The sequence below is a fragment of the Podarcis bocagei genome (genome assembly GCF_964188305.1).
Source record: "Podarcis bocagei genome assembly, chromosome: 12".
Lineage (NCBI taxonomy): Eukaryota > Metazoa > Chordata > Lepidosauria > Squamata > Lacertidae > Podarcis > Podarcis bocagei.
The window spans coordinates 24,515,196-24,658,162 of NC_138137.1; the positions used below are offsets into that span (position 1 = coordinate 24,515,196).

At 44.3% G+C, this 142,967-nt stretch overlaps 7 protein-coding genes and 3 long non-coding RNA genes across 19 annotated transcripts; 7 read left to right on the plus strand and 3 right to left on the minus strand.

Moving 5' to 3' along the window:
• Positions 1-857: 857 nt before the first annotated feature.
• On the plus strand, positions 858-4,775 carry HOXA7 (homeobox A7). The gene is made up of 2 exons (XM_081164950.1): positions 858-1,468; positions 2,807-4,775. The coding sequence occupies exons 1-2, from the start codon at positions 1,090-1,092 to the stop codon at positions 3,121-3,123; spliced, it is 696 nt and encodes a 231-aa protein (XP_081021076.1). The 5' UTR covers positions 858-1,089; the 3' UTR covers positions 3,124-4,775.
• Positions 4,776-4,925: 150 nt separating this feature from the next.
• On the plus strand, positions 4,926-13,560 carry HOXA6 (homeobox A6). Its single transcript, XM_081164945.1, is given in 4 exon segments — positions 4,926-6,202; positions 6,205-6,207; positions 10,746-11,016; positions 12,712-13,560. Coding segments are annotated over 4 exon segments (720 nt in total). The 5' UTR covers positions 4,926-6,013; the 3' UTR covers positions 12,969-13,560.
• On the plus strand, positions 6,066-58,371 carry HOXA3 (homeobox A3). Of its 10 annotated transcripts, none has more exons than XM_081164784.1 (6): positions 19,819-19,952; positions 28,938-29,045; positions 34,581-34,759; positions 39,626-39,707; positions 53,040-53,652; positions 56,672-58,371. In XM_081164784.1, exons 5-6 carry the CDS (start codon positions 53,157-53,159, stop codon positions 57,433-57,435), a joined length of 1,260 nt encoding a protein of 419 aa, XP_081020910.1. In that variant the 5' UTR covers positions 19,819-19,952; positions 28,938-29,045; positions 34,581-34,759; positions 39,626-39,707; positions 53,040-53,156; the 3' UTR covers positions 57,436-58,371. The 10 variants fall into 10 exon arrangements, with proteins under 10 accessions (XP_081020912.1, XP_081020909.1, XP_081020908.1 ...); XM_081164785.1 differs by lacking the exon at positions 19,819-19,952 and adding an exon at positions 26,949-27,724; XM_081164787.1 differs by lacking the exon at positions 19,819-19,952 and adding an exon at positions 26,949-27,693.
• LOC308570260 lies at positions 6,076-17,975 on the minus strand. The gene is made up of 3 exons (XR_014001052.1): positions 17,851-17,975; positions 8,485-8,552; positions 6,076-6,199 (listed from the first exon to the last, which is right to left on the minus strand). It is a non-coding gene; the product is annotated as an uncharacterized lncRNA (long non-coding RNA).
• Positions 15,293-18,855, plus strand: HOXA5 (homeobox A5). The gene is made up of 2 exons (XM_081164897.1): positions 15,293-16,245; positions 17,480-18,855. The coding sequence occupies exons 1-2, from the start codon at positions 15,555-15,557 to the stop codon at positions 17,728-17,730; spliced, it is 942 nt and encodes a 313-aa protein (XP_081021023.1). The 5' UTR covers positions 15,293-15,554; the 3' UTR covers positions 17,731-18,855.
• Positions 30,389-32,846, plus strand: HOXA4 (homeobox A4). The gene is made up of 2 exons (XM_081164871.1): positions 30,389-31,187; positions 31,689-32,846. Exons 1-2 carry the CDS (start codon positions 30,488-30,490, stop codon positions 32,021-32,023), a joined length of 1,035 nt encoding a protein of 344 aa, XP_081020997.1. The 5' UTR covers positions 30,389-30,487; the 3' UTR covers positions 32,024-32,846.
• A 178-nt stretch (positions 58,372-58,549) lies between the features above and the next one.
• LOC308570295 lies at positions 58,550-61,121 on the minus strand. The gene is made up of 2 exons (XR_014001091.1): positions 60,784-61,121; positions 58,550-60,192 (listed from the first exon to the last, which is right to left on the minus strand). It is a non-coding gene; the product is annotated as an uncharacterized lncRNA (long non-coding RNA).
• A 620-nt stretch (positions 61,122-61,741) lies between these two features.
• HOXA2 (homeobox A2) lies at positions 61,742-65,624 on the plus strand. Its single transcript, XM_081164803.1, has 3 exons — positions 61,742-62,268; positions 63,292-63,720; positions 64,484-65,624. Exons 1-3 carry the CDS (start codon positions 62,259-62,261, stop codon positions 65,248-65,250), a joined length of 1,206 nt encoding a protein of 401 aa, XP_081020929.1. The 5' UTR covers positions 61,742-62,258; the 3' UTR covers positions 65,251-65,624.
• A 121-nt stretch (positions 65,625-65,745) lies between these two features.
• LOC308570219 lies at positions 65,746-70,296 on the minus strand. The gene is made up of 2 exons (XR_014000987.1): positions 70,175-70,296; positions 65,746-66,820 (listed from the first exon to the last, which is right to left on the minus strand). It is a non-coding gene; the product is annotated as an uncharacterized lncRNA (long non-coding RNA).
• Positions 70,297-70,640: 344 nt separating this feature from the next.
• On the plus strand, positions 70,641-73,624 carry HOXA1 (homeobox A1; the record flags this gene model as incomplete). The annotated part of the gene is made up of 2 exons (XM_081164883.1): positions 70,641-71,295; positions 71,907-73,624. 2 exons carry the CDS (start codon positions 70,641-70,643, stop codon positions 72,260-72,262), a joined length of 1,011 nt encoding a protein of 336 aa, XP_081021009.1. The 3' UTR covers positions 72,263-73,624.
• Between the last annotated feature and the right edge of the window lie 69,343 nt (positions 73,625-142,967).

Here is a 142,967-nt window from a genome sequence, read left to right on the forward strand (position 1 = left end):
CTTTTTAGGAAAGATACCCACCCGTCCTCCCTCAGATATGCTGTGCTTTTTCTCTATTTGTGTTTTGTTGCTGAGGAAGAGAATTTGGCAAAAGAGGGAGAGAGAGATGATAGAACACGTATTTAGCAACCCTTCACTCATCTCGCCAGCAGCGATTAGCCGAATATGTCTGTCAATATCTTAATAAATCTGCGAGCAAATTGGGAAGCCTCTCATATAAATATTTCATTCTTTCCTTTCCTGAGGAAAAATAAATGTGAGCAGGATACAGAAGGATTTGCCAAATGAGTTCATTCATACACACACACACACACACACACACACACAAACTTGAGATAGACAGACGCAGATAACACATCCCGCATAATGGTGGTGGTGGTTTTTACTATGGGGGTATTTTTATGGGCACCTTGCCTTTGTATTTTTTTTTAATGTGCTTTCCCTCCCGCAGTTCTACCCCTCCCATTTCGGAATATGGAAGAGCTGAAAGGCGGAGAGAGATAAGAAACAAGGGAAACAAACAGGAAACAAACATGGAAACTCAGAGTTGTGTTTGTGGTTTATTTCCAGCTCTGCAGGAAATATGACTGAGGAGTGGGGTATATGCAGGAGCAGAACAGAAATGCCTTTTCCTCCCCTTAAAAAAAGAAAAGACGAGGAGAAAAGGGGCAGAGAGAGGAAAATGTGTATTTCAAAACACTGGGTTGACGTTTCTTATTCTAGCTCCCTCTGCCTCGGGACTGATCTCGGCGCTCCCTCGGCTTTATCCGGAGCCTCTCCGGGAACTCGGGCCCCGTTGGAGCTGCCCGAGCGGCCAAGTCTCCCCCTCGCCTTCGAATCGGCCAGGCGTCGGCTCGATCCTCTTCCCCTTCCATCATAGGACCTTGTGAGCCACCCTGATCTATACCACCTGTGATTCAGGAGGAGATTGGAGGATGGGGTCATATGACTGGTCACGTGGTGGAGGCAGCTCAGTCCAAAAGAAAATGGGGTTTGGTGTAAATCTGGGGGTGTAATGTTATCATATATCACGCTACCTCGTAAAACCGACACGGAAGCCTACCGGACCACAAATCACCGGTCAAAATTATGAGTTCTTCGTATTATGTGAACGCTCTTTTTAGCAAATATACGACGGGGGCTGCTGCTCTCTTCCAAAATGCGGAGCCCACGTCTTGCTCCTTTGCTACCAACTCGCAGAGAAGCGGCTATGGACCAGGCGCTAGCGCGTTCACCTCCTCCATGCCTGCCTTGTACAACGTGAACAGCACCATATATCAAAGCCCGTTCTCTTCCGGATACAGCCTAGGCTCCGATGCCTACAACCTGCATTGCTCCTCTTTTGATCAGAACATTCCCGTCCTTTGCAATGACTTAACCAAACCCAGCTGTGACAAAGCGGAGGACAGCAACCTGCACAGCCAGGCGGAGAGTAATTTCCGGATATATCCCTGGATGAGATCTTCAGGTATGGGGGAGGAAGGAAGGAAGGAAGGAAGGGGGGTGGGGGACAAAACCGAGATGCGGGCGGGGAAGGCCGGGCTGAGAGGGGGGGGCGTTGGATTGAAAGCGCTGCCAAGCAGGCGAATGGCAACTTCCACGCGGGTGCGGGGGCAACTTCCACGCAAGGAGCGGGCGCGCGCCTGCCCTGCCTGCCTGCTTTTAATTAGAGCAAGCGGCGCCATTGCGCAGAAAGCCCGTGGCATTGTATGTAAATGAGTCTCATAAAACTTTTTATTGCCCAATTAATGGGTTCTAGCCTCGTAAATTTATTTAACTCTCTCTCCCTCTTTCTCTTTCCCTCCCCTGATATGGAATGGGAGCGTTGGGTTGAATTTTTGGTCGGGGCCCTAGGGAAATATGGGAAGGGTGATGGCGAAGGTGCCGGCCCGAGACTGGCAGGGGGAGAGACTCGCTTCTCCTCGCCCGCACTGGCGAAGGAGGGGGGGGGGAGTAATGCTGAGTGAGAGAAGAGCCGGGGGTGCGGACTGGGGTGGGGGACGTATCAGAGAGAGAGAAAAAAAATATATGGGGAAAAAATGGAGCTTTCTCTTGGAGTGAGCGAGAACGTTTGATACCCTATTATTAATCTGACCCACCCTCCGCAAGAAATATAGACGGTCAGTGGTAGGCATGTCAATAAAGAAATGGGTTATTGGAGCGATGCAAACCCGAACCTGCAGTTAATTTTGCGGGAGGACAGGAAGACCTGCTCTTTTAACTGGGAGCAAAAGCGAGCCCTGAGTTCCAGACACCGCTTTGACTTCCGCCAGAGTCTGGAATGTGGCGGGCAAACCGGAGAGACTCTGCTTTCAGTCAATCGCCCTCTTTCCCCCGCCTGGGTTTATTTATTTAAACTACCTGGTTAAAACCCGAATTCCTCCACCCACCCGGTTTGTCGCCTTTGCCCCGGGCACTTGAGGGAAAGCTAAGCCTTCAGTTTTTAATATACTGTGCAGGAATTTGCTTCCGAGTAGACGTGTCTCAGAATTGGACGGTCAGCTTCTACCCACTGGCCAGGAAGTTACGCCTTGCTGGACTCAATGGAGCTTACTTCTGAGTAGGCATGAGCAAGATTGAAGTGCTGCTGTCCTGTTCCGAAATATACATACATACATACATACATTTATGGGGGGGGGGTTCGTGTGTGTGTGTGTGTGTGTGTGTGTGAGAGAGAGAGAGAGAGAGAGAGAGAATAGGAAATAGAAGGGATTTGTTTTTCATTTGTTTGCCAGTGTTGTAAAACTATTTCCTGGTTCTCTAACTTCGGTGGTTCTTCCCCGGCCTCCCCAAACCCTCTCTTCAGGTCCGGATAGGAAGAGAGGGCGTCAGACCTATACCCGTTACCAAACTCTGGAGCTGGAGAAAGAATTCCATTTCAACCGCTACCTGACCCGGCGGCGGCGGATAGAGATCGCCCACGCCCTGTGCCTGACCGAGAGGCAGATCAAGATTTGGTTTCAAAACCGGCGCATGAAATGGAAGAAGGAACATAAAGAAGAAGCTGGAGGCGGCGGCGGCGGCGGCAGCGGCGCCCCGGCGGCCAACGACAGCACATCAGCTACTGCCTCTGTGGAGAAAGTAGAGGAGGAGGAGGAGGAAGAGGAAGAGGAAGCGGAATGAACGGACAACTCCCCCCCCTCTCCCGGGCTCTCGCTCGCCGGAGCCCAGCGCTCGTCTTCTGTATGCACGTGACATTGTAAATGCTCTCTTCAAATAATAATTAAAATCTATTTAAAAAGGAGACCCTTGCAATCGCCAATTCCAATTATAAGGGATGGGGGGAGAGGTGAGTTCACCTCGACTGGCCCTTCCGCATTCCCAGAGCATCCGAGACACAGCTCTGTGTAAACTAAGAGTAAAATTATCACTTGAACACCCGGACCAGTTTGGCTGTGAATGTCCAGACCTGTTGTATTATTATTTTTTGTTACATGATAGACGGATAGATTTTTCTCCCCGCCCTGATATCTGTGAGGGGAGGGGGTGTCGTAACTTGCACATAATAAGAAAAAGAAAAGGGGGCAAAAACGCTGGGGAGCCGCATATAGTTTAACTTCCAAATAAACTACCTGACTGTACTGGTCCCAATCAATCGCTAAGGGATAAGTTCACACTCAAACTACCTAATTTACGCTGAGGATCGATGTACTTCCAGTTACTGAATTTTTTTGTTGTTGTTTCTTTGTTTAAAATAACCTGAAGAAGGATTTGGGGGTGGGTGGGGAATTTCGAATTCCATGCGGGAGAAAACAATGACCTAAACCACTACACTCAGCTGCAGTGATTTGTACTACCTATTTTCCAAACTACCTATTATCTAGCTCCGCCTACCTATCTTCAAAATTATGCTGTATTTTATTAATGCAAAAAGGAAAGATGACAATACTTAAAAGCGGACCTTCCTTGCAGGACCTGAAGCGTAGCGCATAAGGTATAAAAGGGAAAACAATTGAAACGGGAGGCCTTCCCAAGTCCGCCACAGGATTTGATGCCTGGTATTGTTGAGTATAATTTAAAGTTTTTAAATAATAATAATAATAATATATTTATTCTAAGGCTGTTATTAAGTGGAAACAATATGCTGCAATGTAAGCTTTCGTCACACAAGTCTTCGCTAGGCCGAATTTGATGGAGGTTAAACCATCGCAATGGATTTGTACAAAGCGGTTTCATCGCGTCCTTTTTGTGCGGCTCTGCTCAAGGCCGATTTAGTGTTCCCTTTTGAGTTTTCTACCATTCTGCTTGATGCAACTGAAAAACACACAAAGCAACAAATTGAAAAAAAAAAGATGTGAATTTAAGCACCGGCCACATATACCTATTCTCAGCCACCTTATTCCCTTCTCCCTATTGCCAGAATGTGTTAAGTGGGAAGCAGCGTTGATTTTCATAACAAAGAACGAATATTGTATATTGGGTCGAGGGAGGCTTGAGCCATTTCTGATTTTCTTGGACCTCATTGATAAATATACCATGTCATCTGCTGGGAAGCCTGTACTTGGTTAGGCAAACTTTGTAGCATGAAGCAACGTTGACAACTCTGTATAAATAAATTCTGCCTTGAAAGTTTTGGCTAAACTTTATTCATAAAATGTACGTTACAATGTGTTTTTCCACTGTGAACATTGAGGTATCTCGTGTTAAAATTGAAGGGGGCGGGAAGTGCGTGTGTGTGTGCGTCTGCGTGAATACTCTTCGGAGGTGCTGTCGTGTATCGCCCACGTTCGATGTGTTTTATGTTACACAGAAATAAAAAATGCTTGTTGACAAAATATCCTCTCTTTTTTATTATTAAAAGTTACATATCTATATAAACATTTATATACACGTCTAGGCACACATGCAGACCCGCATCCAAATGCGAAAGTCCCGAGTATATACAAAACAACCCAAAGCAACCAGCGATAACTCTCTCAACCTGGTACTTGGAAATGAATGTTAATATAATCACTAAGATCTGCTCTCACAGTGATCTACTTTATATATGAGAATGAGCGAGCAGGCTGCTAGCCACCCAGCAAGCAACCCAAATATTACTTGGGCGGAAATCTCGTGGATTCCAATCAGAGTTCCTTCCCCATAGTATAATGGGGATATAAAAGAGAGATTTTGCTTAAGATGAGTCTACTGGTTCGTTGGAAAACATACATCTGATTTCAAAGTAGGTCCTAATTAACTAATTCAGGATTTGTTTTTCAAACGCATCTCGCGCGGTATATATAAGCTGGTATAGTCCGCACTTTGGAGAGGAAGTCACTGAAATTTCTGGAATGGAATGACTATAAGGCGCTTTAAGGCGCCGTCTGGAGGGTGCACGGTAGCCCCCGGAACACGGAATTAAGGACAATGCCATTAGCAAAGATATAACACGTATAGAACCTATTTCCATAGCATATTCCCAAAATATTTCTCCTACGAGCAATTTTTCTCCCCGCCCCCTTTTTATTCATTTAAAGCAAAACTGAGTGCTATCTCTCATATATATATATATATATGGAAAGATAAATAAGAGTGGTGAGTGAATAAGGGCAGATTTCCTGCTGCTCTGTTAAAAGCGTGTGGCACAGTTTTAATATTCCCCCTATTATAAAATACAATTCAAAAATTGTCCAGACTGTGGGTCCTTTAAAAAATCTAGAGCTTGCCTCTCTGGTAAAATGGCGCCTCTCTAAGTCCTGCCTCTTTCTTAGTGAGGAGGAAAGAGCCATAAATCCGTTGTTGTTTATGAAAATTTACAACTTTGCAATACAACTTTATGAGTGGTTCCGTTCCTCCATTGGTTGCCGATGGTCATGTGGATGGCAACCGTGAACATGAACTTTTTTATAATTTCCCTGGCGAGAATAGAGCTGCATTCTTTTGCTCAGCTCTGTCCTGCTTCGGATCTCTCTGGCTTTTCAGTCCCCCCCCACCTCCACCACCCCCGATTTTCATTTGTCCTTTGTAAGTCAATAGGGAGCCGGGTGGATGGAGGTTCAGAGCAGGCAGTCGCCTAGAACGCAGGTCTTGGATGGCAATTTCCAGTTCCTCCGCCGGAAGGTGTGGCATATTGGATTCAAAGCGCTGGAGTGGCAGATTTTCAACTCGCAACCTGGCTAATTTCCTGCTTCTTCTGGCACCAAAAGGAGGGCGATTCGTCTCCGGTGCAGCCAAAGCGACAGCTGTCAAAGTAGCAGGGGCTCCTGCAAGCCAGAACCTAAAAAGGTGAGAAATTCAGAGAACTACCAGCATGAGCGAGCAACCTCTGTTATAACATTAGACTAGACAAACCTGGAAAATCAGCATCCTTCTCTGAAACAGATTAGACATAGAATGTTGATCCGCCAAAGGTGCGATGGTGCCAATTGACTCTCTAAGCTTTCTGGATTGTGCCGGGTGCAATCAAAACAGACCAGAACTGCTAGTGAGCCTGTAGATATGCTATTTTAGCACCGGCTGCAGCTACATTTGCTTAAGAATAACCTGTATTTTTTTGAAGCCACGGGAGATTTTAGAAACCGTCTCATTAAATGTTGCGTTGATAGTAAGGCAGAGCTGGAATGCTTCTAAAATGTGTATTTTAGCAAAGCGGGTGCGTTTTGACTTTTTGTGTGTTTAATGCGTGGTTGTTGTTGCTATGAGATCTGTCAATGTAAATAGAGAGTTTAGGAACTTATCGCTTCATTTTAGATGTTAGGTGGAAATTAATGCCGGTAACGTCAGAGGATAGATTATGCATGCACTCGATTGCTCCATCTTCAGATGAAGATGTACGTACAAATAGCATGGTAGTCACGTATATCGTATGGCGCCTGGATAACATTAGGAGCTTTTTAAAGTCCCGAAATGCAGCTTGTTCCTTAATGATAACTAAGGATTAAATGCAATAAAGAAGCTTGCTTCAGAATCACAAAATGCGGCTTTTTGTTTGGTGGAGACGGAGGAGTGTTTGTGTGGATGTGAGAGAAAAACAGGTTAATGAAATAATAGAAAATTATCCTCAAAATCGGTATAGGTGGAGGGATGTGGTGAAGCAATATTTTCGTAAGGGTACGTAATTTTGTGTGATGCGCCCATTTTGTGTCGTCTCCTTAAAATGGTTTTCTGGGAGGAAAATATTTCGGATTGCATATCTTTAAATATTCATTTCAGTTGTTAAAGATGAGAAGCAGTTATCTTATGTGTTCAGAACGATGGGTGTCCCCCCCCCCACTTCTCCGAGCTGATAAAGAATTACGTGTGCATTGCATTGCAGTATCTGGCTGACTGCAACCGCAGTGAATGTCGGATTATTTATCGCCAAGTGGAGTGTACTCAGTGCTGCCACTGTGTGGTTGAAGGTGGTACTGGACGCAGAGTGAGCTGGTGCAACCGCCAGTATCACACACACACACACATACAAACACACACACAAACCCGCAGAACGTAGCGGGTGGTTCTCCACTGGAAAACTCTATTTGTAAAAATCGGCCTTCAGTTGCCCACCTCAAGCCGTATCGCTTTAAGGATTCTTTTTCCGCGAGAGCTTAAAAAAATTTACGTGGCAGACGGGATTTGAAGGGGACACCCCGGAAAGATATTGTTGTTGAACCGAATGTTTTGGCGTGGTGAATTGGAAGGACCAGGAAGCTAACACGTCCAGTCTAAACAATAGCTGAGATTGCGAGAACTGTTTGGATTAGCGGCTGTTAGCTAAATGTTGCTTTCTGTTACACCTCTGAACCTAAGAAGGATTTGCAAGTGGATTTATACCTTAGGGAAACGGAGCTTTTAAGCTTAAGAGGGTAACTGCCCCCCGCACCTGTATTCTAACTTTGTTTGACTTATGGCTTCGATTGAATGAAAGCCCGAGAGCAAAGGGGGTGGATGGGGGGAAACCTCGCACTGTTAAACGGGTAGTCACACATTTTAAATCGATGGGTACTGCTATATATATATTTTTTTTAAAAAAAAGTTTTGGAGTTTTGCATGTTTTCTTTTAAACGGGGCCACTCCAGCTGTTTACCTTGCTTCGGTCAGGAATGTGTCTCCGGGAGCTTGTCTGGGTTCATTTGAGAAGCTGCAGTCTATGGCAAGGCTTCTGCTTAGCAGATGTGGGTCTCGGAACCTCTAGCTGGGGAGGGGCGACTTTTTCTACTGGCAGACCTTGATATATATATATATATATTTGTACATTGGAATGCAACCATGACATTATTATTATTATTATTACATTGCATCTTGCTAAATAACCTCGTTAAGAGACCTGGTGAGCGTTGCATGCACTTTCGTACTTTTAATTCTGCTTTATTTGGTTCTTGGTGAGTAAAAGAAAAATGAGGGAGATGCCTTCGTTATATTGCGCTGAATTTACAGACACTTCCCTACAGTTTGTATTTTTCCTGGCTGCTGGTCTTTGCAGGATAATTTGAGAGTGGCATTTTGGTTCATTAAAACTGATGGGGTGGGGAACCCCAGCACAACTTCCTGAAAATATTAATAGAGAATGAAGAAATGTTTTACCTGTCCTTCAACGGTATGAAGTTTCCCACTTTCAAGTGTCTTGTGCATCCTGACGTTATATAGCTGCACTGTAAAAATGTTTGAAACGTGATTTACTCATTTTTTGTTGTTCTCGGCGAATGGTTAGCTTCCTGTTCCTCTGCTTCTGAGCTCTCCCACCTATACTATCGATTGCATTTATAGGTAACCTTTTAGCGGAAAGATTGGGGAAGTCCTTTGAAAGCACTCGCCATTATTGGAGGTAATCGAGAGTTGCCTGTGAAACCCCGATGAGGGGCGCAAACAATGCACACGGTGGGGAGACGTTTTAACTTACTGCTGTTTTATAGATCCCGTAATGGGGCTCCGGAAATGAAACAAACCAGATTGCAACTGGGACAAAGCTCACGGCTTTCAAGCCAATTGAGGGATAGTTTTTAAAGCGCCCATTCAAAAACTCGAGTCTTGTGGAGGGAAGTGTAAATCGCTACCCAGGCAATTGGCACAGAAAACATTTTGTGGGCCTCTGCCCTAAAGACACTTTACTTGGGACCAAAGTCCTAATGGGCTCAGGGGGGGGGGACTTACTTCTGAGTAAACCTGCTTAGAAATGAATCAAATGTATTAAAAGCGTGGATCTATCAGATGTTAGCATTAGTACCTCTGCTACCTTAGGCCTAGGCGTACCGCCTTCTTTTCATCACCCTAAAATTTCCACCACGTTTGTGGGGGAGGGATTACAGTGTGGTGCTTGCTAGGTGATGTCTGGGGGAGTCCACAACAGCCAGGTTAAATATAAAGATGAAAAGGGGCAGCCCCCCCCACCCAAAGTACTGGCTATAAAGGGTATTTGTGCAAAGTTCGCCATGACGGGTTTCCCCTCTGCCTGCCAGACTGAGACAAAAACAAGGACTAAAGCTGCAGATATATTCCTTGACGAGTTAAAAAATGTCAACAAGAAAAACAAGCCTGTCCTTGCCGGAATGATTCAGCCTTTTCAAAGCTTCTGATGTCTTGTCCTCAGCTACTTTCGAGAGGATTCCTTTGCCAAAAACAATAACAAAAAAAACACCACCCACTGCCAACACACAATAACAACCACGTCGAGACATCCTCACTTCTTTCCTGCTTTCCGAATTACTATTAAAATTGTCTGGGTCAAGCTTAACAGACGAGATTATTTTCCTCAGCCACCAAGAGGCTCAAAGAAGAAGAATTATTGCAGAGAAACGTATCTGCGTGCGCGTGTTTTCTTACTAACCAAATAAAACTAGGCTAAGCGGTATTCGATATTATTATTAATTATTATTATTATTACCTGAATCGAAACATTTTGGGAAGCCTTGTATGACTAAGCTTATTCTCCCCGCCCCACCCCGGACTAGGAATATGTGAAAATAATTGAAGCTTTTAATTGAGGTGGTCTCTTTTTAATCCGATCAGTGAGCAGAAGTTCCCGTTTTCGAACTTGTTTGACATTTTCTTATTATATTTTTAAAATTCTTAGATACCACATAAATCAACCAACCGGCTGCCTTGCTTTCATCTTCCGGGAAGGGGGGAGGCTGAGGGGTCCTGGCGGGAGAATCAATGGGGAGGGGACAATGGGGAGTTTCCTGGGTGCTGCTTCATAACGCCTTCAGTCTAGACACCCTAACTTTGCAGAGGTGCCTCTTTTGCTTACAGATGCCAGCGGGGCTGTGCTCTGGGTGTCTACAATCACCTTGATTTATTTATCTATACAACAACACACACACACACACAATTCCTCTCTAGCCTTCCCCCGCCTCCAGCTTTTTGGCACAGCGGACGATAACCGCTGTTTCCAAGTTGCCATCCATCTGCCGGGCTCCGGCGGCGGCTGAGATACGGCGGCTGGGGGGTGTTGTTTGTAACTTTGCTGGTTCGGTGGCGGCGGGTCCCAGGGGAGAAGGGCCCTCCGCCGCTCTCTCATTGGTCGCCGAGCCATCAGCTGGTGCTATTTGCTGCTGTCGCTTTTGGCGCTCGGCCATCCAGAAACAAACCACTTCGATGACTACTAATAGTTATAGCCAGATGTACTAATACACAACAAATCACGGTCCGGGATCTGGGGAGCGTCAATGAGTTCCTATTTTGTGAATCCCACTTTCCCGGGGAGCCTGCCTAATGGGCAGGAGTCGTTCCTCGGGCAGATCCCCATCTACCCAGCTGGGTACGAGGCTCTGAGGCACTTCCCAGCCTCTTATGGGGCCGGCAGCCTGCAGGACAAGACCTACTCCTCACCTTGCTTCTATCAACAGTCCACCAACACGGTCATCGCCTGCAACCGGGCATCCTATGACTATGGAGCCTCCTGCTTCTATCCAGACAAGGACTTGGGCGGCGCCTCCTCGCCCTCCGGCAGTGGCAAGCAAAGGGCCAGCCACCCTGGGGACTATCTGCCCTGCTTTGCTTCTGACCAGCAGTACAAGCCCGAGAGCGGGCCGGCCAAAATCCTAAACGAGGAAGGAAGCGACCGGAAGTACAGCAGCCCTGTTTATCCTTGGATGCAAAGGATGAATTCGTGCGCTGGTAAGTCACAGGGATGCAAGCAAGACTCAAGGGGTGGGCGGGCGAGTGAGGGTGAAAGTGAAGTTGAGGGGGGAGAGAGATAAAGGGCTTTGGGGGAGGATGGAGGAATATGAGAGGGGTTTTTTTGCAGGGGGGTGAGCTGGATCTATGAAGACCAGTGTCACCTGCAAGCAAATGGGTAGACTGAGATTCCTCTCCAGGTTCTCCTCTATCCTGACACTTTGCTGGGCGGGGTGAGGTCGGGTGGGGGGGGGGTTACTTTGAAAAAGTATGCATTTATTTATTTATTTATTTATTTATTTATTTTAAAGGAAAGGTCGCCTAAAGTCTGAGTCAGCAGATAAAGGTTTGAATGCCCAACAGTCATACCTGAGAGCCAGTTCGGTATAAAGTACTAAGATCTGGTGCTCGTTGTAGGCTTGGTTGGTGGTTACTGCTGCTACCAGTACGAAATAATCATGATTAAAAGAAGCCCGCTTCCCTGAGAGCCAAAGACTGATGCAGAGGAATATGCCCTCTGTATTGACTGCTCAATATATTTGCAAGACAGATCCTCTCTTCCCCCTCCCTTCACCCACTCATTAGTGTGTAAGTATTAGCTACTGAATGCACGTTTTCCAGTAATATGTGCACGCACACAAATCATCTACTGGGGGCGGAGGAGGTGGGAAGAGAGGAAACTTGATCAATGGCCAAATTCCCATTGATTTCAATGGATCAGAATTTCATCCTTTGTCCATCTTAAAGGGGAAGTTTGGAAAAGACATGCAAAATTTAAACTCCACGAGGCATTTTTATTCAGGTTTTTCCTACATAAGTTTACCTTCTCCGTTGTGAGTTTGTTTCTTTTGGGGGTACCACACTGCAGTAAATATAGCACTGCAGGGGCGGGGGCTTCTTGCTTTAAGAATGCATACTAGGATTTATTTCTTTGTAATTATGTTCGTTTCTAGGCTGTTATCCTAAGAGCACTTCCTTGAAAGTAGGCTTTACTGAAATCGATGGCCTTGCAAATAAATGAGCTCAGATACTGGTATCTGTTGCTTTAATTATTATGAAAGGTCGTGGTCCAGACAAAGTTAAGCACTTTCAGGTCGCACTTATTTTAAATCGAGCAGAGTTAAGGACGTGCGCCTGCTCGAGTTTGCCTCTGAAAACCAATGGAGCTGCTTAACTTTGTCCGGATCCTGCCCAGGTACCCTATTGGCGTGATCTTAGGCATGTTCACTTATAAGTAGGTCCTGATGAGTTCCATGGGGTTTACTCCCAGGCAGATGGGTATAGGATTGCAGCCTGAGTTTTTGCCGACGCCACAGCGAGATAGAAATGTTACACACCCCACACAGAGTCAGTCACAGCGTGTGCATATGTGCCCGTTTGCGTGCCATATGAGAGTATTTTCTGCGTGTTGAGCGCGGAATTTTAGCCCCGACGTCAATACGAACATTGGCTTCCCAAAGTTCTGCTACCAACTTAGATATCCCTGGGAAAATTTAACCCGGGAAACGTTGAGGAAGGGACTGAACTTTCCCCACGCATCTCCTTATATCTTCCTATGCGAGGATATGGGCTGGGGGTGGGGGAGAGAGGGGGGAAAACGCACACACCAGCGCAGCTCGAAGCAGTTTTCCTCCATTGTTAACAGAAAGCACGAAGGCCTCTTCAACTGAGACCATCTTGTCTTTCCTTCCATAGGTGCAGTATACGGAACGCACGGCAGACGGGGCAGGCAGACCTACACCAGATACCAGACCTTAGAGTTAGAGAAGGAATTTCACTATAACAGATATTTAACCAGGAGGCGACGGATTGAGATAGCGAACGCTCTCTGCCTCACTGAGCGGCAGATTAAAATCTGGTTTCAAAACAGGAGGATGAAATGGAAAAAAGAAAGCAAACTCATCAATTCCACCCAGCCGGGAGAAGAAACAGAGGAAAAGTCTGGGGAGTAAAACAATGCTTACAACGAGGCGGGTGTGTGTGTGTGTGTGGAGTTGCCACCATACCCTCTCTTTAGTTGCTCTTTACATCTCCCTTTACCCCTCCCCTCTTATGTTCCTCCAGGAATATATATATATATATAGATATAATTCGTATTGTAATGGTTCTGACGACTTTCAAAGGCTTGATTAAAATATATACCTATTTATATATATCTATATATATTTGCAATTAACTGTGAATTTCTGGATCGGTAGGATAAATGGACATGGAAGGGAGTGATGTACATAGTCAGGTCTCCAAAGCGTAGGTTAGGATATGCTTCAGATGGTATCAAGATTCTTTAAAAAAACAAAACCACACCAAACAAACTTTGAAGTGGAGCATCGGTGATAATATGAAAGACTGGAAATTGGTGGAATGGCTTCCAGGGACAAAAAAAGAGGGGGGCGGCGGTCGCTTGCTCAGAGGGAAACCTCCATATTCTAGGACGGCCAGAGATGTACATGCGTCTTATTTATGTCTTTGCTGCTAACTCGGGATAGATTGGTGCCATTGTTCGTCTCCTTTTCACCTCAGACCTGAGCCCATTCATTCGGATTTTTTTTAAAAAAATACAAAACATAAAATAAAAAGACTCCATGATTAAAGTTGCCACCATGGCGATTTTATGGCACCGAAATATTACAGTACAGATTAGGAAAAGCCTGTTTCCTTGTACATATGATTGAAATATTTAGTTAGGATCCCACCCCACCAAAAAGAAAAAGAGGGAAAGGGGAAATTTCAATAATGAGATTAAGCGTTTTTCTGTTGTGGTTGTTTTTTTTAAGTACAGCCTTGAAGTGTTGATGAACCGCTATGGATGTTTCAAAATGGCCACATATTTGCGTACTGTTTTGTTTTAATTAGCAAAAGCCTGCATTAAACCCCCCCCCCACAAAGCTCAAAATACTGTAATTAAAAGCACAACAAGTGAAGGGAGAAGTATCTCCAGGCAGGCAGAGATGGGTAGAGTTCGAATTAGAGGAGTGTGTGTGTGTCTGTGTTTGTGTACACACACATGTATATGCACGCTCACAAACACAACTTGACTATCGAGGGTAACTTTGATTTCTGAGTACTGTTGAAGGAGTAGGCAGAATACTGAATCGTGGCTGTTTCCCCAACCCCCCACCTTCACATTTGGTTAAATTTCTAAACAACGACAGTAAATTATGATGGTGATGGAAGCAAAGTCGAAATGTAGCTACTATTCTATGCTTTCATTGAGAATGTGTGGAAGAAGGATCCGGCGCAAGCACGATTTGCTTTAAATAACAGTGACAGTGAAAATGTGTCTTTCTATATGCGATTAAGTGTGTTTGGCGTCCTCTGTGTATATGTGGAAATGCAAAGGTCTTTTTCGATACTATGAAAAGTGTACTTTTTGGGCAATGACTCTGAATACTAATAAAAGTGAAATAGTGAAAACCTACCCCTCAAAAGATCACCAACGTTATATATATATATGTTGTTGTGAAATTGGGTGGGGGAGGAAGAGAATATGCCATGGTGTCATAAAATGATACTGGGGTTTGCTTGCTTTTAGTTCCAGGCTGTTTAAAAGAGGCTTAGAGAACAGCTCAGCGGAAGGAAATTTTGAAATCGGCACTGATCTTTAAAAATGCACAGCGATCGATCCCCCGCCACCCCTTTTATCCTGGTTTTTCAAGCGCCTGAGAAAAAAGGACACCATAGTAATTGTTGCTAGAATGTTGGGGTTTATTGCTTTCCTCTAATTGGCTTCAATAATAATTAGTCTTTTCCCTTCCTCCCGCAAAAGAAACCCATATATATATATATATATATATATATATATATATATATATGGCTCTCCCTATTTATACAGCTTTTCTTTGTAAATAATCTCTAGCAGAATGGGGGATGTTAGGAAATAATAAAGGAATGTGCAAGATTAAAAGGAATCTTATTGAAAAGGAAAGGTTGAATATATTATTTCTCCCCTATGCTTCTGAATTCTTGCTGGTTTTCTGATCTGGAGCCGATAGCCCTTAAAAATTGGTCCATACTAATGGAACTGTGTGAGAGATGCCATAATTTTGCTATAATGGGCTGTAACCTCGATTCGACCCCAGACTTGCGAGTAAGCCCCTCGCTGGGGCGGGGGGGGGGGTGTTGCGGAGGTGAAGATCCCGCTTTCCTCCAGAGGGTGGCGCACGAGGCCGACTGACAGTCGCGAGCTGGCGGCCGGGTGCGCGCGCCGGCGCGCGCGCCCCAGCCCTTCCAGCATCCACCCAAACTCCCCCATTTAGTGCACGAGTTTACCTCTAGAGGTCATCAGGCAGGATTTACGACTGGACAACAAAAGCACGTGATGTGAAGCCGTACCCCATATTTGGGTGCCTACGTAGGAGGGAACCAAGTACATGTCCCAGTCATTTCCATAATTCATCATAAATTGTGCTAGGGTGCTATAGACGCACCAAAAAACGAAGCAAAGAGCCACAAATCAAGCCCCCCGATCAAAAAAAAAAGCAACAAAAAATCCCAACCAACAACAACAACAAAAAAATCATCATCAACAAAAAAAACAAATGAGCTCTTATTTTGTAAACTCATTTTGCGGTCGCTATCCAAATGGCCCGGACTACCCGTTACATAATTATGGAGATCCCAGTGCCGTGAGCGAGCAATTCAGGGACTCCGCCAGCATGCATTCCGGCAGGTACGGCGGCGGCGGCGGTGGCGGCGGAGGCTACGGCTACAATGGCATGGACCTCAGCGTCGGCCGCTCGGCTTCCAGCCACTTTGGGGCAGGGGGCCCCTCGGAGAGGGCTCGCAGCAGCTACCCCGCCAGCGCTGCCCCCGAGGCCAGGTACGCCAGCCGGGCGGCGGCGGGGGCCACGGGGTCCACTCACTCGCCTCCGCCTGACCCTCTGCCCTGCGCCGCTGCCGTGGCGGCGGCCACCTCGCCTGTCAGCGGCGACGCTCATCACGGCGGCAGCGTGAAAAACTCCACGGCCAACTCGAGCAGCACTTCGTCCACTTCCAGCACCGGCGCCAGCAGCAGCAGCAGCAGCACCAGCGCCAGCAGCAGCGCCAGCAGCACCGGCAACAACCCCCACCACCTAGGCAGAGAAGGGCTCAGCACGTCGCCAGGCACCGAGGAGGACGCCCCGGCCAGCAGCGAGCAGGCGAATCCCCAGCAGAACGACCAAAGCACAGCTCCACAGCCGCCACAGCCCCAGATCTACCCCTGGATGAGAAAACTGCACATAAGCCATGGTAAAAAGCATGCCCGGATTACAATATCTATGTATGAGAGAGGGGTGGGGAGGGGGGGAGTGTGTGTCGAGGGAGAGAGAAGGTAGATTGTTTGCAAAAGAGGAAACGTGGTGGGCAAGAAATGTGGTGGGCAAGAAATGTGCTTTCTCTTGCTCTCTGTCTTCCTCTGCCTGCTTGTCTGATCTTCTGGTCTATGCGGAGGAACACCCCCCCCCCGCCCCAAACCCCGTCCCTCTTGGAAAAGGCAAGTGGGACTTTGGAAATCGGGGTAGGGTGAGCCAAGCTCTCTTTAATAACTCTTCTAAGTCTCCCGGACTGTGAGGTGTAATTGAAATTTGGGGGGAGGGGAGAGAGGGAAAGCGTGTGTGTGTGTGTGTGTGGGAGAGAGAGAGAGAGAGAGAGAGAGGGATCTTGAATAGTGCGTGTCAGTCCTTGTAATTTATGACGAGGACCGTCCAGTGAAAAACACCGTTACTAATTATATCAAAAAAGAAGTTGAGTAAATAATGTGTGTGTGTGTGTGTGTGAGAGAGAGAGAGAGAGAGAGAGAGAGAGAGAGAGAGAGAGAGAGAGAAAGGGGTGTGGGGTGAAATATTTTTTTCTGGGAGGGAAGGAAGTCGAGGGAAAACTTAAGAGAGGAGGTTGGAGGGGGGCAATTGGGGGGGGGCTTAGTCCTGCAGTCCATAGTGCACTTGGAAATTCTTCCCACTGACTCCCAGATAAAGTGTGTTCAGATCAGGAGTGGGACCAGAACTTCAGAGGGTGCTTGGTTTGGGTGTTTATGTTTGTGTAAAACTCACTCTAGTAACAACTTCCCCACGACCCTAAGCATACTGTCAGGAGGAAGTAAGTTCTCATGAAGCCAAATGGTTTTGTTTTCTTTTACTTGCGAGTAGTAATATATTAAGGATCGGGGTGCAGAAGGGAGCTGCCATCCTGTCTTCCCCAGATTAAATAAAGGAGGCTACTCAAATAAAGTTGGGAGGCTACTCAAATTCAGAGCCCGGGATATTATTTGAGGGAAGGGGAGAAGAGATAGATGCGGGTGGGGAGAGCGAGAGAGGAGAAGGAGCTACTTGTTGATCATTTTCTCCCAACTTAACGCCCATACCAAACAGAGAAGAAAATCAGGGAGAGGAAGATTGGAGAGGAAGGATCCGGGGTGGCGGCGGTGGGACGTCTCCTCTTGCCAAAGGTCTAAACCGTGTCGTCCCCTTTCTATTTTTTGTTGCAGACAACATAGGGGGTCCCGAAGGGAAAAGGGCTCGGACTGCTTACACCCGCTACCAGACCCTGGAGCTGGAGAAAGAGTTTCACTTCAATAGATACCTGACCCGCAGGCGGAGGATTGAAATAGCGCACGCTCTTTGCCTCTCAGAGAGACAGATCAAGATCTGGTTCCAAAACAGGCGGATGAAATGGAAAAAGGATAACAAGCTGAAGAGTATGAGCATGGCAGCGGCGGGAGGAGCCTTCCGCCCTTAAGAGGAAAAGCCCCCGGCCCTGAAGCTGCTGCTGCTGCTGCTCCTTCTCCTTCTTCCTTCCCCGGAAGAAAACAAAACAAAAAAAACCCGAGTAACCGAGCAGTATTATAATTGAGCTGACCCTGCGTGGAATGTCAGTAGCCTCTTCCCGCTCCTGCTCTCCTTCTGCCCATCGTTCTGTAGACCACATTGACTTGCTCCAACTTCTCTGGGAGGCTGAAGATTCCCTCGCCCATCGTTTCATCCTGAGCCTGTTTTAATTAAGCCCCCCCACCCCGCCCCCGCCCGCGTCTCTCTCTTCCTCTCTCTCTCTCTAGCGCGTGTTACGTACGAGTAGATCTGCTTCCCGTGCATTTTATGTCTTGAATGGCTTTTGTCTTGAAGGGGGGGGGATGTAGATGTTTTAACTTATTTATATGAAGCGAGTGGTGTTACTTGAAGTAACTGTAAAGTGGGAGGGGGGAACCGAGGGGGGGGGAAAGACACCCTAGACAAACACAAAAGTAAAGGAGGACGATCTGTTCCCTCGTTCGCTTCCCCCTCAACTTCTTCCCTTCTGGCTCCCCTACAAGTCCTGTTTGACTCCCAATGTTCTCTCTCTCTGTGTGTTGCACTCGCTGTGCTTTGCTGTGCATGTGTGTTCAAAACGTGTCAGTGTCTGTATAGCTCCAAGCTGTGGCCGAGATTTCCGATCAGAAACGACCTATCTTATTTCCCTGTGTCCATTAATGGCTGTTGTAGAGGTGAATATGACGAAATACAAAAACGGAACGTGTCCTAACGTGTAGTGAATAGTGAATCTGTGACGAAAACTGTGATTCCAGACAGTATGTCCTTTGCTTGTGCCTTTGTATATGACTCTCTTTGCACGAAGTCTTAGAAGTGGCTTTTCTATTAAGCGCAGCTTCAGTAACGTATTTCCCACCCCCTCTTCTCTCTTATAGCTTCCTTCCTTTCTTTTGGTGAACAAAGTTACACATAGAGTCAAAGTCTGGCTGTTTGAGCAAACAATAATAATAATAATAATAGCAGCAACAACAACAATAATAATGTGATCGGCTTTTGAAAAGAAACTGTTTTTTTTTAATAACTGACTGGAAAAAAATAAACTTTCTATTGTAAGGGTTTCCCCCTTTTCTTTCTTCCCCATCGAACCCCCCGGTTTTGGTTTTGGTTTTTACTTCTGCGGGTAGTTTGGTTTCTACCCTAACGGAGGTGCCCTAGAGCAAAGTTGGAGAAGGACCCAGCCCAAATTCAAAGTAGATGCAGACACGATTGCCCCAGATCCCTTGGAATTGTAAAGTTATTCTTTGGATGGAGGGCTCACAATAACAGACCCTCAGCCAACTCCTTGTCTTGGAAGTGGGGTGGGAGGGAGAAGGAATGCCCCAAACTTCTGCTCTTTCTTGGCTGGGGAGGAAAAAAGAAGAAGAAGAAGACTGTCCTTTCTTCAACAACATTATCATCTCCAGAACTTGCTTTATACTATCTCCATCGGTTCATCCTCATAAGTTAAAGAAAGCTAGACCTGCCAGAAAGGTCTTGCATCTGTGAGCACCAGTCCAACATGGGGAAAAAAGTATTTAAATAAACCAGATACACCCACCTTCTTATTCTGCACTCTTACAAAAAGGTATTGGGGAAGGGTTTTGTGGCTGTTGTTGAGCGGGTGGGGATAAATTCCACCCTTCGACATAACATTTATTTATTTATTTTCGCTACAGCTACTCTTTTTTTTTTTTTGCTAGGAAATGTAACGTTACTTACCCTCACCAGGGCTTGAATGGTTAACTCTCCCGAGCTTCTAAGCGCAACTAAAGCTTTGCACATTTACAGACGGCTTTACATTGATGCCTTCCCTTAAAAGTTATAAAACAGTAAACTTTATAAGCCCCAGTTCCGGCTATATGACATTTGGGTGCCAAATGAATAGGGTTTTGTCTATGAATTAGATCGTAAAATCATCCATAGCACAGACAGATAGGCTCACTGGCTATAAAAAGTCACGTGGTGCCATTAAAGTAAGTTTTATGGTTTTGGGGAGTTGTCATCCAACATTATATACCACATAACATATAATCGCACTGACGATGGACTTCATTTGACTCTTTTGCAGGCTACGTGCGCCTCCTGGCCATTCAAATTGTCAGGTTTAGGTACAGAAGTATCCATTAACCCAAGTTCTCAAATACTCTCTGAAAAAATGGCTCATTGCAAGTTAAGGTAAGTTTCGTGCACAAGTTGCTTAAGTTTATTTGTACAGTGAAGAGCTCGCCTGTCGTTGCCTGGCTCCTTCTTAACGCTGCCCCGTTTATTCGGAAGGGAAGAAATAATATTTGGAAAGGCGCAGGTTACAGTGGGTAGGGGCCCGTTGTCCCGCCTCCCCATTTTTATCTAACCTCTCCTTTTTAAAATTTTATCCTTCAAATCCAGGCAAACCACAATAAGCGACTTTGGCAGAGATGGATTTTGAGGCCTAACTTTAATTACTTTGACTACGGCAAATGATAATGACTTCCTTTGCTTTTCCGTGCCCAGTGATTTTGTTTATTGAGGGGGCAGAGAGTCCGCAGGCGATTTTTTTAAAAAAATATTTTAATGAAAGGAACATAGATCTGGCTATGTCTGTAGACTGGTCATCCCTGTCTTTGCGGGGCGGGATGTGTGTGGAATTGACGCAGTAGTAGGTTTTCCAAGATAAGTTTTCCAGCTTATCGTCTCTAAAAGACAAGGAAGGTGCGCTCCAAGTCTGACTTTTTACGTGGTTAAGGTTCTTTGAGACTTATCTCTCCTCCATAATTACCCCTACGTACCTCCATCTCTCTCGTGTGTCCCTCTCTGTGTCTACATAGATTGTATATATACGCAATTTACACCCTTACCGTAGATTCCCCACAACCCCAGTGCCTTCATTTCCCGCTGGTTCCTTTATCCCTTCCCATGAAGGAACCAACTGACTGTAACTTTTACAGGAGAGTCTACGTGCCATTGGAGTGCTTGGAATTATGAAGGACAATACGTATAGGTTTATAGGCGATAGTAAATAACCCCATTTATATAGATATCCGTGTATATATCTACATACACCCATCACTGGCTGGGAATTGCAGGGTAGGCCCCAGCTGCCTGTTTATTTCAACATTCTTTTTTTCTATTTAAGTAGACTCTTCTCACTAGAGTGTGATTACTCAGCAATAAACTTTATGACCGGATTCAACTTTAAGTCTTTGAATTTCCAGGGTTGAAAGAGAGCGTGAAAGAGCATCCCTTTTTCCACTGCCCTTCTTCTTTTTGTTTTGTTTTGTTATTTCCTTTTCTTTCTTCTCAGCTTCTTTGTACTGCCAGAGCCAAATCCTGGAAATCCTTGCTCACACGAGCAGCTTTTAAGTCTTATCAGTTGTATCTTTGGAGCGCCTTGTAGCTAAAAGCCATGCAGGTGACCAAGAATTGGCAAGATAGGACCCTACTCTTTTTGAAGAAGAAAGTAAGAGGGGCCCGTACAAATGGGCTCATACATTGAGGTAACCCCACGTGAGGTTTGAAACGATCTCACCCCTATTCCTGCCTTTTAAAAAAAACAACAACAGATTGTTATCAGCGTGTGGGGTTCTAGAATATGCTTTCCCACTCTTATATCGCTTTGGACATCAGAGGAAAAGACAGTGTTGTCAGAAAATATAATAGCGTTATATAAAATAAGCGTGCCCTGTCCTAGTGGCTGTTTGGAAAGAGATACTCTGATGAAGGATCTTTTTTCTTGTGTATAGGTGGGTAATCTTAGAAGACTGAGAAACTTGCAGCAATAAGTGAATATATATTTTAAGACTTCAAATATTTTTTTATACATTTCCCTGAATACAGATGGATAGGCTAGCAATGCAATAAACTGGGTGGGGAGGAGCAGTTTTTAATTATACATTTAGTCCAAGCCTATGTGGCAGAATTAATCACACAGAACCGAATGCTAATAGTAGCTGGCATTTTCATGGTATTTACTTCCCTACACCTTAAATAGTTAGCAATGCGTATACACGTGTCTGGAACTATGACTAGATTTTTTTCAGTAGAAAAAATAAGGATTTAAATATAATGCATATCTGCTAAATAGAAACAGATGGCTGAATTACAAATCCATAATCCAGTTAAGGGAAGGACCTGATTTTACACTTAAAAAAAAAAAAAAGCCAACGGGACTATTGTTGGACTCCTAAAAGTATTTACTGGGAAATTCGAGTCCAGGCTTTCAAGGGGATATTTCCCTAAGTGAAATATCACTGAAATCCAGGTGCTAATCTACTTCAGTTTACATGAACTGAACTTTAGCTTCTGTTTCTTAGTGAAAAACAAGGTACAGTTTAAGCTCATTCGGGGCTGGTTGTGATCTCACCGTCTTGGATGAGGCCATCTGAAGGTTGTGGTCAATCTGCTCCATACCTAGGCAGAAGAAAATCGTACTGAAGTCTGTTGGATTTAATTCAAAAGAATTCAGGAATGGAGTAGGGAAATCCTGATGCCGTCTGATTTTGTAACTGGGGGAAAACAATTCATTGAGCTGAATGCTTATTTAACTCTTACCGTGGCTATCTAGCGATCCAGCCTTCTGATTGCTAGTTGACTGAATGGATACTAGCCAGTGAAACACATACAGCTTTGTGAACAATGTCATTTAGGCTGCAATTCTATACTCACTTCCCTGGGAGTGAATCCCATTGAACTCAAGGAGACTTTCTTCTGAGTAGGCAAAATTCCTCACGCACAAAAAACAAAACAAAAAAAGCCAACCCCTAAACACAAGATGAATTCATTGAGCATGCGAATAACTATGGGAATTGTCACTATTTAAAAATATTTCTAGTTTTCTGTCATGCCACCTTGAAACACTCTACCGAATAACCTAGGCAAAACACATCCACACGAAACTCCGGAATGTAAAGCCCATTTTAAAATAATATTGTATGTGTATTTAGTGCAAGTATATCTGATGGTGATGACTGTCGTATCACTGTTACTTTCTTTCTCTGACAACTGTGTGGTTTATTTTACTTAAATTACCGCCAGCAATTCTGAACCTTAGAAGTACTTCGCTGGCCCAGATGTAAGCACCAGCGCCATTAAAGGTTAGACAAGGGTGTGTGTGTGTATATAGCAAGGGCGTCGGAAGACTTCACTTTCTTTAAAGCGTAAGATGGCTTTTCTAAGTCACATGATTCGATGGTTTGCGCGTGCCCCTCACTACAAAGCATCATGGGAAAATTATTAGTGGCGTTATCTTAACGAATTAATTTCCTTGTCTTCAAAAGAGTGAAATTGCAAGCGTTTTCTACCTTATCTGTCCAGCTTTCAACATTACATTCTAATATCGAGGACATAAGCACTTAGACTGCATCTTTCCTGTAATCCCTCTCTTTCTTCTCCTTTTTCATCTGATTTTCTGATCTGTATAATTCGGCCTTTGGGAGTTTTTTGTTCTTTCTATCCACTCTGATCACATAACCTCTATTTTTCGCAGGCTTTGTTTTCACGATTCTCCAAAATCCTAGTAGTTTCCCTGGCGGCTAGCGCTTCTCGAAAACAGCTCCTCCACAATCACAGGGCCGTATGGTTTGCATATTGGACGCAAACAATGCACTGTGGTCTCAGAGAGAAAGACACCATGTTTTCCAAAGGGCGTCTCTTCCCAGGCAGCCTGTCCCCTTCTTTTCCTTCTCCACATAACCCTCTGAAATGGGCTTTTCAATAATAATATTTGTTATGAAGGTTATTGGGTAATTATTGCAGTTTTTGTGAAACAGTCCTTGCTCGAGGTGAAGCCTGTCTCTGGATAATAAATGGCAGCCCTCGCAGTTCATTGCCAGGTTAAGTAAATGCAGAAACTAAGATAAATCTGCACACTCCAGAACTCGCCAGCAGAGCTCGCTTTAGACCAAGTTCACAGTCAACTTGCTTTCTCCGTGGGCAAGGCTTCTCGACTCCGTTGGATCAGGGTCTTTATTGAATAAATAGGATGGCACAATGGCCAGCCTGGATAAATTGCCCGGTCACTGCGCCCCACTTCGCATCCAGAATTTACACATCTACCATTGGAAAGCACATCGCTCCTTTCAGTATAATCTAGTTAATCTCCCACGCTGGTGTCTGGGCATTGCGTTTGATTTTGGAATTCGGTTTCAGTGTTGAAAGCCGTTGAGGCGGCTCTCTTTTTTTAAAAAAAAACCCCAAACAAACAGCCATGCAGAAACTGCATTCCCTTAAAATCTTAGCGAAAAGGGAAGCAGTCAAGGCTTGATGGCAACAAACAAGAGAGCTGGAGATTCTTTTACGGAGATAGGAGCTGCTCCGCTTTTGTATATCTCTGTGGTTAGGGCGTAACAACTCTAGGTCAAAAAGTTGAGGGTCAAAAGTTTACGTTGTGCGCCACTCTTAGTCATGCGCCCAGACAGAGTTTGATGTCAATGTTATAGCCAAGATCTTGACTATCAACACAAAAGATAAAATAGCTTTGAGTTAGGCGTGTATCATAGTATGGACTCCAGGTGAACTCTAGTGGTTGAATGACCTCAATTACCGAGGAAAGGATAGAAAATCCCTCTTTTCAAAGAGTAATGCACGTTGTATTTCATCTTGAATTATCAACCACATTTCCCCCATTGAATATCGTTGGCTGGCAGATGCATCAGGTGAATGCGGGCGCACATTCCTCCCCCCCCCCAGGCAACTGCGCATACACCCACCACCACCAATGCATTTTAAAGTGCGAGTCCTATCAGAGTCCATCGGAAATTCCCATTGGATTTTAATAGTTCTGAATCGCAGAGAAGTGGACTCTTGTTCACACAAGCGTAAGCCATAGTACAATTGTCTGGCTTTTAAGTGCCACAATACTCTGTTTTGTGTGTGTGTGTTGTTCGGCTTTGCTACAACAGACTAACACAGCTAGCCCTCTCAAAAAGGCTCAGTGAGGTGCCAGCTGAGTTCTTAACTTTCCAGTGGGTACCAGAAGACTGATAGCAATATCTGAGGAAACGAGTAGACTGAGATGACGATCTCACTGCCGGATACCGCAGGAGTATAAAATACAAGCATGACAATACTGGAGAAGTTCAGATATGCTGTCTTTCTGAGTGACCCTAAGCAAATTGCATGCCCCCCCCCCCCCAATCCTTTAGGGTTATACGTTTAATAAGAAATATATAGCTTCACCCTTTTGGCCGCCTTATTTAGCCACAATGAAGCTTTATTTTTTCCTTCTTTTTTTCAAGGCGTGTTTGTATCTGAATAACTATTTATTTCAAATAGGGAAGTAGGGATTATTTATTTAGCCATGAGTAGGATTGCTTTCTGAGATGGATTTTCCGTTTTCACTGTGTCTCCAGGTGTTTTGTTTCTTTTGTGTATTTTTTTTTAAATCCGAGAAGGTGCGTTTTTCAGTCCTAAGAAATTCAGAATATTTCACAGAGATCCAGTGAGTGGTTTATTACTAAGCAAATACATAGGAGAGATTGCTCCTTTCAGAGGTGTCGAAACAGAGATAACGTGCAGGAGAAAGTAAGCAAGTTATTATTAGAAGGCTTTATCAATGCTTTGAAAATACACAAAGAACTACGGGACGCCTCCCCGTTCGACAAGAAATAGTTTTAATTATAAGGCGAGGACATTGGGCTTCCAGGAAACATATTTGCAATGTATTTTGGTTTTTCATCAGCGACCTTCTCTTGAAAATTATCTTGCAACGTCCCCCGCCCCCCCGTGTCTCCTATATGTGCTTTTGCACTGAAATTACCACTGTAAGGTGGAGGGGGATGCTATTCACAACACACTGTTAAAAACACGCCTCTGCTATTTCGGTTTTGCCCTTGAAATACTGCATTGCCTATTTGGAAATTTAATTATAGGAAGCATGAACATTGCAAGGCGGAATGTTTGCTTAAACGTCCCTTTTATATACAGAGGACCAAGGAGACTATTTCGAAGACAACACTTCTTTGACTCCGCCTGTCCTGAAAAACTTGACTAAAAAAAACAGAGGGCGAAAAAAAAAGAGAGAATAAGATCTCTGTGGAAAGCAGCAAAGCGAAACCTGGCTTTCTTTTCCAAGGACTCCTAGTGCCAATTTATTTTGCTTCCATTTAAGGTGGAATTTTGGGCGGGGGATGGGAGTAGGGACAAGTTTTTTCAAATACAGAATATTTCCAGAAGGGCCTCAAAGAGCATCTGGAAGAAGTATCGCCTTCTCAAGTCGTTTTCTATTCATTCATTTTTTTAAACGGTAAAAATAAAAACGACACAGTGGGCTTTTGTTGCTTTGATCGGAGTCATACCCATATAGTCGGAGCGTCCTACCTCTAGCGAAGCATAGACACTGGTACTTGGTGCGTAACGTGACCTTTGAAAAGATTAGCCTTCTCAGCCTCAAATGTAGATGCCAATCGCCCCATCTTCCCCTTCTTTAGAATTGTGCTTATTTACGGTCCTGGACGACCAGGACCTCAAAGTCCAGTTACCAAACACACACATACGTACACACACGAGTTAGATCCTTATAAATAACAGGGGGGAAGGAGAACGTCCCAACCTCTTGTCCCAAGAATGAACTCCATAGGAACTCCATCACACCATCCAGTTCCCTGGTAGGACCTTTTGCTGATTCAGAGGAAGTTTAGGATAAACGCAGCCGCTGCGTTATCACAACGTTTACATGTTTTCTCGCACGGCCGCCTTAAGATTCCTTCCCCGTTTGCGAATAAGTGACCCTGCCCAGAGCCTCCTTCTGCCCCTTGCTATTTTTTTAAAAGACGCTCTTAAAGACCTCGGAAGGGGAAGAAAAAAAACCCCCTAAGTCCAAGGCCGAGGTGAACTTCAGGTCAGCGCGTCTAACAAATATGAAAATGTCGCTTTGTGAAGGGCACGCCTTGTTATTTAACAAAGACTGTCAATGTGTAAGATTAATAAGAAACAAAATGCGCCCGGTGTCACTTTTCGGTCACTTTGAAACTTGGGGCAGGCTTGCATTCAAGAGTGAAAGCTGGGTTAAATATATTCAAAATGCCTCGAATCAAATTCAAGCCAGGCTGCCGGGTGTCGCTCTCCACCGCCAACCCGCCAACCCGCCTCCCCCCCTCCGCCCGCGTCTCTATTGCTCGCTCGCTCCCTCTCTCCCTCCCAGGCGCGTGGGCAAGTTGGAAAGTTTAATTGCATAGATTATCTATAAAAGCGCAACCTAAGATTGCGGTGCGCGCGCACACACATCTATATTTACACTCTGAACTTGCTAGTCGGGGTTGGCACACTCTCCGCTTATCCATTTACTTGGTTTGCTCCAGTTCTGAGACCCGCTCCTGTTTCTTGGGAACCTCGGAGTTATCTTGCCATCAACTTTCATTTCGGTCCATCTTCCACGTTCTTCACTGGTTAGCTGCTAAACTTCAGCCTCCCCTGATCTGCGATGATGATGAGGTCTTGGTGCTGAAATCCCCCTCACTGAAATGTGTGTGGTTTTAAAAAAAATTATAGGCGATGCTCTGAAGCAGTTTCAGGAGGCCAGGGTTCAGGGTTCGGTGTAGGTTCGTTCCGGGATTTGCTCCGCGGAGCCATAAATCTCTGGAGGGAGCGGGAGGGGAGGCTGAACGTGGAAACCGCCGCATATGAGATAACAACTTGGTGGTCTTGGCTGGGCTCTTGTTTATGATATGTAAACCGCAAAGACGAGGAACAGGCCCATCTCTGCAGCCTGATAGAATCCCATGGAGGTGGGGGTGGGGGGGAGAGAAACCCTGGCTGCTCCCGCAGCTGAGCAGCTTAGGTCACCTTGGAGATTTACAGCCCCAGCTCTAGAATCGTATTCATTGCTTGTTGCAACTGAGCAAAGGAGACACCCAGTGGAAAGCTGACCAGGGGGAAACAGAGCAGGCTCTGAGATACAATCAGGAGAGCTAATATTAAACAGCCCCTGGGACGTTCTCCGAAGGTAATAATCAGCAGACAAAAAGAGAGAGAAGGTACCTGCTTTCCTTGTATTGTTGTGGTTTCTTTTCTTTTTTTGTTTTGTTTTGGGGAAAAACCTGCGGTTTTGACGCCTGGTGGTTTTCTGGTATTTACTATCGCCCTCAGATGCAAGGGCACCGCTTTATCTCAAGGGAAATTGATAGTGTTTATGTCAGAGGTGCATCTTGCAGTGTTTCTGTGCCAGAATCGCACCGTCCATTTCAGCGTGTGCGAGAAAAGGGGAGGGAAAAGCGAAACAAAACCCTGCGCCTTTGCTTTAGCCGTTTAACACCAACCATGGGCTTAATTGTTGCTGTTTGTTAGTGGCAAAGGGGCAGTTTGCATCCCGGTCTACTATTCCGTGAAACCATAAAACGGGACTGGAGCCGGTTGTCATTCCTACAAATGTCACAGGCGCGCAATCAGCGTTAAAAAGCCAAGTGTTGGATCCTGCTATTTGACTTCCGCATTGTCTGCGAGTGTTTTACGGCCTGGCACTCGCCAGTGGCATCTATTTGCTTCCACAGTGTATGGTGCATTCGAGAAAGCTTTGCATACATAGAATATCCACTGGAGATGTACAAGGTGGGGGGGTGGGGAGGGCTCTTGCCATTTCCAGGACGGAGGTATTTCCGATAGTATCTGGAAACCAGCACATTATTATTATTATTATTATTATTATTATTATTATTATTATTATTATTATTATTACTACTACTATTACTATTACTATTATTGTTGTTATCGTGGAACGAGGTTTCAGCAGTTTAAGGGAGACGCACAGAGAAGAGGAAGGGAAATTCAACGAGAGCATAAAAACGGGACCTATTGAGCGCACTGACACACATTTATACACAAAGAATTGTAGCTGGTTAATCTAGATGCAATCGTCATCCACACGAGCGCTATGAGCGGTTGATACAACCGAAAAAGTCTTCAGTCCACACTTCGAGTGAAATAATCACGATGAGAATGAACACCCCTATTATATGGATCCTTTTCTTAAAACTAAACTGGTTCTTTGGGAAGAGGGCAGAGCAGCATTTTATCAAGTTCCAAATTCTTATTTTTTAAAACTAATATTAATATTATATTATATTAAATGGGTGTGTCCCTAAAGACTCAAATATTAAAAAGGAAGGTGGGTCACTAGACCCACCAAGCGGTTGAATTAATATATACTATAATAAAGGCTAGTTTAACGTCCAGATTTCAATTACCCCATAGGTCAGGCCATCGCCTCCTTTTCCTCCCTGTCTCGCAAACGGATCAATTTCCAGCAATCGTAACGCAGGTCGAAGAGACTATTCACGACGCACAACTGCAATGTTTACGGTACTTGTGAAAGATAACGGTGCATTCTGTTTTAAATAACCAATTCCTCTCCCTTTCTCAAAGGGAAATACTGTTTCCTGGGCACTAGATATCTTTATTTATTTATTTAGGCACGTGAATGGGCTTAATTCTTGATCTTAACTGCCTCTCTAGTCTGCTGGAGGTTTTGATTAAAATCTATTCACCTTTAAAAAAAAAAGTATTTTTATATTGGCCTCTCTATTTAATGATATGCCCCCGCAGCTCCAAATTTGCCACGGGGTGGAAGATTTTAAAAATAATTAAATTATCGTAAAAGAGCAACATTTAAAAGCCCCCGGGAGGTATCAGAGAGAAACAAATAGCTAGTTGCAATTAGGTGGTCTCTGTTTTCATAGGATCGACTGGTCTCATTGATTGCACTGCTACCGTCCAATCACTCATTGATGCCCCCGAAATCACGCGATCTCGGGTGCCCTTTTATGTCTCGGGAGGACACTGCGTTTCCTTTGCTTTCAATGACTTGGTAAGGGCTGGAGATACAGAGAGCGAAACCGTACGCTGCGTTTGATGTTCGGTTTCAGATACATATACAATGCTTTGCTCACACTGTTGCTACTCACGGCCTGATGCTTGTGGTCAGAAATAGCACACATGCGCAAACTCCCAGCTTGCGTTCAGGAGGATATATTATTCCGGAATAAGGACTACCCTTGGTTCCCTCATCATGATAGCGCACAAGGACGTCTTCTGCGACACACACTTTTGGGCTGCCCCAGATCACTCCCTAAACCACCCTGACCCTAAGTAGCACATAGCTGTTTTAAGGGGTAACGACCGTGCGTGGTTAGTCTTAGGTGACCTAGCATGTCAAGCAAGGATCCCTCGCTGCTTTCACTGGGGAAACTCGCTCAAAGCAGCAGCCCCCTCGCCGACAGCTGCATGGCCCGGAGGCTTTCCTCTCGGCCTAATTCTCTAGTTAGGCCGCTTGCGCCGACTTCGGTTCTGACCGCCGCTGTCTGGAGCGCGCAGAAAGGAATCTCCAGCTTCTCCTTGCCTCTGCCGCGAGAAAGGCGAGACAGGCAGGCAGGGACCGTCCTGGGCTTGTCCACCAGCGTTTCATTTCCTGATCCGGGCTCTGCCAACCGCGTAGCAATTGGCCCTGCCGGTCAGGTGGTGGGGGTGGCACTGGTTTGTGTGTGTGTGTTTGCGCGCGCGTGTGTTCCAGGCTCTTGGGGTGGGAACTGGAAAGGAAGGGGGGAGCGGAGGCCCAAACTTTGGCAGCAGGCGCTTGACAACAGCAGCAAGGGGGGTTGGAGGAGGAGGAGGAGGGAGGGAGGGAGGGAAGGAAGGAAAGAGGGAGGGAGGGAAGGAAGGAAGAAGGGGGAGGAGGGGAGGGGCCTCCTCGAGCCCAGAAAAACGACAACGCGAGAAAAATTAGTATTTTTGCACTTCACAAATTAATGACCATGAGTTCGTTTTTGATAAACTCCAACTACATCGAGCCCAAATTCCCTCCTTGCGAGGAATATTCGCAGCTCGGCGGCGGCGGCGGCGGCGGCGGGAGCAGCTACCACCACCACCACCAGAACCAGCCCCACCACCAGCAACCCCATCACCACCATCCTCAGCCGCAGCAGCACCTGCGCCAGCAGCACCACCAGGCTCACGCCGGCCAGCCTCTCCCCGATTACTACCAGCGGCCGAGCAGGGAGCCCGGATACCAGCCGCCAGCGCCGCCGCCGCCTCCTCCGCCTCCTCCTCCCGAGGCGCTGTACCCCGCGCAGCCACCCCACCACTACCCGGAGTCGCCTTATAGCTACAGCAGCCTCAGCGCCACTCCGGGCCAGGAGCAGCCGCCTCCCGGAGCCTCGCCGCCACCGCCTCCTCCGCCGCCCCTGCCTCCTCCTCCGCCACCCCCGCCACCGCCTGCTCCACAGACTCCCGCGCGGAAGGGCCACCATGCCCCGAGCCAGCCCTTGCTCCAAGGCCACGTCCCGCCACCGCCTCAGCCCCACCAGCGCCATTGCGAAGCAGCAGCGGCGGCGACAGCGCCCGGGGGAATCCCTGCCTGCCCGCTCTTGCCGGACAAGAGCCTGCCCGGCCTGAAAGGCAAGGAGCCGGTGGTGTACCCTTGGATGAAGAAGGTCCACGTTAACACGGGTGAGTTGACCACCTTCTTCCAAGGGGAGCCGGGATGCCTTGTATGCGTGTGCGTGGCGAGGTGGAGGAGGCTGGGCTAGGCTGGACTCCGAGGTTGTGTGCATATACGTGTCTGTGTGTGCTGGCGCATTTCCTAAATTTAAAAAAGCGCGCACGCACACGTGAGAAGCCTTTTGTACTCGGGGCCCTTTATCAAGAGATTTACGAGACGCCAAACTGTTAGGGCAGTAATTATAGTCCCCATAAATTTAATCGCCCTGCCTGTGGCTCTGGGCCACGTCTCTTTGAAGCTTTTCTTGAACCCAAATGCCCGTCACCATTTTTTATGGCTCCCCAATTGTCTCCTATTGTCACGAGCCTGTGAACCATTTTCTTCCCCGCTTCTGTGGCTAATCTAAACCCAGTGTCGAGTTATTATATAATAATGATAATGTTCCGTTGCCTTCTTCTCCTTTGTGTCCGTGCGTGTGCGTGTGTGTGTGCGCGCCTGTGTACGCTCAGTCAACCCCAATTACACTGGAGGCGAGCCCAAAAGGTCTCGAACTGCCTACACCAGACAGCAAGTCCTGGAGCTGGAGAAGGAGTTCCATTTTAACCGCTACCTGACCAGGAGGCGACGCATCGAGATCGCGCACACGCTCTGCCTCTCCGAGCGCCAGGTCAAGATTTGGTTTCAGAACAGGAGGATGAAGTGGAAGAAGGACCACAAGCTGCCCAACACCAAGATGCGCTCCTCCAACCCCTCCAGTCTTAGCCAGCAAGCCAAAGCGTCAGCACAGCACCATCAGACCCCACCGCCCAGGGGTAGGGCGACCCCAAACTCAGCAGCGCTCTGATGGCCCGACAGACGCAGGGACACCCTAACCCACCACACGTCCCGCTCCTGCCTGATTTAATTTGCCATAGGGACTATATTAAGGGGCATAAATGCAGAACAAGAAGCAGTCACAGGGCACGTGTGTTTAAACCAAAAACCAAAAACAAACACCTTGGACAAAGTGTTCACCTTCTGTAAATATGACCTTTCCATTCCCACCATGTTTCGTTTTTTAATTTATTTATGGAAATACGGTCCACCTGCAGCATCATTAAAGAGTTGAGGATGGATCCTGTACCTAAGAAGGACCCTTTGCAGATATGTTTTAAGGTGTCAACATATGTTAATAAGTGACTTTGTGACATGTGTGTGTAAATCATAGACTTTGTTTTGTTTCGTGGAACATTCGTGGACTCTCAATTACAGACAGAAGCAAAGCCATCTTATGACGTGGAAGTATTTTGGAAGTTGGAGTGGGGACGTTGCCCAGAGACCCCACCACCCTCCAGCCCTTACCGACCAAGAAAGTATGTTTTCTGTGTAATAAGAACAAAAAAGTGTAGTCTCTGCTGTAGTCGTGATACATTATCCTCCCCCGACGGTGCATTTGTTACTTTTTATAAAAAAAGAACGAAAAAGAAAAGTACACCAATATTGCTATAAAGGCTATTTCTGTCTCCGTGTCTTGCCATAGTCAAACGTCCGTGTACAGTTTGTGAAATCTATGTGTACACATTTGTGAATGTGTGATGTATATATAATGTCCAGTGCTGGTAATAAAATAAAATAAAACCAAACCAAACCACACCTCTCTGTACAAAAATAAAACTTAAGGCACTAGACACACCGTGAGAAGCGTGCATTTGCCTAGAATGTGACTTTGTTGACATAAACATGAAAACTCTCGAGGATGTCATGTGTACATGCTGTTCAACCCATTCCTTAGGAGAGGCCGAGTACCTGCATTATAGTCGAATTAGTTTTATTAAGGAGTAACGTTTCTCCTTCCCAAACACCCGAACCACTTTATGTGTAAGGAAGTCACATCGTTTTCGATGACACTGGCTTCCACATAGGACCATAGACCAAAGCCCCTATGGAAAGCAGAGAGTTGAGAGTAATTCCCATTGAAACAGGTTGCCGGGGGGTGTCGTTGTAGATGGGCTGAATAGGCTGCCATCCAAGTACCCAGTTTTAAGTGAGTTGTGGATCGGCCTGCGCAGCCTGTCCATTTCCCTAAGGAGGCGCTTCGGCTTAGCCACTCCTTCTACACCTTCTACAGGATACAGTCCACTGTGTGTAGAACAAGAAAGGCGTCCATCCCCCCAAATTCTCATTCATGACATGTGTCCTCTGCCTACACCATTGGGGAAATATAGTTCTTTCCCGCCTTGTGTGAAGAGAAACGGGGCTATTCCAGTAGAATGAAGGGAATAATAACAGTAATAGTAACACTGCACTATCAATGCTTAAACATATTGCAGCATCAGTAGTGACCCCTTAGTTTATTCCAGCCGCAGCAACTTTCCACAGGGGGGAAGAGGGCCGAGTTGCAATGGCCCACCGCTCTTCGGCATGGGAACAAACCGGAAGCGTTAAAGCCGCACACCCAAAACATTATGGTAAAGCCAGATGATGCCCTTGACATGGAGGTTCATGGGGGGGGGGTGTCTTCTGAACAGCTTAACCAACCCATGCAATAAGTACAAGTGAAAGTTGCTAGTTTAACTCTACACCCCCATTGACGTTTACTCCGAGGCAAGTCCCACTGTTGCACAGTGAGGCTTATTTCCAGGTAAGTGTGTCTAGGGTTGCACTCTTAAAAGTAGCAATTCTTCAGTCTCCTCCTGGAGAGTGGAATACAGTTCTGGGCCCTTTCTGATATCCAGAACTATAATCCGATGCCGGTTTATATTGGAGACTTAAATGGCGCATTGAGTGCAAAAGCTTGTAGACAGCTCAGACAGAACTGCCGTGGAAGCATAAGCAGATGGTTTAAATGTATCCTTCGTCCATTGGGCTGGGAAGGGTGACACCGCCATTTGAAAAGTTATGGTCTCACTTGCCGTGCAGAAGAGAAGTAAACATTGCTGTGAATAATCTGGAAGTGTGCGTCGAACTGCACCACCCCAAAGGACTTCCTTTCTTATTTACTATATCCTTAAAGTGCCCTGTCCCGTATGTTTGTTTGTTTGTTTGTTGTTAAGAAATAAAAGAGAATAGGCTGGAAAACAATATCGCCCCCTCTCCTCCCTGTTAACATGGACCTCTTTTTGTCTAAAGTCTTTGTTTGGTCTGCCCTAGAGAATTCTCTTCTGGTAAATCCACTGACGCTCGAAAATCAAGAGGAGTGTCCCAAAACTGTTAAATCAGTGATTAGTATTGAAGTATGATTGCGGATCTTCCCTGACTTCCGTAGTCTTACGCTTGGATCACCCCCCTTTCCCTCCCCCTCTTTCTCCATTGTGTGTGTGTGGGGGGGCGAAGAGCCCGAAATGAAATCACGCTGAAAATAGCAATTTTACTAGGAATCATTAATCACCTCCTACAATAAATACTTCTTTGTAATTCAACAGCGATTCTGAAAGGCATTCTCCTGGAAAAAGGTCTGAGAAGACACGAAGGATTTTCCTGGGGAAAATGGGTTCATGTAGAAAGACACAGTCGCTTGGCTGTGCCATGAAAATGTATACTTTCTGGGTGGAGAACCGAACGAAGACTGGAAAATGCACGTGGCAGATCAACATCATTCAAGGTAATGTTTTTATTTGGTTTTTGGGGTTGTTGTTTTCTGTTTATGCCTTTCCCCTTGAAAACGCAGGGCGCTTCACGGTGATGTGTAGGTGTCGAATTTTTTTTAAGCTTGGCTGCCATAATCGATGTAACAATAAGTCCGAAAACTACACCCGACCATTGTCCTGGTTTGTGCGAGGGCAATGGGGAGAGTTCACCGAAAGGACAAATTTTCTATCCCATTAATTGTTTTTTTAAGAGAAGCAGACTGACCCATCAAACCCTTGACCTTTAAAGGCAGGATTCTTTCTAGCTGCTGGACCTAAATCTGCTCCTCTTGCCCTGTTTCACACACACACACACACACACACACACACACACACACACACACACACACACACAGTTACTGCATATTACCAAAGAAAGCTGCTTTGGATCCTAAAGGTGGAAGCGCCTTCATGTTTCAGATAGAGTATATGCAAATACCGGTACTTGAAACAGTCGGGCGTAAAGGTCTAAGCTCTAAGGGGTCCAACCACAAACAAGTAAGGGAGGAGGGCTAGAACTGTGCTGCTTGCCTTTTCCTCCCACTCAGAGATGTGGCATGCGGGGCGCAGGTTTGTTTGTTTGGGTTTTTATTTTATTGCTGCCTTTGGGATTCACTCGTGGCCAGCATCCAGTGCTGAAGAGGGATTGCCACATGGATTCCTGGAGAAGGGACTGGCCATTTTGGGTTGCAGCAGCTACAGGACGAGATGGGTTTGCGTATGTAAGGGAACGAGAAGGGAGGAAGGCCCAGACTGGTGGGATTTGGCAGGTTTCCATCTCATGCTGTCTAGATTTTCCCCAATTTTGTAAGCAGAAAGGTGTGTGTGTATACGTGGCGCTGTGTAGGGTTAGAGGATTGCGAAGGACCGTTTCGTCTCTCTCTCTCCCACCCCCCTGCCCCCAATACACACAACCCATCTTCAAACTTTAGGCTCATATTTGCTAACTTTGAGCGTGTGAAATGATCGCCGCAGGCCTCCAGACGATTCTACAGGCTCCAACACTCCTGGTCCAAGTCCTTCATGCCCAACAGAGGCTACAGAACTAGCTTGAAACTCTGCTCCCCTCCCTACTTTCCTTTTAAGAGAAGTGCCCCTCGGTTTGCTTAGCTTGTTCACTACAGAAATATACAGATCAATATCTTGGTGACACCATTTCACCGGGCAACCTCAGCGTGAACCGACCGGGAAGACCAATAAACAAGAACTGCGAGGTTTTGGATGTGATTTATAGTATGCGGAGAAGGGACATTAAAAAAAAAAGACAGACAGAAAGAGAAAGTTTCAGAAAGAGAAAGTAGTGTCTTTTTCCTACACTTCCATTACAAGAGAGACAGATGGACACCTAAGACAGAAGTGCTACTCTCCGGGCAGAGACAATCTCTGACGCGCAGGATTGGCTAGGTTGAGAAGGAGGAGTAGGTGTGAAGATATTGTTCTTGCCCAGCTTTGAGGGAAATGTTAGCTTTGCAGTTCTGCTAATTGCCAGCTACCTCCAGAGCAGTTTAATTTACTCACTCCTTTGGCCATGCTGCGGCCCAGGAGGATTAGGCCGCCAAGTTCTCTTAACTTCATACTTTGACCCCATTTGAGCTCATTGGTGCTTTTGCCTGTTTCATGAATAATAAGCAGTAGTCCCGTCCCCCCCGTTTTAAAGCACATATTACCCCTCCTGCAAGAATCCTGAAAGCTGTCGTTTACCCCTCCAGAAAACTACAGTTCCCAGCACCTTTAACAAATTATGGTTCCAAGGATTCTTGGGGGAAGCGGGGATGTGCTTTAATTATATGATGCTCAGGCAACTGCAAGTTAGGCGCGTTGAAATCTGGGTTGAATCCAACCTAAGGTACCTGCACTTGGATGCCATTGAAATCGATGCGACAAGTCAGACATTAAGCCTGCAAGCCTAACCCCACTTACCTGGAAGCCACCCTCCTTGCATGCAATGGGGCTTGCTTCTGAGTAGACGTGGCCAGGATTGCTCTGCTAATGCCTGAAACCGGTGGGCCCTAAGTGCAACTAGCTCGTTCTAGATTAAACCCACCGCGCCTAAAGTGCTCGCCAGTCCTCACTGCATCTCATCCAGTCGAGTTTCCGCCTGCCTCGCTTCCTTTCTGGAACTGGCCAAGGTGTGAAACACCTTTGTCTCCCAGGACTGGGTGGCAACACTCCTGCTGACCTCAGAAGAATCAAGTTGTCACCCCATCCGACCAGTTCAAAGGGAATACTGACTAAATAGGGTTATGGCCCACGCCGTGGCCGTTCTCTTACCGACTCGCCTGCCTGACATCCCTACAGCCAGGACTTTTTATCAGGCGGTCCCTGTTGTGATGAAAGGCGTGGGTTCCAAATCATGTCTGCTGCCCCAACCTGCTGCCACTGACAATAAAAAGTCGAATTCAAATGACTGATTCGGGGGCTCGGCCGCTTCATTCTGCCTGGGCCTGACAAGCCCCGCGTTATTAATGCCCAAATGATCTCCCCAGAAACTGAAAAGCTGTCAAAAACCGGCGAGATGATGAGGCCTAAATAAGCAATAGAGAAGCACTGCGAGGGTAGATAAAGGTGTTGCGTCTGTTCTTCTCGGGTATTGAAATTTTAATCTGGCCGGGTTGGGGAGGGGAGGGTTGGGGGTGAAATAGAGAGAGAAAGGATGGGATGTCACGTGACATTAAATAATTAATGCAGATCTTCACGAATGGATCTGTGACGGTCAGTTCTCGCTAGTAGGAGTGATTCTTTCCGAAGTGAAAGGGAACTTCCTCTTTGACTTTTTTTTTAATATATAAAAACCAAAAACCCCAAAAAGCATGCCTACCTGGTTTATCTTTTGCAAGGCTCCTTAAACTCCTTAAGCGAGCAATAAGGGGGATGAGGTCGGTAAGTATGCGCAGGCCGGTCGTGTGCCTGGACTGCCTTTCATTGTTTGCACTTGCCTTCCTTTTTGATTGGGGAGCCTTGACTTAAGCGACGGGGAGATTTACGAAATGTTCCATCTTTGTTGCGAAGCTGCCTTGTGGTCGCATTATGCCTTTTTGGTGATTAAACCTAAAGCGAGGCGAGGCGATTTGATAACGTTGGAGTACTAATTCACAAACTGTGGAAAGTTGCCACAGTGCGGGAGTCCTGGCTTTTTTGTGTGTGTTTCCCCCCCAATTTGCCATGCGTTCATAAATCACCGGCTCGCAGAGCAGGGCCAAGAAGAGAAACCGGAGAGGCGGCGGCGGCGGCAGCAGCAGCAGCAGCAGCAAGCATTGTGAGGAAGGGAATAGAGGCAGGCGAGGGGGGCGGGAGACGACAACAGAAGTCATGGACACATTTCTCTATGACTCATCATTAAGCAGCGCGATTTAGTACCCAGTTTAAAGCACCGCAATTAATAGCAGAGTTTTGTGATAAGGTCCCCCCCCCCTTTAACTCATGGCGTTTTGTTAAGTGCTCCATTGCTACTTTCTAACTTTAAAGCTGCAAAGGAGCAGCCCTCCCCCCCCACCCCAAGAGGTCTCTAAAATATCATAGCATGTAGTTTAATCGTCCCCAAATATACCACCAAAAGCTATTGAATAGCACGATGCTGATTTAATAGTAAGCACATTAAGTGGTTCTGTATGCTACTGCTTTCGATTGTATTACAGTTTGCCACGCGATGGGCTGTCTAGGAAGTAGTTTGAACGTTAAACACCAAAGGAGTTTCCCAGAATAGAGAACTGGTAGGATAGAGAGCGAGCAAGAAATATTATTATACCCTTAAATACTCCTTGGTATAGAAGCAGCTGTCTGGCAAAATCCACGGGCAGTTCCAGAAATCGAAGCATCTTACTAATGTGGGAGTGCAATAAAACCCCCAGTAAGCGATTTAGAGCTTCTCCTTTCTTTTGTCCTGCTAGATGCCTGCTTAGCACCAAATCTAAAATTATAATAGTCATTACCAAACGATCCAATTACCAAAAGCAAATTCTATCATGCCAAGTTCTCCCAAGATGAGATTTAAAACTTTTTTTTTCAAGCCTTCGATGACATTATTCCAAGAAACAGCACTAAGCAATTATTAGCAGTCACTTTTGCTAGCCAGGCGAAGGAGAATCCAGCGGGACATTTAAAGAGGTGGGGAGGCCTGTCAGTGGATTGCGGAAAGCGGGGCGAACATCTCATTGTTACTTTAAATGATTAATAAATATATTTAAATAAAATTATTATTGCTTTGAGAAAGTCAATATCCTTATCTTCAGGCTACTTTTCTGCCAGCGGACCAAAGAACAGCCATTTAAACCCACAACACACGTCTGTTCCCCCCGTTTCAACACTATTTTTGTTGCTATTGTCCCTAGTCTGATTTTTAAGTCAATTGCAGCCAATGGGAGACAGTTCAGGGACGGCAGATCAGGCCCACAGATTCAAGTGTGAGCCTAGTTTCGACCAACGTGTGCCTTGCATTTAAAGGAGAGAGTCACATTCTTCTGCCATTAAACAGAGATGAACGTGGCCAGTTGTATTTAATGTCCTTACTTGATTAAATGATGCTAAACAAAGGCTTCCCAGAGGAATATGAAGCTTACATTTCATAAAAGAGGAATTATAAGATATTCACAGGGAGAATAGTTGTCTTCATAAGAAAGAAGCTTATCTTTCAATTTCATACACGATTGCAAAAGGCAATATTTTTACGTGTGTTTTTTCTAAAAGAAAAAAAAAATACGCAACTCAACAGCGTCCTTTTAATGATTATATACCCACCGAGGATCTGCTAAAACAACTCAGCAGCTGACCCACGTCTTGTCTCGAAAATAATGCTCATCCCCTATAGTTCTCTCATTTAGCTATTGCTTGTTCTTTATTTACAGCACTCCGGTGCACCGGAAAATACGGTTTAAAGACACCTACAATCTGGAAAAAATTCTGCCCGGTGGTTGGAAACGCGAAGAGGTAAGAGCCCTGTGGGTGGAAAGAGGGGGGGGGGGAGAGAAAAGAAACGAATCTGTTGTCCAATTGTTTAAAATAGTTTCATATTGCAGAGAAGAGGATTCGGTTTGCTAGCGCTTGTTACAAAGGTTACTGTGAGCTTCGGGTTTGATAAATAGCTAAATCGGTTGGAATTTTCTGCACTGCGCCAATTCATCTTTCGTCGTCGGTGAATGCACGTCTTGTCAAACAAAGAAATACATAGAGCCTAAGTAAGAGCAATTCTTTGAGAGCCATTCAGAACAGGGAGGGTTGCACACGGGCTGGAAAGAGCTAGAGAAGCCAATGAAGTCTTTAATGAAAATGCATTTTGCTTATAAAATCAGCTCTCTCAGGATAGGCTCGCGATTAAGAGCAGCTCTGCATTTATGATAACCTGCTTGTTGTTTGCTGTTCCGGATGGCTTTAGATTGTTTAGAACATGAGAACAAAAGTCACCTTTACAACTTAGAATACCTGAGTATTCTCTATGGCTGCTAGCAACTACTACGAGGAATCAGTAATATCGCATCTGCTTTCCCTGCTGTTGTAGTGAAATTTAAAATTTTCTCTAGGTGGCCTCGTTTACACCCAGCTGAAGGCAAACGAAATATATTCATTGGTGGCATCTATTCATTGAAAACTGCTCTTAATCCTAATAGAGGTGCCTTGCACTCTTCTCGCGTTTCAGTTCTTAAAATCGATGAAAACGCTTAAAAAGCCACCATATGATTTCCCCCTCTTTTATTAACCAGCATTAGAAGACCAAGGGATATGTAGAGCCGCTTGAGTTTCCTGCTAGAATTACCTGCTTTTATGAGGCTGAAGTACAATTAGTTTAGTTTACTACCTTTTAAACGGCAGGCATAAATTACAAGCCTACAAAGGCTTGTTGTGTTGATTTAGCAGCTTGTTGAAATTCTCCCTGCTAAAAGGCGCTGGGAATGCCCCTTCCTGAGCCATTTCAAGACAAAATGTTGATTTAAAACTATCAACATTCCAAGAAAGGGAGGGGGGGGCAAATTACTTTAAAATACAAAACACTTCCAAGTGTCTGAAATATAGCCTGACCGTATCCTCCCAGAAATAGCCTAGACTTTTCTAAGAATAGTATTCAATGCTTAAATATATATATATTGCACTCGTCCCCATTTCTCTGATAAGGATGCATGAAATTTGGACAAACTTTAAAGGATAATAGATGTGATGTAGCGCAGCTGTCCTAATACTTAAACGAAAAAGATAAAATTATTTAAGGGGGACCCAAAAAACCCCAACCCCCCCCAAAACCTAGTGACATAAAAAACTCACACCAGGCTCTGATAATAACAGAGTCTCTATGAGAACGTCATTTCCTAGTTCTGATGATCTTGCTTTGCATTTTCAGACATAAACGTGACATAAAATATTCAGAGAAGTTCACTCGGTTTCTTCACCGTGTACACAACATTTTAAGGTTAACGTTAATAATCAGCATTCGTTTTGAATGAGGCATATTGCGGAACGGAACTTTAAACTAAGCCCAAAACTCAATTCACCTAAAGCAAAAAGCACAAATCGTTTTATTTAATCTAAGCCTGGATAGCGGAAGGGAAGTCCCACTTTCTTCGGAGGATTCTCTGCTCAGTATATTTACTTGGCAGAAAGTCCCACTGAAATCAATAGGACTTACCTCTGAGTAAATATGCTTAAGCCTTGCAGCTTTCAAATTCGTGGAGACTTTACAGCTTAGTTGCACTTGGATGCTAACCAATCATTTGAAAAACGATGTCCATTGATTTCAGCGCGCGCTCTCTCTCCCTCCAAGTAATTGTGTCTTGGATCTCGACCTCAGCTCTGCTCCGCGCCTTCTTTCTTCCGCATGCATTCCACTGCTATGTGTGCAGAAAGAGGCGGGGCAGCCTAGCCCTGTTCCCTAAAATGAAATGTAGCGTTTTTAGCTCTCCCAAAAGCGTTCAGATTTCCCAGTCCTCGAAGTAACAGATGAAGGCAACGGAGAACCTCCGCGAGGAAGGCGAAATGGGTGGCGAGGCTGCTGCCTTCCTGTCCATTCGCATTTGTATTTCTCAAAATTCAAGATCTCTGAAGTTCGACCCAAGCAAATGAATTCCAGGTCAGCTTTTTGGTGGGTTTTTGTTTTGAAAAAGGAGAAATAATAAGCAGAGTTACCAGGACTCCAGTGAAGCAAGCTTGTCTCCTATAAAGCACAGCCTGAAGAATTAGCTCCTCATAAATCACCAAGAAGTTACTTTTCTTTAGGAGAAAAAACCCCCCACATATTCACTATCCATGCAATACGCACCGGAGTTAATAGTTCAACGGCAGATTTCACATTAACTTGATCGTTAAAACTAATACAGACCTACACAGCAAAGGGCCCTTTCCTTTTTTAAAAATAAGGAAAGGAAAGGGGGAAAGGATGTACTCATAGATGGCGTTAAGGCGTGTAAGTTGAATCTGCACCCCAGAGTTATGATTTATGGCTTTGTAGTTTCTATTTGGTAAAGTCATCTTTCTGCTTCTGACTCAAAGCAGTCGATAACGTTTTACTCGAGATTCAGGAAGATTCGCTGTGGCTCCCTCCCCCATCTGCTCCATTATCCATTAATTTTGGCTGCATTGTTGCTGAAGAACTTCTGAAGGCCTCTTTTGACTGCGCTGAAGGCACTTTAGTTTAAATGCCTAGGAATCCATCTCTTGGATAAGGGTGCTCCCTGTTTAAAGTTTAGCATTTGTCAGTGGAACTATTAGTGATGGACGTGTCTATGACTATTCTACAAGTTTCCCTCGAATACTCCCCTCACTTTCTTTTTTAAGGTTGCTTGTGGCCTAAGCTCTTCAGGTTCTAGTCCTATCAAGCGGTGTGTTTTGGTTCCATTAAAGGCTATGTTCCGGGAGGGGAAATGTATACAGGTAGCTTCGAAGTAATATATCTTTGGGTATTCTGCCACTGAGTTCAGTGGGAAGAAAGAAAGTTGCTTTCAGAAGAACTCTGAGCTTATGAAAACTCTGAGCCTAGAGAGCTTCTGGGTGACAAGGGGAGCTTTTTGTGTGAGCGCAGAAATCCCCGCATTTCCACTTAACACGGTTGTGGAAGGAGATGAAGGTTACTAGTGCGGTTAAATCCACCAACCTCTTAAAAGTTAAGTTGCAGTCAAAGGAAGAGGACGGCTCATAATTTGATCAGAAGGCTGGCAGACGATACATTTCATCTGCTCACACATAGTAAATGGGGTTCTCTCCCTGCCCCAAGCCCTAATGCAAGTGATGAAAGAAATAGAATACAGTGAAACTTGCTTTGGAGTTGGTTGGAGGAACAGCTGAGAGGGATGTTACATAGGAAACCGGGCAAGAAATTCAGAACCACCATCGGTAAAGTGGGCCCGTAGTGCATTTAAGGTAGAAACGACGTTTGCCTTGTAAGACATGGTCACTTTGTTAGAGCACTATGTAGCTTGTGGAAACTGAACAGAAAGAAAAAGAGAGCTTTTAGATCTGCATGCAAATGAAAGATTAATTCATTTCTGAGGCTCACTCCAGGGACCTGTGTGAGATCTCCCCCCCCCCATTTCTTGCTTGCTTTTTCTCTTTCTTTTTAAAACCCTCCCTCTCCGGACAGTTAGATCATTATTCCGCGCTAAATATTTCATCGTTCCAGAACCCTATAATTTTGTACATCACTCAAGTACTTGCATAGGAAATGCGTAAGCGCAGGTTGAAAGAGAAGGTCCCAACAGAGTTTGCAAAATGTAGATCCACCACAAAGCCAGCAGACGCCTTCCTCCTCCTCGTCGTCGTCCTCCTAGGGTGTTAACAAGTATAGAAGCCCACCATCTCTATACCAGAGGATCCTTGGGCCTTTTGTCAGGTAATTACGGGTCTTTGGGGTTCCTACAAGGGCTCTGCTGTAACGTGGGTGTTCAGCAAGCTCCATTCAATAGAAGTACAGAGGAGCCCGTGGGATGGCGGATACCCCCCCCCCCCTTTAATACTGAAGGGCTTTTCCTTATGGAAATAGTGGCAGAAGTTCATCTCGGATGGAGCCAGCTGCCCTTTTTCCTCTAAGGGTCAGCGGAGAGTTTCTCCTTCAGAACGAGGCCAGTTGGTTAGCCTCAAAAAGTTATGGGTAATCACATGAGAGAGGGGGGGGGAATTGTTGATTCTTCCTATCTTCCGTCTGAAACGTATATAGAAAAATATTCGTGGGAGGAGTGGGATAAAAAATAAAAGATAATCTGTGCCCCCCCCTTCTTGGCTAAAGTGTAAGGAGGGGTGAGAGAAGAAACAGAAAAGAAAGGAGGAGAAACACACACACACACACACACACACACACACACACACACACACGGCTTGCGCTTCCAACCCTTGTTCCTTCAGTGATTCCCTATTTCAAATAAAAGGATTTAAGTTGACGTATGACCACGTGAGCACATAATACAGCGCATTATTGTGGCATTTGGAGTGGAGACCCGGACTGGCTTCGCCCGTGATTACGTTTTTTCCGTTTCTGTTCAGAGCAAGAACTGCTTTCTATTATCCACCATCAGCGCCGCCGCCGCCGCCACCGCCGCCTCCCCCCCCCCCCAAACTACCAACCCACCCGCTCACCCTCGGAGAGAGAGCTTCCACTTGGGCTACGGCGCTCGGTCCTTATGGAAAGGTTATCGCCGGACTCTTAGGACGCGATGCTTCGTTTAAAAAAAAAGAGAGGATGGATTTTATTTTAAGGTATTTCCGCCGATTGTTCCTTTACCGTGGGTGACTTATGGCTGGGCGAGGCAAAGGTCAGGAGAAAAAGCTTAAGGGTGTATATGGACACCAGGCAAGCTTCGTTTCCCCCTTTGTTTCCCTGGGCTTGTGGAAGGGGGGCGAGAGAGAGAGCTTTGCAACAAACAGATTAGATAATATTTGCCCCCCACCCGTAGGTTTTGGATTTCTGCGTGTTCTTGTGGCTGGGCTTTGTTGTGGCTTTTTGTTGTGGTCTGGATGCTTTAGTGGCCGTTGTTATTTAAATCGCCCAACAGAAGCAGGAGAGGACAGAGTCAAGGCTTTAGCTTGTCCTGTTTATTATATACCTCTGATGCTGATTTAAGTGTGTTTTGGGAAGCGTCACGCGACCGTGATCCGAGCCATCTTTCTTTCTTTCTTTCTTTCTTTCTTTCTTTCTTTCTTTCTTTCTTTCTTTCTTTCTTTCTTTCTTTCTTTCTTTCTTTCTTTCTTTCTTTCTTTCTTTCTTTCTCTCTCTTTCTCTCTCTCTCTCTCTCTCTCTCTCTCTCTCTCTCTCTCTCTCATTCTGGACCTTCAAATCGATGAGTATGCAATTCTGCTACCATTTTATTTATGCCGCTTACTGGTATTTTGTTGACTGGTGGCCCACTGAACGCGCGACTGGTGGGATCTTCACCATTCCAGGCGAAAGAAACCAGGCGGTTTTCCCGCTCTCCCTGCTCAATTTTCAAGCTGTTTCCCTGTCTTCTCTCTCTGTGAGAATGGAATAAAAGCATCCATCCATACCCCATAATAATCAATGGGAATATTGGAGCGGGGAGGGGGGGAGCTGTGGTTGAGAGCAAGGATCTGGAAAGGAAAAGAAGGCGCTTGAACCTATTTTTCTCTCCAAAAGCTTTACATTCGCAGTTAGATTTCCTTTACCTCTCACCAAGTCTTAACCAGCTATTCATTCAGTTTTATGGAGGGAGATGCACCGCAAATAAGGGGGAGGGGGAATGAAAGCACTGCTTGTGTTATACAAGGGGACAAATGTTATATAAAATTACATCCACCACTGAGTCCCAGCATTGCTAAAGGTCAGAGTGCTGACTTTTGATTTATGTTGCCAGTGGGCTAGGGGCAGAGCGCTCGCCTACACGCTGCTGCTGCGCCTCCTCCCTCTCCCTTCTTAATGCCCAGTTGCAATTATTCAATTCAGGGTTAGATTTTAGAATTGGGGGTTAAGGAGCAAAAACTTCTTCTTCTTCTTCTATTATAAATAAAACTCCCTTCTCTAAAACATGATGGTTGTTTAATTCTAGAATGTGTCCTGCGGATATTGTGTATTTCCCCCTCCCCCTTCCCTGATCTGTTCACCGACCAGATCCTAAATTAATAAACGAAAAGCAACCGGATCCAAATTGCCCAGGCATCTCTTTACACGTATGCACTTCTATACACTCTTTCAGATAGATATGAAAGAGGTGGGGAAACTTTATTTTTTCTTTGTGGGGAGGGGGGAGGGGAATTAGATTTCAAATAGGCCGAAACCTCTTTGGGAAAATATATAAATAAAATGTAAGTTTTAATTGTGGCTCAATTACTTTGTCACGGTTTCTTATGATTTATGACCTAGTTCTGGTGCATTTTGACCCAGTTAAAAGAGTCATAAATAATAGGAGTGCTGAACCTGATATGAAAAAGGGCTTTCGTGCACAAGTGTTGGAAAGTGAGTAAATAATAATAATAATAACAATAATAAAGATTCCGGTAAAAATCCTCAGTATATATATATGCTGAGTAAATACAAAACGAAGTGTCAATAGCGGTTATATGGGGTTTGATAAGATAAACAGTGATAAGAGACCAAAGAGGCTTCTTCTGTCTAAGGTTGGAAGCGATACACTTCTGGGATTGAGATCCTAAACACCCTTACCGGGAAGCAAATGCCATAAAAAGCCAATGGTACTTACTTCCAAGTAACCAAGCTGAGGTTCGGCGTATTAAGCGTCTCAGATTTGCATTTTATCAAGATTCTGTACCAAACAAGCCTCTCTCCCTGCAATTAAATCAGTTGAGTAGTTCTTCTCGGCTCCTTCTTGCAGTATAGTTATTCCGGAGTTCTGAATAATTTTCTCTTCCCAGGAAATATATATATATTTATATTTTCTTTCACAATACATTCCGAAATCTTTGGGCTATTTGCCGAAATGATCGACGAAACTACCCGGATTTTCTACCCAGAGAAGAGAAAATGTTCGTTTACAAACTTCAGCTCCTGGTTCAAAATGTAGTGTAGTATCTGTTTGTTGGTTTGTTTGTTTTTCCGGTGAGCAGCCCACCCCCAGGTTGCGGAAAGGATTTTCAGGGGAGGGAGGGGCACCCTGAGATATTCATTTATTCCCCAGTATAATCCAGTTAACTGGAAACATATTTATGCCGCTTGACTCCCAATGGCATAAATCCAAACATCGTGGCTGCTTAGAAGGGGGAGTATTAGGCAACTGCAGCTATATAAAGTAAAATTAAGATTTATTTATTTTTAAATGATCAGGTTGGATAGAGAAAAGATACAAAGCCTACAACAGAATTCGGGGTGGGGGGTAATTTCACTTATTAAATTAAATAACCTATTTAATTTAAATATTCAGGGCTTAGAAATCCACCCCCGCTTCCAACCACAGATCCTTTATCTGATTTACCTCTAAGGTGAAATATGTTATCTCTGCATCAGAACATTGCTCGCCACAAAATTATCCTAAAGTAATTCCGAAGTGTGACAGAGCGCTCCCACCTCGCCATCGTTGCTGGGAATCCCAAGACTGCCTTTGTGGCAAGTGGGGTGCGCGCGCGGTGGATACCCGGACCGTCTTCTGTAATTTGTTCCGGAGAGGGGTTCTCTCTCTGCCACCCGCCTTGCTCCCCACGCAAATTCTCCCCCAGTTTCTTAGCCGGCATCTTGCTCTCCTTTTTTTGGTGGCTTAAAAAAAAAGGAAAAGTGTAGCATCAGCAGTTTTCAGAAGAAAAGTACGGGGTTGATTATTGACCAAAAGAGGCGTTTTCTCTTCCAGCGCAACTTTCAAGGGGTTGTTTGTAGCAAAAAACTGCCTACCAGTGAATTTTTTGGGGGGCCCTCCTACGCCGCTCAGCTTTCCCCTTTCAAGTTGGGAGCCGCCGCGATCTGCTACGAGGAGCAAGTGTTTTCTGTTGTGAAGCTCTGTTTACAGCTTGGGCGCACGGAGTCATAAATCTTGCCTAGCCATAAATGACAAAAACCATTGGTATGCGTAAGAGGCCACCCTGGCCTTAGAGTCCTTGTGTGTGCATGTGTTTAAATATCCTCTTTCTTCCCCTCCTTTTGCTTTGTTTCTGCTTTAAGGTGACATTGCGGTTTAAAGGGAGCCCTTTGTATTTCTCGCACCTTGGGTTTTATCGAAGGCATGTCAGATTCACACCTAGGCTTTATCCGAGTGCACCGCGGAAGGTCTGAAGCGCCGAGCGGCTCCTTTGTGTTGCCTTGATGCTCTCCGTAGGTCCAGCTTGGTTTTGTTTTTTTGTTTTGTTTTTGGAACCCAGAAGCATTCTGCCGGCTAAACCTCGCGACATTTGGTTTGGTGGTTGGAATGGAATAAAGAAATGGTTAGGAGAAGGGAGACTAGGACAAAGACTAAGAGGGGGGCGGCGGAAGAGAACTGAAGTTCACAGAACCAAACATCCACGCCCATCAGCATGCAACCACAACATTACATATGTCTGTGTGCGTATTTTTATAAATACACACGGAGAGGTGTGTCTTTATGGATGAAAAGACTTTCGTGCTAGCCTCTCTGAACGCATTTACAGAGGTCCTCCAGGCACACCTAGGCTTCAGAAAGTCTAGGAGCCCCTCCGAATTATTTAGAACCCGAGTCCCATTTGTTTCTGCCGCGGAAGGATGCGCAGCTTCCCCATTCGATCCTAACGATGTTTGCTCGCCAGCAAACCCCGTCGATTTCAATTCGATCGGCTTTCACCTAAGCACCCTTTAGGAGTAGGTTTGCCTGTCTCAGTTCCATTGATCTGAACAGAGACAAACATGCCAGCAATTCGGTTCTACAGTAACTGGGAACGGAGTCTTTATGGGAGTGACAGCCAATTTGCGCGGAATTCAGTGGCAAAAAAGAAATCGTCCCTCGGCTTGTTTGTGTACCACGGTCGCGTGGGTATCCCGCATCCAGTTGCGCGCGTTAATGTAAGCCTAGGGGAAGGGCATGTGTGTGTGTAGATGCGTCCTTACATGGGCATCTGGCTGCGGTTGCCTATCTCGGGTGAGCGCGCCCGTTCATCATCCCGAAATGTCATTACTTTAATCGTTCCTTTGAAACGCTGTCTAGATTGGCCTGGGTGGTAGACAGACCAGAGGGCTCCTGGTTTATTACAATGGGGAGCACCCGAGCCTTGCAGGAGTTCCAGGTTTCGACCCCTTCTGCACGTCCAAAAGAGTCCATATCTACCATAAGCACCTTCATATAACGTGGAAATACGCGCGCGCACACATATATATATCAACAATCCGGTCTAGGGAGGGTGACCCCTTTGTGAGCATCCTTTGTCTTCATTTGCATAATTTCCCTGGCCTTCAGTGCCGCCCCGGCGCTTCCCTCCCTCATTTTTCGCCCTCCCTCCCCACCCCCCACTCTGCTCGCCTGCTCGCCTGCCTGCCCTGGACTTCCCGAGGCAGCTGCCTTACCCCCCCCCCCTTCAAACAAACGCCCCCTTGGGCGCACAAAGATTTCAGAAGAAACATCTCTGCTGCTTTTTTTTTTCCTGTAGAAAATCTGGTCAAGGTGGGAGAAGCCGGGCTCCCGTAGCCTGGGGAGGCTCTCGATCGCGGCCAGGCCCCGAGGAGCGTGGGGAGGTGGAGGTAGGGGCTGGAGCGAAGTAAAGGCTCGCGCGGGGCGAGGAGGGGCGGGTGGCTCTCCGTCAGAGGCGAGCTGGAGAAAGATCCCCTTGCGCGCGTGCCCTCTTCCTGATCAAGGCAGGGCTGCTCCCATCTGTACTCGTGGGCTCGTCCTGGTGGAGATGAGTTGAGCTGGGACCCATCCCGGAGAAGCTGAGGGGACTTGCTTGGGGAGGGGGACTCGCGAGGTGGAGTGGGGGGGGCAGTGGATTGAGGAGAAGAGTCGTGCTCCCAGGGCTGGCGGGGAGCGACTGTCGCCGAGCCTCCAAAGAGCAAAATGCGGGCTTCCCCCTCAGTCGTCAGAAGTTAAGGTAAGCAGGCCACAAATACGCTGCTATCAGTGGTGAATGGCGGAGTTTATGTCCTGGTGATTTATGACCAGAGACTTAAATCTCGGTTCAAGAAGAGTTCACAGGCTGGAGCTTCCTTCCAGGCAGTGACGGATAGACCCTGGTGCTTCGAGTTCAGGCCACTTGCCCACCCCCTCCCCTCCACTTTCCCTTTATCTGGCAGGAAATCTTGGGGCGAAGGGAAGGTGCCCGCCTGGATTGAGCAGGGTGAAGGGAAAAGACGGGAGCGCGAGAAAGAAACAGCTCCAGATTGGTCGTCGCAGCTCGCTCCACGAGCCAGTTGAGGAGGACTGAAACTTTTAGGCCAGTTCAGTCTCCCTGTTTTCCAACCAGGACTGTATCGGCTCATGTCCAGGCAACCCGCCTTTTTCTGAGCTGCGGATCGAGGCGTGGAAGGGAGGAGGGTTTGTTGTTGTTGTTTTTTTAAAAAAAAACCTGAGTGTGGGGTGGGAGAAGCAATAGGGAGACTTCCCTAACCAAGCAAAAGTTTCCACCAAAGCTTCCTAGTGTTTCTAAGGAGCTAGGAAAGTCCTAATTGATGAGGATATTTTATTTGCAAGGGCCGGTCTAGTCTTCTTGCTCACCCCTTGGGACACTTTTGGATCCTGAGATAGTACAATCCTGCGCACATTTCTTCCTGGGAAGGAAGTCCAACCGAATAGAGTGGGACTTACTTCCCGGTTAAATAGACATTGGGTCGCCCTATAGGGCAGCGAGAGTAAACTCCATGCAACTCCATGGAACTTACTTTGGAGTAAGCTTATGTAAGACTGGGCTGCGTATGATCCCATGATAAGCAAACAAGTTTTTATGAAGTCTGCTGGCCAAGTCACTGGGTTGCGTGACAAACTTCTGCGCGGCCTAATTTTGCTTGTAACCTGTTCCTCCCCGCCTGTTTCCTTTTGTCTATCATCTGTGCATCAGCAGCAGCAATAGGCAAATGATATGAAGGGTGCATTTTACTTTGAATTGATAATACAGTATAAGATGTGATCCAGAGTCATGCCCTTTCGTGGAAATTTTGCCCATGATTTCAACCGGAGTTGTTTATTAGCACCGCTCCTTTCATTGTTTGAGAATACTTAGGTTTACCTTTGCTCGGAGTGGGCTGCTGACATTAAGGATGAGAATTGCCTTATTCCTCTCACTTCACACACTCTTTGGCACCATCCTCCACCTGAGCTGGTTCTCGCCTCTCTGCCAAAGCTTACAAGAACAAAACTTAAATGCCTGGGACATCGTGGAAATATTATGAATTTGATCAAACGGGAATCACGATCATATCAGACCCCACCACCTAATTTGTGGTTCACAGAAGATAACAGGCCTCTGCAAAGGAAGCCCGGAAATTAGCAGAATGATTAGAAGACAGATAGCAACAGTAGGATCTACAATCAAGGCTTTTTGTTTTTGTTTGTTAGGTATTTTAGGTTTAAGTCGATTCACTCTCAAACTGGAGGGAATCAGTTTATGGCTGGATTGTGTTCCGGGGCTACAGTTTCTAAACTGCAGCCGAAGAAAGTTAATTGCCTACATTTTAAGCTCTTAACCGCCGGGTTAGGAAAGGACTTGATTACTGTTTAAATAATAATAAGAATCAAAAGGCAGCTGCCATCTGTAAGGGGGTTATTAAATTAGTTTGTCTCTACAATGTGCCTTGTTTTCTAAGGAAACGAGTGTGGACTGAAATGCTAACACATGTAATGAATTTGAGTGGGTGCCTAGGGTGCTGTGTAATGTTTTCTTCAAGAATATAAGCCTTGGCACAAGACCATCTTGGCGGAGAAGAGGGAACCGAGGGTGTTTTGTAAGAAGATGGGGAGAGGGAAACTATTAAGGTGCGGATAGATGGGTTTTGATATCGGGGTTTGGCCGGCCTGTTAAAAAAAAAAAGTTCTTAGATGGCAGATAAAATTCCTGGGAATGGAAGCCCAACTCCAACCTCGGTTGTACTCATGCAGGTAAACATTGTGGAGTGAATAGAAAAAGATTCGCCTGGGTTGTAGGAGCCTTCTGCGGTTTTGTGTGTCCATTCTCCTTTTCCCAGCCAAATGACCCTCATACATCAAATTACATAGCAGTTCCAAAGACAGAGCCTATTATCGTTAAGTTGGTAGGAAAGTTCAATCCGTGGTCATGGAGATGAACGCTGGTTTTTCAGGTTCCTGGTGTGTGTCTTTCCCCCAATCCATCATGTTTGAGCAGGTAGAATTTGGGTATATTACATGAAGGGGTTTGGGGGAGGGGGAAGTGAAGATACTGAATGATAATATTTTAAAAGTTCATATGTGCCTAATATACCCCCGAAATAGTTATTAGCTGTTCCCGCGGAACGCAATGGACAGAAATAATATACAGTATAGGCCCGAGGGTGCGAAGGAAACTTCCCACAAAAGCAGGTCTAGCTGAAAGGCCGCCTCGGATTATTATGTTTGGTTACATGTTGAGGCTGTTTGATCCTGGAGGCCAGATTTGTGTCTCTGTCTAAAGGCGCAGCAGTTAAAGCTAATTTATGCGCAGGAAGTTGGCTGGTTATTAAACTGCGAAGGAGAAGGGTTTCCCTCGTCGCTGTGCTGTTTCATCACACGAGGGCCATTATGGGTTGCATTTGTCAAACGTTTCCTAGCAAACAGTTCATGTGTTCGAATCCCTCGAGTGCCAGAACGTTGAGTAGCCCTTCACGGGGAATGCGATGCAGTTATTTATGGGTCTTCTAGCTTTCCCTTTTCTTTTTTCCTTAAAAAAAAATGCAATTCAAAATGATGTTTGCTTAATAATAAAAAAGGAGGGGGGAGCAAAAAAAAATAGTATAAAGAGGAAAGAGCTACGGATTTGCTCATTATTTTGGGGGTGGGGCGGGGAGAAAATATCACTTTCCCACGGTGACCACAAGTTTACTCTGGTCGTACTTATCTAGAGACTCTCCCTTTAAATAACCTACGAAGTCCCTTTCCTGAGAATTGATAAATTGGTTCTTAGAGTAAGTGTGTGTGTGTGTGTGTGTGTGTGTGTGTGTGTGTGTAGATTTTCATGTCTCTCTCTCTGTGTGTGTGTGTGTGTGTATGCGCACACACACACACACAAATATAGATATGAAAATCCTAGAAAACTACACTCTCCCGGAGCAGTAAGGCACACAGTACCGGCTGCCTAGTAAATCCCAGCCACTATCGAAATTCTCTTCGCCCTCCAGGCCAAGTCATGCTGCTAAATATTGCTGACCACTTTTTCTGTTATGGCTTTCATGTCACTTAGCTATTGAAAGTAAGATGGATTTGTACTATTTCTCCACTCTCGTGTGCTTTCCCTACACCCTAGGTCTACCAGGACGGGCCATTGGAGGAAAAACGTCACGTGACAGAGGGGTGCCAATGTTATTCTTTAAGGGTGTCAAGACCCTGTCAGTTTGTGAAATAAATATTGGGAAACAACGAAATGCAAAAAGCGACCTACTACGACAGCTCTGCGATCTATGGCGGCTATCCTTACCAAGGAGCAAATGGTTTCGCTTACAATGCTAGTCAGCAGCAATATCCTCCTCCGCCTCCTTCTTCCTCGCTGGTGGAAACGGAGTACCATCGACCGGCCTGCTCTTTACAGTCCCCCGGAGGCGGCGGCGGCGGCAGCACCACCGTGTCCCACCACAAGGCCAATGAAATCAATGAGAGTTGTATGAGGACCATCACCAGCCAGTCTCTCCAGCCCCCGGTCCTTTCAGAGCAGCCTCAGCAGCAGCCTCCAGCCCCCCAGCAAGCACCACCACCTCCACCCCCCTCTGTGTCACCACCTCAGAATGCCACCACTAATTCCGCCCCGCCTAGCGCCACCAAGAGCTCCATCTTGAACTCGCCCACCATGTCCAAGCAAATATTCCCCTGGATGAAAGAGTCTCGACAAAACACCAAGCAGAAAAACAGCGGCTCCAGTTCAGGTATGGCAAAAGGAGGAGGGCTAGTAGAGATTAACCGAGCGGATGTACTTACAGGCAGCCCCATCCACCAAGCCGTTAAGCAGAAGTTATTCAGATCCTTGACTTCTAGGTGTTTCATTAGTCTTGCAGGAATGGTTTAGCTTCCCCACTCCCCAGCTATTTCACTTGGAAATTGGAAACACACACAATGGCTTGAGATCAGAAAAATAGCCTTATCTATAGCTACACACAGAGATATCTATATCATCTATATCTATATCATCTATATCATCTATATCATCTATATCTATATCTATATCTATATCTATATCTATATCTATATCTATATCTATATCTATATCTATATCTATATCTATATCTATATCTATATCTATATCTATATCTATATCTATATCTATATCTATATCTATTACACATACACACAGCAAAAGATAGATATGCAAATGCATACATACATACAGCTACATGTGCACATATTTAGGTAGGGGTGTGTGTGTGTGTGTGTGTGTGCGCGTGCGTGCGTGTGCGTGCACACACACACACATCCAAAGAGGCTGATCTCCAGAAAGAGGAGGACGCCTGAAGTTTGGTTGCTTTGCATGACCTCTGCTAAACTCTTGCAAAAGAATGTGAAGTTGCTTAGCTTCCAAGCTCTTCTCTTTACAGACTTTGAGATGACTGTAACAGGCACCTCTGAGTCCTCAACATTCCATAGACAACCCACCCCCTCCTTCTTTCTGCTTCTATTAAATCATGTCCAGATACAAAGGTCCAGGCCTATCTTCAACCAGTGGCAAGACCTGTGTGCTTCTCTCTCTCTCTCTCTCTCTCTCTCTCTCTCTCTCTCTCTCTCTCTCTCTCTCTCTCCCCCTCTCTCTCTCTCCCTCTCTCTGTTTCTTTTCTTTTTTGGCACAGTGCTACAGTCACAAGACAGTGACCTATCCCTGCTGAAGTGTAATGAGAATAAAATAGCTCATCATTATCTGCAGTCAAGATCAATGCTTTGTTTGATATTCATAACCTCTTTTGATTTTAGCGCACAGACTGGCAACCTTACAAGCGCGGTAAACAAAGCTTAGGTTTCTTTAGCACTTTGCAGGCAGGTCCATAAATACATTATGGGTGGATTATAGTGTTTATCAACAGTGCTATTACATAAGTAAACCCAAATCGATGAGAAAAGTATTAGCGTCAGTCTCCCCAGGCATTTGGCTCCTGTTTACCACTTACTTCCTCAATTTATCTTGTGCTGTGAAAATAGATTCTAAAATTTTTGCAAATGTTTTCTTCGATGCATTTCTAATACTGTTACAGTGGTGTATCAACACTGACAAGCCTGCTTATTTGATATGTACTGTGGTTTAAACTGTATATTTATCTACATGCATATTATATCATCTAGGACCCTGGCTCTGATCCATAAACCCCGGGCAGTCAAAGTACTAAGGGTGGCAGCCTAATTCTAAACATGTCAACCTGGAAGTAAACTCTGCTCAGTTTAATAGGCCTTGCTTATTAGTGAATATGCAGACATATCTCACTAGGTGCAACTGTTGGAAGGACAGTCCCACAGAACTGAATGTAATGTCGGCTTGATACTAAACTTGGAAGCAAGTTCCTGGAATTCTGTAAGGCTTCTAAATAGGCTTAGGAACTCTGCTTAACAGTGTATTCCTACACCTATCTACCCAGAAGGAATCCCACTGAGTTCAATGGGGACTTTTCCCCGGTTAGAAGGTATAGGATTAAAGCCAAAATCTCATGGAGTTTGATGCGACTTCAGAAATGTTTCACTTATTTGGATTGTGCACTCAGCGAAAGCTGAAGACGTTTTGGAAAATGTCCAAGTGTCCCCACTCCCACCCCACCATGGTGGCAAAAAAAGCCAGCACAATGAATTGAACAATTAACCATTTTGCTGCCCTTTAATGGTACCCTAAAATCACTGGCTACAGCAGGCCTCTTTGTCCTTCCCAGTCACAGAGCTGGCCCTGTGTTCCTATCCATTCCATTCACTTGAGTGTGTCCAAGCTGGCTTTAAGCCAAGTAATTCTTCACTGGTGTGTGGAGCTGGCAGCCAAGCTGGTTTTATATTTGGGGAAGGAAGTGGATGGAGTATGGATGTTTGTCTTTGGCTTTTTGTATTCTGATTCTCGGCATATTGACATAGATACCTATCTTGTTATACTTAATGGAATATACCTTTTGAAGTTCTCTGGACCTCTCTGAATGTCAGCCGCATTATCCTGACCCCACCAAAGTCAATGGGACTTTTGCGGTTGATTCTAAAAGAGTCAAGTTTTCTCTTCTCTAAAGTTCCATATGAAAGAAATAATTCAACCTACCACTTCAATTGGACTTTCATTCAATTACTTGGGAGTAATCCAATTCATATAGCAAACAACTTTTGTTTTAGCGGTTTGGGAGCTGACAACATGTAACCCCCAAATCCATACCTTTATTTGCCGTGGTGTTTATCTTTCCCATGAAAGCATGGTTTCTGGTCAGACGCATTTCTAGTGGTTTTCATAGACCACATCTCTGATCCTACAGAGATACAAGCAATTTGCATATATTGGTGCAGTAAATGACTGTCACTTGAGCATATCTTTGGTCACAACAGACAACCTCATGTGTGAAAGAGCCAATGCTACCACTAGGCTAGGGGTAGGCAACCTAAGGCCCGTGGGCTGGATGCGGCCCAATTGCCTTCTCAATCTGGCCTGCGGACGGTTGGGGAATCAGTGTGTTTTTACATGAGTAGAAGGTGTCCTTTTATTTAAAATGCATCTCTGGGTTATTTGTGGGGCATAGGAATTTGTTCATTTCCCCCCCAAAACATAGTCTGGCCCACCACATGGTCTGAGAGATGGTGGACCGGCCCACGACTGAAAAAGGTTGCTGACCCCTGCACTAGGCCCTGCAATGTACTAGCACAGGCAAGGCTGATTGATGATTACTGGTTGTTGTGTGTTCAGGTGCCCCAATGCTCACTTTGTTCTTTGTATGATTTGCATAGGTGAGAGTTGTGCTGGTGATAAAAGCCCCCCAGGGCAAGCTTCCTCTAAAAGAGCCCGCACGGCTTACACAAGTGCCCAGCTGGTAGAACTGGAAAAGGAGTTTCACTTCAATAGATACCTTTGCAGGCCAAGAAGGGTAGAAATGGCTAACTTGCTCAACCTCACAGAAAGACAGATCAAAATATGGTTCCAAAACCGCAGGATGAAATACAAAAAGGATCAGAAGGGCAAAGGCATGATGACCTCTTCAGGAGGACAGTCCCCAAGCAGAAGTCCTGTCCCTCCGGCTGCTGGAGGATACCTGAACTCTATGCATTCCCTAGTAAACAGTGTTCCATATGAACCCCAGTCACCGCCATCCTTCAGCAAGCCTCATCAGAACGCCTATGGCATCCCTACGTCATATCCAGCTCCTCTCAATAACTGCCCGCCTCCACAAAAGAGATATACCGGAACTGCAGCAGTGACTCCTGAATATGACCCTCATCCTCTTCAAGGGAATGGCTATGGCAATCCACATATACAGGGAAGCCCCGTCTATGTTGGGGGCAATTATGTGGACACCATGGCAAATTCTGGGCCTTCCATCTTTGGTCTGACTCACCTCCCTCATCCTTCCTCTGCCAACATGGACTACAGTGGGCCAATGGGCAACAATCATCACCATGGACCGTGTGACCCACACCCAACATATACAGACCTTACTTCTCACCATCCTTCTCAGGGAAGAATTCAGGAAGCGCCCAAACTGACCCATCTGTAATATACCATCAGTTACTTAGTGGATCATAAAAGTCCCCCAGCCTTTTTAAAAAAAAAGAAAAAGGGAAAAAGAAAGAAAAGAAAAATACTTTAAATTCCTCCCCCTGCCCTTTCTGTTTTGCTTCTGTTTTCTTTTCTTTTGGTAAAAAAAAAAGCATTTTCTAGTTTATGTGACGTAGCAATATCTGTTGCTTGAATTGCTCCCTAGTTTCAATAGTGGATATTTATCTCCTTGAACTCTTTGCCTTGTGTTCTCCCTTTGAGAGTATACATAGGCTTTCTACTCTTAACTTCAACACTTTTATCAAAACAGGGTATATGAACAAATTTTCTATACAGATGGTTCTTAAATGTGAATTTGTTCGTACAGAATCGATCCCAACCGGGGAAGCATTTTTATTTTAATTGCACTTCTTTTAAATAGCGAGAAAGAAATAAAAAGGCGCTTGAACAGGGGCTCCCTGAGCGAACTTATTAATACGTGTACGTCTTTCAACGTGTGTATGCTGGTGAACTTTCAGATTTATTTATATTTTTTTGCAAACTTTGAATAATCTAAGTGTTTAAATTTTTTTATTTATCCCCATCTGTTCATATTTATATATATAAATATATTAAAAAAATAAAACTTCTGTACCCTGAATATTCAGGAGATATTTACCTGGCTGTATGTTAAATGACATACATAGGAAATATCATTTGGAAGGGGGGAACTTAAACTCCTTTATTTAAAAAGAAGAAGGGGAAAAAATGCAATAAAATCTGGGAAATAAACAGCAGGCCACCACAGGAACAGAAGCGGGTGCCTGTTAACATCGAACTAAAGGGAAATGTGTAAACCTGAACGAGAACAACACAAAGCTAGATTTTGTTTTGAAAGTTATACATTCCTTGCTGCTCACATTCTGAAAAAAAATAAAGTTTTTATTCTGAGTAATACAGACTTAAGATATGATCATTTGATTTTAGAAAGGAAAAAAATGCGAGAGAGAAAGAGAACAAGGACTGACGCCCTTGGAGCTTTTAAATACATAAATGTCCAATATCCAACCTTCAGGTCTCCTCTGTTTCTCTGAGCTTTCAAAGCTTAGAAGGTTTACACATTTTTGTCTTCACTCCCCACTCCTCAAAAAAAAACAACAGTGGGGAGAACTGGAGCATTGAAAATATCCAAGATGGAAAAAGATCCGCCCTTTCCGACTATAGCTCGAGGACTGCCGTTCTCCAGACGTTTTTCATAAACGCAGCCCATAGGTAGCTGTGGCAGCTTGCTCGTTTTTTGTTGCATTCATTGTGGTCGAAGGGAAGCGGAGGAAGGGGTGGAGGTGGGGAAGAGAAACTGTGTCCCTCATGTCTGGAGCGATATGCTGTAAATCAAGCTCAGGTGGCTGCGTCGCCTCTGCAGAAGGGAATCTTCTCCTGAGGCCGCAGGATGAGCTGGGTCCCGCTTGCAGGCTGTTCTCCCTCTCGCCATATTGGGTCCACTCTCTGCTGGAGGAAGCCAGCCGTTCCTAATGGGAGAAAAGGCTCTCCTCGCCTCCGCACTGGGGACCTTTGAGCCGATCGGCAGCTCGCTACTCCCACACTTATAAGCTCCTCTCGGGAACCAAAACGGACAATTCAGCGACTGTTTATGCTGAGTGATGGGGGAAATATTTTTAAAAAAAGAAAAAGGAAGGGTAGGGATTTGGAGGGAAGAAAGAGAGGCGAAATTAAATAAACTTAAGGCTAAAAAAACGAAGACTCATGTAGTTAGACTCATGTTTGATATGGCACGAATTCAAAAGCACATTTGTTTACAGGCAAAATACAATTCATCACCCTAATAATGAAGGGACAGATTCAGCAATAATAAATCAGGCCTGTTTGCCAAGCGATCTGGCCCATCCCCGGGGTTGAAAGAGAGAGTTTGTTCCTTATGGTCTTCTCCACGAACTGATCTGCTCATCTGCGGTCTTAGAAATTGAAGGGCTTTAATAATCTTTGCACGACTTGTTAATCGAGCGTCCTTTCCCATCCTGCACCCCCACCCACGTCTTTTCTAGATTGGGTGGGCGAGGTGAGGCAATCGAATGTAAATCTTCTATTGGGGAGGGGGAGGGGAAATAAAATAAATGAAATCCTTTCTTTCCGAAATACCTTTTGATATATCCATAGCAAATTGGTCTCGAAGACCCTCATGCATGGATCTGCGCTAATAAACGAGTTATAATAAATCCAAACAGTAAACAGATAATTTAAAGCTGTGGGGCTTATTTGTTGTAGCAATTGGGTTTAGGATTCTAAGAACACCGGTATACACAATAGTGCATTTAGAGGGGAACGATTGCACATTCAGCATCTGTTATTTCAATCTGAAAGAGATTGTCGCCATGTTGGTCACCTTGGTAGAAATATTATTCATCTCTTCTCTTTTTCACAGTCTTAAGAAGCTTCCAGATTTCTTGTCCCAATAACATTGCTACCCCCAATATATAAAAAAATAAACACAAGGCGTAGCTAATTACAATGCAAAGAAACGTAACTCTGTATTATTATTTTGCCATCCATACAAACCTTATTATAGCTTGAGTTAGGCAAGTCCCATATATACTTACAGCGACGCGCTCGCTCCAGACTGCAGAAAGGCTGCACCCAGCTTTTTAAAACTCATTAATCTGATTTTAAAGAGTCTTATAATGGGAAAAAAATCCCCAAATTGGAGCTCCGGAATGCAGCATTTGGAGGAAGATGAAAATGGATCGTGGTGGATATTCTCCTGTTCAAAATTAATTTGAGAGATGATGCCTTATATCAGTGGCGAATAGCTGACTGTTTGGGTATTGAAAACCAACCTTTTAAGACAATTTTCTGGGAAGGGGAAGTCAAAAAGCATATATTTTCTCTTCGTGAATTTATTTATTTTTTTTACAGGAAAGGGGTCGCCTAAATTTTCTTCCTGCGCTCCCTCGACTGTATCACATACTGTTCGGATTTCATTTAGAGAAACATAAATTTTGGTTTTTGTTTTGGTTTTGCAGAGGGTTTTGAATGGAGGGCGTGGGGTTTTTTTGTTGTTGGCCAGCCTCTTTGTTCCAGGTGTTTTTTCTATTAGGCTGCCCACCCCAAAATGCTGGCCCTAACCCTCCCACGCCGATTTGACTCACAAAGCCTTCCTGGACCCAACTGCCCCAGCCTTCTCCCACGTTCGCCTTTCCTCCTAGGGGGTCCTCGAACAAACCCTCCCACCCATTTCACTTCTAGCACCTATATTCTATAGGGGGGGAGTAAAGATTAAAAAAACAAACAAACAAAACCCCAGCATCGGAGCTGTCTTTCAGGGTAATGCGAAAAAGAGCAAGATCCCCACCCTTAGTACAGGAAAATAAAATCCATTTAGGGAGCAGAAACAGCCTCGCCGTCCTCTTTTTCCTTGTTTACTCGCGTTTCTTGCTCTCTCTCTTTCCCCCCTTCTTTTCTCAGCCACATTTGATCTGGGAAAGAGCAAGAAGCTTCAAATGTGTTCTTAAAGGCCAGAAGCTGTCAAAGCGTTTGGCCCGGGAAGATTGATCGCGCGCAGGCTTCAGCGGATCTTTGTTTGGAGTAAAAGCAAGAAAATTAAAAAGAGAGAGAGAGAGGAAAGAAACCCAGCCTACATCTTCCAACAGCATGTATATTTGTAAGGCACCCTTTTCCATCCTCCCTCCCTCCCCTCCCTCCTTCCTTCCTTTCCTGTCAAAGATGCATTAAATAGCAACCCCAATCTACATTTTTTTAAAAAAAATGTGAACAAATTATTGCAATATCTCGGCCCCTCCCCCACCCCTTCCTCAGCCCCTGATCATCCATATTGTGGGAGTTTATTTGCTTGAAATCAAAAAGGGGTTTTGCTTTTTTTTTTTTGCTTAAAAAAAATCACCTTTAAAAACATTCTATCTCTCTCTCTCTCTCTCTCTCTTTTTTGCTGAGCTTCACCTGAAGATGTAATGGTCAGTTTATTGTTTTAAGCGCTTCCAAGCTCTGCTCAGGATTCTGCTCTGAAATGTAACAAGGACTCGAGGTAGCGGATGGAGCACTTTCGGGCTTCACTGGAATGTATAAATATAGAAAGAGAAGCTCTTCCATCCCACCCCTCTCGCCTTGCAGAAAGCCCTCTTCCAAAAAAAACCGGAGGATGCGCGGCCTTTTTCCTGGTTTGCTTTGAAGAAGAGGAAACCTTCGCCTCGTTCCCACCGTGTCCTTCTGGGTCTTCTTCTCTCCTCCAGCGCTGTCCACCCCTCCCCTCATTTACCTTTTGTAAAAAAATAATAATAATAGTAATTGAGGCGATTGAAGAGCTATCCTGTCCAAACCATCGGCATCGCGGAATGAATGAGCAAATCGAATAAACCGTGCGCTCCAAAACGAGATGGTAAGGGCAGAAACGGATAGTCAGTTCCACAGTCCTTAGAGCTCTTTGGTTTAATCTGCAGCCTTATTGCGGTTTTGTTTCGTTTTTTTAATCCCCGACATTGACTTTTGACATATTTCACTGGAATCGAGAGGGGGGGGGAAATACTCGCCGGACCCCATTTTATTGGGGCTACGGAAAGAAAATGCGTCAGCTGATTCCAGTGTCGTTTGTGTGAATGCTCTGGATGTTGTTTTGTGACACCCTCCCCGCTTTTATTTCCTCTTTTGATCGGAACCTGTGTTTGCAGTCCCAGGGTCTAATGGAAATCTGTATCTCCTCTGAACCGTCCGCTTCTGTCAAGACAACTGCGGGGAGAAAGTAGCGACCCACCAGCCTGCGTGCTCTTACTCTTCCCCTAGGAGCGAAGCTGCTGGAGAAATTCCTTCGACACAATGGATGGAGGCAGGGACCGGCGGCCAATTGTTCTCCATACTGTACCCTCAGCTGAAACAGGGAGAGAATTGCGGGGGGAAAAGATGCCAGGTCGTGATCGAGGGGGAGGAACCCCCAACCTTGCCGTCCTTTAATTTTTTCTTAAGGAAGTGGTTAGTCCTTAGCACGGAGTTGGGTCCGGGTTTTGTTGGAGATGGGGGGGGCGGGGGAGGGGGGGGAAACAAATCCAAATCAAATATAAGCAAAGACTCCCTTCCTTGGCATCCCCTGGCCGGGTGGAACTTTTTGTGCTGCGGTGGAGATGTTGGGGGCCCGCAGTGTCACAACTTTGGAGATTAATGGATGACTTCGTTAATGACTCAGGGCGTCCGATGGAGGTGCGCCCGTGATTTGTGAGGTGCAAGGCGCTTGCTTGACAGTCCCAAACAATGAGAAGGGGGAGTGTGCGGAGGGGAGGCAAGCGGGGCAAGGGAGCCTCCCCGGCCAAGCTAAGCATCAGAGGCAGCAGCAACAGCAGCAGCAGCTCAGGCAACCCATCCAGGCAAACACACACACACCCTCCCTCTCTCTCTCCCCCACCCTCAGATATCATTTCAGATTAGGAGGCAAAAGGGGGAGAGCGAGCGAGAGAGCGCGCGGCGGAGATACCCTTTCCCCCCTTTTAAAAAGTATAAATAATGCCTTGCTGGCCCCCAATGAGGCGTTCCTTCCCGACTTTTTTGGATCAATCAAACAGACAGTGGCTTCTTTTGATTAAAGCCCAAATTGTCATTGGGCAGAGGCAATCATGTGACAGCCAATTCGGTCCAATTTCAACCTTGTCTCCATGAATTCAATAGTTTAATAGTAGCACGGTCCCCATACGGCTGTAATCAGTGAATTAGAAAAAAAACACCCCACCAGCGATCTTCTATGATATTTTTTCCCCTTTTCTCTCTCTCTCCCTCTTCCTTTCTCTCTCTCCCTCTCTCTCGGTTTTTTTTCCTCCCTCCCCCCCTTTTCCTGGGCCTTGCTCCCCCCTCCCCCTCCCAGAAGCGCTAAATAAGAGGGAACTTTTTCTCCAAGGGGGCTGCGAGTTGAAGGCCATGAATTTCGAATTTGAGCGAGAGATTGGTTTTATCAATAGTCAGCCATCGCTCGCTGAGTGCCTGACATCTTTTCCCCCTGTCGGTGATACATTTCAAAGTTCATCAATCAAGAACTCGACGCTTTCACACTCGACACTGATTCCTCCTCCTTTTGAGCAGACCATCCCCAGCCTGAACCCAAGCAGCCACCCTCGCCACAGCAGCAGCAGCCGCCCCAAGCACAGCCCCAATGCCAGCAGCGGCAGCCCAGTGCCAGCCGGCGCCCTCCAGCCTCCGGAATACCCCTGGATGAAGGAGAAAAAAGCCTCCAAGAAAACTGTCCTGCCGCCTCCTTCGGCCTCCGCCACTGGACCAGCCTGCCTGAGCCACAAAGGTCAGTTCAAAGACTTTGCTGCACCTTCAGCCTTCCTGGGACTCAGAGATCTCTCTCTCCCTATCTCCATATAATCTCCCTTTCTCCTCTCCCACTCCCTCTCGCTTGGATGGGTGCCTCCCTAACTTACGGCACTCCAATCCGGGTTCGCTGGAGGTCTGGTGGGGGATCCACAGGCAGATTCCTCAGAAACCAACCCCGCCGACACCCCCAAATCCCCCCACCCCAAACAAAGTTTCTTTTTTTCTCCCCTAACTTGTTTAGCGTGGGATGATTTATTTGAGTTGGAGGTGACCCTCCTCTTGTCTCGCTGTCCTAGAGTTGGGATATTTGACAGTAATGAAGAGTGATAGATTGCTCTTGCTCAGCTAAGCAGCTGATGCATTAATTATAAATTGTTGTATGGCTAATATCAAAGTTTGCTCGGGTATGGGCAGGTTGGGGAGATGGAGGCAAATCAAGTTCCTGGAGCTAAGCGAGGAGGGTGGGGGGAGAAGGAAAAGTGGGTCCAAGAGACCGGGCTCACAGGAGTGCAAACACAATGGATTTACTGCATTCATGGGCGGCCATTTTGTTGCAGTTGAAATTTTAATGCTTTAAGAGAGAAAGAGAGAGCCCCCCCCCTCCAACTAGCTCATTTCCCCCCACCAGGCTTGGATGTTCAAAATCCTAAAATAAGACATTCTCCCTCCTCTTCTCTCTCTTTCCCCCTCTTTCATATCTCTCATTCTAATAGTGCTGGTTGTTGTCTCCTTTTAAGCAGAATCTCTGGAGATTTCCGAAAATGGGACCGGGGGCTCCAGGAGGCTGAGGACTGCTTACACCAACACGCAGCTCTTGGAGCTGGAGAAGGAATTCCATTTCAACAAGTACCTCTGCAGACCGAGGCGGGTGGAGATCGCCGCTCTCCTGGACCTGACCGAGAGGCAAGTCAAGGTGTGGTTTCAGAACAGGAGGATGAAGCACAAGAGGCAGACCCAGTGCAAGGAGAACCAGAACAGCGAAGGGAAATTCAAAGGCTTGGAGGATCACGAGAAAGCAGAAGACGACGAGGAGGAGGAGGAAGAGGAGGAGGAGGAGGAGAAATCCCTCTTCGAGCAAGCCCTCAACAATGTCTCAGGCGCGCTTTCGGAAAGGGAAGGCTACACTTTTCAGCAGAATGCACTAGCGCAACAGCAGGCTGTCACTGTCCACAATGGAGAGTCCCAAAGTTTCCCAGTTTCGCCTTTAACGAGCAATGAGAAAAATCTGAAACATTTTCAGCATCAGTCACCCACTGTTCCCAACTGCCTGTCAACAATGGCCCAGAACTGTGCAGCTGGCCTGAACAATGACAGTCCTGAGGCCCTGGAGGTGCCTTCTTTACAGGACTTCAGCGTTTTCTCCGCAGATTCCTGCCTACAGCTCTCCGACGCCGTCTCCCCCAGTCTGCCAGGGTCCCTCGACAGCCCTGTAGATATTTCAGCTGACAGCTTTGACTTTTTTACAGATACACTCACCACAATTGACTTGCAGCATCTGAATTACTGAGAAATGACAGACCAACTTTTCCGAAAAGGGTTATTTCCCCCCTCTCCTTTTCCTTTTTTTGGGGAAGCGGGAGGGGGAGGGGGATGACTTGATTTAATTTCTTTCCCTTTTCCTGGTCAGTATTTTCCTGATTATTTTTATTTTTCCTTCTCGGTGTGTTGGAGAGCTTATTTTGCCGTTTGCCTATGACATTTTTAGTTGTGTCCGGTTTTAAACCTAGTCCCATTCTAGGTCCTTCTATGAAAAGCAATATATAAGGCCTGTAAGAAAGTGATCATATCAAAATTGTATCTTCACTTTCTTTTTATTTTTGTATTACATTAGGATGCGTTGTCATAAGTATTTTTGGTAGAATAAATTCTTGTTTGCTACAAGCATTTTTCTTATCTCTTTATCTCTCTCTTTCTCTGCTTCATACAAGGAAGTTAATCTCCGCCCCTCCCCTAGTCCTGAAATACAATTAAAAGAAACAACACAATTTGGTCACAACCTTCGTCCTTTTTCGTTAGAAATATATTTATTAGGGGGGAAGCCAGCGGTAAATGATGGATTTCCAAAGTTCTCAATATTCAAATAGGGGGGAGGGAAAAAACCCCTAAAATAACTCCAAAACTTACATAAAAATATATCCCCCCTCCCTTGAATGCCCATAAGACATTAGAAGCACAAGTTAAAATGTTTATGTGCTATCGCCAACGTTTTATTTATAGTACAGGTTTAATATATCGTAACATTATATAAAAATTCTCTTCTACGTTTTAACTGATATTGTATTATAGGCAGAATATATCATATTATTGCAAGGGGAAACAAAAAGCACTACAGGAAGCCTTGCTGCATAAATGGCCAGAAATCGACAGAAGTGTATACTGGTTTCTACTATTGAACGCTATTTTTAACTATTTCTTTTGCGACCCGTGCCTTGGAAAGGGGGGAGGGATGGTGGTGTGGGGAACCAGAGCTGAGAAAGGAAGGCATTTGATGGATTTCCCAGCTGTCCGAAGGCCCCGAGAAAAGAAACCTAAAAGAGAGGAAATCAGAGGAGAGAATTAAAACACAAGCACACGCGGTTAGGATGTATGCAATGCATATGAAAAATCGCTTTCAAATCCTGTGGCTTTCTCTAGGTCTACGGAACAAAAGCTGTTGGAGGCCATCGAGTCCTACTGGAACTGGACTAACAAGTGTAGAGTCATGAGGTCCGTTTAAAAGTGCTACCAGGCGGGGATAGCTGTGTATACAGTATTCTCTAATCCGATTTCAATTCGGATTGTTAGCAAAATCCAGTGTGCCTCTTTTCTTCTTCTTTTTTGCCCCACTGCCTATCAGTAGGTGTTAGCATACATCTTCGTGTGTATGTAGATATGCCAATGTAGATATTTATAGCCCGCTCCTTAAGAACTTCCCCAGATCTTTGCAGGCGCGGGTTTCCTGGTTGCTCTCCTCTGCGCGCGTTTGTTGTGGTCGCCGTTGGCTTCCCTGTTTTGCAAACCCCCTCTAAGTGGGGTGGCGCTGAGCTGCGTGGAAAGACTGGATGCAGTTCTTCCTAAAGTCATAAATCAAACGCTTTCTGTGAATGAGAATGTCATCAAAGAGATCAATTGCAGGAACACATGCACAAATAAAAATCCTCTTACGTATTTGCTCGGGCTGGGCATCCCCGTCTGAAACCATTAAACTAGGAGGCGGTTAGTCATAATTCATTTTTATTGCTCTGTTAAAACAACAGCTTGGCTAAGCTTCAGGTGCGGCAGGGAATCCCGGGCGCTCCCGCGCTCTTTCTCTCTCCCCCCCCCCCCTTTTGCTAAGGGTTTGCTTGGTTTGTGACACAGAAAATTCCATTCGGGCGTGCATTTCGGAACATTTCCTTTTATACAGAGAAGGCAGCGCTCAGGTTTGTTGTTTGTGTGTGTGTGTGTGTGGGGGAGCCTCCGGTTCAAAGAACAAAAGAAGCCTTCCATACAAATCGACCCCCCCCACAGCAGATTCTCTTCCCCACCCCCGCATATCAGAAGTAGGCCAAGCCCTGCAGATATCCTCTTTCAAAACGAACAAGAGAGAAATTCGAAATATTCTTTTTCGAACGCAAAAACAGAATGCGCCCTGGCCGCAGGGACGAAGGCCAGAGATGGGTTTGGTGACGTTCAGAACCACCAGAGGAACCGATTCAACAAAGGCGGATGTAGGGGGACGGTGGGGTGGGGGGAAACCGGTGGGGGGGGGCAGGGCCTGCTTTGGAAAGGCCTTCGTCGAGCTTAGGGGGCTTTTCTGTGGGCCTGCTTGCGTTTTCCAGAAGGCAGACATGGAATGGGAAATATGGTTGCTTCGCCACACTGGGAAAGGCGTCCCCCTCCCCCGATCTCCCCGACCGCCGCCACCACCCCGCCCTCCATGTGTCTCCTTCTGCATTCTGGTAAAACAGAGGAATTGTGTTGGCTTCAGAATGCAAAAGCGTTGGGCCACAGAGACAATATAACAAAAGGGGAAAGAGTTCTTCTGAACAATGGCGGAGAAATGGGGGAGAAAGTGTGGAAGGGAGCAACGTAGCAGCAGGCACGGGAGGGAGGTTTCTGTTCAGAGAAAGGCGGCCAGGAGGGAGAAAGAGAGGATAGGGGCCCAAATAAAATTACCAACTTTTCATAGGGAACAAGGCTTCCTTTAGATCAGGATTTATACTCTGTTTTCAAAGCCGGCATGCACCAACATAGTTTTACATCTAAAGCTGTTAGGGAAATATTAAATCCCTACATGCACGTTCTTTTGTTTTACAAAACGCCTCCTCGTGAATCCACTCCTCGGGCCACGAGTTGGCCACTCATATCGATGCGATCTACTCCCAGACCGTCGTGCCTGGGCAATACGTGACTGTGCGTGCAATGAGTAGAATGGAAATCAATGGGGCTACGCGTAAAGGGAACCCTGTATCTGTCCTTCCTTCCTTCCAGTAAATTGAATAATATATAAATATTACTCTTAAACACACACACACACACACACACACACACACACACACAAACACACACACACACACACACAGAGAGAGAGAGAGAGAGAGAGAGAGAGAGAGAGAGAGAGAGAGAGAGAGAGAAATCCGAGGTGTGACTACAGGGCCAAAAGGAAATGTTTTTAAAGTCCCACTCAGAGCGAGTTTAGCTCTACCAAAGGAAAGCCAGGAAGTACGCATGAGACTTTCAAAGTCTCACAGCCAGATTTGGGGCATGTTTGTCTTAGTAAACAATGCACGCTTATTAATATTTTGAGTGGGCCTCGTTTTTGAGAGAGGGAGAAGGAAGAAAGGGGAAGCCGGAGAACAGCCTAATCCAGCAGCATTTTAGGAATGAAAATAGTGTTATAGTTTCAGAGGGACTAGGGTGGTACGGAATCATACATGGTGTGTGTGTGTGTGTGTGTGTGTGTGTGTGTGTGTGTGTGTAGATAATATAGAAGCAGCAGCCATTAACACACTAATACTAAATTATTGGGCTGATTTTGACATTTGCAAGATGAAAGCATAAGAAGTGCGCATAGTTATTTCCGGACTCCGGCAGGCAAAGTCTGCCATCTTTCTAGTCAGGCCTGTTTTCCTTCCTGCAGTGCAGGGGGTTGGACTAGATGACCCTTGGGGTCCCTTCCAACTCTACCATTCTACGATTTTATGCTGAATTCTGTGCTGTTGAGTCCTCCCTGCTCACCTCTCCTTTTTGTGAAGATGAAGCCCCCGTAGGACGCACCACCTCCCCACATCCAACCCAGGGGTTTTCCTTCAGGTTTAAGCTGACCCTGCCTTTCCTTTGGGCAGGTCTAGCCCCACTGAAAGCCAGGCGTCTGGCCCCACGGACTTGAGCGGAACCAGGGATTTACATCTCCGAGAAGAAAGCACTTGCGGTCCTCGCGAGGGAATCCAGAGAGGACTCTCCCAACGCCCGGCCATTTGTTTCCCTCGGCTCCCTCTCTCCCTCCTCGAAAGGAGGGCGGCAGCCTAGCGATCAAGCGCCTGGAGGAGCGCTGTCGACCCCCTCGCCCCTTCCTCTAGACAGTCTCCTCCCCCTAACCGCTGGCCATGCCATCCAGAGGACTGCTATTTTAAAGACTCGCGTCTTTCTAGACCTCATGGTTTCAACCCCTGGACACTCCTTGCGGGTGGGGGGAGGGAGGCAAAGGTTATACGTGAGAAGCGGGGTGGGGGAGCAAAAGTGGATGGGAGGTGAGAGAGAGGAGAGGCCTGACAGTTTGCACAGGCGCTCTGGCGGCTCAGCTGCCGGAGAGAACCTGAGAAAGCTTCCCTGGCAACCTTTGTAAGCGCTTCCTTCCTCTAACCGCGCCCAGCAGCGTCGGATCGTCCGAAAAAAAGAGCAACCCAGTACCCAGTCGCCAGGCAGGCACACTACCGCCTCCGTTTCAGCCCAGGCTGCCGGCTCCAACTGCCCCCCACTGACTCCCCGTCTCCAGGAGCCAACGGCGCCATTCCCGTGCGTTAAAGCCAACCACGCTGCCCGCAGCAGCAGCAACAATGGCGTTGCCTTGCAGAGAGCCTCATTTCCATGCAAATAACCGCGAGAGAGAGGCTGGACCAAGCGCATTTTAACTCTTGCCGGTTCGCGCGCGCACGCCGGGGTCTGTCTGAGGACGCATCGGCAACTGGCAGAGCTCAGCCGCCGGCCTCCTACCTCTCTCCATGCCCCCAAACCTCCCCCAGCCCCCTTGATCTCTCTCTCTCTCTTTTTCTCTCCCCACCTCTCTCACACACACAGCAACCCCAGACTGCTGGAGACTGCCCAAGGCAGACCATAATGATCCAAGCGATCTAACTGTAGCCGAAAAGGTTCAGCCTAGCTGTGCTCTCTAGACAACAGTACTGGAGAAAGCAGCAGCAGGAGGAGCAGCTACCCAACTGGGGACGCCCTGCGCGGGTCCCTTTGCTTACCTGCCAAGCCCAGGCTGTCCCTTCGTAAATCCATGCAAGAGCAGCCCCCTCCGGCGGCGGCTCTGTGCTTGCTGCTGCTGCTGCTGCTTCAGGCTGAGCGCCCGGGCGCGCACTGCCTCTCCGGCCCGGCTCTCAAACCCCAACGCGCTGACTGGGGACGGGGGAGGAGATGGGGGGTGTGGAAAGAGAGAAGGAAAGAGGGAGAGAGGGAGGGAGAGAGGGAGGTGGTGTGGCTGCGCGTCACCTTGATGGAGGAGCGCTCGGAATTTAAATGCCACAGCCAGGGTGATCCATCACCAGGAAGGAGCAGGGCAACTTTGGCAGGAGGAGCAGCCATTGGCTGCCGCCCTCACGTGGCCGCCGTCTCACTGTACATTCATATCATTTTTCTTCTGGCCCCCATGGAGGAAGTGAGAAAGTTGGCACGGTCACCCAGGACTCCGAAGAGCCGGTCAACCGGTGATAGATGGACACGGCGAGGATGAATTCCTTCCTCGATTATCCGCCCATCCTCAACGGCGAGTCCGCCACTTGCTCACCCCGGGCTTACCACCACCACCGCCACCACCACCACCACCACCCCGACCATGGGATTACCACAACCACGTTCCAGTCCTGCGCTGTCAGTGCCAACAACTGCAACGGGGACGACCGCTTCCTCGTGGGCAGGGGGGTCCAGATCAGCCCCCATCCCCACCACCAGACTGCTACCTACCAGCACCACCCCAACCTGGGGATGTCCTACGCCCACCCGAGCTGTGGGCCCACCTACGGCGTGCAGAACTTCGGCGCGGGGGGCTACAGCCACTACCCACTCGCTCAAGAGGCAGAGATTAATGGGGGCTTCCCCCAGTGCGCTCCTGCGCTCTACTCTGGAAACGTCTCGTCGTCCGTGGTTCAGCAGCCCCAGGTTTACGCTGGGGGCCCCGTGGGCTCTGCTCAGTACATCCACCCCTCTTACGGGGAAGAGCAACAGAGTCTAACCCTAACCAATTACAGCCACCCCCTGTCTCCACTTCATTCGAACCACCAGGAAGGCTGCGGTTCCCCTTCGTCGGAGACTTCTCCTCCCGCCCAGACTTTCGACTGGATGAAAGTGAAGAGGAACCCTCCCAAAACAGGTGAGTCACCTGCCTGAGCGATCACTCTGGACTTTGGAAAGTTCGGGCCCGAAGTTTTCTTCTTTTCATTATTATTTTTGTAAGGTGGACGCAGAAGATCTGCATTTAAGGTAGATGCAGATCAACTTGATGGTCCCAGGTACGATGGGAACAGGTATGGTTGGGATGCTGAAGCGTACCGGTTCTCCAGACATGGGGGAAAGGTCGTGTTGTGATTTGGGGTTCGTGTTATAACGCAGTTTGATGTGTTTGTGTCCCCGCTGTGGATCACAAAGCAGGCGGTCGTCAGATCTCCCCTGATCTAGGTGAGTTCAGTTGCTGTTTCACTGGACAAGCAGACACTAAGAAGTTTAGCCCATGTGCACTCGCTAGGTCTTTACTTAGAAATAAGCAGGTTTCCGATTGGCCCACAAAGTTCCTTTCACTTTAAGAGCTCATTCTCCATGGTTTGTACCTGCGCGCGCCTGCCTATTGATTCATGTCACCTATAAATCATTGCATCGAGTTAACGCTTCTGATGTGGGTTGTTGTTGCTGTTCTCTCTCTCTCTCTCTCTCTCTCTCTCTCTCTCTCTCTCTCTCTCTCTCTCTCTCCCTCCCTCCTCCCTCTAGGGAAAGCTGGTGAGTACGGTTATGTTGGCCAGCCCAACACGGTCCGGACCAACTTCACCACCAAACAGCTGACGGAGCTGGAGAAGGAATTCCACTTCAACAAATACTTAACCCGGGCCCGCAGGGTGGAGATCGCCGCCTCGCTGCAGCTGAACGAGACTCAGGTCAAGATCTGGTTCCAGAACCGCAGGATGAAGCAGAAGAAGCGAGAGAAAGAGGGCTTGCTCCCCATTTCTCCGGCCACCCCAACAGGAAGCGAAGAGAAAGCGGAGGAGTCCTCGGAAAAGTCCAGCCCATCCCCCTGTACCCCTTCGCCAACCTCCTCTACCTCAGACACTCTGACTACCTCGAATTGAAAGACGCGCTGCTCCTCATTCTCCCTCTAAGGCACAATCTAAGAGTAAATTTATTGTGTTTCGAACTTATCCCCTTGTTTATTTTCCGACTCTCACGCAATTGGCGGAGAGAGCAACCCAAACTCTCACCCTGAACCCTTTGATCTGGAGACAAGTCTCATTGATTTGAATGGAACTCTCTCACAAATTTAGCAACTTTGAGGCTGAGATCCTATAAGGCCTGCAAGCAAGCTCTCTGGAAGCCAACACGCCTGAGTAGGTAGGCCACAGGACTGCGCTGTTAAATCATCCCTAAATCCCATGAAAAGGAGCGGGATGGGACTTTGTGACTATTTTAAACTCAGTTGATTTCAATGGGAGCTGGCTCACGTTGGCTGGGTTGTGGCCCAGGAGTTTAGGACCTCACTCTGAGTAGCTTATTCAGTATCACTCACTAAGCCTGCCTCAGCTCCTCCGAGTTGATCTGTTTTCATCTCTCTAAAGACTGTATTGTGGGAACAATCAAGAGAATTTGTTAGATCAGAATCGAGTTGCCAAAGACATTGCTACAGTTTTCTCCTCCAACCAAAGACCTGTCAGACCCAAATTCACGAATAGATGCACTATTGAAAGCCTTTACACGACTTCGAGAACTTTCACCACTTTAATTTAATGTCTCTTGTCTTCTCGTGTGTATGAGTTTTGTTGGTTGTAAATACTTTGTCCCAGAGATTTATCTTTTTACGAATTTTCTAGAAATGTTTAGATAAGATGATGAGCTTAAACAGGGTGGTTACATTCTCAACACTGGATTCGATTTTATAGAGAAAAGTGAGGATGTCACGAACGAAAAGTTGTTCAACTCAATCAGATACCTCAAAAATCATAGGTTGCTACTATTTCTTTGAACGAGCTAGAAAAGAAAGTGGAAATTGCACTAGGTTTTTAAAAAATAAACCTTGCTTATTAGTGTCTACCCCCGCTTTAAATCCCCCCCTTCCCGAACTCTGTGCTGGATCATTCCCAACCCCCAATATTATCATTAAAAAGGGAGAGGGGAGATTCCCCCCACCCCCAGAAAACGTTCCTTAGACTTGAAGTCTTTTCAGCCCAATTCCTGAATGTGATGAATGGCCAAACGAATGTATATTTTATGTGATTCGTGGATGGAACTTGCATGATGCACAAACGCTTGGATGTACTCAGTGAAAATAACACTGAGTTCTATCAGTTGTCATTTGTGATGGAGTACTTTCTGATTTTTTTCTGTACAATCATCCAAGGTTCTGAGATTCTGTGTTTAAAAAGAAAAAAAGAGAAAGGAATCCAGAGCAGAATTTTACGGGTCCTACAAATCTCTGTAATAAATATATTCATATCTCAGGTTTTTACTTTCCTTCGGTATCTTTTGGAAAGCGGAGTCTGGGGTTGAGGTTAAGCTTTCTGCGCCCTTTCCAGTTCCCCTGGAGTGGCTTTTGATCGGCTGCTCAGATATCCTCCTCAGATATCCCTACATCGAATTATTCGCGCCCTTTGACTGCACATTATGTACAGTACCCCGAGATTATACAAAGTAGGTCTATTAATCAATAGAAAGAGAAAGATCCATGTTTATATTCTGCAATTAAGAGAAAGGCGAAGGAAGCGGAGCTATTTTTGAACCATACTTGCGGGAACTTCCTGGGTCAAGGGCTAACCTTTTCACCCCGAACTGAATATTGACCTGTGTGTAAACAGAGTCCTCTTCAAAAGCAGAAGCTGTCTTCGGCCGGTCTTTCCTCACATCACAAGCCACCAGTTAAGAGAGTCACATTTCATTATCCCTGGGTATAAAGCTGTCCAAGGAACCCCCAGCGTCACTCCCTGCCTTCTAAATCGTCAGTGACATCTTGAAGGCACAAAGCACGATAAAAGTTCACAGAGGGAGAAAGAGGGAGGGAGAGATCCTTGTTGATCCAACTCCGATTCCTGCGTGGTCTGCAGACAATTTCCTAACCCAAGTATGTTCAACCCAACGTGTCCTTGCAAACCCCACACCATTCCCGCCCCCCTCTATTTGGAAAACAAGTTCTGGCAGGTGAATTGAAGTTACTTCCTGAAAAGACTTGCAAACAAGTTTGTTTTTGTTTTTGTTTTTTTGTTTTTTGTTTAAGATCTGCAGAACCCTCTAACGCGCCCCCGCTTTTTCTTCCAAGCTCTCTAGCCAGAACATCGAGGCTTTCCATCCACTTCAGCCCGTCTGAGGAGCTGTGTTTCTTTCTTTGGGGATTTAAAAGAAACAAAACAAAACGCCCTCCTGGCTGCAAGATCTGCAGGAGACTTTTACAAGCTTTGAGCCCGGGCTGTGAAAACAACAGCGGAGGCTGCTGGATTTGAGAGAGCCGGAGCGCGCGAGTCGTCTGCGGCTTCTCGGCTGAAGTGTCAAAGGCAGAGCAGCCTGGAATTCCAGGCGCATCGGCCATATCAAGAGGGCGAGGAGGAGAGACCCCCCCCTCCCGCCCCTCTCCCCTGCTATTGCGCAGGGCTTGTCTCCAAAGGGCTCCCTTGACTGCCTTGTTGTAACTTCAAAAACAAGGAGACCCAGGTTTCCTTTTATCCTCCCTTCCTTTGCTGGCCCCCCGCCCGCCCGCTTTATACTTTTATATACATAAAAAAATAAAATCATTTTGTAGACTAGGGTGAGGTTGCAAACTCAGCAGATGGCCTTCTGCCAGAGGCTTTCGTGACCCAAAGGGCATCTATCTCTGCATGCCGAGAGGGCCTGATCGGGATCACCTTTCGGAGAGAGCTGGCCCTCCTCAAGCAAGCGGCAGCCGCCTGACCCTTCCGCATCCCTTGCGCTCTTCCTTCCTTCCTGACTCGTTCGGTGGAACCGGGAGAACAATAACAAAAGGCTGGCAATAATATTATTGAGGGTTTGGCGGGTGTTTTCAAAGGAGGACGCATGTGCCAGGCGGGGAAGGGAAGAGGCTGTCCTAAGATAACCTTCTGCATTTCAATACACATTAAGCGCCCTTCCCCAGGGATCTCGGGAACCGTAGTTTACCCTTCACAGAGCTACAGTTCCCAACACAGCTCCCAGGACTCTTGTGGGGAGCGGGGAAATGCGCTTTGAACGCGCTTTATAGTGTGGATCTGCATCTTCCCCTTATTCACCCGAGCATGCCTTTCGAGACCCATTCCTTATTCGTATTATTTTACCGTCTAGTAGGGCTGCCGTTGCGACCCGCTTTAGATTAGGCCGGGGACCGCTAGTGGGCCCCGATTCGGGGACACCGACATAGGGCCAAATCCCCCAGGAAGAAAGTTCCTCCTCCCTGCTAAAACGTTTCATGTGGAGGTTATTCAGGAATAAATAACTCACTTTTCGTGACGCAGGCTTCTTGACTGACGCCCGCCGCAGCAGTGCTTCCTAAAAAAATAACCAGTTCGACCCTGGGCACGTTTACCCTGAAATCTGCCCCCCCCCCCCAGCTGAGTATGGGCTTGCTCCCCACTAAGAGTGTGTGAAATTGCAGCTTCTCTGGTTTGGACAAAGACCAGCAAGAAAAAGCATTCCTCCCGAGCCGCTTCATTTATGCTGAGGCAGAAACACCGCCCTTCACTGGGAGCTGAGGCCGCTCTCCTCATATATCTATAGATATATACGTATATATGACATTTGATCAATAGGCTTGTCAGCCAAATAACATGGCTGACATCTCGATCCTAAGCGGATTTAGAATGGGGTGGTGGTCAGCGGACTCTCTCATCGATGAACGGTATTTGGAAGGAGACCCCAAAGCATGGCCTAATTTGAAGGGAGATATAAAGGCTATGGGACTTCCTTTGGATGAAATAAAAGCCAAGCACATTGTGTGTGAATGAAGATTTGTGCACGCATGCTTGGGGTAACTTGTTCCGAGCTTCACGGTTTCACGGCTCTCCGAAACCCACGCTGCTGTCTCTGCGGCTGAATTAGTCAATCGTTGCTACAAATCGATTAATCACACCTGTGAATCGATTAGTGCCTCATGTTCGCTTTATTTACAAAAGAATTTGCGATAAATCTTCTCATCCTTTCCCCCAAATTGTGCAAAAGGATGAGGAGGGGGGTCACCTATTATTATTATTAATTTTAAAAAAATAGAGATAGAGATGCCAACAGCAGCTATCCTTGGTCTGCTTATTTGCATCCTGGTCCTCTTATGACTGTGTATATATTTATTACCCTCAACTCAGCCAAACGTCTCAAGGAATTGAGCGTCTTTTTTCAAGCCCGAGATCTATTTTCGATGTTCACCTTTAAAGTTTACTTTTGGAGGCTACATTGAGATGCTCGGTGTTTTCCTCTGGGGCAATCAGATTGAAAGCGATCAATATTTACTCAGTCTGAAAAGGGTTGTTGAAAAGGCAGCTCGCAACAAACTGCTTAGCTGCTCAACCCTGTTTAATCTCAGGTTCACCGAAAGTTCAAGCAGAAATGAATTCAGCGGTGGGTCACTTTAGAATGTGTCCCAGTGGTTTATTTCAGCTCTCTGCTAAAGGCAACAATTATTTACACACACACACACACACACACACACACACACACACACACACACACACACACACACACCCCTCCCAGCGGAGCCTCTTGTCTATTATTCTAATGCTAAACTTGATCCTTTGACTTAAAACTAAAAACATTCCCCCCCCCCCAGTTGTGGGGTTAAAATCTTGTTTCCTCCTCGTCTCCTTCTAGTCCTTCTTTGTTCTAGCCTTGATGATCTTTAGCCATTGTTAAAATCAGTGCACATTTTTTTAAGCGAGTGAAAGAGGGAGATTGTTTGCAACAACAACTTTTAAATTATACAGAGCAAAGCGCGGGCCTTTCATCTGCTTTCTGGGCAGCAAGCCCTGATGACTTCAGCAAGAATGCGCTTCCCGGTAAATGCGTTTTTGGATCAAACTTTTTCGCAGTATCTACACAAAGCAGAGAATTTAAAGGAACCCCTCCCCCTCCCCCACCCCCGTCTTCAGCCAAGCAGTAGATCCCATTGCTTCGACTTAACTGGGTTGAAGACAGTTTTGGCGGCATTATTCAAGGAAAGAAGCACTCGAAAGAGGCGGCCATTTGAGGCGATTCAGATGTTCCTTGAAGCAAGCCCTACCTGAGATCAAGGCAGCGGGCTTCCAAATCGAGAAAGCACAGAACTTGCGTTATAATAATGCAGCCAACCTCTTAACAATCCCCCGGAGACGCTCCGAAGGGCGCGCACAATTCAAATTGTGTGTGCGCGCGGGCGCGCCCTTGCTCGTGTGAACAAATGCGAGTTCTTTAACGTGTTTGCACGCTCCCCCCGGCCCGTATTTTAATGAAAGCAAGCGGGAAGGGACCGCGGGACTACGCAAAACCCGAACATTTGAAGGTGCTGCACGTTGTGTCTAATTGCAACAACCCTCCAGAGGTCAAAGTTCACCTAATCTCTGCATAAATGCATCCGGAATGGGAATTTATTAGCCTTTTTCTCCGGGCAGATCACGTTCGAGGCAGAATCTAATTTTCATTAGCATATTGGCTAGCAGGAACTATCACCCATAAACTCGGCGGCTTCCCATTTTCCCTTTGAGATGCTGAGCATCTTTAATTGTTTTGTCCTAACGCAGGGATAACGTTGAAAGATGCTGCGCCGTTTCGCTAGGCAGAGGCATACAGAGGGACCGATTCTTAAGCTTGCGCCTCTAAGCACTGTTCCTGGGGGAAGAAAATTCAGCTGCATTTCCAAAGCGCTGATCCTGGTATCCCTCTTTCTGGCATACCGCACATATTAGATCTGCGGAACTAATCCAAAGCAAGCGTTTTCAGGACCCCCTGCTTTCAGATTCTCGCTGGTAACCGAATATATTACGCTGAGTTTAGTTTCAGGGGGGCGTTTTAGGGGTCATATGTTTTTCTTTTTTTAGTAACCACATTTAAAAAGAAGAGAAGAGAGGTGGATGCTGATAAAAACTCACCTAGGAGGAAAGGCAGAAGATGGGTTAAAAATAAAATAATTGGGCATACTAAAAATACTTTTAAAAATATGCAGCCGATTAATACAGAGATGTGTTGGTGGGGTCAATCGTAAAAAAAACACCTCAAGACTCCCTATCTACCCCTCCACCATTCCTGTGGCCTCTAGGCATGTTCCTCGGCTGTCTTTCACAGTTGAAATTCCTTTCTTTTTTAAATGGCTTGTGCATCATAAACTCTCCTGGGTGCCCCCTGCTCTTTGTCTCAAGCTCAGGAATTCAGAGGGACAATCTCGGCCAGACCCGATCAAGGCTGAGATGTCTGCAGGAGGAAGGTGTTTCAACCCAGCGGGGCCGCGCCTGGCTTTTGAAGCTCATCCCAGTCACCCGGTTTGCCCACTCGAGTTCGAGGGAAACCAAGGCAGGAGAGGGGAAGAGACTTGCATTTGTCCCTTCCCCGTTTCTCTGCTCTTTCCGGATGCTTCCTTTTGCTTCTCGGAGGTGTGATTAGGATTGGGATGGAAATCCGCTCGCACAATCTGTCAAGGGAGAATCAGAAAGGAACATTTGCTCTCGAAGGCGTTGGCAATTCCAGAGAACCAGGTCCGAACACGATTCCCCTGGAAAAGCTCCAGAAGAGATTAAATCAATATAAAACACAGAAAAGTGCAGGGTGGGGCGGGATGGGGGAGAGGGAGGCTAAGCAACCCCCGGGGTGAGAAACCTGGGAAAGCTAGTGGATAGAATCTATATCGCTATCTTGCGGGAAATCCAAATGCGAACAACTGGGCATTTCCAGATCCACGCCGCGCTGCAGCCCGCCCGATTTTGCGTCAGACAATTAAATGGAACGAAATCGGTTTGAATCCGAATGGCCCCCCACAACAGGCCAACTGATCGGACTCAGCAATGCGCGTTTGTCACTGGTGGGTTTAAAAGCAAGCGGATTTGCGGTAGTTGGGCCGGGGAACCCTCTGAGAGATCAGAATGGGGAGAGTCTTCTGCTAAACTTCTGCGCCATCCATTAACCACGGGATCGCTTTAGCAATCTGCAGAGACTCTAATTTTAAACAGGCGCAACTCCGTTTCTTGAAGCAAAACTGCAAGAAAGTAACGTCAAGAAGGCCGGTCTTGAGAGAGATGGGTGCAAGCACACACGACCACCACCGACATAGGTAGAGACCTCCTTTAAAGAGCTTCCCCACCAGTGGGTCGAATTACAGGCAATAATTGCAAGTGGCTTACTTCGGTATTAATCCTCCAAGGCTACAAGTGAAACGAAATTTTGCAGCCCCTTCCTTTACATAGGATCGCAACAAAAATGTAAACTCATTTTGCAGACCATTTACAGACAAAGGCGTCGTTATGGATGCGAGACGCGCGCAATTTAATATTTGGAACTTGCGCGCAAACGAGAGAAAGAAAAATATCTTCGAAGTTCAAAGTCTGACAGTTTTCGGGCTTAGCAGTGAACACGCGGAAAGGATGTGTTTGCATTGAGTCACCATTGCGGTACATGAAAATTAAAAAAAGTAAAGCGCGCCGAATTAACAAAATATTACCGGAAGGGAACATAGTTTAAAAAAGACACCGCGTGAACTCCGATAGGTTCCCCCCTTCCCCAATCGCTTTCTTCTTATGTTTCTGAGTTAAGAAAAGCAGTTTTTAACAGAGTTCTACTCAGGTGCTGTAGCTGCTTGTGGTTCCTTATGTTTAATAAGAGCAGTTCAGGCTTTATAAGCTGCTCGAGGGTATGGGAAACGCACTCGTTGAAAGGGGTGCGCAGAACATTCTCTGTCAATCACAGATCCCCAACGAGTGTATAACCCTGTGCAACTGACACGTGCGTCATATTCACAAGGTGCCCTAGAACGCGCGGGTTCCCAGCCACCTGTGTAGAGGTACCAACCCTGTAGAAAACCCGTCTTGGATTTAATACAGTTGCTTCTTTGGTGAAATATCCATTCCACATCCTCTTGAAGTCGAACGCAAATGTACTCATAGGGAGATCACAAGCCGAAATGTGTGGCCTGCGCCTAATGATTCAGGAGAGGGGGACTGTCAGGCAGACTTTGACGAGAGATGCCACACCAACAGCGCTGCAGACAGAATAGCTGTTTTGATTCTGCAAAGGATTTTTTTTTTAATTTAAAAAAAAAAGAACCGTGGAGAAAACGGCCCAAAATGTAGCAGTCTCCAATAAAATTGCCTCGGCTGATCCATTTTTTAATCCATAAATCAAGAGCACTCAATTCCTATTTGATTTTTCTATCTGCACTTCAGTTTTACAATCTATGTCGGATCCAGTGACAGAACTCTTTTGGATTCTAATAGCTGTGCCTGTCTTATTTGCATATCATTTTGCTATATCCCACTCACCCAAATACATAGATATGATGATTTAGAATTCTTCCCAGGGGTACTCATAATTCAAAGTGTTGGATATGTCAACAACCTTGTTAAGCCAAATTGGTATTTTATTCCCATTTTACAGGTGCAGAAGTGAGGGAGGCAACTTAAGGCCACATAATGTACCTACCAAAGTGCCCAGATTCAAGTACAGGTTTATATCAACTTGACCATGCTGGTTATCACTGGTTTTTCAAATGGTGGAGAAGAAATAAATTGAAAAGGTCATCTCAACAGGTATCCATTCTCTTCCATTTCAACAGAAGGCAAAGAGAGGTTGTCTTTTGCAAACCAGTTAGACCAAAGTACCCCAGCTTAAATCCATTTCTTTGCAAAACCTCAATGAATATTTTTTTAAAAAAGCAAAACCACTTTGGATATGTTCCTATACATGCCTACTCAGAAGTAGGTCCCATTGTGTTCAGTGAAAGTTACTCCTAGGTAAGCAAGTATAGGACTTTAGCTTCAGTCTAGGAAATGCAAGAACTCAAACCTACAGCTCTTAAAAATAAATTGAGAATACAGGTTGCACTTGCCAAACATTTGAACTGGAAGTGCCACTGACCAAATAAAGAGAGGAAGTTGGTGGACTCCTCTTCACTGGAGGTTTTTAAACAGATGTTGGTGGTCATCTGTTGGGGAAGCTACAGCTGCGATTCCTGCATTGTGAGTGTTGGACCAGGTGGCCCTTGGAGTCCCTTTGAACTTTGCAATTCTGTGATTTCCACAGACAAATTGACTACAGAAGGCATTTATTTATTGCATCCATATCCCATCTTTTCCCTAAGGAGCTCAAGGTGACATACATAGTTATCCTTCTCCACATTCTATCTTCACAATAACCCTGCAAGGTAATTTGGGCTGAGAGTGAGTAATTGACCCAAAGGGTTGAATTTCTTGCATGGACAAGAATGGGGAAGGTAAGGAAATTTAAATGAGTTTTTTTAAAAAAAAAAACCACACAGCCATCTTGCTGCTGGATCCACTGGTGGGTGGTGCATTCACTTATGCATGCTTTGTACTTAGTGCCAGGTTTGGAATTATGGATGTGTCCCTGTCATGGATTACTTTGGAACAGAGCAAAGGGTTCCTGAGTGTTTCTGTTCTCCTGGGCAGAGAGAAGTAGTAGATTTCCCTTGTCAAAAGGCATAGACAACACCTATACTCTTTTAGGCATTACAATAGAATCTGAAATAGCCACTACACTTCATGACGCACCGGGGATCATTGTATTGATTGATTTGATTTATATATCACCCTTCATCATAGGGTCTCAGGGTGGTTCACAGAATAATGATTTAGCCTATATTGAAGAGTCAATCTGCACAGAACTTAAAGCAATGAACTCGAATGAGAATTAAGCAAGTTATTGCTGTTTGAAACGGTAGGCGGGAATGCATGCTATATGCTTGATGCACAAATCCAATATCGTCCCTATGCTTGCAGAAAATACTTTCTTCTTCTTCTTTAAAATCTTGGTAGATGAATGGAGCATCTTGCTCTGATTTCTTTATTCTGCTAATAAGCTGATTGCCTAAAATGGATCTGCTTTCCTTTGCTTCTTTCACCACTGCCTCAGACAACAGCGTATGTACTCTAGGGAAAAGGTATTGGACGTGCCATCAGGATTTTGCGATAGGGTAACCCCTTCAGAGGTTCCTTGGTGACAGATGCTGGCATTTGCAAAGAGTTCAGTAAACAGAGACTTGGACTGGACATTTTCATAGCCCCAGATGTTTTTCATCATTTCCCATCAAGCTGAGACCAAAGGAAGATGCATCTCTCCTCACACTGTTCATCTTCCCACATCTTTGGCTGTCTTCTAGTGATGGTGACATGAACTTAAGAGCAGAGAAAACACAGGAGACTAGGGTCTTCTTTAGCTGCTTGCTAGCCAAGTGGAGAGCTGCAGCAAGTTCATCTATAATATTTCCTAATAGAAAGGTCAAACCTATAAAATAAAACAGAAAAGGAGCTCAACTTGATAAGCCTGATGCCCTCATTGCCCTCCACTGCTGGTTGCTTAAGTTGTGGGTTCAGGAAGGAGCCAGTTAAATTGAAAGGGAGAGATATTCACAACTGAATTTCATTGCTACATGGTTATATAAATGGACCAAATGCTTTAAAACAGAGGGTTGTCCTGATGTCTAGTCTTGACCTGTATTGCTGGAGGCGATAGCAAAATCTGCATCTAGATAGAATTCTAGTGCACACACCTGGTATAACTGAATGAAGATTGTGAAGAATATTCCTAAAGGTAAAGGTAAAGGTACCCCTGGCCATTAGGTCCAGTCATGACCGACTCTGGGGTTGCGGCACTCATCTCACTTTATTGGCTGAGGGAGCTGGCGTACAGCTTCTGGGTCACGTGGCCAGCATGACTAAGCCGCTTCTGGCGAACCAGAGCAGCGTAAAATGCCATTTACCTTCCCGCCAGAGCGGTACCCATTTATCTACTTGCACTTTGAAGTGCTTTCGAACTGCTAGGTAGGCAGGAGCTGGGACCGAACAACGGGAGCTCACCTCATTGCAGGGATTTGAACCACCGACCTTCTGATTGGCAAGCCCTAGGCTCTGTGGTTTAGACCACAGTGCCACCCGCATTCTGCAACAAAAAGAAAGAAAAGAAAAGAAAAGAAAAGAAAAAGAATATTCTTAGATATAAATAACTGTCATAGGCACAACTTCCTATGAATGAAATAAAACACAGCCTTAATATATACACATTCAGAGCTCTGTATAGGTACTGCATATAGAATATGCAATGCAAATGCATACTAAATCTAATCTAATAAATAAAAAAATACTAAATATGAGACAGGGGAATGTCCAAAAATATGTACTTATAAATTAATTGAGGATTTTTTTTTACTGCATAGTCTTAAGAACATGAGTGCATAAATCCTCATGTATTTAATGTTAATCTATTTCATACATTTAAGGCTGTGAACAGGTCTGTCAAATTTAAAGAAGGGTGCATGCTCGATAAGGCTATAAAAATATTCTTTGTTGTACAAGCTGAATCATGTCACAAAGGTTAGCAAACAGCACATACTGATGGTGACTCAGGTTTGGCCTTAGGCAGGAGAATTGTAGTGTGTGCAGCAGCCAAGGGGCAGGACTTTCCCTTCTGAATGCAACCTTAGCATACATGCATTAGGTAAAGAAAGGAAGGATGTCTTGCAAAAACAGGCCATCTATGTAATAGGCAGGGTGGGAGATAAGAGAGGGTCAAGAGAACAGCACCAGCCCTCTGGGCACCCAAGCACATGATGAGTGAGGAGTGTGCAGAGTTGGTAGTAGTTGCAAGGCACAGCTATGGGCAAAGGAGAAGGATGGAGCTAGGCAGGGTTAGCGGCCCGGCTTCTTAGACCCATGAATTCCAGGTCCAAGTAACAAACTCCATGCTGCAGTGCTGTCATTTCTTGGTGCACATTTCTTGGCCCAAAATATGGACTTCTTGGTCCAAAATATGCTTGAATGTACACTGGCACCTCAGGTTACAGATGCTTCAGGTTACAGACGCTTCAGGTTACAGACTCCGCTAACTCAGAAATAGTACCTCAGGCTAAGAACTTTGCTTCAGGATGAGAACAGAAATTGCATGGCAGCAGTGCAGTGGCAGCGGGAGGCCCCATTAGCTAAAGTGGTACCTCAGGTTAAGAACAGTTTCAGGTTAAGAACGGACCTCCAGAACAAATTAAGTTCTTAACCCGAGGTACCACTGTATTTTTAAGCAAGCGTCCTCAGGATCACAGCAGTGGAAAAAGCCAAATGGTGTCTAATCTCTTTCAAGAATACGCAGAGCTATTGCACATCACCACAACCTGGTTCTTCTTACTACTAAAAAGGTTCATGATGCAGCCCTCTCTAGCCAATGGCAGAATGACTTTAAAAGCTTGGAATTGCACTTAGTGACATCTCAGCCTTCAGCGAACTCTAACAAGGGATTAGGAGCTGTTGTCTAGAAAGTCGACATATACCAGCTTCGCTTTGTAACTAGCTGCAACCAGCTGTGACTTGGAAGTCTATTTTGTGAAAATATATGTGTACCTCAGGGAAAGCCAGCTAATAAGCAATTAATAGATCTGGACATGGGTCTACTGTTTTTTACCTCACCCCCACCCACCCCGGCACAGGGCATGACACCTTGATACGTCTCCAAGGAGACTCGAGGTTCTGAATCTTTGGGGATTTCAGTTTGAGAAAGAAACACTTCCTAGGCATGTAAACAGATTACAGGGTTTGATTTCTGTTTGGGGCACAAACCCTAGAGACACGCTTGTGCTGGCAGAGGTCAAGACACAGATATAGAAACGCTGGAATTGGAATGAGAGCTGACAGGCTTCTGCAGAGGGATCTGAGAGATGGACTCAGAAGCCTGTGGGGTAAAACTGAAGGAACTCTCAGCTCCCCCCCTCTTTTGCTCCTTGAATTGCTTATTTCACTATCAGAACCTGGAAACTGAATGCGATTGCATTTGATTCTTTGATGTGTTTCTGAATACTTGGTGGTTTCCTTCAAAAGCATCCCTTGTTTGAGATGCAAAACTGAGTTTGTTGTTTAGACTTCATGAAATTGAGAAGAGCTAACTTTCTCAGTCAACAAGCCGCTGTGTTTCTAGTGTCAGACTAGCTAGAGAGGCTCCCTGAAGGGAATTCATTGGCCTGTATAAAGATTGGTAAACCTCTGTGTGACCCTTGGTTTTTCCCCAGATTGTTTGACTATAAACAATGCTTTTGGGACATAGCAGCAATTCTCTACGCTAATATCCAAGCAGAGAACCTGTGCAGTAGCATAACATGTGCCTTAGGACACATGGTGATGCATTCTGTAAACATTAACATATCCACTGGTAGGGAATGCTGATACTGTGCGACACTCTGGGGTTTTTGGCTCCCTACTGTATTTCTAAATGGCTTCTGCTCTTTCAGCCTAAAGTCACAATGCAATTTTGGGCTGAAAAGCCAGAAGCAGTGGAAATACCTTATGGAGGTTATGCGATAACTATCTATTAAAGGTAAAGGGACCCCTAACCATTAGGTCCAGTCGCGGACGACTCTGGGGTTGCAGCGCTCATCTCGCTTTACTGGCTGAGGGAGCCGGCATACAGCTTCCGGGTCATGTGGCCAGCATGACTAAGCCGCTTCTGGCGAACCAGAGCAGTGCATGGAAACGCCGTTTACCTTCCCGCTGGAGCGGTACTTATTTATTTACTTGCACTTTTGACGTTCTTTAGAACTTCTAGGTTGGCAGAAGCTGGGAAAGAGCAACGGGAGCTCACCCCATCACAGGGATTTGAACTGCCAACCTTCTGATCAGCAAGCCCCAGGCTCTGTGGTTTAACCCACAGCGCCACCCGCGTCCCTTACATCCATCTATTAGTGATAGATAAATAAAAATAGACAGAGGTGGATGTGGATGGATGATGAATGGAAAGTTTTGAGGTTTTATAATTGTTCATATTCTAAGAACATAGCAAGAGCCTGCTGGATCAGGCCAATGGCCAGTCTAGTTCAACATCCTGTTGTCACAGTGGCCAACCGGATGCCTGTGGGAAACCTATAAGCAGGATTTGAGCACAGCAGCACTTTCTTCTCCTGTGTTTTCCAGCAACTGGTATTCAGAAGCCTTGCTGCCTCCAATTGTGGAAGCTAGTAGCTATTGATAGACCTCTCCTCCATGAATCTGTCTTATCCTCTTTTAAAGCCTTCCAAGTTGATGGCAAGTTCCAATGAAATATGGCTTTATTTGATATTCATAACATTTGTTTTGTATTTTTTCTGTATCAGATCAGGTTTGTTTTTGTTTCTTTGCAACATCTAATTCACTGTACTTTATTTTATGAGCTAATGGCTGTGAACCTTCCTCTTTTCTGAACTGCCCCATGTTTTATTTATCTTATTTCTCTCAAAACCTATAGAGAAAGGGGTCCAGTAGCATGGGGTGGCCTATGACACCAACAGAAATTAAAAGATTTATGTGGGCATCCATTGCTCTCAGAGAATCTTAGAAGCTGAGTTCCCTGTGTCTCTCAGTATAATGGACCGAGCCAGTCACCACTATTCCCTGCCTCCTTGGCAGCAATGGAAGTCTCACATGAGTACTCATGCCTTCAAGGTGAGATGTCTGCTACAAGCTCTCCACGCCAGTCATCTCTGCTGCTGTCCACCATCATGAGAGTAAGTCTCTGAAAAGAAGCGAGAAGCAGGAGGGCTGGAACTGAGTGCCCTTGGGGTGGAACACCATTAGCTGAACTTCTGAGTATAAAACACAACCTAATTAAGAGATAAGTAGGGAAGTCAGGGGGAGGCATGGCTGATGACCGCATTAGGCACTGGCCTAAAGAGAGGACCCCGGGGTGATGGAAATGTAGAAAATGAGAAGCCCCAGAGAAATTAGGAATGAAGCAAAATTAGAAGTAAAATAAGGGCATTGTTAATTACATGTTTATCCCAATTGTCCTTTAAAGAACTGAGGGTGGCTTTATATGGGTTTCTCTCCCCTTTATCTTCACAATAAACCCGTGAGCTAGGGCTAGACTACAAAAGAGTGGCTGGCCCAAGGTCATTCAGTCAGCTTCATGGGCTGAGTGGGGACTTGAACTCAGGTCTCCTTGGTCCTAGTCTGGCATTCTAACCACTATGTCACTCTGACTTAAAAAACAAACCAACAAACCTGAGACCAGGATTGTGCACCATTGGTAAGAAGAAAATGGGCAAGGTAAGTGACGTTTGGGAGTGCTATAGGCAAGGTAGCTAAGGGGGCACACGGCTGCTAGTTTACAGTCTAGAGAGGTCCACCCCCAACTGGGTGCCTGCCAGACATGGTTGAAATCAAACTCTTATTAAGTGCCAGCAAGCTTGGCCAATGGTCATAGGTGATGGGAACTGTTGTTAGCATCCATCTATCTTGAAAGACAATGGAGTACACCTCTAGGGGTGAAGTCAAACTGCTGTGGCTGCAGAGACCAGTAACTTGTAACTGCTGCCTCACGTGCCATTTTGCTGTGTTAGCAGCACTGCAGTGACCTCCCCAGGGCTAAAGCCGGGGCAGTGTGTATGGAGGTCCTGGGCTGCCCAGTTGGGAAGACCCCTCTCTCGGCCTCGCTGATGTGGTCCAAAGGAAAGCAGAGCTGGCACCAGCGGGGCTACAGGAGTTGCCAGAAGGAGGCATACGAGGCGCCATCCAACCATCTTAGGGACTCCATTTTGGATTTGTGTAGGGTTTACTCCCAAAGATGTATTGCAAGGCAGTGGGCACAGATTTTTCCAATACAAGGAGTGCACCAGCTTGGGAAAGACTGAAGTAGGCCTGACAAAGAAATTCTGCCAGTTACATAGGGCTTCTTCTAATAATAATGGAACGAAAATAGCTTCTTATAATAAAATAGCAAGGAGGGTATGTGTTGTGTATGTGCTGAGCAGTGCAGGGGCAGATGGGGAGCCTGAATTTCACATGTCCATTTGCACTAACCAGCCAATTCTTTGTTTGCAAGCTTCTTATATATTTGTAATGTGATTGTTCTAAAGACTCTGGGCTATATTTATGTGTGTGTTTGTGTGAGATTGGTGCATGTCAACATAAATGTAGCTAACAGGAATGACAGGCCAGAGAAATGTCTTCACACTAATAAAGCATGTGCAAATTTATAATTAAGGCTTGTCTTTCTGGTATACCACTGAGACTGGTGAAAAACATGGATAAGTTCGATAGGCACAAGGATCTAAAGAGACTATCTATCACAATAAAAACACCAGGTGACATGGACCCGTGATTATAATGTCTTTTGTTGTCATTACTCTTTCCATTGCATACGTTTGTCAGAATAATAATTAGTGTTCTACTTTTAAAAAGATGGATTTCACTCATTGTTCTCTCTTAAGATCATCTCTACCATTTGTAATGTAGCTGGAAACCATAATGGGTTTTTTGGTGGTGGTGAGGCATATTACAAATACTTTAGCTGTTTTATTAATGATATAGAGACTTATAATATCATGGTTTTACCCTAACATTAACTATGCTGGACCTTGCATAAACATACACGGGGATAGGTTTTCAGTAGTTCCACAAAACGTTCTCCTAAATTGCATCTTGATGTTATGATTATGGCTATAGTCATCGCTGGAAAGCATCAATGTTTTAAGTGAGATAAAGGTGATTTAAAGTGCATTTGTGACTCTGGCAATGAGTTGACAGCCATCTTTAACCAGTCTGACCTGGGAATGACCCTGAGCTCAGCTGGTTGTGAGATACTTTGGTCTATTACGGGACAAAGTATCATATGTCTGACAGGAGGCAGAGAACACATTGTAAGATCACGGCTGAGTAACACCACAAGACAGAACCTCATATCGTTTGACAAGGAAACTATACACAAATTTTAAAACAGTTTTAAAAGAAAGAAAGAAAATAAGTGCCTTTCCCCTCCAAATGTATAGAAATTCACATTTGCTAACCTCTTACTTCTGTCCTTAGGTTAAAACAAATGATCTTGGTCCCAGATTGCATATAAGCAAGTTAACGCATGATGATAAATTAAAATGGACATACATCTTTCATTTGGCTTTTTCCCTTCCCATGTGGCTTTTACTAGTTATCCATGTCTATTAATACTGACACCCCACTAGCAGTTTTGTCCAAAGCCGCATACATAATTTTTGTCACGCACAGTAGTATTGGAGGTCACCTAAAGAAGGCGTCTTGAAGCAGATGATATCAGCCAAAGATATGATTTGATGACTGGCTATTACCCCTCCATAGGCATGTGGGTACATTTACATGTGTGAATGACCTGAAAGAGGCACATCAAGATTGATTTATTATTATTATTATTATTATTATTATTATTATTATTATTATTATTATTAAAAAGCGAAGTGATATTTATTATTTATTAATAACACTTTATTACTGCCTGATCCTGTGCAGGTTAACTTGGAAGTGATGTCCTCTAAATTGCTCATAGATAAGTATGCACAGGATTTCCTAAACCATGGTGAACAACTCTCTGTCTCTCTCTTTTTCTACATACATACATACACACACACACACACACACACACACACACACTGGGCTGAGCTGGGGGGGTGTAGCTTTTCTTCCTTCCTTTCTGCCTTTCTTTCATGGGGAATGGTTTTTCCCTATGAAGGGCTGTTGACTCACATGGGAAGTCAATTGGGGGCTGGATCCAATGCAGGTGGAACCATTGCTCTCTCCCACATTCATTCTCTGCTACCCCCTTCTCCGCTCTCCTTATTTCTGCCACCCCATTTTCTCTCTCCCCTTGCTGCCCCTTTCATTTCTCTTGCTCTTTCTTCCATCCCTTTTCTCTCTCTCTCATGCTTTCTGTCACCCTTTCCCTCTTTACTCCTCACTCCTCTCTCTCCATTTCCCATATTTCTGCCGTCCCCTTTCTTTTTCTTTGCCACCCTGTCCCTCTGGCCTCCTGCTCCCACTCCCCAAACAAGGTAGCAACTCTTTGGTGCTCTTTCAACCCTCTTTCTTCTACATTCCAATCTGCTTTTTCATCAGGGTGAGTCCAGAAACTTTGGAGCAAGGACCCCTGGATTCTCAAGCAGGATTGGTTGGAATAAGTGAATGGCCAACATCAATTTGGAACTGATCAATGCATGGATCGAAGTTATGGTGTTTCAGATGAAACCATGGGCTAGTGTGGTGTAGTGGCTAAGAGCGGTAGTCTCGTAATCTGGGGAACTGGGTTCGCATCTCCGCTCCTCCACATGCAGCTGCTGGGTGACCTTGGGCTAGTCACACTTCTCTCTGAAGTCTCTCAGCCTCACTTACCTCACAGAATGTTTGTTGTGAGGGAGGAAGGGAAAGGAGAAGGTTAGCTGCTTTGAGACTCCTTCGGGTAGTGATAAAGCAGGATATCAAATCCAAACTACTCCTCTTCCTCTTCCTCCTCCTCCTCCTCCTCCTCCTCCTCCTCCTCCTCCTCCTCCTCCTCTTCTTCTTCTTCTTCTTCTTCTTCTTCAGTGGCAGAACATGACCAATAGGCTGAATCCAACCCAAGGGTTGATGTCTTTCATTCCATGCATCTGGCCTGATTCACTCTAGTCTGTGTGACTGCTGCCCAAACTTCAGAATGTGCAGCATCGCAACTGTAGCAGTAACAAATGCAAGAAGCAGTCTTATGGGTCTTCCTGTTTCCTTCTTCAGTGGTCAAGTTATTATTTCCTACAGCATTATTATTTCGCCTCCATGGGGATCACTGGTGCTGTTGTAAGTCCTCATGAATCAGGAGACTTGTGTGGTTGGCATTGCCATTGCAATGTCCATGGCCAATGCCTTTGTTGACATGGGCATGAATCTGCTGTATCTGTCCTTTTCTATGTTTTCACTCACAGTTACTTGCCAAACATAGGAGCTAACTCCTAGGGGCTGAGGTCTCTTTATCCCCCAACCCCAATAAAATATTTGAGGATGTTGGGCCCCCCAAAATTGATAGCCATTGCCATTTAAATGGTGTGTGCGTGCCACTCCTTGTGATCTATTATGTGGAGTAGGGCTTCCCTGGGCCCCCTAATATTTTATTAAAGTCCCTCCGCCCCCACTGCCATAAGCTTTTCACGAGGCAGCTATAGATATAAATAAATTTAATTACAGTAACCCCCTTCATGATGAAAGCCCAAACATGTGCATAAATTAACCCAAGCATGAATCGGAATTTATACAGCACTTCCTGCTTCCTTGCCTATTGACATATGGTTTGGTCAGATGGCCTCCAGGATGAGATTGACAAGATGTGAATCATGTGACCTCCTGAATGGAGAGGCATTAGAACAGCCCTGGGGTGGCCACACTTCTATTGCATAACACCCTGTGGGTAGGATCATGATTTTGCTGCAAAGATTTCTCCCACTCTGCTCACTTGTGTGCTGCAACTGCTTTCTGTCTTCTGAATATTGACTCATGTGCCAAAATGTTAGAGGACTTCATCTATGGCCCAGCCAATATATCTTTACAGTAACAGGCCAAAGGATTTTTGTCAGGGAACAATACTCAGGAGAGTTTCATGATGTGGGGGGTGGCAGCACACACAAGCTGTTCTGAAATATAGTCCAAGAGAAGCAGTGGCAGCAATGGCTGGGGCCAGGGTTATATTTGCCCATTCAGCTTTTCATAGAAATGCCTTCTTTTTGTCATCCTGTCCTTTGAAAAATTGTAAAAGATATTGCTGGACATTTGGGGGAGGGGGACTGGATGGAGACGGTGTTAAATAAATAATAATTTAGAAGTGATCTCTATGTCCCTCCCTATCAAAATTGGCACATTTTATTTTAATATTTTGAATGGGGGATTTCCCGCATTGCATTTCCTTCATTACAAAATGCATTGTTGTACACCACCTCCATGGCTTCTGGCTGTGAAGCAGTTAACAGATGTGCAGAACAAATACATTAATTCTGATACAGTGGAGTGTATTTATCTCTTATAAAGCTCTTCTATAATCAATCTCCTATACAGATTGTAACCTCTGCGGTTAAACAGCACATTTCTAGCATTCCTCTAGGTAAGATGGTGATGATTTAAGCTTCTTGTTTTGTAGACCACTGTTCTAATTCATTCGGTGTGAGTGGAACACCCTTTCTTATTTTGTGGCATGGAGGAGGCTTCCCAACTGAAAGGCTTGAAATGTTTCCAAATTGAAACTGAGCTCTTAAGCTATACTGTGCACTGAGATTAAAAGAAGGGGTGGGGAAATGAGGAAAAAGACACGTGGGGAAGAAGTAAGAAGCTGCTGCAAGGTTCATGGGGGGCTCCTGTGTCATGGGGATACTGATCAGCCAAAGCACAACTGCTCAAGGGCCACAATGCTTTTATGTGGCATCCATTTCAGCAAACAGCATTCACTTCACATCACATGAAGCTGAAGCCCGTACTAGATTTCATTTAACAACGCAACCCAAGGAATATGACAACCAGGAACTGCAACAGAGTTTTGATATAAACCCTTATACCTAAGAGGAGTGCTTTTCTTAAATACTTCAGTCAGCCTGGAATGGGATGTATGCTTGGCAGGGAAGGACACCTCTCCCCTCTCCCTACCACCACTGGGGCCATCTCCTGGTATAGTATATACAGTGGCACCTCGGGTTAAGTACTTAATTCATTCCGGAGGTCCGTACTTAACCTGAAACTGTTCTTAACCTGAAGCACCACTTTACCTAATGGGGCCTCCTGCTGCTGCCGCGCCACTGGAGCACGATTTCTGTTCTCATCCTGAAGCAAAGTTCTTAACCTGAAGCACTGTTTCTGGGTTAGCGGAGTCTGTAACCTGAAGCGTATGTAACCCGAGGTACCACTGTACTACTAGAGCAGTGGTTCACCAACCTATTTTGAATCCCCTCCTGACATTTACCTATTTATCAAATGATATCAGGGCCATATAATTAACAACAACAGCAGTTCCCTCTCTTTACAGACTCAGCCGCAATCAGAATTCTGAGAGCCCAGAAGTTCTTATAGGCAGATTTTATTTATTTTATTTTTATTTTCAAATTTCTATATTTCTGCATACCTAGTGAAGTGGCTCTGCTTCACTTTCAAGTGAACAGATACTTGACAATGTTGTTGTTGTTAATGGTATTTTTATTCTGCTCTTTAGCTGAAATGGCTCCCTGAGATCAGTAGTAGTAAGACACTTGCTACCCTCAGGCTTACAATCTAAAAGACTTGATAAGCAAAGGGAAAGGGATGGGGAGGGAATGGTGGGGGCTATGATTGAGCTCAGGCACCAGTTCTTAAATTTACTGTTTTTATAATGACCAGCTATTAGAAGAATAATCACAAGTTACTTGTTCAAAAATACTGTAGTTCATTTTGGTTCCATTCCGGTCTATGGAGCTGTTCACAGTATAAGTAAAGTCACATTACCATGTTGGTATGCAGGAAATGTGGATGGAGAGGTTAGAGTTTAGAAAATAGTAGGGTGGTCATATTTTGGCCTCTATTTTGAAAGACTGGTGGAAGACACTCCTCTATTTGAAGGCGGCCTGCCAAGAGGAGGAAGAAGAAGAAGTAGTGCCTATCTGACTTGTTCAGTGCAAGAGTGGTTTAAAGACAGAGCAGGAGTCTTGAAGTTGCCCATTAACAGAGAGCAGCACCTGGTCAGCAAATTGAGCAGGGACATGTCATCTGGTATATTCCCCACTATGGTGAGAAGAATTGTATTTCCATTTAGCTTATCGTCAGGGCTGGATTTAGGTTTGATGAGGCCCTAAGCTACTGAAGGTAATGGGGCCCTATATATGTCCAGCTGTCCTTTGTCCACAACAAATTGTCACTGTTTTTTGTGTTGAATATATGCTGTATGGTAATTTATGGACCTAATAGGTATCTAAAGCCATTTGCGCATAGCAAAATAGAGGCGTACACAACACAAAACACTGTTGCTGTATGTAGGTTTTGTTTTATTTGTTTTTTATCTTGTATTTTGGAAATGTGCATCCAGTCCCCCCCTTTAATTTTTTTTGGGCCCCCCAAGAGAGTGGGGCCCTAAGCTATAGCTTGTTTAGCTTATACGTAAATCCGGCACTGCTTATAGTAATTATTTCTGAATTTTCACCTACACATATAAATTGACTTCTTCCTTTTTGGGTGTGTGTGGGTGGGTGTGGGTGTGTGTGGGTGAGAGAGAGAGAGAGAGAGAGAGAGAGAGAGAGAGAGAGAGAGGGATGCACATCTTTCTTTTAAGGCAATGTACTGTATAACTGGCTCCCCAAATGTAGAGTGAACCAATCCTGCATTTCTTTATCACACTTTACCCAGCTGTTTAAAAATGTTCTCAGCAGTTTTGCAATGGTGATGCAAATACAGATCAATTCCTGAGCTGAATATATGCTGAAACAATTCCACCTACACTCTGAACACTGCCTGGATCCAGATATTTTCAGCGTGCCAATCTGATGTTGCGAACCCAGCCTAAATAATAGCAATAGATTGACTGAGAGGCAGAAGCACTAAGTTAATTAAATTGCATTGTGCACATTTTAATGGGCCAAATCAGCATTTAAGAACTGAACTTGGCATAGATTGCCATGCTGCTTGAGCATGAATGTGTGGGAGACGGTTTGTCATGTCAAAACTGCATAATCTTTAAAAGTATTTTATATATAGTGTGTATATATGTATATGTGTGTATATATATATATATATATATATAGAGAGAGAGAGAGAGAGAGAGAGAGAGAGAGTGTTGCTGGTTAAATATTTAAGTGATTGGTTTGAAGTCATGTCATTTAGAGATGATTCTGTTTTATGTTCCTAGTATCCTTCAGTATTTCCAGGGGGGGCTCACTCTGTACATAAAACTGCTGTTGGCGATATACCATTAACATAACAACCCAAGTAAGATCTGTACCTTGACACAGGATGACAAGGATTTTATAATAAAACCACACCAAAATAGTATCCATAACAGTGAGCCCTAGAATGCCTTTTAAAGCAAAGATTTCATTTCAGCAAGTGCTTAAAATAGATTTTCTTTTAGTGCTTTTATCATAATAATATGGGCACACATTTCTAACTGGCAAATAATGATAATCCCTATTGAGAGTAATATGCCTGTTGTTGTCATAATGGATCTCCATTCACACATTTAACAGCTTGAAGGTACACATTTTAGACACCATAACTTACTGTAATTAATCTTTATTACGCCATTACTGCCATGTACTCATAAAACGCAGAACCCATGTAGGAATTTATCACTTATATTAATGAACGTGCCAGAGCCCTGCTAAAATTGCAGTTCAACTTGTTTTTTAGAGGCACCACACACAAACAATGAGCCTAGAAATCAGCTGTATGCCTGCCACTTTGTAGGAATATGCATCTATGTAATAAGCCTACATGAAAAGATGTTGCCTTCTGTTTTAAAATTCATTAGCTTCCTAATAAGACAATATTAGATCTGCCAATCACACGGAGATCTTGGAAAGTCAGGATTTCATTATAGTCTTCAGTCAAGTATCTTTCCCACTAATAACCATCACTGTTTGTTAGGTCAACCGGCCTCTTAATTATGTCTCAGGAATAATGAATCTCTCGCCACAGCAAGAAAAGATTCGAAAGGATTTCCAATTGCAGCGTAAAGATCCCTGGGCCACAAATCTTGGCTGTAAATGAAATGAGACTGGAGTGTCCTGCTGAACTTTCCACGGGGATTCTAGGATCATAAAAAAGTGGGGGGGGGGGACCTAGGAACAGGAGTGAAAATAAGAATGGGACACAAAATGCTGGAAACAAACAGACAAATGGAAGGATGTGTCTGTGTTCACATTTAAAGTATATGACTTTCCCCAAAGAATCTTGGGAACTGTAGTTTTCCTCTCACAGAGCTTCAATTCCCAGCACCCTTCACAAACTACCATTCCCATGGGGGAAGTCATGTGCTTTGAATGTTTGTTTTAAATGTGTGTTTCAAGCAGTCTATGCTTATGTGTGTCCCACTGTGTGGTTTTGAGAACACCTTTCTTCCATGTTTCAATGTAATTCGTAGGGCTATAATTTCAGAGATTTTTGGGCAATCCTGTGCCCAAGTAGCAGGGAATCTGTTGGAAAACGAGCCTGCTTATTTTGCCTCTGGGATGACAGCCTTTATTTACTGCAGTTATACACCTTCCAAAATCAGCTCCAGTTAAGAGCAGTCCACAACCACACAGTGCTGAATCGCACACTGAACGCTTGGTAGTTTTATAGCAGGTTGGCTCTTCACGTAAATTTGGAATGTGTTTACCTTTCCTATTCAAACACTGTTTTGACTTATGGCTCGTGAGAACACCTGGCATTCAATTGGCCCAGCCAAGGAAGGGCTAAAACGGACTTTGTCAAGAAACTCTCAGAATGAGGAGGTGTGCATGGTAAACAACAATATCTTCCATTGAGGTGTCTATCTTGTCTCTGTGAGCTGTGGGATGAAATTGAAGAAGCAGAAATCTTTATAGATGGTTTCCAGGTATCTTTCTTTCTTGTCTGGACTAGTTGCCAGCTGTCTGTGGTATCTGTGTCTGTAAATTCCAATGGAACTAGCAATACCTTGGTGATGTCATGCACTGGATTGCATCCACAGAAAAACAAGGACACAGGTGTGTCACTCACATTTTCCTAGTTTGGTTTGGTTGGTGACAGTATCTTTAATAGTCTATTTAACTTGGACTTCTTTTTCATGTAATATTGCAACATCAGAAGAAGTATTCCTTATCCATATCTTTTAAAAGCACTGGAACATTAAAAATATATATATACTTGCTAGGAAAAACTCTCAGAATGAGGGGAAAAAATACTTCACTTTCCTAGTCCAAAGAAGCAAAATGAAATAGCTGAAACTAGATTGTAATATGAATCAGATCACTTAAAGGAGCATATAAGATTTAACATATACATATTAGAGATCTCAAATGATAAAACTTTTTAAATTTATTGCTCAGTACATTAATGAATCAAATATTTCATTCCATTTCAATACATTTCCGTATTACTAAAATTAGATTTGTTTTGAAATAATGAAGTAAGACAAAGATCTTGAAATTTAATAAAAGAAAGCTACCACTCACTGCATGGGAGTGGCCAGGATTTTTGTTGGGTGGGGGCAGGCCTTTTGTTAGGGGGGCAGAACTGACGTGATTGGTCAGTTAGTTAAGTATTCCTATTGTTTTATTTGATCTGGGAGGGGGCAGCTGCCCCCCTGCCCCCCCCCGGCTATATATATATGTTCTCTATTACATTAACACACAGGAACCGAAATAGCCTCATTGTGGTTTAAATTTGCCCACATTAATTGCAATTAATCAAATAAAGCTTTAGTTGCTTAGCTTGCCAATAAACCCGATTAAAAACACTACTTACTTAAGAAATAGACTCCATTCCATTTATGCCACAGGACACAACTCTTCAACTTGCCTTAAAAAGAGATAGAATCAAATCAAATAAGAATTATTTGGGACTCTTCTGTCATTGTTAGTCATCTTATTAATTTCTGTTTGTTCAGTTTGTTATCATTTGCCACAAATACTGTGCTGTAACAATTAAACGCTGAGTATTAGAAGGCTAATCCTACGCATGTTTACTCAGAAGTAAGCCCCTTTGCATCCAATGGGACCTGCTTCCAGTCAGCACGCTTTGTATGCCTACTTGAATGTCAGTTCCATTGAAAGCCATTATAAAGCTATTTAAAAGTACCTGTGTTTTATCCATACCCTATCATGTTATGGATTAACTACTTAGGGATTAAAACTGTAGTGCAGTTCTCTGAGCTGAATGCACAGACTGCAGTCTATCTGAGCAGCCATGAAGACAGCTATTAGGATCGAGAAGAATATAACTTTCTACATTAGTCCAAACCTAATCTATATGACACCATATAGAAGCAACAACATATCCATTTTCGAATCACTTATCCACTTGCTCGTTTGTTTTTCTCCTTTCATGTATCACAAATAGGTTCTTGTTCTCACTACTGGCCATTTAGTTGAAAAAGCAACGTATATTTCTGGCTACTTTGTTCTGCAGTTTGCTTGTGGGTATTCATTTATATATTCACAGGCTCCTATAATATATTTAAAAACCAGAAATGAAACCCCATTGCATTTTTCTTCTGCGTTAGATTACATCAAATGATTGGGAAATAATCTCTTGTGCCTTTTATAGTGAAATGATACACACGTCCCCGTGTTCTCTGCACCATGAAACCACAGCGCCTTGAAAAATAAAACGCTACAAATTGGTAATTTACCAGCATGCTGCAAGTAACTGCGCCACTTCCCTTGCTGCATATCAAACCTGCAGCTTCACATCTTAATCAGGTTTTTATTTAAATAGTTTTCACCGTAGTACAATAGACAGAACAGACAAGCTGTTCTTCAGTAATGAGTTACATTGTCATCACGTCGTAATTCCTCAAAATGATGAACCATAATGTGAACATAGAGCACATGTCACGAAAGAGAGGCGTTTGTGGGGAGAATGCAAACTGTCCCTGTGTACGTCTCTTTTGCTTTGCCTCCTGAGGCTACGAGACTGACTGACCAAAAATGCAGTCAGGCAGCACTTGATAAAGATCTCGAAGCATCACCGTGCCTCCAGCTCAGGTACTGACCACCTCTAGAAAGAGAACCTTGCCTGTGCTCAAACTTTGCTTCATATGGCGTGTGCAAGCATGCAGTCAGGGAACGAGGTTGCATGGGTACATTAGCTCAGTGATGGCATGGAACTGGAGGAATATGAAGACTCTCCTAAATTATGCAGGTGGAGATTGGAGAAGCTCATTGGTAGAGCATCTGCTTTGCATGCAGAAGGCAGAAGACCTCAGCTTCAATCCCCAACATCTCCAGGTATAATAATAATAATAATAATAATAATAATAATAATAATAATAATGATAATTTATTATTTATACTCCGCCCATCTGGCTCGGTTTCCCCAGCCACTCTGGGCGGCTTCCAACACAATATTAAAATACAGTAATGCATCAAACATTAAAAGCTTCCCTAAACAGGGCTGCCTTCAGATGTCGTCTAAAAGTCTGGTAGTTGTTGTTCTCTTTGACATCTGGTGGGAGGGCGTTCCACAGGGTGGGTGCCACTACCAAGAAGGCCCTCTGCCTGGGTCCCTGTAACTTGGCTTCTCGCAGTGAGGGAACCTCCAGAAGGCCCTCGGTGCTGGACCTCAGTGTCCAGGTAGAATGATGGGGGTGGAGACGCTGCATCAGATATACTGGACCGAGGCTGTTTAGGGCTTTAAAGGTCAGCACCAACACTTTGAATTGTGCTCAGAAACGTAGTGGTAGGGTAGGGTTGGGACAGACTCCATATGAAAGCCTGGAGGGCCACTGCCCTTCAGGGTAGACAAAACTGAGCTAGATGAACAGATAGTCTGTTTCAGTATAAGGCAGCTGCTGTGTTCATCACTAAGCCTTGCCAGCCTTTGAACGCATGAAGTATCAAAAGGATTGCAAAAGAGTGGTGCAATATATTCCCTTACATATTTTTGTTTAAGTCCCACCTTCTCTCAAGTTCCAGCATCCATGCATAATGCTACCCTATGATTATCCTTGTTACATTTCTCAAGAGTCATTCCTATCCTTGGGCGGGGATAGTGTAATGTGGAGGTGCTAAAGTGTGCAAAACGAGCTTCAATTTGCACTTGCGAGACACAAGGTGCAGTTCAGCATCTCCGAGACATGTTAACTATGTTACATCTACATTCCCTATTGTATGACAAGTGCACCTGTTTTTAGACATGGGTCTGACAAAGTCAGGGGACAAGGTATGAATTGTACCCCTTAAAACAGACCTACCTGGGCTTGGATGAGGTGGGGAGGCTCTGGATGTTACTGGGCTCCAAACTCCCATAATCAACCATAGTCAGTATAGTCCAGCCTTTCTCAATCTGTGGGTCCCCAGATGTTGTTGAACTACAACTCCCATCACCCTAGCTAGATCTAGCCAGATCTCAGGGATGATGGGAGTTGTAGTCTAACAACATCTGGGAACCCACAGGTTGAGAACCACTGGTATAGTCACTCATCAGGGATGATGAGAGTTGGAGTCCAGCAACATCCAGAGGACCACATGTCTTCCCTACCCCTTAGGGGCTTAGATATTTGCTGGTTCATAGTGAATCCCTATATTTGTAATCTTGAACTTTTCACATCTGAAAGTGGAGAGGAGAACAGGCAGTTTTCTCCACTACTTCCCTAAAGAATTAGGTAAGTATAAAAGAAACATAGTCAGAGATGTGGTCCTCACCAGAAGATAGGGGACGGGGAATCTGTGGCTTCCTAGAAGTCATTCGACTCCAACTCCCATCCTCCCTGAACATTGGTCAGGCTGTGTGGGGCTAATGGAAGTTGCACTCCAACCCTTTAGGAAGGGCTGTTGGTACCCTACCCCAGCCCTAGGTTTCTACTCTTATCCTCTCACTTTCTTCAAATATCTCTAGCCTCCTGCTCCTGAGAACAGGCAGAGAAGCATTATAGAGTCAGGCGGGTCACACCCAGGGAACTTATTGTGGAACGCTCATTTTGGCTGTTGCAGCATCCTTCCTTTCCAGCTCTGGCTCAGGTGTGTCACTGTTGTTGGCATCTTGAGTGTCAGCAAATCTTGTCTGTTGTTGTCGGCTCCTTGAGCATCAACAACTCTTGTCAGAAGTTGCAGAGTTGGCAGAAGTCCCTCCTTCGCACCTGGCGGCAAGAGGGAGGAAGCCACTGTCACTTCTTGCAAGGAAAGAACAATCAAGCTCTTTGGATTCAATTTCTGACTCTATGCATCAGAATGATAGGATATGTGTAATATGTATATATACCGTATTAACCTGCAAATATTATTTGTGAAAAAGCAGTGAAGAGTGTAATAAGGTCCTTTGTGTGGTGGGGTGGCACCGGATGGCCATTGCCCAATAGCATGTCTCGTCATGTCTCCTTGTTTTAGCTACACACTGAAGTTTCGTGAGATAAGTGAATGGCAGGCTATGGCTGGGATCATATGTGCTTCAAGGAGGAAATAATCTTACAAGCATGCTCAGGTATCCTATGCATTTCAGCTGTTCATTTTGCCGAAGGCAGATAAATTATGATATCTGCCAAAACCAAGTAAACACACACACACACACACACACACACACACACACACACGGGGAGAGAGAGAGAGAGAGAGAGAGAGAGAGAGAGAGAGAGAGAGAAACAACACTGGAATATTGTGTGTTTTAAAGAGATCATGTTCCTATAAGAACGGGCAGGACTGTGCAGCAAATCTTGTCTTAATTCATACCCCAAAATATATTTTACAAATACAGCTACATAACTTCTGCTCAAAATTGGACAGCTGCCTTATCCAAAAGGCACATTTGTTGTTCTTGTTTTTGCAATGATGGTGAACATAGCAAACATTGTGAAATAATTCTCACATGTGCAGCCTGACCTTATTCATGTTTATTCAGAAATAATTCCCCCTGTATTCAGTGGCCTAGATGACTGAGTAAGCGTGCATAGGATTTCAGCTATTATTTGTGTATTTATTTATTAAATTTGTATACTGCCTTACGTCAAAGATCACACAGCAGTTGACAACACAAAAATACAAAATGAGAACTGGCTATAGGGCCAATTCCCATCAATTTTTACTCAGGAGTAGGCCCAACTTATTTCAGTGGCCCTTACACATAACGTAAGTTTAGGACTGCAGTCTTAACTTATGCAGCAAAAATACCCTCCATATAATGGTGTAGAGATCAATTGCTGCAAACTCCTGATAGATAGAGTTGTATCTCTTCATTCATAAATAGATAACATCCTCTGCATATTTACTCGGAAACAGATCCCACCATATTCGCTGGGCCTTTCTTCCTTGTACGTTCAAGAATTGTAGCTTAAATGCCTAAATTCTTTCATTCTACCTGAGACTTTTCATGTCTCCATGGATGTTCTGTATTGATATTCCATATTCAAGTCTACATATTATTGCCATTGGGTGAAAGCTAAGGGAAGGTTGTAGAGAAGCTCTATAGGGCTGCACAGCTAGCATAAGTGACCATCCTAGAGAAATAATTTTGGTTCCATTGGCAGAACATATTCTCTTCCAGGCTAAAGATGAGGTTGGATTATCACATCAAACGCTCTTATATGAAAGGTAGGCTGAAAATTAATCACCCAGTGAAGTTAAGTTATTAATCTAATGAGGTTTATTGCCACACGGAGCAGATTGCAATACCAGTGGAGGTTCCATCTAGTCCAGACTTTTTGATCTAGGGACTACGTGGTGATTACAGATTGAGGGTGTGGTGGTGATATTAGTTTCAGCCCTGGGGTGCTGTTTTTTTTTTTTTTTTTAAAAAGCTATATTTTAGCAAGTCAAAGAGCCTCAAGCCATTTGCCTCCAGTTCTGCTCTCTCACCTTTTCTCACACTCTTCCTACTGCCTTGTGTTCAGCCTGCCTTTTATCATTAGTGTCTGTCAATTCAAAAACAAACAGAGACTGCAGAAGCCTGAATTCTCCAAGGGTTTGCCCTGATGCTTGTTGCAATTGCTGTTAAATGAGAGCTGGAGGAAGAGATCTGCTCTTGATGGAGCCCTTCAGTAACCTGGGCCTCTGAAAATCCCTGAAAATGGAAAGCTGGTGTACTAGAGGCAAAGTAATCCCCATAAGGTGGAACGAGGCAACCACTGCCTGGGATGGTTATTGGCAGTGGAGGCTAGTTGGTTAGGGCAGATGAAGTGCTGTCCCACCAGCTTCAGTCGGCCCCCCAGCTGCCTGCCTGCCATGTTACTTGTCTGCAGTCCAGGGGGTGGCCCTGGCTTTCAGCTTCCTCCTCCTCATTCTCAGGACTCTCATTATTGAGCTCAGTAGGGAGGAGAATTGGGGGGAACTAGAATTAGTTGCTTCTGATACCATTTAATGCTGGCCTTTTTGCTTTCTGTCCCAATGGGCACCAGCCACTTACTGGATCAGGGCAGCAGTCCGATACAATTCCCAGTAGCTTACAGTAAGTATTTAAAGTAGGTTTGCCATATGTCTAGAATTTCCTGGACATATTGGAGTACAGTGGTACCTCGGGTTACATAAACTTCAGGTTACAGACTCCGTTAACCCAGAAATAGTACCTTGGGTTAAGAACTTTGCTTCAGGATGAGAACAGAAATCATGCTCTGGCGGCATGGTGGCAGTGGGAGGCCCCATTAGCTAAAATGGTGCTTCAGGTTAAGAACAGTTTCAGGTGAAGAACGGACCTCCGGAACGAATTAAGTACTTAACCCGAGGTACAACTGTACTGCAGCCACTAGCAGTGTCTGGGCGAAAATCAGCTAAATGTCTGGGGAAATCCGGACATATGGCAACCCATGTCGGCAATTTCATTTTTGCTGAATTTCATCAGAAATAGCTCAAAAAATGTCATTTTTTGTGATATCAATAACTTTTCTGCTCGGATTTTCACTTTTTGAAATATGGCAACCCTAATTTAAAACCATATTAATAATAAAACTAGAAAGCGGTAGACAAAGACCAAAACAAACCCACAGCTGCATACAAAACCATCTTTACTTAGAAGTTTCAAAAGCCTGGGCAAATAAAAAGTCTGTCATGTGACACCAAAAAAAGAAGCCAAGACCACCATTGAAGAGGACTTCTTTCCACTAATCAGTTGCTTCATCTTCAGAAGGTTCTCTGAGGAACATCTTAATACACTGGTAGCTCATGTGGGAGTAAATTATATTTAAGTTTCCCAGGTATGTGATACTGAAGAAGTCTGGCAATTTTGTAGCTAGCTTCTGGGACCTCAGTTCTATCCTCACTGTATAACACTAGCAGGTTCTTGGTAAAAACTGTGGATCAATGATGCCTCTACTGTCAAGATCTCTAACAACTCCCAGACATTTCTGCTATGGTAATATACTCTGAGTTCCTCCACATCTGGAGTGCTGGAGGGTCACTCTTTAGGCTCCTTCTGCCTTAGGTGAAAAAAGATGGAAAATGTCTCAGTCGTTCTTTCTACACTAATAACATTCCTCAGTTTGGTTTACAGTAAATACTCAAGAGTGCGGACAGATTGACAGCTACTGTACTGCACGAGCCGCCCAAAGGTAGACTCTGTTAATACAGAAGTTAGACAGTATGACAGATAGATGGGAGATAAGCAGGAGGGTATTATCCCAAGGTAAAGATATTTCAACATGCTGCTGCTGACTCCCATATGTTTTCTGGGGGAAAAAAGTTCCACGGAGAGCCTCTGCTTTCCAAACTTTTATGTTAAGTTCTGTCACTTTATCAAAGAGAGAAGAAAAGAAACGATCCGTCTTTGTAGTCTGAGTAAATGCCAAATTAGAAATGTGGACGAAAGATTAAAGCCTCGCAAAAATATGACATACCTGGTAAGTTTTGTAATATATGAGAACCTAATTATGAGCTAACTCCCCAAGCGATCAGGTTGATTGCGAAGGTAGATGGTGAGGAGTGAAGTTTGGAATTTTGCATGATGTAAAAAGGTCTAGTACCTGTCTTGACCTTTGAAATTTTGTGAGCACCTGGAGAATAGTATTTTGGTTTTTACACTCACTAGCAGAACTCACTCCTGCCCATGGGAACTCTTTTAACAGTTTCTCACAAATAGCTCCATGATAGTTGTTTTTATGGTTTTTTGAAAAAATCTTATTCTATCATATTTGTGGTCTAGTTTCCCCCCCTCCTAGTTCAGATGCCCACGAACAAGAGAACTCGACTTAAAAAATAGAATAAATATTTGAAATGCACACAAATGTAATACTTTCAAAACAAATTGGCTAGAAATATATGCAGAATCTTTGGTTGTTCGTTTGAAGAATTTATATCTCGTCATTGAATAAAATAAGGTGGCTTTCAAAAAAGAGCAGAATAAAACAAGCATCATAAAAGGCAATTTATATTAACTAAGGGAGGAATTCAATGGAACGCTAAGCAGATCACTCCGTCAATGGAAGCATTTTCTCCCTCTGCATGATTCTGAGAGTTCTCCAGAACCCACAGAGCCACAGAGGTAAGAGAAGGGAAGAAAGCCTCCTTGCATTAATGGAAGTCCTTGCATGGGTTTTCATTGCTTGGGACTATTTAGTTAAACTGAGTCCTCTATAAGGAATTTTTCTGCCTTATGAAATGCCCTGAGACACAGATCTACACCATACATTTAAAGCACATGACTTCCCCCAAAGAATACTGGGAGCTGTAGTTTATCTCCACAGAGCTACAATTCCCAGAACCCTTGAGCTTCTAGGATTCTTTGGGGGAAGCCAGTGGCCTTAAATGTGTGGTGTGCAACCACAGCTGCCAGGGTGCTCAATGCACAGAAATGGAAGTAAGATCCCATCCCAACCAAGGAAGAATGGCGGGCAAAATCTAATGGAATACACAGAAATGGCAAAGCTTATGGGAAGAATGAGAAATCAAGAAGGAAGTGTCTTTATTAAAGAATGGGGAAGCTATATAGAATATCTGAAGAATCATTGTAAACAACTAAACACATTAGCAGGATTAATTTAAAATGAAGCAGTTAAAAGGGGATCTAGTGGAAAATTAGAAATAACTTTTTAAAAAGAGGTTTAGGGGGAGGTGCAATTTAATTAAATAAATTTATTTTGAAACCAGAGAAGGAGAGGAGGGAAGTCAAAAAGAGGGATATAAATGTAAAGGATGACTAAATTGAAAACTGAAAATAAATAATGAAAAGAAAAGGTGTGAGCAGATGAAACTCCCCCACACTCCCCAAACAATTTCCAGCTATCTGAATTTGATATAATGTTGTGCTTTCATGTCCTTTTCAAAGATGATTATTGCTGTCTTCATTTGAGTGTGGCTTTCCTCTCAAAAGGCAAGCAATACATTAAAATAATAATATTTTCGCTTTCTACCAGCCTGTGCTTGAAAGGTAAATTTTGGAAATAATCTTGACTTCTGAAATGATTTTTCTTTCCCTCCATTATTTATCTTTGCAGTTTTATAGACAAAGTCATTTGTTTCCATAGACCAGGAAACACAAGTGCTGTTACAGCATCATTTTCCCCCATCTCCCATTCTTGCTCATAATAATGTGGTCATGTGACATTTTGTACCCTTCCCTACTGTTTATGTCTAGGGGCGTGATTTGATTAAATGACGTTACATACTTTGCCTAGTCTGCTGATTTGGGGCAGCCACGACCCTTAGCTTAGAAGATGGTTAGATTGTTTTGTCAATCAGCTAAAAGTAGAGATCAGGAACGCCTACCTTTACCCCTATAATTAACTGTGTTTAAACAGCTGAGTTTACAAATGTGCTCTTTCAATGCCTTTTCTTTTGTTGGTTGATCTAGCCTCCAGATTCTCTGTCCCTGTGTGCAGCTGGGATTCTGACATTTCATTGTCCTAACAGTGGAATGTTGTGCTATATTTGACAAATATTCACCTGGGCCATTAAAAAGTGAAGGAAAGTAGTTAAGCAAATCTGTGCGATGAAGTGCAGCCGTCTTGCAGCTGTGGATTAAGAAGAGGCTTGTATCGACCCAAATAAAATGCCAGGTTTTGTGCTGGAAAACAACAACAGAACCTTGTCCAATTCTTAAGAACTTAGTTACAGATAGGTAGCCGTGTTGGTCTGCCATAGTCAAAATAAAAAAAATTCCTTCCAGTAGCACCTTAAAGACCAACTAAGTTAGTTCTTGGTATGAGCTTTCGTGTGCATGCACACTTCTTCAGATACCAAAAGAATCTGAAGAAGTGTGCTTGCACACGAAAGCTCATACCAAGAACTAACTTAGTTGGTCTTTAAGGTGCTACTGGAAGGAATTTTTTTATTTTAAGAACTTAGATAATGGAATATAATGTACTATGTTCCTTCTTAACATTAAATAAAATGGTTATTCCATGATTATTTTTTATATGAATCTCAAATATATGAGCCCTCCAGATGCCCTTTTTATTGCACTTTCATGATATTTTCTGCCCTTGATGATGATGGTAATAATAATATTTGTACCCTGCCCGCCTGACTGGGTTGCCCCAGTCACTCTGAGCGGCTCCCAACAAAATATTAAAAACACAGTAAAAAAAACCCAAACCATGAAAAACTTCCCTATACAAGGCTGCCTTCAGAAGTCTTCTAAAAGTCATATAGTTTTTTATCACTTTGCGCCAGTGCATATCCCATAACTTCTTACCTAAATCATTTAACTTTTTATACCAAAAATATTCTGGTTTAATTTTGTTCCACTTTTGTTGCTCTGAAGCCCGTTTCAACAGCAATCATGTTGTAGGACTGAGGAAGCATCATGGAAGAAACAAAAGAAGAATAAATCCACTACCAGCTCACTATTATCTTGTTAAGAACATGCTGCAGAATTCACCTGCTATAAAACACCAGTTCCTGAAGTTCCACCAACTCAGACGCTAGAAGATGGCAGATTGCTTCATCTTAGCTTAAGATGTTCCATCTCAGGTTGATGTTCTAACTTGTGAGATGTCAGTCATAGACAATGTAGACCAAGCAAGGTCAGCCTTGACCCTCTTTAACTCTCAGAGTCTACTTTTCCCTTTTGTATGAGCGTTATCAAACAAAGCAATTTTAAAAGGAGTCGAATTTGCTATTGATGCCCACCCAGCTTTTGAAATACACATGGGACTACAGCTAGCATTGGATATTGCATGTCTGAGTTCAAGATGAAATAAGACTGTTCCTTCCAGATTACCTGCATTTTATTTATTTATTTTTAGTAACTAAAGAATGTTTCATTCCGTTCTGGGTTAGCACTAAAAAACATGGAGATCAAAATGTGAGAAGCTGCAACACAGATGTTCCCCAACAGCTGAAACACGCACCCTAAATGATTTCAAGGAGTGAAATGCATTCTGTATGTCTGGAACTTTTTTAAGAAGTCAAGGCAGATAAAAGACCATATCTTCTATTAGGCTAGCCAAACATTTTCAAGCCCTGGAAGGGTCTTCATCAGGCAGGAATACCAAAAAATGAATATGCAAATGCAAAAACTTTTTAATATTTTTGTGCTGTTACTGGTTTTGTCCAAGAAATAATTGTATATTTGTTTTAATTTTAACACCACTCTTCAGGAGTGATGGGGGCAGATTTGGAATTGGGGGCATTCAAAATATGTACACTACCATTTTGAGCTAGCCTCAGCCCTTTCTGAGCTTGGCTCTGGCTTAAAACTGTACACCACGTGCTCGCTTTACCTCCTTTCCTATGCCTAAGCAAATAAAAGCTGTGAAAAGGGAAAGTAATAATTGGTGGCAGAATGGCTTCCTAAAGATTTAGAAATGCTTTGCCAGACTCGTTTATTAAATGGGAAACATGAGCATTCTCAGGAGTTTCATTTCGTTGCAGGTGTCATTGTAGTTTCCTCAGTCTCCTAAATTTAATTTAAAGGCAGAAGAAACTATGAATGTTATGGTCCATGGCTGTAGTTTCCTATTGGGAAGCACAGGGATTGTAGTATTTTGCCTCTCTTTTTCCTTTTCAGAAAAGCTGTAAACATGAGTGGATTTCAAGGCAAATCACACCTTTTCAGTTATTAGAACAACTCTTGGAGGTTGGTTGGATAAGTCGTAGTAGGGCGATATTTTTTTGTTTATTTAGGGACAGCGGATTCATATATGCTCCATAAGCAACCAGCATGACATAATAGGAAAGGATTTTTGCCTGTTGCAAAGCTGTTGCAGGCACAAACGTAGAACCCCAACTTCCTATCCAGATACAGGTAGGTAGCCGTGTTGGTCTGCCATAGTCAAAATAAAAAAATTCCTTCCAGTAGCACCTTAAAGACCAACTAAGTTAGTTCTAGGTATGAGCTTTCGTGGTATCTGAAGAAGTGTGCATGCACACGAAAGCTCATACCAAGAACTAACTTAGTTGGTCTTTAAGGTGCTACTGGAAGGAATTTTTTTATTTTTCCTATCCAGAGCAATTCCAGAAAGCATGTTGCTGAGCAATTTGATCATGGTTCATTTACGTCTAAACCCAACACTCAATTTTTTAATGTTGTTCCACAGATTAAAAGAGAGAAAAGGGGTGGGGACTTTCCCCCGCAAAGGCATGAACACCTCGCACATCAGGGTTTCCCCCACAGCTTTTTCCAGTGAACCTCCAAATTACATTTTAAATTACCTTTAATTTAGAGCAGTTTCACGCAAGAACTGCTGATGCAGAAACTTCCTGTAAAACAATGTTTGGTTCCTTACTCCCCCCTTTAAACTTTGTGTTTTCAGTGAGTGCAGGCAAAAAGGAAAGGATTACAACAGAAGTTCCAAAACTTATTGGCCTACCGCCCCCTTTTCAGAATTATTATTTTTTTTACTCATCACGCCCATCACACCAGGGATGGAAGAGAAAATAGATTCATTATGTATTTCAAACCAAATCTATCAAATCCACATTTTCCGACACAATATGGAAACCGCAAAAACAGCTGTCCTTTGAAATTTGCCCTTATCCAAAATCTCTGATGCAGCTTTCCAACTAAACAAGGTTTACAAAAATCCACACAGAATGGGAAAGTGTGCAGAAAAATGATGTTTTAAGTGAAAACAGCATGCATTAGGGGAAATTGCCTGCAAAAATGTGTACACTCGTGAAAACTGCATGTAAAACTGTTTATTATGAGAAATCCACACTAAAATAATTATGAATTTTCATGAGGGTTTTTTTGGGGGGTGGGGGGGTAAGAACTCACACGTTGCTGTGTGGAGAACTGAATTTAAGATTGGAGAACTGAGAAGATGGGCAATCTGAAATTGTTACTTCTCTCCATCCCTACACTGACATTGATGCTGCTAAGGCTGATTTGGATGGAGATGGTTGAGGCTGTAGGCTCAGGGGCGGAGCCAATCTGGCACTCCTGGTTGCCACCCAGTCCAGGTAAGCTGTAGTGATGCTGCCGTTGGGAAGAGACTCTGCCTCTCCACATCGGCTGCTACTGTCTTAACACCTCACTGCCACGGCCTCCTGCATCTGTGGCCTGAGGTGGCTGCCTCACTCTGCCTAATGGTAGAACTGGCCCTCACATGGTGTAGACCTCAGAAGGCGCTCAACAGTGCCAACCACTGACACCAGCCCTGAACCTAGCAAACCCGTTTTGTGCAATATTCATCCACCATTCCTACTGATTGCAGCCAGACTTTTTGCCTTTTATCTGTGACAGTCTTTTGATAAAGGTAAAGGTAAAGGTAAAGGTAAAGGGACCCCTGACCATTAGGTCCAGTCGTGGCCGACTCTGGGGTTGCGGCACTCATCTCGCTTTATTGGCCGAGGGAGCCGGAGTACAGCTTCCGGGTCATGTGGCCAGCATGACTAAGCCGCTTCTGGTGAACCAGAGCAGCACACGGAAATGCTGTTTATCTTCCTGCCGGAGCGGTACCTATTTATCTACTTGCACTTTGACGTGCTTTCCAACCTCTAGGTTGGCAGGAGCTGGGACTGAACAACGGGAACTCACCCCATTGCGGGGATTCGAACTGCCAACCTTCTGATCGGCAAGTCCTAGGCTCTGTGGTTTAACCCACAGTGCCACCCGTGTCCCTAGTCTTATGATAAGGAGTGATTAATACATTAGAAATATATTAGAAATCCTATAGTATATAAGAAATACGTGTTTTTCATAAGCATATCTCTGAGACCAAAATGTTTGGTGAAGACGTATACTGCACATATTCACTGTCATTTACAGCTCAGCTGCTATTGATTTAGGATAATGCAAGTCTCTGAGTTACACGGAAGCCTTCATCAGCCAGAATGGACAAATATCTAATTTCCCTCTATGGAAGAGCAAGTGATGCACTGATACTATGTTAGGTAATTTGAATATTTCTATCACCGCAAATCAATAGTTGTCGCTCCAGGAATTCCTTTACCTATCTCTTTAGAATCAGACCACGGATGTCTATTCCAAATGTTGTCTTTTTTTAAAAAAATAAGCAAATATGTATGCAGACACTGTCTCATATTTACAGCTGGGACTTGAGAATTAGATCTTTTCTCCCTGCAAGGCATAGATAGACACAACTGCTGAGAGCGGCGTACTGTGGCTGATGAACCCTCAGCAAGAAATACGCTGCAAATCCCATCAGTGTGTCATGGCTTGAGTTATTGATGCCGATGGGAGAGACTTGCAATCCCAACCCCTGCTGCTCCTTTAGAAACCCAGCGGATTGTTAACACGGCTCGGAAGAGTTCGTGAACTCTTCTCTGTAGGTATGCAAAGTATCTGGAACATTGATATGGAAGTGGGGGGACTCTCTCTGCTTTTGTTCCTATTCATGTTCCTTCAAATAATATCTTAATGATTAAAGGACCCATTGTTTTCACTTACACCCTTTGACTCGAGATGGATTTCCTTAAAACCTAACTAAGGAGAAGCCATGGATTTTGGAGAGAAATCACGAAGCTGGCGATTTGGTATTTACAATGTTTTAAAAGGCTGTTCTTCCGAGGTGCTTTTTGACCTATCATTAGAATCGCAAATTTTCCAGGACAGAAGAGGATGCGGCAGAGATGGCAGCATAGATGACTTTCCAACACAAGTCTGCTGAGACATTTCCCCCCCTCCTTTTGATCTTCTTGCAGAGGAAGGATCTGCAATAGCACCTTATAGCCCTTTCTCCTTCCTACTGAACAGCTGATGGTGGAGAGGAGGCCCAGATGAACACTGGCTGTCATATGATGTGTGTGTGTGCTTGTGTGAGTCACCATCCCTCAGTCTAACCAACCTCACAGGGTTGTTGTGAGGATAATGTGGAGAGGAGGGGGGGAACTATGTATGCCACCTTGAATTCCTAGGCAGAAAGGTGGGATGTAAATATAATAATAAATAAATACTTAATGTATATAGTAGTGGTGGGAAACCAGTAGCTCTCCAGATGTTGTTGGACCCCCAATTCCCATCAGCCCAAACCAGCAGGTCAGGGATAATGGGAGTTGCAGTTCATAGCATCTAGAGGGCCATACAGTGGTACCTCGGGTTACAGACACTTCAGGTTACAGACTCTGCTAACCCAGAAATAGTACTTCGGGTTAAGAACTTTGCTTCAGGATGAGAACAGAAATCGGGCGGCAGTGGTGTGGCGGCAGCAGGAGGCCCCATTAGCTAAAGTGGTACCTCAGGTTAAGAACAGTTTCAGGTTAAGAACAGACCTCCAGAACGAATTAAGTTCTTAACCCGAGGTACCACTGTAGTTTCCTCCTCAAAATTCAGTGGACTCCACTCATTTAGTTCATCCCAAATATCGCCCCCCCCCCCGGGAAAAAAATAAACGTAATCTTATATTCATTTTCTAGACCGCTACACCTGTCTCCATATGAACCTACCAGGACTCTGAGGCCTTTCTTCATGTGTCCTCCTCCGTGAAAGTTCAGAAGGGTGGTAACACAAGAACTGGCCTTTTCTGTGGTGGCTCCCCATCTGTGGAATACTCCCTCTAGGGAGGTTCATATGCAACTTTCATTATACACCTTTTGGTGCCAGGTGAAAGCATTTCTTTTCAGCTAGGGATTGGGCTGATTGATATCCAATGCCCTTTTAAATGTGTTGCAGAAGGGGGATTATTGCCTTGTTTTTGTTCTTATTGTTATTATGTATTTTGTTTTTTTATATTGTAATTTTATGTTGTGAATGGCCCTGAGATCCACGAATGTAGGGTGGTATACAAATTTTAACAACCACCACCACAACATTTATGTGAGTAAGCCTCATAACTCGAAACTAGGCTTGCTTTTGAGTAGGCATGCAAAGGATTGTGAGGAAAAGTGTCCTGGGATGCCTTAAAAACTCACATATTTCTTATTGCACAAGCTTTCGTAGACTAGAGTCTACTTCATCTGAAGTCTCAAGGGGTTATCGTCCACTTTTCTTGAGTTGCCCTCAGCCTGAGTATATGTCATGTCTTATAAAAGGTACAGAATGTATCTATTATTGGGCTCTCTACAGTTGTTTATGTTCCTGTCCATATCTATTATTCTTGTACAAAGTGAGTTGATGTACAGCTGAAAACAACCGTGCTCATTATTCTTTCAGGTAAGCTGTGGCTAAAATTCTAGAAGGGAAATTGCCACCAGCTATAACTGTTCCTGTCTTTGGAGCTCTGTAATAAGAAAAGCGGTACTTGGTGAAATTCTCCATTCTGTGCAACCAGTTTGCAGATTAGCCTCCTGGGGATGAAATTAGCATTTTGAGGGATCTACAAAAAGGTGAAAGTTATAGTGAATGTACTTCTCTGTCTTTACATTCACAAGCAGCCTGCAACAATAGACAAAAAGCCGCCACTACAACAGAATGCAGTCCTTTAGCTGTGCTGAAACCAGAATATGGCTGATAAAGTGTTTGCAATTCACAGAGTTGAGGGGGAAATTAAAGAGGAACAGAAGTGTCATTCAGGGGGAGATTGTGTTAACAGTTAGTAGTTTGTCTTGGAGAAAAATGTATATTAAATTTACAGATCATATAAAATTACCTTTGAGTTTGAGTTTCAAGAACCAGAGTTTAACAGTTGCTTAAATTACAACTCTGGGGGTTTTTTTTGAGATGAGATTTTACGACTGAAAATTTAGCAGCAGTAAAACCTTTAGAAACATAATAAAACATGACTTTGACTCATTAAGATTAGAAATAAAGAGAGCTAAGTAGTTACTTCCTCAGTACAAATCACTGTTGTTTTTTAAAAGAGGTTTTAAAATAATTATTATTACTACAGTTAAGAATTTTATTTAGACAAAACATCAAAAAAATTGGGTTGTCAGAAATCAGACATTCTATGTCCCTCCCCACCCCCAAAAACACACCCAGTGATGAAGTTGAAGATGTGGGTTGCTTAGCCACAGCCTGTATGGTCTCATTGGGTTGAATTGTTCTTGCAAAATTACAAAGAGTCTTGCGGCCCTTTAAAGATTATCGGCTGTATCCAACAGGAGTCATAATCTTAGTAGACCTGTTTAACTTAATGGACATTGCTAAATTAAGTTCATTAACTTTACTGAGTCTACACTAAGTAAAACTTAGTTAGAAGCACCCTTATGAAATATACTAGGAATAAGTCTGTGGTTTTTTAAAAATGCAGAAAATAGCAGTGTACATAATGCCCATGTTCACACACATGCCCGCGCTCACACACACACACACACACACGTATGCATTTGGGGCAACCTGCCATCAGTGTACACAACTGTTTAGCTATTTAGTACATGCTGTAGGTTCCAAAAACAAGGCCACAACTTGCTTATGGGAATACTAAGCAGTTGGGATGGGTTGCATAGCTCCGAAGGCATGACCCAGTAACAGTAGCTCAGGATTGCATTTTTGGACTGCAAGGTGGTACATCTGAAATCCTAAAGGAACCAGGAGAATCAAATCAAACTGTGATTGGTCCTCTGTAACGGAACATTCAAAATTAAGCCAATAGGATTTAATTTTGGATCTATATCAAGTCCTGTGAATTCCAGCACAGGTTAAGGCAAGAACATCTAACTCATTTTAGCAGATAGCTTTGGAAAGTAAGGCTGAGGAAAGTAAAAGTCCCCAGTTTGAACTTATATCCATTTAGATTTAATCTTTTCAGAAAACATGACAAATAAGCTGCAGAAAATCTGTTTGCTTATGGCAAACAGCTGCAAAATACTCCAGCTCACATTTAGAATCAAATATGATGCAACATTATTTCCTTTTCTACCTCTTCAAGGAATTGGAGCAGATGAACGCCTAGTACTTTTCATGTTTCGATTTATGTCAATTGATAGTTGTGATAGAAAGTCTTTCTCTTAATGTCTCAGTTTCAATAAACATTTACCTTTGCAAGAAGCACGCTCTGCCAGTGTCAACAGAATTGCAATGAACAAGATAGTCAACAGATCGAACAATGCAGTTTTGTGCATGTCCTACTTGGAAGTAGGAGTGGGCAAATGTGTCAGTTTCAGTTTCTTATTGTTTCAGTCTTAAATTCAAATCTCCCCATCAGTTTGTGAATAATTTTTAAACGCCCTGTGGAAATTTACCAGCATTTTAGTACAAATTTATGCTAATATACACATTTTTAATGCAGTTTTTTCTTATATGCACATTTATTTATTTTTTGCAAAGTATCCCTTCCTCACTTTTATATTTTTCCACACAGAGTGCATTTTTGTATGTTATTTTAATGCACGGTATACCATTTTGGCTAGAAAACTGCATTGCAAAATTCAGAGATGTGCAAATTGTGAAGAACGGCAGTGGTTTCATTTGTATATTGTTTCAGTAAGTGCGAATTAGGTAGATTCACCTTTAAATTTGAACAAAATCAGATTATCAGATTTCCCTCCCCTATCCCTACCCAGAAGTAATCCCCATTGAGTTCAGTAAGACTTAATCCCAGCTAAATGTCTATAGGACTATACTCTTAAAACTTATTCAAACACAAGTACTGTAAAGAAGCTAGTGCCAGCTTACAAATGCAACTCCACTTCTGGTTCTTAGAGTGCTGATTTTGTTTTGAAAGAGGGAAAGAATGAGATTGTTCTTCTGGGTCCAAGTTGTACAAAGTGACCTAGGAATGACCTCTGTGGACAGGGAGCCTGTGTCACCGATGGCCATATTGATCTGGAGATGATGGCTGAGGGCAATGTGTACTGATGACATGACAGTCTGCTAAGGTGATGATAACCATCTCTGATACCTTTGTAGTGATCTTCTTGCTTCATTGTCATTTCTGGCAACACAACCCTTGGGCAGAAGGTAGCATAGTTCTAAAAAGTTCAGGCCTAGGTTAGGGAAGATGCACCACTGCCTTATGCATCATTTATAAATGCTAGCTTTTTATTAGTAATATTGAACTTTTAAGGTTCAAAAAGTAGTTCATTTGGTTCAGAGTACCAGAGACCCTTGGCTTATTTGATTATATCTTTGCATTTAATCCTCTCAAAATATAATAATAATAATAATAATAATAATAATAATAATAATAATAATTTATACTCCACCCATCTGGCTGGGTTTCCCCAGCCACTCTGGGCAGCTTCCCACAGAATATTAAAAACACGATAAAACATCAAACATTAAAAACTTCCCTAAACAGGGCTGCCTCAGATGTCTTCTAAAAGTCAGATAGTTGTTTATTTCCTTGACATCTGATGGGAGGGCGTTCCACAGGGTGGGCGTCACTACCGAGAAGGCCCTCTGCCTGGTTCCCTGTCACCTCACTTCTCGCAATGAGGGAACTGTCAGAAGGCCCTCGGAGCTGGACCTCGGTCTTTGGACTGAATGATGGGAGTGGAGATGCTCTTTCAGATATACTGGGCCGAGGCCATTTAGGGCTTTAAAGGTCAGCACCAACACTTTGAATTGTGCTCAGAAACATACTGGGAGTCAATGTAGGTCTTTCAGGACCAGTGTTATATGGTCTTGGTAGTCACTAAGTTTGCAGGGTGTGTTGATTTCTCACTCCCTCACTGTTATGTTTTGTTACCAGTTCTGATGTGAAAACTTACTATGACATAGAAAGTTTTGGCTATGGCTGGCATCAAAGGCTGGCTTTGTTGGGCATCTGTGGAGGTCCACACCCCAGGGGAGGACCCACTGCTAACCAGACCACCCTGGTCCTGCTCCACCTTTTTGCTGTTTTTGCTACTTCTTTACCTGCCATCTCCAAAGGTGGAAGGAGTGGTAAGAGCAAGGAGTAAGAGGGTCACTTGCTTTTCCCTCTCCTCTGAGTAGTGACATGGCCTGAGCTTACAAAGAGACAGTGGCGTAGCGTGGGGGGTGCAGGGGGGGCCGGCCGCACCGGGCGCAACATCTGGGGGTTAGGGGGCGCAAATCCACGGGTTAGGGGGCGCAAATCCACGGGTTAGGGGGCGCAAATTACTTGCCTTGCCCCGGGTGCTGACAACCCACGCTACGCCACTGCAAAGAGAGGCCAAGCAAATAGGCAGGGTTACAATACAGTTGTCTGACGGGGCTTCTGGGGCTTCTGATTGGCTGCAGGACCTTCCTGCAGCCAATCAGAAGCCACACTTTGGTTTCCGAATGTTTTGGAAGTCGGATGGACTTCTGGAATGGATTCCGTTTGACTTCCGAGGTACCACTGTATTGCCTGAGCCCATCGTCACCCCCACACCACCAAAGAAAACCTGGAGCCAACATTGGTTACAGTGTCACTGGTGGGTACCTCTCCACACAGTTGGAAGTTGCTATCTGAGAATCAGATACTACATATTACACCAGATGAATAGAAATTCACTACAGGGAATTGACTGCTATTCATATCAACTAACTTATAAACCAACTCTTGGCTCTCTAGTCTTCTCACATTTCCACCACTTCATCTGACTCAAGCTCTGTGCATACAATTATGACAGTTTGAGTAAGAATTGAATATCCTGAACAAAAGGTAGAAAACATTTCAAACAACAGAGCTAAAAATGAATGTTTCAGCATGAGTTCCAATAGCTTTCCCCCTTTTGTTAAGTAGAAATTCTTACACGTCTTGCATATTTCACGCAAAGAAGCAAGAGTAGAACTCATCATATCCCAGGTTTTTCTTAAATCAGGACCTAGGAGTGGCATTTGTGAGATGGTTCAGCAGGGGTAAAAGTCAGTATCGAAAAGCACAGGAAACCCTGTTATTTTTTCAGTGTGTGGTGTAGGCAAGACATGCCCTTTGTTATGTTATGGGCACCTGCCACTCTTGTTTCTGTCTTGTGGAATTATTGGTGAAAGCATGACTAATAAAATGGGTTGTGAACCAAAATTCAATAGTCACAAAGTTAATTACAGGTTTGCAACAGTATAAACTTATAGTCTGATCAATATGTAAATTCTGACCTTCAATGGTATTTTCAACGTTCTTTTAAGAGCTTGTCTTGCAAAGATGAACTTAACAGCCTGAAACTTCCTTTTATGAAGTTACACTAATCTAACAATAACATAATCTACATATCTATATGTGTTATGGAAACCACTTTGCAAACAGAAGATCTAGTTCTAGTGTACAGTGGTGCCCCACAAGACGAATGCCTCGCAAGACGAAAAACTCGCTAGACGAAAGGGTTTTCCGTTTTTGCGTTGCTTCGCTAGACGAATCTCCCTATGGGCTTGCTTCGCAAGACGAAAACGTCTTGCGCTTTTTTTTTAAAGCCGCTTGAAGAGGCGCATTTGCGACGGACCGTGCTTCGCAAGACGAAAAACATTGCAAGACGAAAAGACTCACGGAACGAATTCTTTTCGTCTTGCGAGGCACCACTGTATTAGAAACATTTCTTGATATTTTGTGTCTAATTATCTTAACACTTTTTTTAAGTTACATGCAACAAAAAGCAGAATATCTTGTTACATGACAATGCAAGATGCTAACATTCAATTCTTGCCCACTAAGATTAAAATCTAGGGATACTGCAGCATTCTCCTGTTCTTAGCTAAGGAGGATGGTTTTCTTATCTACCTGTTTAGTATCTTTGGAAGAGGCAACTGCACAAATTCAAGTAAAGGATGGCTATTTGCTTTGAACAATGATCTTTCTTCTCTAATTCTGACCATTAAGAGTTTTAGACTTATAGGCAGGAGCGGATCTGCTATGAAACTAATGAGGCTTAAACTTTAGAGCCTCTAATTCTGGAGGAACCCCAGAAGTGACTTTAGTCCACATTGCTTACACATTTTGGGTCTAGTAGATCTAATTTGAGTCACATGACTCAAATGATTTATTTTTTGGGTATATATTTCAACATTCCCAAAGTTTGAGAGCCAGAAGCCCAGGTGTTGTAAATGTGTGGTGATCTGTCATGGAACAACCCCTTTGCAGAAGAGGACAGTGGTTACCCAGACTTTGTTGCTGGTTGCAAAGCCCCCCCCCCCATAACAGTTCAGGTTTCAGAGCCCCCCAAAATGTAGATCCACCACTGCTTATAAGTTGGAGTCCATGTAAAGGTAAAGGGACCCCTGACCATTAGGTCCAGTCGTGGCCGACTCTGTGGGTGCGGTGCTCATCTCGCTTTATTGGCCGAGGGAGCCAGCGTACAGCTTCTGGGGCATGTGGCCAGCATGACTAACCTGCTTCTGGCGAACCAGAGCAGCACACAGAAATGCCGTTTACCTTCCCACCGGAGCAGTATCTATTTATCTACTTGCACTTTGACATGCTTTTGAACTGCTAGGTTGGCAGAAGCAGGGACCGAGCAACGGGAGCTCACCCCGTCGTGGGGATTCGAACCGCCAACCTTCTGATCGCCAAGTCCTAGGCTCTGTGGTTTAACCCACAGCGCCACCCGCGTCCCTGTATATAAAAATATATTTTCCAGTCGCCTTGTCTGGTTAAAAATGGTCAAGGCAGCATGTTCTAAGGAAAACCAGAATGTTCCAATTAACTATTATTAGCAGTTATCTATACCACCCCCCGCCAGTTCACATTGAGTACGAGGTCCAAAACATTGCATTTTGTATGGCCGAAGAGGATATTGGTACCTACAAATTTGTCCTTAACACAAACAGTGTTTTCAAGGAACACCTTGTAAGAAACATGGCCACCTGATGTACTGCAAAGCACAAGGAAGGCTAGTGTTTTTCCAGGCATCCATCTTCTTAAGAGAATCAGTGTGTTTGCTTGGGTGGTTTTGTGTGTTGTGTTAATAGCTGTAGGTTCAGCGGGGAATTGTCAATAGCTCAAAAGGGAAGTGCAAAAGGATCATATATCTGGAATAAAGTATACCCCAAAGTACACTTCAAGGTTGTATTTTTCTTTAACAGTCTTGGTGACGTTGTAAACCACAGGAGTGGAGCAAATGAGCTATCAGAAGGTTGTTTAGATTGAATGGCTTGTAAAAGCTAACATCTGGATGCCTGCTAGTGTCTCAGACACTCAAATTGATAACTGGTGACGATGAGTGAGAGGGAAAAAAGCTGACTTTTAAAAAATTTCCTCATTGTCCCCCAGTGTCTTCTTAAACTTCTCAAATCAGAGACAATTATAAAAGCAATCAAGAATATTCTCCTTCCATCAGACTTGTTTTCTACGTAGTCATACTTCACAGAGATATCTGAAACTACCAGGAATACAAAATTGTGGTAAGTATGGATTGTAAATATTTCAGTTTCAGCGCCAGCATTTATATTTACTCTGGAACAGTGAACAGCTTTACAGTATTTTGGACCAGTTTGTATGGCACTTTTTGATAAATACAGACCACTAATTAACTCAATAATTTAACCATGGAGGTATACAGCTGTTTAAGGAGTCAGTTACCTGTACCATCTGCCCATGCGGTGAGGAGGAATGACCTTTACCCGTGCTTCCCTCTGTTTCTGAGCAGGGCCTAAAATCGGATAAAATGTTCCCACAATCACACTTCTAGACTCTACTAATAACCAAATTTCCATGTGTTTTTATGTTCTCAATTTAATGATAGCCCCTATTCATCCACAACAAGGTTATTTACCCATTTTACAGGGTAAATATTTCCTGCAAATATATCCTTGTGGTGACAGCTGGTATTTCATCGCTTCAAGGGGAAAGCTTGAGAACGAACAAGAGCCCTAAAGTGGGAAATACCAATTGTCACCAAGTGACTTGGAGTCGTCAGAAATTTTGAAATTGATGAAGTACCGGTAATCTCAACTTGTGGTGACTATTTTGGTGTATTTATCCAGGAATCTGAAGAACTTGTACACTCTCTCATCCAGGTGTTTTTGTTTTTGGCATTTAGAAACAGCTTTAATTAACAAACTGGTCTGGAAAAAAAGAAGGGGTGGGGGAAATGGAGGGAATAAACTGTGAAGCTGGATGGAAGCGGGGAGGGTGTGTGATGGGGAGGGAACCAAGAAAAGAAAAGCGAGAGACCGCTGCAGCTATCTAGAAGATGCACCCGAAAGCCCATGCACAAGAAACCACCTAGAATCTTAGTAGAATAAGCCAGTGTCCTTCAAATCCTTGGACTCCAAGATGTGGAGGGACTACATGTCCCATCATCCTTGACCATCAGGCCAAGCTGGCTGTGGACAATGGAAGTCGTAGTCAACCTACATCTTGGGACCCAAGGTTGAAGAGCACTGGAAGAAGCCATAGTACCCAGAAGAACACCTTGCCACTGCTCCCTTCACAGATGCCAAGAGTTATTTATGTATTTGTCTTCTTACGAAACCCCCAAAACTCTGCAAACTTCTCCATGATCTTATCCAGATTTTGATTTTTTAAAAAAGTATTTTTACTGAATTTTATACATATAACCCTAATAACAAAATAGAACTTCATGAGACAAACACACAAAAACTAGACTGAATCAAACCAAGGTTGGCATGGGATTTTATATCTGCAAGAAGGAATGATAAAGCTGGTTATCCAGATATTTGTGATACGATACAGCAGGTAAGTGTAGTGTACCATCACAAGAAATGATGATAAGAGAACAAGAGCTGTGGTGCACATGACTTACAAGATATATAGGAACGTAAACCTATAGCTGAAACCACCAGAGGCACAAAGAGTACCAATAACAAAAGGCTCTATGTTACATCAGTAGCCCCCCTCAACCAATTAGAGGTTACTTATCCCACATTTTGTGAGAGACTTGTGGGACAGACAAATGTAATTTTTAAAAAATGTATTCAATAAAATCCCACCAAATTGAGTCAAAAGAGGTTAGTTTTGTGTTTTGAAAAAGAGATGCACCAAGTAAGTTGTTCATGTAATAAAAATTTCCATATATTACTCAACTAGGTTTTGATTTCTAAAGGAAGATAGTTGTATATCTCAGTGCAGAGCTTTGATCCACTATGGCTTCCTATCACTTCTACACCCCCCCCCCAAATATCAGATACCTTTCATTCCATTCCTCCTTGCAGGTAGTGACTGTAAACTAGTGCACAGCTAGGTGAAGCCAATAGGGCTTAAGCCTGCATAAGTTTGTGGCTAGAGTGTTGTTGTTGTTGTTTGTTGTTTAGTCATGTCTGACTCTTCATGACCCCATGGACCAGAGCACGCCAGGCACTCCTGTCTTCCACTGCCTCCCGCAGTTTGGTCAAACTCATGCTGGTAGCTTCAAGAACACTGTTCAACCATCTCATCCTCTGTCGTCCCCTTCTCCTTGTGCCCTCAATCTTTCCCAACATCAGGGTCTTTTCCAGGGAGTCTTCTCTTCTCTTCTCATGAGGTGGCCAAAGTATTGGAGCCTCAGCTTCAGGATCTGTCCTTCCAATGAGCACTTAGGGCTGATTTCCTTAAGAATGGATAGGTTTGATCTTCTTGCAGTCCATGGGACTCTCAAGAGTCTCCTGTGGCACCATAATTCAAAAGCATCAATTCTTCAGTGATCAGACTTCTTTATGGTCCAGCTCTCACTTCCATACATCACTACTGGGAAAACCATAGCTTTAACTATACGGACCTTTGATGGCAAGGTGATGTCTCTGCTTTTTAAGATGCTGTCTAGGTTTGTCATTGCTTTTCTCCTGAGAAGCAGGAGTCTTTTAATTTCGTGGCTGCTGTCACCATCTGCAGTGATCATGGAGCCCAAGAAAGTAAAATATCTCACTGCCTCCATTTCTTCCCCTTCTATTTGCCAGGAGGTGATGGGACCAGTGGCCATGATCTTCGGGTTTTTTTTTATGTTGAGCTTCAAACCATATTTTGCACTCTCCTCTGTATAGACTCTAATTTATTAAAGCACAACCATCTCCCTCCAGCATTTCTGCACTATGAGATCTTTCTTCTAGCCTTCCTGGTCCATTTGAGGGAGTAATGGTACAAGGAGATGTCTGAGGTCTGTCAATTATGTATATTTCAGTGTAAAGAAAATTAACCAGATTAATTTTTAAAGGGACAGCGATGGGCTCCCCGCTGTCAGAAAGTGGATCTATGCGGCAGGAGGACACAGCCTAACTCCTCTAGCTTGGGTAAATGGTAATGTAAATCAAGTCATCTTTTCCATTATTCTAAGGAAACAAAAATCACCAGGGCTTTTGACATGTCAGCCTAGGAGACACATTTTGTCACATTCCTGATTATAATGCTACCCAAAGCTTGTTTGGCAATGAATAATCTTGCTAATGCACTATGTTCACTGGGTTTAAGTCCAAAGCCTTAGCTGTTAAAAATATCCAGATCTTCTGTGCAGTAATATTCCTGTGTTTCAAACAGGCAGAAAGAAAGGGAATGTTTCCTATGGGAGCAGAGAGTTTGTAAAAATAATTTAGACATTTTCTAGTTTATTTTCCATGCTATTGATTATAATGGAAAGACTTACAGGCTGCTTCAGTGCTAAGTGCCAGCTATGAAGGATCTGTAATACCTCTGGCTTTCAGGAAGTTCAAGAGTTCAGTATTGTTTTAAATTAAGATCATTTTTCTTTCATGGGCAAATGTGGACTTAGAATGGACCTTAATTAAGTACCAGCAATTTTCTACTTTTGATTTGTATGTTTTCCACAGCTGGTGATTCTAGCTCCAGAGTAGTCCCCTTCATTTAAAAGGATACTGTCAGATTACATGATTCAGAGTTTGACTTTAAATTTGATGTAACCAAGAGATGGATCAAAATCTTGAGGTCTGTATTCAATTTTAAACCAGTAATCCAGATTCTGACTTTACATAATATGGCATCTTGCTCTTGGAACTTTTTATTGTGACAATTTTTAATTAGTTTTCAATTACATTCTAATAATAGCCTCATTATAACAATACCAATTTATAATACAATTAATACCAATCTTCAAATACCAGATTATATAATTTACGGTAATTAACGTGGCCCCTACATGCTAGATTTGATGGCTTTCTGGTTTTCTTTAATTCTGCATTCCAAAATCTTATTAGTTTCAATTACATTCCAGTCATCATAATAACCCCTTATGCAGCAATATTAATAACTTCTATTTGTGTTGACACATTAAATGATTTATAAAACTTCAAGTGAGGGACTCAAACGATATCATTGTTCTGTCCTGTGTGTAGCAATTATTCTGTCCGTAATGATTCTTCCTGTCCTTGTAAGATGTTATGTCTTTCTTTCCTCCAGTTGTTGCTGTTATCCATCATGCCTTGGGTGGAGCTGATATTCTGTTGTTGTTCCAGATGTTTCTCCATCACTCCGTCCCATGCTTCATTGTTTTGCACCAAGAACTTTAACAACAGCTGCAAAAGTCGCTCTGTCCCTGTAAATAAATTGTTGTCACCATCCCCCCCCCCTCAGCCTGGGAAGAAGAGTGGTCTGTTGAACTGCAGATGACTCAGTAAGAAACCTTATCAGTTCCTTGGCAGTTCGCAGACTCCTTTCATCCTTCCAGCTGAAGATATATGGTCAATTATCTTTCCAATTAAATTAGATTCCAAGTCCTCTAACATTATTCAGTTCACTTCATAGGTAATAAAGGATGGGAAAGAGTCAGCTCTAAGTTTCCATTGTAAACCTTTTGCAAAATAGAGTTTCCCTCCCTTTCCCCCTTTTTTACACACATAGTTCCGTTTGATGTTATAATCCATATTTTTCATTCAATTTCTTCCATCCTCAATTGTATAAGCATCCTCATTTGAACTACCATTCAGGGAAGAGTTGCTGAATCATAAATATAGAGGAAAACTTTAAATAAACCAACTGTAGGCTCCCCTCCCCTATCTTTTGCATCAATTGAAGTCTTATCTCAAATTCAAACCTTAAAGTCCTTCCAGTTGGTTTGTTCCGCAGTTTGTGATCTCATCTCTTCTATCACACACCAGTACTTTAGTCCAATTAAGCTCTAATTAACAGGAGAACCTCTGCTTCTTAATGGCGGCGTAGGAAGGTTTTTGCCAGGCGAAGTGCTTTTGCACTCAGCGCCTCCCTGGCCCCCACATTCCATGCAAGAGCCAGGTACCGAGATGGACTGCTAGTAAAGCCCATTCCCCCTATCCCTGGGGGGAATTTGCAAGAATGATTTACCCTCTATCATCCTTGTTTTTCCATCTCCTATGCTCTCCTGCTGTCATGGGGGCTGTTTCCATTAAGGCAGATGGAACCGAAAACCTGCTCTTGGAACTTTTTAGCCCCATCTTGTCATTCTCATCATTTAAGAAGGTTCTGCTCCTGCTGAAGAAATCTATGAAAGTTCACTAAAATCTCTGCTATTCTTAACACTTACTCCCTGAGATGCCCAACTTCAATTTTCAATCTTTTAAAGGGAATTTCTTCCATTAACTCTAATGCCACTCAAGACTTTGTTGCTGTTTTAATAAATATTTAAAGGGAAAGAAATTTCTACTTGACTAAATGTTTTTATTTTTCCATTAGCATTATCCACAGATCTAAAAAAACAAACTTGCTTCAGTAGTCTTATCTCCTACTTATCTCAGCCCCAATAGACATAGCAAAATACCTTTAGCTGAATCCAGTTTTCTGGAGAGAACAATGGCGATTTATTTTGAGCTAGCGACTGTTTCAGAAATCATAAAATGTGTTGGACAACATTAGAATATTATACACCTTACTGAAGGTCAATCCATAACATCACTGACAGCTTATTCCAGGGCATCAAAAGTTGCTCTTTAGAAATCATGTGCCTGATTCAAAATGATGCTAAGCATTGATGTGAGCAGTAGCTCATCTTTGTCAGAAGTTTGCCATATTCCACAGAATTGACTCAATGTGTAATACTGTGGACGAAAGTAGGACCAAGTTATGAAAGATGAGAAAATTACAAACACATTTACTGTTCAAATAGATACAAGTTTCCAGCTCTGTAACATTTCTACCCTTGTCAGTGGGAAAACCTTGTAGTTATATATAGTGTTCTTTATTGTTCTCTTAGATGGTACTTAGTTTCACTGCTACCAAACCTAGTGAGAATTCCATGGTCACAGAAATCTAAAAGTCAGGAAGGTTTCGATCTTTGGGCTCACCTATAATTTGTGCACCATAAATGTAGACCGAAGTCGTTAGGGACTTTGTAATGACAGTGCTGTCTATAACAGTATCATCAAGCAAGACATTGGCATAAATCATTGGCACTTTGCAAAGTGTCACTTCTGTCAACATCCCCCTGATGTGATCTTTAGTCTTTCAAATCCATAGACTGGCATTTGGATCAGCTAAGCATCCCACAACCTGTCTTGCATATTAAAGTTGCTTTAGCCAATATCTACATGCTGAAGCGGTGCCTGTTTCAAAATATTTTCAAAACATTTGCATAATATAATCCTGATACTTTCAAGCTTTTCTGTAGGGCATTACTGTACAGCCTGAATCTGCAACTAGCTTAATCAATAAAGAAAAGAAAAGAAACCTTGCTATTAATTTAAGCAAGGAACATAGCGAAATGACTAAACACTTGCTAATTAAAATCAGATACAAAGTAATCACAGTTTAAAACAACACTTTAATGAAATTTTACAGAAACTTTTTTGGGGGTTATTCTCAATCAAGATTCTTTTCAGAGAATATGCATCATGTTATCAAGACAGTCTGGACTACATTTTTTTTTTAAACTATGGGAAGTAATAAGAATGTGCTTATACCAACCTAATTGGATTGAATTAAACAGTTCATGTGGCATTGCAATAGCTTTTTATAAGTCATGATAAGAGATATGTTATATGTGTGTGTGTGTGTGTGTGTGTGTGTGTGTGTGTGTGGTGTGTGTATGATGATACTTAAACCTGTACAGTATAGTCCAAGTCTGAAAGTTTTTATATTATTATTATTATTCAAATCTCCAAACATGTTTCACTTGCTTAGACATAAATATGTAATTAGATCAGCACCAACATAAGATGATGTTCCATATAAGATATTCCATGTGGCTCTAAGCAGCAGCTGAAGTGCAACTACTCAGCCATAACCTCAAGAAAGAAGGTCTTCAGCAACAAGGAAATCATATAATAAAGTCATGCTGACAGTTAAAGTGAGGATCCTTTAGTGGGCTTGAACTCTCATTAAAGACATCAGCATGGCATCTGACTGCTTCAGAATGAAAAACGAGCTTGTTAGTTTGCAGAGGAGAAGCTATAAAACATCTAAGTTGTGGAAAAGGCTTGACTTCTGACCAAGGGATGTTTAACAGCTTGCTTAAGGCAGATCTCTGTTTGCAATGCCAAAGAAAAAGTTGAAGTGTGTTCAACTGTGCTCTGAAATCCTGTTGAGTGGATTGTACTCATATTTATAGGTAAAGCGAGATGAGCACCGCAACCCCAGAGTCGGTCACGACTGGACCTAATGGTCAGGGGTCTCTTTACCTTTACTTAAAAGGTAAAGGACCCCTGGATGGTTAAGTCCAGTCAAAGGTGACTATGGGGTTGCAGCGCTCATCTCTCTTTCAGGCTGAGGGAGTCGGCGTTTGTCCACAGACAGTCTTCCGGGTCATGTGACATGCATGACTAAACCACTACTGGTGCACAGAGGACTGTGATGAGTGCCAGAGCACACTGAAATGCCATTTACCTTCCAACTGCAGCGGTACCTATTTATCTACTTGCACTGGTGTGCTTTTGAACTGCTAGGTTGGCAGGAGCTGGGACTGAGCAACTGGAGCTCATCCCATCACAGGGATTCGAATCGCTGACCTTCCGATCAGCAAGCCCAAGAGGCTCAGTGGTCTAGGCCACAGCGCCACCCGCGTCCCTTACTCATATTATAGACAACACATAACCCTTTATATATGGGTCTTTGTATCAGCTCACATTCCAGTTGCATACCTCCAACCAGGCCTTGCTTCTTAGGCCATCAATATTGAGACACTTGGTTGCTAGATGTAAGATATATTCAGAGATACAGTATTTCCCCAGTCCTGTGAAACAATCTTCGTCCTCAGGTGCAAAGATGCAACTCTTTAGTTGTCTTTAGTACAGGACGGCCAAAAACTGTGCCAGGGTAACTTCAGTTAGGGAATGTGAGGTTTTTTTGTAATATGATTGGGGAACCATCAATTCAGGGGCCAAATGTGGCCCTCTAGGCACCTATATCTGGTCCTAAAGACCCATCACAAGACTCCTAAGCTTCCATCTTGGCCAATGTTAGCTAGCAGGGGTTTAGATGCAGTGATGGGTTTTCCGGTCCCTGGTTAGGGTGAGGATTGCTCTACCCAGACAATTGTTGAGAAGTCCAATTAATTCCAACAGGTCTGGTTTCCAACTGTTGCTGGCCTGCACACAGGCACAACATTTGAGTCTGGCCTAACTCTGAGCTTGGGTAAGAGCAGTGATTCTTTTTCAGCCACAGTACACCAAAGTACAGTTCCAGCACCTCCCAAGTAGGCACCATTGTGGGCTGGTGCTCCCCTCCCCTTTTTGAGAAGCCCAAAACAAACATTTCAAGTTGAAACAGAAGCTGGCCAGTGTGTGTGTGAATCTATGACTTCACCTTGCTCTGAACTGTGATTGGGCAAGCGACGGGACAAGGCCAATTCGTATTTCCATACTCTCCAATATTTCTCTGAGGAAAATAGGGACATCCCATTCCATAATGATAATTTTACTATTTATACCCCATCCATCTTATTGGGTTGCCCCAGCCACTCTGGGCAGCTTCCAACATATGTAAAAACATAGTAAAACATTAAACATTAAAAAAAAAAACCTTCCCTATACAGGATTGCCTTCAGATGGCTTGGGGGTCAGATAATTCCATACCCTCCAACATTTCTCCACTGAAAATAGGGACATCCTAAGGAAAAGTGGGACATTCCAGGATCAAATCAGAAACCGGGAATACTTCTTTAAATCAGGGACGCACCTGGAAAATAGGGACACTTGAAAGGATTGTGTTTCCTTTTCTTCAGTCTGTCGCCTATGTAGCAGCAGTAGCAGGCTTTAAGCCATCATGTCCAAAGTCTGTTTCGGGGGCCTAATCTGGCCTGCCGGTCAATTAAATCAGGCCCCTGTGGCAGTATATGTCCTGGGGTAAAATCCTAAAAGCTCAGCAACTTTGGGGTAAAATTGAAAAAGAAAGCTCAACAACTTCAATCCTTAAAAAAGCTGAACAATTTTGGTCGGCCCTCACACATGTTCACATCAACAAATCTGGCCCTCTTTGAAAAAAAGTTTGGGCACCCCTGCAATCATCCCAAGCAGGTCTCTACTGTGGCAAGTGCATACATTTGTGTGAGGGCCTTTCTGAGCTGCCTTAGTTATCAACCTGAATCTAAGAGAATGAGGGATGTGGGGGTGCATTTGACCTGCACCAGAACTGGGGCGACCCCCAAACTAGCTAGGGAGACAGCTTGTCATAGTGTTTAGCGTCTCCATGGACAGTGAACATGGCTGTTGTCAAACTGACATATGTTCAGGCCTGCCCCAAGTTGCCTGGAATTGCAACAGCTTCATGGTGAGCTCCAGCACCTATTTTTCTTGAAAAAAGGGAACTGGGTAAGAGTATGTTTTAGCTCATTGTGTTTTAGCTGTGATGTGAAGTCATCTACTAGTTTATGACAGAAGGTTTTAGACAGATTTGAGATTCCACTGCAAGGATGGCAGGTTAGAGTTAGCAAAACCTGAAGGTGTTTGGTAAGCGGTAACCTCTGTTTGACTTCTAAAATTAAATGTAACAATGGGCAGGCTTTTGCGGGGGCAGGAAAAGGTTTAGTATGTATCTTCCCTGGCTTTCAGTGTTCTTGTGCTAACCCACCTCTTCTGCCAGATGTTGCCGAGTTTTTCCACTGGAAGAAGTTGGTTGCAGATTGCTGTCTTTATTGAAAACATTCTTAGGAAATTTGTCCCAATTAGCAAGTGCTGGGTGCTTCTGAAAAAATTAGCCCATGGCCTTTCCTTTTCATTGTTTTCCCTTTCAACTTAAGCAAAATACAATATGCCCAGCCATACTCAGTTTTCAGTTACATCAATGGATTCAAAATAGTGCAGTGCAAATTATAAATGAAAACATAATGTTATCCACCGTGTGGTTTTTATTCAAGGCTGTCATACATTCTTTGCCTAAGCAAAGCTCGTGTTGAACCCAATGGGATTTGTCACGTTGCCTATTTTATGAAGAGTGTGCAATTTGAGCCATATCATTTGTCAGCAATGGCAAGGTGATCAAAGTACAGTAACAGCTGTAATTGAGGGTGGGGGCGAGAACAGATGGAGAGTTTGAAATAAAGCACCTCACAATGGCAGGTTCCCCCCACCTTCCACTTTTTTGTGTGTGCCATGCTGTACTTCTTGAAACATCATTACAAATCCTTTGTAACTGGGGGACCTTACCTTGCAATATTTCTCACAGCAGAAAATATCCCCTGCAAACCTATCAGGGTGAAAAGACGTGAAAAGCCATGGCAGGAAGTTGTATTCACCCCCCCCCACTCTCTCTCTCTCTTGGCTGAACAAAAGGTTCGAATTTACTTTTGTTTGATCACACACACCTCAAAGGCTCGCCCCACCAGGCTCTGTCAGTTGGCAGTTTTACATGGCTTCAAGAATGCTCCCTAGGCCATTCTTGTAACAAGCTGGAGGATGAAGCCTTACATGCAAATGAAAACAAAACTTCTGAAGCTTTTGATCTGCGGAGGGTCTTGATGGAATCTCTTGAGCAAACGGAGGGATTACATGCGACACCAAATTACATACAAGTATAATCACCAATCAAGACTGTGGAAATTTGACTAAATGAGGAAGTTGGAGAGCTTACAACATTGTTATTTCAGACTTGTTGGGCCAAAGTCTAGAAGCTGCTCCTGAAAAGGATAAATAACTACTGAGTCAAAATATTCATTCATATGTAAAGATCTTTGCTCTGGAGGTGCCTTTTCTGTAATCTCCCCCACTCTTGGTTTCAGCACGTCCTTCTGACTGGGATGCATAAAACAAAGGCAACCCATCCCATGAAATTCACCCGGTTACTCTTCCCAAAGACTTTTTTTTTACCACCAGGGAGAGAGGTTCCTAAAGGTCTTTTGTTGTTATCTGTGTAAAGAACAGAGAAAGCAGGCATCCTGTACATGAAGAGTTTTGCATGGAAAGACAAAGGCACTTTTGAGACTCAAGGATTACCATATCCTTCATGTACCAATTGTCATTCTAAAAGCTGACCTATGCATTTCTCCTCAGCTGTAAACAAGGGTGGAGCGATGACCTGGTCAATCCAGGTTCAAGTGTCATTGATTGGACGATGATGGACAAGAAAGAGTCCTCGGCAAAACATGAATTTTCTTGATGTTTCACTCACTAAAGCATCTTTCAGATTTATTTTCCAGTTCAGGACTTACCGGTACTACCCTCCCCCTTTTCTTTCCATTTTAGCAATGACAACATGCATGGACATATCTCTCAGCTTGCATCTGGTAGCAACTCACTGTGGGGGAAAACCAACAAACCATAACTCTTTATGCAGTTTTCACATTCCACAACTATTAAACAGGCTGGCTAAGTTACAGCAGGAAAGGGAAACACGGAGGAACTAATGCAATTAAGTACTTCAAAGGAGCAGTACTGGAAAGCAACTGAGTGGAGAGTGTTTCTTTTACAGCGCTGCCAATTGTCTTATCACTCCACTTATCACACGGCTGTGTGCAGGACAGAGAGAAATCAGCTACCACTGAAAAATGTTAAAAACCTGAACAAAGTAAGGAAATCAACCTTAAAGTGTGCATGCTTAAAGCTGTAGCAATGCATTTAATTGTGGGGGGTGTACATTAAATGAGGCCTGTTACTGAAATTTGCATTTAGTTTCCTAAAACATCATGAGAGACTAGTAAGTGTTCACACTGCACTATTGTCTATTTTTGTCTATATATTTTTGTCAGTATGTCCTGATGCATTTATGAGGAAATGTGCATAAGACTAGCCTCAGGGACTTTGAAAATTATCAGGAGTGTGTGTGTGTGTGTATACCAAACAACACTTTCAGAAACATAGATTAATGACAGGGTTCAAGATGAACACCAAGAAGTTCTGAAAGGAGTACATTTTCTTTATCAAACAGTGACCTGTATCAGGTCCCTAAGCTCTCTGAAGTACAAAGGTCTGCAGTATTGCTTGCTATCATGAAAAAGATAGGTTTATCTCAAGCCCTACCATCCTTCATGAGAAGAGATAGCAAGGCTGCTGTGACATTTTAGCCACTGTCTTTCAAACTAGAACCAGCTGTTTACAAAGCACAGAAACTTATAGCACATCCTCCATCCTCATTCCTAATGAGAGCAGGGTGGGGTGGGGGTGGGGTGGAGGGATTAAATGAGTTGCCATGAATATCAGCCCTTACCCTTAACTGCAACAGACTCTAGAAATAAAGAGGCCTTCTGCCCTCCCAAGCAACATTTGAGAATAAATAAAATAAAATAAGTAATAATTCCCGAGCCAGCTGAAAAGAAGTGGTTTGATAGACATTCAAAAGACGGGATATTCCACATAGTTTTGACAGATCTCTTTCTCTCTCATTTCAAAAACTGACAGTTGCTTCTGGCTCCTTTCTCTCTGTGCAAGGGAGAAGACAAGCCCCAGTTTAGCAATAGGTCTACAATTAGTTCACTCTGTGTATCTGCCAAAGGCAATACTTTGTAGGGTGTAGCCAGGGATAGCTCAAGACATGCTTCTGCCTGAGTTGAAGGACAAGATGGTGCCTCCTTCCTCATTCCATGTATTCAAAGGAAACGGGACTAGCAGTTTAATCTTACTTCAGTACTGGATATGGGGCAGCGCTGCCCATCGCACCTGAGAGAAGGAAGCTAACTTAGGGAATGTGGGGCTAGGCCAAGCTCTGTATGTTTCACATCTTTCAGAATCGGTCACCTACCTAGTGGTAGGGGTGCGCCTTTGGAGTAGGATTCTACTTTTGCTTCTATAAAATGGAAGGGACTTTAGTACATGAGCTTCTCTTGTACCCAAAGATGAAGAGAGTGACGAAGAGTACAAGGAAGCAAGGAGAAACTAAGCTGCAAGAAAATTATTTGCAGCAGGAGGATATTGAGGACTCCAGTTCTCTAAGGGTATGAACAACACATGTCATTAAGGCAAAGAGCTTATTGTGAAGCGTGGAAGGTGCAGAGGAAACCAGCCCCCTCTCTAGGTTGGTTACTGTAGATATTAGAATGGAAGGAGTGAATGCAAGGCAGATGGTTGAGAGTGAAGGAAAGGGCCATGGTTAAAGAGCAGGACATCCATTTTGTATTCAATCCTGTATTCAATCCCCATCATCTCAAAGTAGGGCTGGAACAGGCCCTGGCCTGAAAATCTGGAGAAAGGTTACCAGTCAGTGAGCTAGATGGACCAATTCATCTGATTCTGTATAGGGCAACTTTCTGTGTTCCTAAGGAGTTATAGGATAAAGGTGAGTGTTGTTGTTAACGTTGAATAGTTTGCTTAATATGCCCCAAATTTCCAAACCCCAAACCCTGACATTTGGCAAGTGTATATCCCTATCACATAAGGAAATGGGGGGGGGGGGAGGAAAGAGAAGAATAAGTTTGTCTGTTATTTAAAAGGGCCAAAATAAATAAGTGTGGAATCTGGCATCAGGCATCTACCTCAAGGACTGCCTCTCTCTATATGAACCTCCCTGGACACTGAGGTCACCTTCTGAGGCTCTTCCTCGTGTGCCTCCTGCACAACAGGTCCGGAGGATGGCAACATGAGAACGGGCCTTTTCTGCAGTGGCTCCTCATTTGTGGAATGTTATCCCCAGGGAAGTTCAGCTGACGCCCTTTAGACGCCAGGCAAAAACGTTCCTCTTTAATCAGGCTTTTGGCTAATTGACACCAATGCTCTTTTAAAATGTGTAGGGAGGGGGGATTTACGGGTTGTTTTTGTTTTTATTATGTATTTTGTGTTTTTTATATTGTGAATTTATGTTGTGACCACCCTGAGACCCGCGGGGATAGGGGTTATACAAATTTAATAAATAATAATAATAATAATAATAATAATAATAATAATAGGAGTACTTGGAAGAATCCTAACCAGTTTTTACATAAAGGTTTTATAACCAAAAAAAACCCCCATGGAAATAATTCCGTTAACCTTCTAACTCCAGCCTCATAACATCTGATTGGCCATTTAACTGCAATCTCATATGATATTTGTGATGAAGAACTGGAATTTTGTTTCATAGATCTAAATCAGGGGTCGACAACCTAAGGCCCATGGGCCACCCCCGAACCAAGCTGCCTGCTTGGCAAGTCCCCACGCGCTGCGCTAAACTGGCATTGTGCGGTGTGGGGACTCGCTTCCGCGGCACCAGAAATTGTGTCTGCGCAGATGCAGGTGCCGGAAATCGAAGGTGAGCGCACTCACGCATGCGCGCAATCCAGCCCACAGAGGGATCTCTGCTGGAGTGAACCGGCCCAGGCAAGATAAACCTTGCCGACCCCTAATCTAAATGGAAGAAGGACCTAGGACACCAGAATTATGTGTTAGACTGTATAAGTACAATGGTAGAGGATTTGCATACTGTATTGCTATTTACAGTGGTACCTCGAGTTACATATGCTTCAGGTTACAGACTCCACTAACCCAGAAATAGTACCTCGGGTTAAGAACTTTGCTTCAGGATGAGAACAGAAATTGTGCTCTGGCGGCAGCTGGAGGCCCCATTAGCTAAAGTGGTGCTTCGGGTTAAGAACAAATTCAGGTTAAGAACGGACCTCCGGAACGAATTAAGTACTTAAACCGAGGTACCACTGTATAGTGCTATGTTTTGATATTGCCCCACCTCATTTTAACCTCATCTGTATCCACTTCTGTGATCCAAGGATCTGGACCAGGATAAACAACATAATTAACAACCGGGGGGGTGCACCAAAGTGGAGGCTGAGACAATGGGTTGTGAAGGCACCTTTCCATTCAGTGTTCTGTCGGTTTTCTACCATGAAAATTCCGCCAAGTACAATTATTTCAGATGAATATTACCATGGAAACCTCAGTTAAACCCTCAGTCTGCTTTCTAAACACATAGCGTTCTCGTTTCATCAGTTGCTAACATTCCAGGGGAGCCTGTGGGAATCAGGATTCCACACTGTTCTAGGAGTGATCGCCATTTCCTCTTTTGCATTTGTTTTATATTATCCAGAAACAGAAAAAAGCAGTCAGAGCAATGATCTATTTGCTTTGGGGGGGGGGGCATAATTCAAGAACTGGGGCTTTCTTGCAACAAAACAAGAAACAAAAAAAGTTCTATCTTCCAACACTCAGGGCACAGTCATACCACAGTCTCGGTTTAGCCATCATTGCCTTGCCCCAGAGAATCCTGGGAATTGCCGTCCTGTAAGCAGTTTATGGAATTCTCAGCCTCTTTACCAAACTATTGCTCCCTGTGTTTTCCTGGGGAAGCCATGACAGCTAAACAGAATTAAAAGTGCCATATAGGTTTGCAGTGTCAATCTGAGCTCATTCCCAGTTTTGTCTGGCTTACCAGGAGCATGGGAACTCTGAGACTAATCTATTTGGCCTTGGTGCCATTCCCACTTCCTATGGGACAGAACAGGATTTTCCCCAAAGTTAATTATAGCATAAAGTTCTGGACTTCATTATCTGAATATTTTTCAGTCCCCACCCCCAAACTATAAATGAATGATGTGGTTAAAAGACCAATTAGCTGGAATAAGTTTGACTGCGGGTGGACTTGATCCATGGTAATGCTCTATCCTTCTCCATGTGGATTACAACAAGCAGTCAAGCCTCCATATTCTGTATTAGCTGCAGTTTCCAGGTCAACCTGAACAGCAGCCCCACATAAAGTGCATTGCAGTGATTTAGTTTGCCATCAGTCCTGTGCAGGTAATTTGTGTTCACTTCAACAGGACTTACGCAAGGGTTACAAGATGTAGGATTTCAGCCAATGTGTGCACAAGCTTTTACAGTAAGAATAAGTAACTGCAGCTGTATCTTGTCAAAGGGTTATTTACACTGTCAGTGTAGTGTCAAATATTCTTTTTCGCTTATCATATACATCAAACATGAAAAATCTGAATCACTTTTTCCATGTGGAAAAGACATCTGTTTGATGTACCCATGTGTCTTTATTAGCACTTGTTCTCGATAGTATTTCCTTTTGTTAAGGCTAGACTTCTTCTGCCGTGTTGGTGTAGAAGTTGCAGCTTCTTTTCTTGGATCCCTAAACTAATTCAGAGCCAGTGACAAATGCCAGTGCCTCAAGTTTATTTGAGGAGCCCCTTGAGGAATACTTTGTATTGTGCATTCAGGATTAACAGTATTGGGGTGGTCGCTCATGCACCCACATTAAAGCTGATTTCAACCCTCAAAACATTCAAAGTGATCACATGGCATAAGTAGCAATCCACAAATATCATAACATTTTTCATGCTAGAAATGTTCTGCTGCAGTTTTGATGTGAATGGTGGTACCATGGCACTCATCAATGCACAATAAAATGATGTCAGAAGCATACTGTCCATCATTTCTCAGATGAAAATAGGGACATCCTATTTAACAGCAACAACAACATTTATGCTCTGCCCATCTGACTAGGTTGCCCCAACCACTCCGGGCGGCTTCCAACATATATAAAAACACAATAAAACAGTAAACAGTGGGGGGGGGGACTTCCCTTCACAGGGCTGCCTTCAGATGTCTTCTGAAAGTTGTTTACTGTTATACCTCGTCTCCCAAACACCTTGGGAGTCGAACATTTCGGCTCCCAAATGATTGAAAACCGGAAGTGTTCCAGTTTTCAAACATTCTTTCAGAAGTCGAATGTCCAATGGGGCTTCTACGGCTTCCAATTGGCTGCAGGAGCTTCCTGCAGCCAATCAGAAGCCACACTTTGGAAGTCGAACATTTTAGAAGTCAAATGGACTTCTGGGACAGATTCTGTTCAACTTCCGAGGTATGACTGTAGTTACTTATCTCCGTGGCTCAGGGGGTCACATAACTCCATACCCTCCAATATTTCTCCAATGAAAATAAGGACATCCTATCATACCCTCCAACATTTTTCTGATGAAAATTGGGACATCCTAAGGAAAAGCGGGATATTCTGAGATCAAATCAGAAATCAGGACAGCTTCTGTAAATCCAGGACTGTCCCTGGAAAATAAGGGCACTTGGAGGGTCTTCAAAGGAGCCCAAAGTTGCTTCTTTGTGATATGGCCAAAAGGAAGACTTGTCACCAAAAAGAGGACACAGGATGTATTGAAGCTGCATGTACCAATTTACATCTGCAGCTGCATATTTGGAATTCATTGCTTTAGAAGTACAATTCTTCTCATAGCAAGGAAGACTCTCACCCAACTGACCTGTGTGCCTGCTCAGTCGGCTGTTCAGAAGCTAACTGTTGATGGGCAGCTTCCAGGCCCCTGCTCTCCCCTCTTCTGACTCTTATCTTTGAGCCATATTTCAATAGAGATCTGTCCTCTGTCAAGGAGGACATATGGCTACTCAGATAAAAGGATAGAGCAGAAGCCCCAGTGCAAGTGCAAAAATTGTGATATTTAGATCTTGTTTCTCTATCTGAAATGGCACCAGGCCATGGTACAGAAAAATGTATATGAATAATTTCATCAATAGCCAATTACTCAATCGGCTATTGATGAAATTATTCATTTTTCCCCGCTTTTGGCATAAAACAGGATGATGTTTCCACTAGATTCAAACTTTGTCTGTTGATTGAAGAGATCCGTGTTTGTTTGTGCCATTTTCATCTCTTGGCGAAAGCTGAAGGTACAGTCAATTAAGAAGCTAATAAACCAGGCTCTCCCTGAAAATCTGACATCTCATGTCATAAAAATAGCAAAGCTACTTGTGTGCTAGATACTTAAAAGAGAGCTGGCTAGGTATTCATATCTGATTGTGATTAGAATAATACGATTGTTACTTAACACCAAGAAAACTAGCGCTAATATGCCCAGGAACCTCACCAAAATACTGGAGAGGGTGCGCCTCCACAGGCACATACCTCCACATGTGGTGGGAGTGCCCCAAAATCCAACTATTCTGGACAACAGCCATACAAGAGAAATATGTAAAATAACTAAGCAAGTATTAGAAATCACCCCAGAATTGGCCCTACTAAACATCTTCCAAGACAATAATGGCCATTTACACCACAAAGAACTCATAACCCACTTACTTTCAGCAGCCAGAAACACCATAACCAGACACTGTCAGGAGTAAGCATGGACCAGTGGTACCAAATAGTACGGGAAATAGCCTTACTAGAAAAATTAACCAATAAACTGAAACTGACATCGGTATGGCTCCCCTTTATCACATACACAGCCCAACAAGACAATGACAAAAATCCTCCAACAGCATACAAATCAATATGGCTAACCTGATCCAAAACACACATCCGCACTCACACATGAAAACAAAGATCACCACAGCCAATCACAAACAAACAACCACACCCTAGGCCAGGGGTCTGCAACCTTTAAGACAAAAAGAGCCACTTGGACCCGTTTCTGAAGGAAAAAAAACTTGGAGCCGCAAAACTCGTCATTATAAAAATAACTTTTTTGTCACTTTTTTATTATTTCTTTGTTTGACCCCTCAGAATTACTCCTCCGCATAGAAATAAACGTTAAATTAACAAGTTACCTTTTTTTGTGTGTGTGTTCCTCACTCCCCTTCAAAACAGTGACCAGCGTACATGCCCCCTTTCAATGCAGTGACCAGCGTACATGCCCCTTACAATGTAGCGGGCAGGCAGGAAGGTGACGTCGGGACGGTGCGTGACTAACGCACGCACTGCCCCCATGCGACGTCACAGCCAGTACAGCACCCGCCACAGTGGGGAGTGTCGGGGTGCACAATGCGCCTCCTCCCCTCACTAGTATCCGCCCCAGAGCCGCGGCAAAGGTGTAAACGAGCCACATGCGGCTCCGGAGCCGCGGGTTGCAGACCCCTGCCCTAGGCCATCCCCAACCTCTCTCACCACCAAAGGAACACAAGTGAATAGCAGAGAACCTGCACAAGCGACGCTGACACAAAAGCCCAAATATATTAATAGAAATAGAAAAAATTGCCACCCGACCCCACCCCCACTCCCACTCACCTTCCCCGCCCTCCACCTCTTTCCCCCTTTTCTTCCTAATGTCTCAACAAATGAAACTGATCTGTAAATAAGGTTACTTGGGGGGGGGGGGGAGAGAGACATTGCACATACTTTTGTAAACCAAGAAAATCTTTAATAAAAATACATTTAAAAAAAGAATAATACGATTGACTGTGTTTTTACTGGTCTGTATAGAAGTTTACCCTTTTTACAACTCTCTAACAAACATTTCTCCAGCAACAGAAGCCTCAGCTCTTCAACCTGTTTCATGTAAAATATGACAGACAATTAGTTTTTCAAAAGTCACATTAATTTGATTGGGATGTTTTGTGCAACAAGCCAACTTCCCCCTAAGATCAGGCTTTTTGCAAGAAGGAAAGTGACAGAAAAATCCAGTGGAATGTGTGGAATAGCACTTGCTTTAATGCAACGTCTTCAGGGTTTCAGATGGACCTTCTACACACCAAGTGCATTGTGGTTGGACAAGTAGTGCAAAGCCATTGTCTCAGCCATGGTGACATTTTGTTTCTACTATTTTGTCTTTTAGATAGACAAAAACATGGCCTAAATAAGTAAAAATGAGACTGCAACTGCACAAAAGTGACTTGGGAGCTGCTTCTCAAATCCTGATGTGATCTTTTCTGCAGTGAAAATGTTTTAACAAAATAACTACAGTCTGGTAAGAAAAAAAGGCCAGGTTATTGTAGTACATTAAATACACACAGAGAGACTTCTATATGAACTTTCTCAAAGCAGTTCTATACATTTCAGACAGTACGGACAACGCAATGGATTTTATGCTTCTAAAAATCGTATGAGTGCATTTAAAAGATGTCCACCTTCATGGAAATAAAAATATTGTCTGAAAGGATTCTGTAGGAGGTTGTTTGATAAATCTACAAGGTACTAACATTTCAGTGTAAAGAGTTTTTAGCTGTTAATCATAAGCCACCAGTACCAATTTGTCTGTCAACAGATGTCATACTTCTCTCGCCAATGAGACAAAAAGTGAAATAAAACTGAGTATCATGATCCAGAAACAAAACAAGACGTGTCTAATCTCTTTGAAGAAAACATAATCTCGTTTAGTCTGTTTTTTATATATACCTTTGGAAGGTTACTTTCTTTAAGCCCAGGCGGTGGAAGTTAAGAGCACCATACTTAGTACAGTTTGAGCTGAGACACCTTGTCAGTGTTAGACCGCCTGCTCCTAGCCAATTGCATCTCAGAGACTTCTACAGTCTTGGCTCAACAGCCCACTCAATTGAGAGAGTGTGTTGTGTATTACATATTTACATTAGGAACTGTTAGCTGCTTGTTTGATCTGGCACATACTGCTCATGTGATGCACCACTTTACATGGAAGTTGATACTAGAATCAACAGTCTGATTCCAATCTGCGCCACAGTGTAAACACCCTTCTCTGCAATATCTTATCTCTCGAGTAGGAATAACAATATTGCATGTGACAGTGAAGTGTTTAGATACAATTTCCCCAAAGTGATATACAAAGACAGACTTCTCAATTCGGTTTTGCCAGTGTAAGGAAGCAAAACTTGCCAGCTGCTTGAGATAGAGCCTTGGGGGAGGGTGGGCTTAAATAAATCATTTTTATATAATGCTCAAAATACTCCTGTTTGATTCAGGCAACAATTCTATACACACTGACCTGGGAATACGTCCCATTGAACTCAATGGAGCTTACTTCTGAGTAGACCTGTGCAGGATTGCACTGTTGGAGTAGTAACACTAGGGTTGTTAAAGTGGGTTCACTCAGCCAAATGAAGTGCTGATTCATTCCTACTAAGTTATTTTTTTTAAATGCATTTTGTGTACTTTCTGTTTAAAGAACAAGAGATTCCCACTTTTTTTTAGCATAGAAAAATATTTGATAAAAAACAGCTGGGGGCAGCTGGAGCCCCTCAAAAACTCCTAGTGCTCCAGACTGCATCCAATTCACCCACACCACTCTGCTTAACTAAATTGCTTCTGATGAGTTCTTCAAGAACCCAGCGACCTCTTCGTATGCCCCATACATCTTTAACTGCTAGATTTTAACTTCTACTGCTGTGATCACAGCAGATTGCTTAAAGGATTGGAGCAACAGGTAATGTGCAGCACAACTGTGTGTGTGTGTACACACACACACACATTAAGTTCAATGGGACTTACTCTCAGATAAGTGTCTGTAGAGTTTAGCCATAAATTGATGTCATGGACTGGCTGTATACAGAGGAGTGATGGGAGGCACCAGCTGAGGAAACCCCAAGGGGAAGAAGCTCAGAGTCAGGGGATTGGTGGTGGGATGATGATGAGCGGTCAGAGGGAGAAGACTGGGAAGAGGAGGTGTCAGAAGCTGAAGAAGCAACAGGGTTTAGTGAGCAGGAAGAGGCTGGGGCAGAGGGCAATCCAGACTCAGAGGCAGGAGAGGTGGGCGAAGAGGCAGAGTGGAGGCAGCAGGGCCAGCTTACCCATAGGTGCTAAGGGTGTGGGGCACCCGGGTGCCAGGCTCTTAGGGGCGCCATGCCGAGCGTCCGGGGCCGAGATTTGGAGTCCAGGGATTGAAGAACCGGGCCAGCCGACAGCCGCTGCTGAGCAGAGCAGAGCCTGTCGGAGTGCTGCAGGCTTTTCTGCTGCGGGCACTGAGGCAGCCGGCTGGCTCCGCCCTCCTGCGTGCCTGGGATTGGTGGGCTGTTGAGAGGCCCACCCAGTGGACGCATGCTGCTCACATGAGGCGCGCAGCTTCCCTCGCAAGCCTCTGCAGGAAATGCTCTCCTCCCTCCACCCGCAGAGGCATGGGAGAGAGTTGCTCAAGAAATTGTGGGCACTGGGCAATTTTTTGCACCCCCGCGCTGCCTATGCTAAAGACGGCCCTGGGAGCCAGGCTGCAGAAGAATCCAGGGAGTCTCCCCCTCCTGCTATCGCCAGATTCCCTCCCCACTGATCTCCCAGAACACGCAGAGAAATTAAGAAGATGGAGCAACGAATGGGAAGGATCTGCTTGGGGGAGGAGGAGACTTCAAGAGTGATGGGAAGGCCCTCAGTCCTCACAACTGCTTCTTTTGGACAAGACCTACTGGGAAGGGATGCTGAGACTCAGCGGCGTAGCGTGGGTTGTCAGCACCCGGGGCAAGGCAAGTAATTTGCGCCCCCTAACCCGGGGCAAGGCAAGTAATTTGCGCCCCCTAACCCCTAACCTGCCGCCGCTACCAGCTTCTTCTTGCTGCTGCCTGGTCTGGTCTGGTGTGGTTCTCTCCCGCGCTCAGCGCTGCGCTGGGCGGCCACTGCACTGTCCCTCCCCCAGATAGTCCCTCGCTCTCTCTCCGCACCGCACGCCTGGCACCCACCCCCTCCACAGTGGGCGGTGACCCAGCGGCTCGGATTCGCACAGCCAGCACTGCAGTGAGAGAGAGTGAGTGAGCCAGGTAGGGGCAGAGAGCTGCGAATGCGAGCGCCCCCCCCCCCCAGATGTTGCGCCCGGTGCGGCCAGCCCCCCCTGCACCCCCCACGCTACGCCACTGCTGAGACTACTCCCTCTGTTAATGGTGAGCCCCCAGCCCAGAAAAGCTTTTGGAGAACTTATCCTCTCTCTGGATAAATTGGGTGAAATGCCAGCCCATGTTTTCTGTGGAGAATTTTGAGAGGCCATTTCTGCACTGCTCCAAGTATCATAGAATCATAGAGTTGGAAGGGACCTGGAAGACCAGCTGGTCCAACCCACTGCAATGCAGGAATATGCAGCTGGATCAAGCCTTGGTGTTATCAGCACCACGCTCCAACTAACTGAGCTACCCAGCTGACATATTGGCTCTAGCAAATATGACAAGATCTAGACACACCTTTTAGATACAAGGAAACAAATTTGCCTAAGCATCTTCAGGCAGGACCTATATCAAGGATGAAGAAGAAGAAGAAGAAGAAGAGTTTGGATTTGATATCCCGCCTTTCACTCCCCTT

Bases quoted from the DNA above. Each gene is read 5' to 3' on its own strand.
- HOXA7 (XM_081164950.1), top strand. From the start codon at position 1,090: ATGAGTTCTTCGTATTATGTGAACGCTCTTTTTAGCAAATATACGACG. The intron at 1,469-2,806 runs GTATGGGGGAGG...CCCTCTCTTCAG, and splicing joins TCCCTGGATGAGATCTTCAG to GTCCGGATAGGAAGAGAGGG.
- HOXA5 (XM_081164897.1), top strand. From the start codon at position 15,555: ATGAGCTCTTATTTTGTAAACTCATTTTGCGGTCGCTATCCAAATGGC. The intron at 16,246-17,479 runs GTAAAAAGCATG...TTTTTGTTGCAG, and splicing joins AAAACTGCACATAAGCCATG to ACAACATAGGGGGTCCCGAA.
- HOXA4 (XM_081164871.1), top strand. From the start codon at position 30,488: ATGACCATGAGTTCGTTTTTGATAAACTCCAACTACATCGAGCCCAAA. The intron at 31,188-31,688 runs GTGAGTTGACCA...GTGTACGCTCAG, and splicing joins GAAGGTCCACGTTAACACGG to TCAACCCCAATTACACTGGA.
- HOXA3 (XM_081164786.1), top strand. From the start codon at position 53,157: ATGCAAAAAGCGACCTACTACGACAGCTCTGCGATCTATGGCGGCTAT. The intron at 53,653-56,671 runs GTATGGCAAAAG...TGATTTGCATAG, and splicing joins AAACAGCGGCTCCAGTTCAG to GTGAGAGTTGTGCTGGTGAT.
- HOXA2 (XM_081164803.1), top strand. The intron at 63,721-64,483 runs GTCAGTTCAAAG...CCTTTTAAGCAG, and splicing joins AGCCTGCCTGAGCCACAAAG to AATCTCTGGAGATTTCCGAA.